The sequence below is a fragment of the Mesocricetus auratus genome, unplaced genomic scaffold (assembly GCF_017639785.1).
Source record: "Mesocricetus auratus isolate SY011 unplaced genomic scaffold, BCM_Maur_2.0 Super-Scaffold_100020, whole genome shotgun sequence".
NCBI lineage: Eukaryota > Metazoa > Chordata > Mammalia > Rodentia > Cricetidae > Mesocricetus > Mesocricetus auratus.
The window spans coordinates 12,281,789-12,425,967 of record NW_024429201.1 but is presented as its reverse complement, the minus strand read 5'-3'; the positions used below and the strand labels follow the sequence as shown (position 1 = coordinate 12,425,967).

Below are 144,179 nucleotides of genomic sequence, written 5' to 3'. Positions count from 1 at the left end.
ATTCCAAACACTTTCCTGTTTTTGTTTATATTAAATCCCAGTGCACATGCCATGGGGAACTGAAAGGGTGTTACCCTTAGTTTGTAACAAGTGACAAAAAGAACAAGTATGTTATTCTTGACCTTTCCAATTGTGTGCGTGTGCGTGCGTGTGTGTGTAAATTTGCCATGAGGTAAATGGAGAGCATGGAACTGAAGGAGAGTTGCATGCGGGAATGCCATGGGAAAGAGAAAACAGAACAGCATGAAAACACGGAACCTGGCTAGCAGGAGTCACCAAGTGAGGGGTGAAGGAAGGAAGGGAGTGGGGGGAGTTCAATCCCCACCTCAGTTACAGCAAAGCTTCCAAATCCCAAATGATCTGAGATTTCTAAACCCCACAGACAAACTTCAGACTCTGGGACTCATATTTCATTGCAACAGCATGTTATCTGGGTGTACATAAGAGCAGCATCTTAATTACTATTCAGACTTTAATCAGTCAAGCTGGCACCAGCTAACATACTTTTAGTTCCCAAACCAAATAACATGACTAGAATTCTACCTTCTAGTCTTTAAAATAGTATCTAAAACCTTTATTTCCTGGCTAAGAACCCATTCCCTTCCCAAGTGTTACACTTTCCTATCCCTGTAATAGTAACTAGCGTATTCTCTAGAGCGATTTTTAAAAAAGAATTCTGAACACTGTAAGGGGAGGTGGGTGTCTGAGATCTAGAGATGCTGATTCAGCATGCTGACATACCACTAAATCCTGATCCTGAAGCAAGTTACAGATTGCTTCATACAGCATGGGTCTCAAGTCAGACTTGAATTTCACAGAAATCCACTGACCAATGAGCCAAATCACCCTGCGCCGCAATGGCTTATACCTAGGTAGCAGAAAGAAGACAAAAAAAAATCGGTAAATCAAAATGTTCAGTATTTTAAAGAGGTCTACTTCACTTAGAATAATTCTATTTAAATCTAACATGTAGTAAAAAAAAATGCACTTTGCATTTACATAAAAATCAACTTCTAAACATCAACACAGAAGAAACAAAGGATAAAATTCCTTAGGTGCATATATGGTGTTCTCTGTTAATGAACTGTAATAGTCGTCTAGGAAACTGAAACAGTGAGTGCAGATGGACGAGTGAACATGTGACACCCTGTGTCAAAATGCAAGGCTAGGGTGACGCTCTGTGGTAAAGTGCTTGTCTCACATGAAGATTCTAGGTTGGATGGACAGCATCTCCACAAAAGCAATTTCAAGCACAGATAGATATATAAATTTCTCTTCCTCAAGCAACCACAAACAATGCTAACACCAGAAACCCTACAGCTGGCAGGTCTCTGTACCAAAACAATAATAACCTCCTATATTCAGTGTTTCTATTTCCATCAGTCAGCCTCATAAATATTATTTTCAGATCATTGTGAAAGGCTTTTATGTTTATCTAAGTAATATTTGTATAAGCTTGCTGATTCTAGCTAAATGATTCTGAAAGAGGTACGCAATTACCAAGTATGACTCAGAACAAATATGGTGCCTTATTAAAATTGCAAAGGACTAACAGTAACAAATATATAACTTATTTCTGATATATGCTGTCCTCAAACCGAGGTCATCTTGCTTTGGCTTCTTGAGGCTAGGGTGTGGGTCTCTAATTCAATGACCCTAAATATTTATAAAATAATCTATAAATAGATGGCCTTCTAATTATGCAATAATGTAGTCAACAAATATTTACTAATCTATGGCTATTTAGTATGCTGATTATAAGACACTAGATATACATAAAAGTAACTCAACTGATCCTTTACACACACACACACAAGCTTCTTATAATACCTTTTATAGTCTCTATATTATAAGAGGTTTTAACTGTGCGTATGCATACACAGGCACATGCACATGACAGGTGATGGGAAAGGTATGTGTATGTGAATTCAGTGTTCACAGAGGCCATGAGACAGTATTGCATTTCCTGAAGCTGGAGTTACAGTCCTTTGTGAGCCATTCAGATGTGGGTGCCAGGAATGTGAATCCTCTACAAGAGCAGTAACTTTTCTTAAGCACAACTTTCCGTCCAGCTCTCTAATTAATACTTTTAGACAAAGAAATGACTTATAAAAAGACCTTTCCTCTTACATTCTATCCATTACAGATTAAAATACACGATTGGGCAAAAAGTGCTACTATTTGCCACATGGATCTGGTAATAATAAATCAGGCGAAATACATTCAAATTCTGCATAAGCAGGCATCTCCACCCCCTCTATTTTCTCTCACAGACCACCTGTAGGACTGCTCCCACAACAGTCACTCTTGGTGGCTATCACTTTGGTTGGTGGGTTATGACAGGCCTGGTTGATGCCAACAGTCTTATTTTGTGCATAGCTTCTTCCAGGAACTCACAGAGCTCTACCTTCATCTCTATATAAAGTTCTGTTTCTTTTCTCCTACAAACCATTCCATATTACATCAAATACTTCTTTCAGGATTTAGACTTGAGGTAAAGGAACACACACACACACACACACACACACACACACACACACAAAACTCTTTTGCTTATATTTGCTACAATATTTGTAAGTCTTGTATAACCAAAAGCATACTTCTTTTTTAGTTTCAAAAATCAAGACAGTAAAGTAGGTGTTTACTTGCCTATTATGAGAAACTTGTAATTCTGGAAGAAGTTGGTTTTTAAACCACTGATCAAAATCAACACTATCAAACAGCTCAAAAGCAGCTAGTCCCACAGCATTATACACTGAGATGAAAAAAGAAAGAAATTAAAGATTTTAGGTATTTGGCCTTATATAAAATTTTAAAACTGCTTCAAAACATGAAATATACTAAGGAAAATACACAATATTACTAAAAATATTTTAGAAACATTTCTTAAATTATTTTATCCTAGGTTTTTCCAAACACTCTTCAGTATTTTCAAAGAGAAAACTAAATGCAGTCTAACATGGCTCAAATTTCAAATATTATAAAATAGTATCTATATATTTCTATTCTAAATGGAAGCATTACTTTATGATCCAGCCCCATTTTATTTTTTTCTATCTCATCCTGTACAACAATGCCTTAACTACTTGTACCATCCAATTTAACCAAGGCACAGTCAGATGTTAAACTCCACCTAGACTAGTTTACATTACCTTCAAGTCTTCCTAAATACTGCAGTTCTCCTGGAACACTACTCTGGCACCCTCACCTTGTGTAGCTGACTCCTCCTCATCCTTGCAATTTCATGCTACACTTTTTTAAAAGGGAAACTTTCCCTATCCATAACTCCCTTGCTTTTAACACATGCTTTAGCATTAACCATTTCATACAATGGTAGAATTAGCTGTATACTTGGTTGTCTCCTTAAACTCACAATTCTTACATTTAAGCTATTTTTACATCCCAATACTCACAGCACAAAATCTACCACCAAACAGAACCTCTATCTATTGGGTAAATATACATTCCTTTGAGTCCAACATACCAGCATCTTTGATTAACAGTGCATTCATATCTTCTACATTGGTTGGACCTTTTAAAAAACAAAGGAAGAAAAATATCCGTAAAAATAAACAATCCTAATTTTAGAATTTTAAATTAATATTAACTAATAAGAACTATATATAAACATATAAGCATAACACAAATAATATAAACCCAGAGACTGCTATTTGGGTTCAAGGTGAAGATCAGAAAAGCAAATTAGCCAAACTACCAGAGAGCTCTTATCTGTACCAAGGCAGGGGCAATCCTGTCCTCAACATGGCTGGAGACTAACTGCCATGTCTGAGACCCTGCTTCTGTCTAACATATCTCTCTAGTGCGGGGACTAAAGGTGTGCATCACCACCGCCCAGTTTCTATTGCTAACTTGCATGGTTGCTGGGGTTAAAGGTGGACAGCATCATTGCCTAGTCTCTATGTGGCTTAACTTTGCATTCTGATCTCCAGGCAAACTTTATTAGATCATAAACAATATATCACTACAATTCCCCTTTATGGCCTAATATTTAAAAAAACGTTATAACTAATATAAGAAAAACTATATACAATAAGCACAATAAGCATACACAATATATACAGGCAATAAGTACATCAACAATGTCTAGTTCATTTGCAGTTGACAAATTCAGTGAAAATACTCCATTTTCTACCCTATCTTGGTGAGTTCAAAAGGTTGTACCTAATTCACTTTCTATTCTAATTTGTTTTATCTTTGAATGTCTCTCAGCCTTTTATACTTTAGTTTCTCTTCTGCATCTGGTAAACAAGGAAAACTATAACTGTCTAGACTTCAACTCCCTCAGAGACCAGAGAAGGAAATGATATTAACTAAGTAAGCAGGAAGTGTGAGCAAGCAACTTCCAAAAAAATGTGAGAAATGGAAAAAACAGCTGGATGCCTGGACAGTCACACAAGGGTGCTCTACAACATTTGGGCATCCTCTTTGGCCTATAGGCCTAGAATATTCGACAGACTTTTCTGTGAAGCAGGATTTTTGAAGGGCTGTCCCACCTTGTCTTGGCAAGGTTTAGCAGCACTCTCCTTTGTGTCCTGCTTGTCCAATCTGGACAACATATTGTAAGCAGTCAAGGGCACTTTCTTGCTCAGTGGCTTATTTTTGCCACAAAGAAAGCAAACTCCATATGGAGTTTCTTCAATGCCCATCATCTTCTTTGAAGGAGATTGGTACTGCCAGGAGTAGAGATGTCTCATTGTCATTTAAAAAAAAAAAAAGAAAAGAAAGAAAGAACCTGTTATTAAAATATCTTAAATGCCATATTCTGCAGATTTCTGAAGTGTCTGAAGATATCTATCTAAAATATATGTTTGACCTTGAAAACATACCTAATATGACTACAAATTCAATTGTAATGGGTGACTAATTATTAGCCGGCATTTCCTTATTATCCTATATAGCTGGTAAGAATAACTTTCAAGGACTAGAAATTTGCATTACATTGTTAAATAAACTGTATAAGTACAATACCTTGAATAAGATTAGAAACCTAGGTATAATATGTTTTAACAAATTAATCTCAATATACAAAATTTGTGCACAATATACAAAAGCCCAATCCAATGTAAAATATTTAAAACTAGTAGCTGCTTTTTAAAAATAGATTCAATAATATATCCTCCCTTTTTCCCTTTCAGAGTAGATTTAATAATCTAACCTTTTATCCTATCATATCTGTATCCCCTTTTTTTCTTTTCAAAACAAGAACCCTGAATCTATTCCCCTTTGTTAGCTTTTTTTCTGAACATTATCAATAACTTGTAACCAGTTCCCCTAAACAACGACAGATATCCATAATCCAATGAAAACCCACCCCACTTTTTGGGAATGTGGGCATCATTTTCTTAAAGTTACTTCCTGCTGTCTAGGGAATCCTGAAAAGAAAAATTTGGGTTTATTGTCAAGTCCTGGGAAAGAGGGCTGTATCATTTGTTGTCCAGTCTCCGCAATATGGGAAAGTGTAGGACTTATCTCTAGTCCTGGCTAGAGTAGTCTGTGAGGCTGGATCATCTCAATTAGCCACCTTGAAATTGTCCTGAGCAGTTTGTAGTCCCAAGCTGATCTTTAGTTGGTATTTGTCAGCTTAGTCAAGCTATCATAGTCCTGGTAGAATTGTCATTGCGGTGTTCCATCATCTTTTTGGAGACTTCAGAGATCACATTAGATTATTTCTTTTCTTGATAATTTTTTCTGGGTAGTTCTTCCTTTTTCTTTGGATGCTTATTTGTTCAAAGGTCTTTAAATGCCTCAAGATGATTTTTTTTATTTTCCTGAGAAAACAAAAACAAAACCCTTCCCCAAACCTAACTTTGGAGATGTTCCTAATCTAATCTTTATCTAATTTGATTTATGGTTTCTCCTGAATATTTTGTTCTCTCTTCTGTGACTGTTATATCATTCAGAGCAGTATGGTTTCTTATAATAGGCATTAGGTTCTTTAATTGCTCTGGGAAGGAGCTTCCAAGGTGACAGGAAATGACTGAGCAGGATTTGGCATGGGGGCCTGTGAGAGGTCCCTCAAGGAGTTTCCCTGATGGCAAAGAATTGCCTTAAATGTCTCCTGCTGGTCTAAATTCATTAATTCAAGACCTACCTTTCCCATACCTTCTGCATAATCTAGAAGGGAGGGATATGTTTGGATTATACTTAGAAAAAGCACTGTTTCTAGGAACACCCTATTTACAGTCCCTTTTAAGGTGACCTTGTCTGCCACAGTTAAAATACCTGACATTTCATTTCTCTGCATTGCTTTCTGCCTTCAAAGCATTTAACCAGCTTCCACCAACATGCTCTTGTCCAGGATATACTACTATACTCCTCCATCTTTAAAGGGAAAAGCCTAGCCTGGCTTGTCTGAGTGGTCTTTCACCTAGTCCTGTCTTTTAAACCTTTTCTTTCTGAAGGTTTTTTTTAAATCTAAAAATACTCCAAAAGGTGCATGCATGGTGATCCCCACCCACTGCATATGAAATAACAACTTAAAAGTTTAGAAGGACTTTTGATCCCTTTTTTGTTCTCAACACATTCAATTAGCTGCTCAAGGGAACCAACCAACAAATAACAATGAAGCATGTCAAGAACTGAGATAAAGAATAAATAGAGCCTGTGTGACCAATGTATCCTGAAACAGACAGTCTAATCAAAGTTACTCAGAAATTAACAATAATTTGGTTGTATATAATAACCAAATAGTCAAAATTTGCTGTCATCTTCTTTTAAATCTCCCCTTTTTATCATACCACTACAACTATAAAGCTAACAAATTATTTGAGTCTTTCTAACTATTTTCTACTACATGCTCTAGAGAAATTTTCCCCAAGTACTACACCTGTCATTTGGTTTATGGTGCTATTATGGTTACAAAAACAAGATGTATCATATTCAAAAGTATACCTCGAGGCTGACTTCAAATGCCACTCTTGCAAGAAAGAACACATGCAAAAATTCTCAAGTTTATATTAAGTTCATGACCAGGAAACAGAGCAGTGAACACAGTTAACATTGAGGCAATTTTAACGGAACACTAAATGGCAAAACTATCAAACTACAACTTACCTTGAAGAGTTTGCATCATTTCTAGTAGTACTGGAGTAAGAATTTGATTATATTCATGGAATATATCTATAAATAATACTTCAGTGCAAGGCTAGAGAAAGAAAAAAAAGAACAGATTTCTAGTTTTAAAAAATGTTATGTTGGCTATTACAATAAAACAAAGGACACTCATTCTTAAAATTCTAAAACAAATATTTCAAATATTCCAGAGGATCCATCACCATCTTCTAGCCTCGTTAGGTACCAGACACACAGGAGATGCACAGAATATATGGAGGCAAAACATGTGCATACACATTTTGTTTTAATTTGTTTTAAAAGTCATCTACACCAGGCAGCTCACAACTGCCTATATTTCCAACCGCAGGAGACCAATATCCTTTTCTGGTTTCATGGGTACTACACTGATATGCACATATCTACACTCAGACACACACACACATATACATATACACATACACACATGCATACATACATACAAACACACATATATACATACATTATATACATACATATATATACATACATACATTATATATACACACATACACATACATACAATTTAAAATAAAAGTAAAATCTTGCCAAGCATGCCAATACTTGAGAGACAGAAACAGCCAGCTCTCTGAACAAAGCCAGGCTGGTCTACATGGTGAATTCCAGACCAGCCAAGACAATATAGTAAGACCTTGTCTCTAAATAAAATATTTAAAATAGAAAGACAGGCAGTGGTGGCGCTTGCCTTTAATTCCAGCACTCAGGCAGAGAGGCAGAGGCAGTAAGATCTCTGTAAGTTCAATACCAGCTTGGTCTACAAGAGCTAGTTCCAGGACAGCCTCCAAAGCCACAGAGAAACCCTGTCTTAATAAATCAAAAAAGCCATGTATGTGATGGCACATGTCTTTAATCCTAGCATGTAGGAGACAGAAAGAGGCATATCTCTTCAAGTTCAAGGTTAGCCTGATCTCTACTAAGGACCTTTTTACAAATATTCTTAAAGATAATATTGTATCTTATCAATAAATGTGTTTTAAAAATATCCTACAGCTGAAAGCAATAGGCTGATCTCTGAGAATCACACTAAGTATAAAAGTAACATAGCATATTACTATATTAGTGTATAAAACTGTAAAACAATAAAAAATACTTTACTAAAAAGTAAGGTATCTCTGGGTGGTGGTGGTACACATTTTTAATCCCAGCACTCAGGAGGTAGAAGTAGGAGGATCTCTGTGAGTTCCAGGACAGCCAGAAATGTTACCCAGAGAAACACTGTCTCGAAAAAACAAGCAAAGGAAAAAACCAAGGTATCAACCTGGTGATGGTAGCACATGCCTTGAATCTCAGCACTCAAGAGGCAGATTTCTGAGTTCAAGCCCAGCCTGGTCTACAGAGAGAGTTCCAGGAGGCCAGGGCTACACAGAGAAACCCTGTCTCGAAAAACCAAAACAAATAAATAAAAAGGCTATCAAAAAGAACTTTATCAAGAAAATATCTAAAGGAGATCATTCTAATGCAAAAGTGGCAGGTTTCATTTAAATATTTTCTATTTGTGCAACGACAATTATTTCCTAAATAAGTTTATTAACAAAGAAAATAGTCTACCACCCCCATCTTAATAAAAAATTTAGATTAAAATCCATAACATAATTAATTTTATCTGGAATACTTTTGCAATTACAAACAGTTAATTCTGTCCATAGTGTTTTCCCCATCAACTTTTCTTTCCATTAATACTCACCCTCAAACTGTATTTCCAAGAGTCTCCTCCTGTTTCTTCCACTGCTGCAATTAAAAACATGACAAATGATGCTCTCCAGAAACACCAGAGTGATGTTTCCAAAAGCATAACATTCATGTGGACTGTATGACACCTAACACTAAATCCACATCCTTGAGAACTGGAGATTATATAGACTCCTTTCCTCCTGCTACAAATCACATTTGTGTACTTTACAATCTCCATGAACTGCTCATTAAATCCCTTTGGAGCACTCTTGCTTTCCTGAAAAAAATTTGTGGGAAAAAGTTCTTAGTGGAAGAAAGCTCAACCTTCCTGTGTTTCCCCATTACAAGTCAATACACAATATGGCATTATAGCCCTGAGAATCATTTTAATGCTTACAGTCATGATTCTCAAGTTAAAATTTGTTACACTTACCACAACAAAGCCAGGCTGGTCTACATGGTGGATTCCAGACCAGCCAAGACAATATAGTAAGTCCTTGTCTCTAAATAAAATATTTAAAATAGAAAGACAGGCAGTGGTGGCGCACGCCTTTAATCCCAGCACTCGGGAGGCAGAGGCAGGTGGATCTCTGTGAGTTCAAGGCCAGCCTTATCTACAAAGTGAGTTCCAGGTCAGTGCTGTTACACAGAGAAACCCTGTCTCAAAAACAAAAAAAAAAATCAAATTCATTTCTACATTATGAAATTATATATACTACATTAAGAGAAAAATAAGATCCTAGTTAGGGAAGAAAAGGACGAACTGTGCAACTGTAACAGTATACTCGGTAAGCCTTCTCTACAGGCCACGTAGACATTTTATTAGACACAGGATTCTTTTATTTTCTATAACAAGGACCTTGGCAGACTTATGCTACTCATCTATCAAATACGAAAATTCAGACAGAACTGTTAAGGAATATGGAAACGGAAGAAAATAGCAAGCATTTTAACAGTTAAAAAAATTCTCTGGGGTATGCATGTGGTTCAGAGGGTAACAGTGCTTATTGCCAAACCTGACTACCAGAGTCCCATTCCTGTGACCTGGAGAGCAGTAGAGCCTCTATGGAGGCACATGTAGCTACTAATGAATAAAATGTAATTTAAAAAAAAAAAACAGGGCTGGAGAGATGGCTCAGAGGTTGAGAACACTGATTGCTATTCCAGAGGTCCTGAGTTCAATTCCCAGCAACCACATGGTGGCTCACAGCCATCCGTAATGATCTGATGCCCTCTTCTGGCCTGCAGACATACATGGAGGCAGGATGTTATATTCATAATAAATAAATAAATCTTTAAAAAAAAAAAAACAGGCTTGGGGTAGAAGACATGCTTGGTATCTGTGAGGCCCTGGGTTCAATACAAGTTAATCATGTAGCAGCACACACATTAAACAACTGCACCACTGGAACTCCAAACTGAATTTTAAAAAGCCAAAGGTGTAGTGGCACACACATTTAATCCCAGCACTTGGGAACAGAGGCAGGTTCAAGGCCAGCATGATCTGTATGGTGAGTTTCAGGACAGTCAGAGCTACCCGTACAAAGGAGGGAGGCAGAGAGGGAAGGAGGGAGGGAGGGAGGGAGGGAGGGAGGGAGGGAGGGAGGGAGGGAGGGAGGGAGGGAGGGAGGGAGGGAGGGAGGGAGGGAGGACCAAGACCAGAAGTGCAGTTAAATGCAATGGTTTTGCCCCTATCATTCAAGCACATATTTGTTTATGAAAGAGAGAGACAAGTCCTGTGAAAACTGAAAAATTAATTCTTACTAAAGCCTTCTGGGTCTTCCTCCCACATTGTCAGTTCTTCTTCAGTTAATAGAAAATAATGAGAGACTAATCTTCGACATATCTCTGTCAATGTGGGATACGTGAAGAATGCCATCTTAATCTTATGGGCTTCAATTGTTTCAGGGCTGCTATCTAGAAAAATAAAATTTCCCAGTTAATAGACGTTCTCTCTAAGCTAGATCTTATAACTGAAATGAAAAATAGACTTTCAGAAGAAAAGACATACTTCAGTATGATCTCTTGGTATTTATTATGAATACATCTTAAAGGCACCCTTCCTATTATCTGGAATAGATCAATCCATCAGTCTAGCTCCATCTTAAGTACTATAGTTTATACACAAGTGCAACGTTGTCCCAACATACAAAATGACCTCTCTCCCGATCCACCTCTTCCTTCTTCCCTCCTTCTACAAGACTTCCTCATCTACATGACACCTACACATGAAAGCATTTCAAATAGCAAGGCACACGATTCAGCCGTGTCTACAAGCAACTCAACTTCATAAGAAGTCAGAAAAATGTTATTCTATAAATAGTAAGGAGTACAACAGGAGCTGTAGTGGCATTATGGAATACTTTTTTTTTTTTTTTTTTTTTGGTTTTATGAGACAGGGTTTCTCTGTTTTGGAGGCTGTCGGTCCAGCCTGGCCTCGAACTCGCAGAGATCCGCCTGCCTCTGCCTCCCGAGTGCTGAGATTAAAGGCGTGCGCCACCAACGCCCGGCTGGAATACAATTCTTAAACTGTGTAAGCTTCAAATCATCTACAAAACAGCTCAGTAAATATAAATGATCTGCCCATTTAAAAGCCAGTTTTAACAAATTAAGTTGTAAATTCTCATTCCACATGCCAATAGGTTTGTTTCTCAGATTAAAATGAATTAAGAAAATTATATCAAAATAGTAATTACATCACATTTAAATTAAACATTTTTTTTAAAACAGTGGAGTATTACCTTCAAAATTTTTGGACGGCTTATAAGCATAATTTTTGACAATCATCTTAATAAGATTCATGCACTGGACAATGAATCGCTCAAATGTAACGCCTTCACCAACTTCAGTAAAAACATAGCTCACAGAAAATTCCAGTGACCTCTGAATTAGAGGAGTAAATGAAATGGGGTGCTGATCCAAGAAGTCCAAGAGCTATAAAGTAAAAAGTTTCAATGGTATTTTGTACAAAATCTATAGAATATATTACTCCAATTATAAACTTACTAATAAATATTTAGCTAGCTTTAAACCTTCATAAGAACTCCAGGTTAAACCAGTTTCACATACACTATAATCCTTCTTGGAATATGTCATAAAACATAGATTCTTCCCAAAATATACCTCATAAAGAATTCTCTAGTATTGCTAATATATGGATCAAAAAGACCCATCATAGTTAACTTGGTAACAATGAATAAATATGATATTAAAAAAATCAGATATATATATAATACAGAATTTTAAAAATAGTGAGAGGAAGTCATTAGAAATAAGATTGCCTTTCCTATGAAACATATTTTGAGATATCAAATAGTTTTTAAGAAAAATGTCCTCTTTACAGCTAATGAATATGAAAGAAGTAACAAAATGAGAATGCTATCACTGTCTAAGTTCTGGGCAGTAATAGTTGTTCACAGGGAAAGTAAAAAGGTTGCCCAAAAGCTGTAAGAGCTCCCTCATCAATCCAACCATGCACACAGAGAGCCGGATGCTGTCTTCGAATATGAGTTAGTATCAGACACAGTACCAACAGGAAGTAGTCTTACCAAAGCCTGTCCCCCAGCAAATTACCTGACTGTGACCAAGTCCATATCTAACTACATATGTTTTAAAGGTGAACGTGAAATATGGAGACAATGAACATGTTAAATAACACATGAGGTTATAAGTAGTCAAATGCTACAGAAGGGGCTGGCAAGATGACGAAGCAGGTAAAAGTACTTGCTGCCAAACCTGAAGACCTGAGTTCAGTCCCCAGAACCTACACAGCAGAAGGAAAGAACCAACTTCAGTTAGTCATTTAATGACATCCACATGGAATCTATGGCATACTAATCCTGTCTCCTATCCCAAGTAAATAAATGAAATTGTTTTTTAATTGCTACATTAAAGTACTTGTTATCTTAACAAACAAGTAGCAAGGAGGAAAAGCTCCCAAAGGTGGTGGTGCACACCTGTAATCCTAGCACTTGGGAAGCAGAGGCAAGAGGATCAGAGGTTCAATATTGTCCTTAGCTAACTATCAAGATCAAGGCAGGCAGGCAGACAGGCTGGCTAACTGGAGCTACTGGAATCTTATCTAGGATTTGCTTTAAAATAATCAGCAAAGGTCAGGAGAAGAAGCAAGAACATAAAAGAGAACAAGAAGACACCTTTAATGTCAGTAGAGGCAGAGGCAAGAATTCAAGGCAGCCTGAAAAACCTCATGAGCTCCAGGCAAAAAAAAAAAAAAAAGACTGACTATGACTATGTATTGACAGTTGCTGAAGCTGAGAGGCCTCAGCTACTCAATTCTATTTGGCCAATGTTTGAAATGTTCCAATTTTAAAGTTTTAGCAAAAAAAACGGAGATCATGAATATAAATGTCCTAAGTGAAATTATCACTGACTACTTGTTCTGAAAAGTAGAATAAATTACAGAGCTAAGAGAACTAAGAAACCCAACAGTCTAGTAAGTAACCAATGTGGTTTCTAAAAGAGACTATGTGCATAATGTTGGCTCTCTATATGCAAGGCTAGCTAGAAAATGAGCAACCAAAACTCTTCAGCAGCCTTTCTAAACAGCCAGTAATGGCCCTTGCCTGCATCTATTACTTCTTTAGGAACTATAAAATGGTATTATACATTTCCCTTACATTGTGTGCTGGGATCCTTTATAAAGAAGAAATCTCCCTCATCTACGATCTGATTGCTAGCAGGAACTAGCAGCAGAGAGGCAGGCAGGAGTCAGTGAAACACACTGCCCCTCTGACTTAACTTCATCTTCCTTTTTGTTTGCTTTGTGTTCAGAATCTAAATCAAGCCAGGACTGGTGATGCATGCCTTTAATCCCAGCACTCAGGAGGCAGAAGCAGGCGGATCTCTGAATTTGATCCCAGCCTGGTCGTCTACACAGTGAGTTCTAGGTCTGTCAGCTAAACAGAGACCCTTTCTCAAACTATATAACTAAGTAAGTAAATGAATGAATGAACATAGTAAGTCAGCTTTATATTGGGTTTTTAAAGGTTAAATTCATTTGATTTTGATGACTGATGTTACCTAGAATTTAAGAAATGAAGACAATTGACATTCAAATCTAACCCTCATGCTACAGCATCAATAAAAGAAAAACATATTCTGACCACCTTCAAGTACCTATTCTGTATGCAAATAGTCTCCAAAAAGGCTTTCTACGTAATATAACACAATTCTTTTTATTTCTTCCAATTCTCCAAGTCCTAATTTTCATAAACTATTATATAAAACTGAACTTTATCAAGCATTTATATGCATTGCTTAGCACAGTACCATAAATTCCATTCAAAAGATGTGGTAGTTGTGATAATAATCTGATATTCATTCTGAATATACTCTGTGATATTATAGATGACAGCTGCATCTGATCCACTTCTGGCTGAACTGCTTCTTCCTTTTTTCCCCTTAGTTTTCTAATAGATCTAAGAACAATGGACGTTAGAAAAATCAACTTTCTATTCATCAGAGTTGATTTTCTTTTCCCAGTGCTGATAACATAACCGAAGGCTTAGTGCATGCTAGGCCAGGCATCAACCACTACTTAACCAGCTAGAATTGATTCTTTTACATCAAAATGACTTACACGCTATGACATCCTGCATGTATTTAATGATTATACGTGTTCTTAAAGTTTAAAAATACAAAGGTAAAGGTAATCTTCAGTTTTCCAATGAAGACTCAAAACATGTTTCCTTTCATTAAAGCAAACACTACTACAAATATATTTTCCTTTCTAAATGTGAGGGTATATTTTACTTGAAAAGACATACATAACAGAAAAAATCACTTACCACTTTAGTAAAAAGAATGACGGTCTTTTCCAGTCTATCTCGACACGCATTATCTGTACCTATACTTCTACCTATTAAGAATACAATTCAAGTATTTAATAGTCTTTAAAATTACAAAAAGCCTAAAAACTTCAACAAAAATAAGATATTTCACATAAGAAATTAATGACTGACCCTGTCTCGAAAAACCAAAAAAAAAAAAAAAAAAGAAATTAATGACTGAAAAAGCAGTAGCAAGATTTGTACCTAATAAAGTACTCATCAATGTTACAATAGGCAAAATTAATCCTAAAATATAAAGTGAACACATTTTTAAATAAGGCGATAATTTAGCAACAAATTACAAATCACATTTTAAAGACTAAATCAGCTATGTTTGAAACATTTTTCAAATAACAAAGTACCTAATAATGTATTATCATTTTGTCATACTTTACAACAAATTTATTCTGAAAAGTCTTCCACTTAATTTTATACATTCAATTCCTTCGCTCTCTAATCACTTTCTATAATCTGCTTTGACATATATCTCATTCAACTAACTTTGTTACTCTCTTGGTGATGACCAGAGCAAAGTGACCTGTTGTCTTTAAAAAATTAACTACATGATACAAGAAAATGCCTGGCAATGAGTCCAACAGAGTATTTGCTTAATTAAAAATGACAGGCATGAAGTAATCAACAACCCTACAAATGAGATTAAGATTCAGATTGCAAGTGTCTAAATATACTCATTGTATACACACACACGAGAGAGAGAGAGAGAGAGAGAGAGAGAGAGAGAGAGAGAGAGAGAGAGAGAGAGAGAAAGAGAGAAAGAGAGAAAGAGAGACAGAGAGACAGAGAGACAGAGAGACAGAGAGACAGAGAGCACAAGTGAATCCCAAGCAAAGGTATGTTCACAATTATGTATATGAATGAGACAGGATAACAGGTCACCAATAGAAGTACAACACAAACAGTGTTAAATTTTCTTTGAGGGGCTTTGGATCACAAAAAAATTGCACAAAGTATAATTTAAGGAAGGACACTAATGTCATAGTGATATATAAACTATACTAAAAGAGATAATCTACAAGAATCTAAATAGGACTTGGAACATACTATACACTTATTACTTCTTAAACATAAAATTATTATGCCCAGGGTAGTAGTATTAATTAAAGGAAGGAATGAAAACACAACACAAACTTCCAGAAAAGGGTTTCCTCTAGAGTCAAGTAAGACAGGTATATGAAGGAAAAACTAGCTTCTGATGAGCCTCAATAGTTAATTAACAACTTCTAAGACACACATTCTAGCCATACAAGATCTTTTCCATTTCCAAGACCTCAGTATGTCCAAATGTGACACTGAGACAAATCATTATCTACAGATTTGCATATACAGAGTAGAAACTGTTGATGAATTAGAAGTAATTCACTAATCTATAATTAACACCCTCATTAATACCAGGTGTTAATAAACAGTAATGAATGTTAGTTCTACAGTCAAACCTACAATGGAAGTACTTACTGCACTCCAGAAACTGTTTGAGACGTTCAAATATTCCATGTAAAAAACCCTGGAAAAGAATATATTTTAAAATGTCTCAAAGTATCTGTTATAAACATAACCTCGTGCTTTTTGTCAAGGATACTAAAACATACAGCATGTAGTTTTTATAAAAGGGGCTGAGAGAGCTAGGTGTGGTCAATTATGCCTAGAAGGCCAACATACCAGAGACTAAGGAGAAGGATCATGAATACAACAAACTCATGGCCTTTATATGCTAGGCAAGTGCTACATCACTAAGCTACATTCTCACACCTTTTCGAGATTCGGTCTTGCTAAGTTACCCAATCTGGCCTCAAACTTGCAGGCTTCCTGTCAGATCACTCCAAGAAAATATTACAGGTGTGCATTATGCTTAGCAACAACCCCTCATCATAAGCAAATCTTCAATAGGAGCATAATAGTTAACCTCTTTAATATCTTTTTAAAGACCCTAACTCAATGTACTACTTCCCTCAACTCCATGAAGGCCCCCAAAGTATCCCCACAGAACACGTAAATTGAGCTAAACTCATCATGAAAACTAATTTATATTTAAGCAGAAATCACATAGCTATATGCTTTTACACAGAAGAGAAAACAGATATCTATATATCAACAGTGAATATATAGTACAACTGTAGTGATCTGAATAAAAGTGGTCCCAACAGTCTCATTGGAGTGTTTGGTTTTCAGTTGGTGGAGTGTTTAGGAAAGATTAGGAGATGTGGCCTTGTTGAAGGATGATGTCACTAAGGGGAGGCTTTAGAGGTTTCAAAAGCCCATGCCAGGCCCATTCAACTCTCCCTCAACTGCTGCCTATAATCCAGGACGTAAGCTCTCAGCTACTGCTGCTTCAATGCCATGCCTGCCTGCTTGCCTGCTACCATGTTTCCTGCAATGATCATGAACTACCTCTCAGACACTGTAAGTAAGCCCCCAATTACATGTTTTTGCTTATAAGCTGCCTTTATCATGCAATAGAACAGTAACTAGGATTAAGAACTTATATGGGATTGTATAAGGTTGTTACACACACATAAAGTTTATACACAGTTTATTTATGGGTTGTAGTAATTTGAATAAGAATACTCCCCAATAGATTATAGGTTTAAATACTTGGTCCCCAGTTTGTGGAACTGATTTAGTGGTTTCAAATGACTCATGCCATCCTAGTGTTTTCTGCCTCTTGCTTACAAATCTAGATGTGAACTCTCAGCTGCTCCTGTCAAAAAACCTCTGCTGCACCGTGGACTTCTAAAACCATAAGCCCAGTTAAACGCTTTCTCTGATGAGTTGCTTTGCTCATGGTGTTTGATCACAGCAAAAGAATGTAAGATAGTTTTCATTTTGCAGTGCTAGGAGTCTAACACAGGGCCTTAAGTATGTGAAGGCAAGCACCGTATAACTGACTGTATCTATTCATCAAACTTCTTGTAAAGATTATATATTACTGGTATGAAGAGAAAAAAAATGTTTCATTTTTAAATATATTTAAAAAATTAAAGACTTAACTGAGGGTTAGAATGAATCTATAGGAATTCACTTTGACTTAAATTCAAATTAACACTGTTGGTGTATCTAACAAAATGGAAAATACCCTAGGCCCATTTCCCCTCCTTTATATAACAGCCACTTTGATATGTTAAAAGCAGACAACTATACTTTTTTGTTGGTGGTGGTTTTTCGAGACAGGGTTTCTCTGTATTGCTTTGGAGGTTGTACTGGAACTCACTCTGTAGACTAGGCTGGCCTCAAACTCAGAGATCCGCCTGCCTCTGCCTCCCAAGTGCTGGGATTAAAGGCGTGTGCTACCAACGCCTGGCAAAAGCAAACAACTATAAAATTCACTATAACATACAGAGAATGGTAGAAACCACAACAAAACCAATATGGCCAAATAATTTAAAACTGTTCCAAATCAATGGCAGATAAAAAGGTAAGCTGTAAGACAGTCAGAAAAGCACCAAACACTTTGCCAAAGTCACTTGTCATAAATCCTTTCTGTTTCTTACCATCACCTCCATATTCTTATGAGGTTCCACAAATCCATTCACAGTTAACTTACGCAGCACTGAAAAGCAAAGAAAGTTTTCATTTGACCTATATCTCTTCATATTTTATTCTACTACAATCATAATTATAATGAATCAAGCTCAAAGATATTTGTTTTCTCACTCAGTAGATAAAGACAGGTAACCCCTGAGTCATTTGGTAAAGTGCAAAGCCCTCTTCTGAACAAAATAAGCAATGTTTGTTCTCACATGTAGCTACAATAGATATATAACTGTTAGTAAGACTTATTGAAACTAAGAGTAATTAATTCTTAGAAATTTTAAGATACAACTAAAAACTTCAACTTTAGGCTATATGAAAATATAGGGTGTCTCCTAAAAACAATGTAAAACTACACTCTTTCCGTATCTGGAATAGACTAGAGTACTTAATTATGAGTATTACATCTCATGGTAACTCAAATCCTTGTATACAGAGACGATTAAGGTAATGGGTTTCGAGTCAGAGCTAGGTTTAAGTCCTTTCTCAGTATCTGTATTTCTTAGGGCAATTTTTCTATATCCACTTTCCTCGTGGAAAATGTGGTTACTCCATCTGACTTGATAATTATTAAAGAATTCAATAATGTAATATATGTAAAATAGTACAATTCCACAACAAGGATGATAGCATGAGACGATCTGGAAGAAGAGGTTAGAAGACAAGGCCTCTTGAATACTAATCAAACACACTAACCTTGGGCCTCATTCCAGCCCAAGACAAAATTAAAGTCACTTTATTAAATAAGCATTGTTATCTATATTACTGTATAATTATCTACTAGATAGTATTCATGAGCCCAAAGACCATGTATTAAAATTAAATTTAGGCTGGGTGTGGTAGTGTACAACTTTAATCCCAGAACCCAGGAAGCAGAGAAAGTTAGACCTCTGTGAGTTCAAGACCAGCCTGGGTTGCCTGTATACTGAGTTCCAGGTCAGCCCGTGTTTACGAAAAAAAAAATTTAAGCTAGGCATTTGATTGTCTACAACCCAATTTCTTTAAAATGTGGATAGTCCTTTAAAACCATTCACACATTTATTCACACCAACATGGGTTCAGTTTGGGGGTTGTGCAGACACTCAGGCAGTAAGTGCCAAGAATGCACAATGACATTCCAAGGTATGGTGCTGAGCATGATTAGAGATCTATAAGATCTTTATAAAATAAAACTGTAAAGAATGCAAAGCAGGGCTCAGGAAGAGGAAAAACCTAATTAAAAATAAAAATCAAAAAACAAAAAAAAAAAAAAAAACCACAGACAGCCACCAGAACTGGATTTAGGAAGAGGACTGGGTGGGTAGTGATAATAAACCGACGAATGTGTGGATCAGAAGGCAAAAGAACCACGAGCTTTATTCAGTAAGATAAGTAACTTGGGTCATGGAAGGTAAAATGGAAATGAAGCTACAAGAACACCCACAAACATGGTATAGGAAATAATATGCCAATAGCATCCCTACTGCCATCTCCTAAAATCCAGGCAAGCGTGAGGCACAAACATCAAAGATCGAGGAAAAGAGATTGAGAGATACCATTTAACCAAGCCTGTAAAACTGGAACCTTAACAGGACAATGGTAAAAGTGGGGTCCAGAATGAGAAGCATAAGGGAAAATGGAAGCACAAGAAAGAAGCATGCTCAGGGGCCTGAAACCATAGTAACACACAATTTATCATTTGAAAAGAAGTTTCTCAGAAAAGAAAAAAAGCTCTCTAGTTCTTATCTTACAGAGAAATCAACCCATTTTCCCAAGTGCAACTGAGAAAGAACTCTGTCCCGAGCAACTACTTGGCAACTGTGCGGAAGCTCAGCATTCAAAGATGATCTCTTGTTTGTTTGACAGTACCTTTTAAGGATAGTAGTGTTCGTTCTAGTGAACTGAGGACTGCAGATTCATTGCCAGAAGAAACCTGCTGCAGGAATGTGTCTGTATGATGATTCCACAGAGAACAGGCAAAATTATAAATTCCAGAAGCTAACTGCAAGAAAAAGCATCAAGTTGCACTTGTCACTTGTTTAATAATAAATTACAACTATAAATCGATTACATTGTTGTCTTACAACAACAAACACATCTTCAGTGAGATTTGAAAGAGCTAAAAAGTATTGATGATGGCCAGGTGGTGGTAGGACATGCCTTTTATTCCAGCACTCAGGAGGCAGAGGCAGGCAGATCTCTGTGAGTTCGAGACCAGTCTGGTCTAGAAGAGCTAGTTTCAGGACAGCCTCCAAAGCCACAGAGAAACCCTGTCTGGAAAAAAAAAGTATTGATGGTGATGCTTCAAAGATTTTCAACTACAATACACAGTAATGGTTGTAGTGCTTACTGGCTATTGCTTTACACACACACAGACACATGCCTAAAGAATTAGTCTCTTGAAACAGTATTTATCCTAGGGAGGCTAAGGCAGAAGAATCATAGGTCAGCCGGCCGTACACAGTGAGACTCCCATCTCAAAAAAAAACAAACAAAAGAAGCACAATTTAAAAAACAATTAAACTAGGTGAATTGGTTCACACTTAACTTCAAATTGGTTCACACTTAACTTCAGTACCCACGAGACTAAGGAAAGAGAATCTCACACTTGAGGCCAGGCTGAGCTACACACTGAGACCCTGTCATTAATAAATACACTAATACAAGATTAAGCTTAAAAAAGAGAGTTAACTTGGGCTGCAGAGATGGCTCAAAGATTAAGAGTATTGACTACTCTCCCAGAGTTCATGAGTTCAATGCCCAGCAACCACATAGAGGCTCACAACCATCTATAATAAGGTCTGATGCCCTGTTCTAGTGTGCAGACATACATGCAGACAGACACTTTGCATAACAAATCTAAAAAACAAAAAGCTTGCCGGGCGCTGTTGGCACATGCCTTTAATCCCAGCATTCTGGAGGCAGAGGCAGGTGGATCTCTGTGAGTTCGAGGTCAGCCTGGTCTACAGAGCGAGTTCCAGTACAGCCTCTAAAACAATACAAAGAAACCTTGTCTCAAAAAAAAAAAAAAGCTTGAAAGAGGGGGGAGGGAAGGAGCCACACAGAAACTGACATTTGCTCAAGAAGGCAGTTTTTCACAAGATTTACTTATTTATTATGTATACAGTGTTCTGAATGCATGTATCACTGCAGGCCAGAAGAGGGCACCAGATCTCCTTACAGGTGGTTACAGCCATCTTGTGTTGCTGGGAATTGAACTAAAGACCTCCAGAAAACCAGCTAGTGTTCTTAACCACTGAGCCATCTCTCCAGCCCCAAGAAGGCAAAAAATATTAAGGAAAATTCGGGACACCCAGAATGACCAGTACATTTCAAAATCATGTAAGATTTATGTTAAGTGTTTTATAAGGATAACAAAAGAGCAAGACAGTCTTAACTATTATAATTTTTAAGTATTAGTTCTGGTATTAAGGTGTGGTGATTTGAATAGGAATGGCTCAGGACAACATAGAGAAAACCTGTCTTGAAAATCAAAAAAGAAAAAGAAAAAACAAAGCAAAACGAAAAAAGAATATGCATGATTCCCCAAGACTCACAGATTTGAAAATACTTGGTCACTAGGGAGTGGCACATTTAGTGGGTGTGGCCTTGTTGGAGAAGAGTCACTTCAATGATCAAGCCAGGCCTGCCAACCCAGATGTAGAACTCTAGGCTCCTTCTCCAACATCCTGACCCATGAACCTGTAAGCCAGCCCTAATTCAATGATTTCCTTCATAAGAGTTGCTGTGGTTATGGTATCTCTATTCAGCAATAGACACCTTAACTAAGACACAGGAGAATACTGCTTTACCAAAATTTACCATTTGCACAGAGTGCAAATTACACTAAATATAAAAGCCCCAAAGTCAAAATGACATATCCTAATCAAAAGATTGGGATAAAAGGAACATTTTCTTCATGGTTGAATCAAAGTTATTAAAATAAAATTCTGTTTGTTCCACAAAACCCTTTACGTTTAAAACCTGACTCTAAAAACATGTGTAAGAAAGTCTAGCAATTCAGGCAATCATAAGAATGGCTAAATTGGGAGAAGAATAGAGGAAGATCAGGAGTTCAAGTCTAGTCTCAGCTGCACGGTAAGTTTGAGGGAAGTCTGAGTAACTGAGACCCTGTCTCCAAAAGCAAAAGAGGGTTTGTGAGATGGCCCAGCAAGTTGGATCTCCAAACCCACATAAAATGAAAGAAGAGAAAGACCAACTCCACAATATAGTCCTCTGACTTCTACATGCATACTGTGGTACATTCATGGCCAAACACATCATGCATGTATACACAATAATAAAAAGGCAGTAAGAGTTATAGATAGTGCCCAGGTGTAGTGATGCATATCTTTAATGTCAACACCCTGTAGGCAGAGGAAGGTGGATCTCTGTGAGTTCAAGGCCAGCCTGATCTACATAGTGAGTTCTAGGGCAGCCAGGGATGCAAAATAGACCCTGTCATCATAAAAAAAAAATACAGCTATTAAGATGAGTAGGGAGATAAAGGCAGGAGAATCAGTTATTCAGGACCAACCTAGACTATGCAACAGTGGTCAAAGTTGAGCATATACATCCCAGGTAACTGGGAGGCTGAGACTGGAAGATCCTAAGTTCCAAGCCAGCCTGAGCAACACAGTGAGATACTATCTCAAAAAAATTTTTAAATATAGATAATAAGGACAATTATCTTTCTTGTTTGTTTTTTGCTTTGTTTGTTTTTTGAGACAGGATTTCTCTGTGTAGCTCTGGCTGTCCTGGAGATCCAGAGGGCTGGGATTAAAGGTGTGTACCATCACCACCTAGCAATGATAAAGATCTTAATCTATTCTTTTCTCTCTTATTTTTCTATTTTTTATTTTTCCCTTTTTCTACTCCTAAAAAGTATTATTATTTATTGAAATTTACTATTTCAATAAAAAGCTGTTTAAGTAACATGTTTGGCATACAGCAAGTATTTCTGAATGAGGACAATAGACCACTTTGGATGGAAATAAATGAACAGTATAAAAATGTTTGTTCTTGCCGGGTGGTGGTGGCACACGCCTTTAATCCCAGCACTCGGGAGGCAGAGACAGGCGGATCTCTGTGAGTTCAAGGCCAGGCTGGACCGACAGCCTCCAAAACAATACAGAGAAACCCTGTCTCGAAAAACCAAAAAAAAAAAAAAAAAAGTTTCTCCTTCATATTCCTTATTTTGTAGTCCAGATCTGGAGCAAAGTACCCATAGTAAGGACATCAGACATGTACTAAAGCTCCAATTTAAGAGTTTTTAAGGTAATCCACACTGCTACTCAAATAGATGATTACAGTGTAGAAGCAATCATATCACTCTTCAACAAACAGCTTCTCCTTGATTAAACTTTAGTCAGGCTCTCCTAAATCCCTTTCCTAATCATGCATGGACTTTTAAAACTCTGCATTGTACAGTTTAAGCAAAAATCTTCTGAGAATGGTATAGTCAGACCCCCATCCCATAGACATCTTGATCACTCTCAATATCTGGTTAGGTTCCTTACCTCTACAATCCCGATAGTATCTCATCATTCTGGCCTGCCTTCAGAAGCAGGATCCTGTTAGGTAAATTTAAACAGAAACTGCCACCCCCGGGTTTCCTCCTAGTAACTTCCAGCCAATACCACCTCCCGCACCCTCTCCTGACTCTTTGACTATAAACTCCCATGTTTCCTACATTCAGCCTTGTGCTCAACCTCTCTTCCTAACTGTGAACCCTCCTCTCGTAGTACCTTCTGGACAGTCATTTTTACTATGACTATTTTTGACAAGTATTTCACCTATTTTCAACAATTTTCAGTCCTACTGTAAAACCAGGGAAGGCAGCTTTAAAGAAAGAAACCGCTGCCCACTATGATATCCACAAGCTATCTGCTCCAGAGCCTTCAACTGATGGATGCCTGCTTACAAAGACTCAACTGGAAAAGAAAAAATTATGAAGTAAAATCTGGTAGGAGGAATAAAAATCTTTCTTGCACATTTTCTTCTAAAACAGCACAGCAAGGGAAGTACGTCAGTGAAACACGACACAAATAAACTATGTGATAAAACACTCTTGAGAACTGGTTTGCCCAAACTCCAATTGGTTGGGTTTTCTTTCTAAATAGAAGACAGAGTGCCACCCACTGACAGTTTGCTGAATTTAGCTGAGAAGCACACACTTAACTGCTTTCAATATAGAAAGCGAGTTTAATTTTTTTTTCTGAGCATTTCAAGTATTCTTAGATACTCAGATCCATTATCCTCAGAATTCCCATTAGGAAAAAACCTGAAAGTACAACACCAATACACATGCTAACACGGTAGAGGAAATCTCAGAGCCCCACTCTTAGACAATACACATGCTAACACGGTAGAGGAAATCTCAGAGCCTCACTCTTAGACAAAGAACTATGGGCAACCGAGGCTGAGAGGGAGTGAAACAGTTTTCTTCTGGAATGAGCCCTTCAGCTGACTATCTAATACTAAGTAGTCAGCCTAAAATCATAGATACAAATAACATTAAATAAGCCAGGCGGCGGTAGCGCATGCCTTTAATCCCAGCACTCGGGAGGCAGAGGCAGGTGGATCTCTGTGAGTTCGAGACCAGCCTGGTCTACAGAGCGAGTTCCAGGACAGCCTCGAAAACAATACTGAGAAACCCTGTCTCGAAAAACCAAAAAAAAAAAAAAACAAAAAAAAACAAAAAAACAAATAACATTAAATGACTGACTAGGTTGTGTGTAACAATTACAAAGAAAAAGAGGTCAAGACTTGGAGAAGAGGAGGAATTGGAGGGAAGAAAGGGAAGGGGGAAATGTTGTAATATTTAAATTTAAAAAATAAAATATGCTCAGAGCAAAACAACACTATCTTACAGGTGAATATGAAGGAATTTATAAATAAAGTACCATTTTTATACTCTAAAAAGCTTAAGACAAAAATGATAAAGCAAGCCCAGGTGGTGGTGGCCCATGCCTTTAATCCCAGCACTCAGGGAAGCAGAAGCAGGCGGATCTCTGTGAGTTTGAGGCCAGCTTGGTCTACAGAGCAAATGCCAGACAGGCTCCATAGCTACACAGAGAAACCCTTTCTGAAAAAAAGGGGTAAACAAATAATAAATAAATAAAGCAAAACTAACGGTGATGATAGTTAATTTAAGCAACTGCTATACAACAGCTCATCTTTATTCTTAATTTTTCTGTAAGTTTTGAACTTTGCATTAAATGAAATTTTAAAACTGACTTAAAAAGAAAGCCAAAACTGTACATTTTTTCCTAGTGACTGTAATTAAACCAAGGACCTTGTAAATGCAAGCAAGTATTCCACAAAACAGCTACATGTCTAGCACTAAAAGTACTATTATTTTAATAATTTTAAGACTACAAGGAACCTTTTTATTTTATTATTATTTGTGGGGGGTTTCGAGACAGGGTTTCTCTGTGGTTTTGGAGGCTGTACTGGAATTTGCTCTGTAGACCAGGCTGGCCTCGAACTCACAGAGATTTGCCTGCCTCTGCTTCCCTAGTGCTGGGATTAAAGGTGTGCACCACCAACGCCTGGCAAGGAACTTTTTTAACTCCTCCCCTCCCCCCCAGACAGGCTTTCTCTTTGTAGGCTTGGCTGTCCTGGAATTCCCTCGTGCTGGGAATAAAAGGAGTGCACCACTACTTGCCCAGTTGCAATGTTACTCTTAAAAATAAATTAATCTATTTAAATATGGGAGGAGGGAGAAAAGTCAATGGAACACTGAGCAGCAGGCAGCAGTTTGAAGTATGCCCTACATTATTTCCTACAGCAACAAGTACAACTATGTATACAATTATGTATACAGTATTCTGTCTGCATGTATGCCTCCAGGCCAGAAGAAGGCACCAGATTACAGAGAGTTGTGAGTCACCATGCTGTTGCTGGGAATTGAATTCCCAGCCTCTGGAAGAGCAGTCAGTGTTCTTAACTGCTGCTAAGCCATCTCTGCAGGCCATATTTTTCACATAGCTAGCTGGGTGGCAGTGGTGCACACTTTTGAACACAGCACTTGGGAGGTTCCATAAAATCTTGTTTTATACTTTTTTCTTTTCTTTTTTTTTTCTTTTGGAGACACAGTCTTACTACATGGCCTAGCTGTCCTGGAACTCACAAAGAGGCCAGGTTGGCCTCTAACTCACAGAGATCCACCATCTTCAGCCTCTCTAAGGTATTGGAATTAAAGGCATGTGCCACCATGCCCAGCTTAAATATTCTAAGAGCATGACTCTTTTATTATTTTGGGGGTACTTTGTTTTTGAAGTGCTTGGAACTGAATCCAGATCCTAATAGTTGCTAGGCAAGTAAGCACTCAATTACTGTGCTATATCCTCAGCCTGATTATTCATTTAACCGTTACTAAGCACCAACCACCATATGCAGTTTTCTAGGCTAATTAGCAGAACTACAACAAAAATGGCAGTGCGGTGATCTGAGAAAATTAAGTGAACATTCACCACAATGTGATCAATTGTCCACCGAGTTTAGTATCAGATACCAGGTAGACCTGCATTTCAGAAGAAGAACTCAAACCACACTACAGAAAAGTCACTTAAGAGATTGCCTAGGCTAAAAACAAGTATCTGAAAATCAAAGCAACATATAAGGAAAGACTATAGCTTTAAAAAGCCAAAGTAATTCAAACTTTTATTGATGGGTAATCTTTAATAAATGTTAGCTGTAACCCAGAATGATCTACATGTCTGACTTTGAGAATCTTTCCATAGAAAAGCAAGCCAAAAGTTGAAAAGTTAGAAGTGGGGAAAAGGTAAGGAAAATTCAAAGAAATACTTGCGTAGATAAACTATCCATTACTTTAATCCTGATTACCAGAAGTAAAGCAAAAACAATTGGGAGTTGGGGTGCATGCTTTTAATCCCAGCACTTGAGAGGCAGAGACAAGTGGCTCTCTGTGAATTTGAGGCCAGTCTTACCTACATAGTGAGTTCCAAACCGAATAGGAAATGAGGCCCTGTAGAGGAGATGGCTCAGTAGTAGTTAAGAGAACTTGTTCTTGAAGAGAATCCAGGTTTGAGTTCCATAACCCACATGATGGTTCACCACCATCTGTAACTATAGTTCCAATGGGTTTGATGGCCACTTCTGACTTACAAGAACATAGGCACACATACAGTATACATACATACATACATGGAGCCAAAACATTCATACATATACAATGAAAATAATCCTTAAAAAGGTTTTAATCCCAGCACTTGGGAGGCAGAGGCAGGTGGATCTCTGTGAGTTCAAGACCAGCCTGGTCTACAGAAATAATTCCAGGACAGCCAGGGCTGTTACACAGAAAAACCCTGTCTCAAAAAAACAAAACAAAAACAAAAGTTTTAAAATAAAATAACAACAGAAGTTAATATGACAAAGAACAGTAAAGTAGCCAACCCTATGATTATCAAAGAGAATTCCTTTTACACAACATTCTTAGATGAACATGACATGATATTTAAACCAATAGGTAAAAATAAAGTTAGTAAAATAGAATCCTAGCTTAAACTTTGTAAGAATTACTATCTAGAAAGCCCAGCATGGTGTGACATGCATATAATCCTCACATTTGAGAGGTGGAGACAAGAGCAGGAGTTACAGTCACCCTTGGCTGTTTAACATGTTTGACGCCAGTCTGGGTTGGGGAGAAGGAAGGGAAAGTAGAAACAGAAGGGAAGAGGGAGGAGATTTGTATGCCACAACCTCAAAAGTGTTGTTCTGAAACCTCTTCATCAGTTACTGAAAGACTGAATATTAATGTGGATTAACTGCTGCTGCCGCCTCATTTTATTTTGTTGTTATGTTGTCTAAAGTAGTCTACACCTCCTAGCCGCAAGTGACTCTCGGCCTTTAGCCAATATGTAACTGAGATTACATATACACCCCACTGCACCTGTCAAAAACAATTGTATTAAACATGGGAGACAGCCCCAAAATACCTACTTCTTTTCTCCCCATTTCCCTAAACTATCCTCAAAGAAGAGGCACTCCACTGTACACCAAGGACAAAATAGTCTTCAAGGACAAAAAGTTGGCTAGCTTTTTGTGGAAGAATAAAAGCTTCCCAAAGACTCTCTTCTAGAACTCTCTGTTCTAGGATCCCTCCATTAAACTGCCTATCTTCCTCAAGCTGCCAGGTCTTTGATTATTCCTGTCCATGGACAGCTAGGTATCTCCTCTAGGAATAAATAAAGCATCTTAACTTTACAACCTTTAGAGTATGTCAGGTGGGGCTGGAGAGATGGCTCAGAGGTTAAGAGCACTGACTGCTCTTCCAGAGGTCCTGAGTTCAATTCCCAGCAACCACATGGTGGCTCACAACCATCTGTAATGAGATCTGGTGCCCTCTTCTGGCCTGCAGGCATACATGCAGACAGAACACTGTATACATAATAAATAAATAAACCTTTAAAAAAAAAAAGAATACGTCAGGTGTTCTGGATTGTACCTGTGTCAAAGCATCCTTTATTTTAAAAACAAGAGGAGGAAGAGGAAAGAAAACATGAGGAGGAGCTTGAGGAAGAGCAGCTGTCAGAAGGCCTGGGAGAGGCGCTTTAACCACACGCTAAATGAGGAAGCAGAAGAGACTTTACAATCTTCCAGGGAAAAACCTGAGTGATACAGTACACTAAGAGAAGGAAAAGAATGGCACAAAACAAACAACTTTCTATTGATACCTAGTTTTCTGAGCTCTATCACAAGCTAATTATATGCTGCTTTTCATAACTACCAAAGGAAAGCACGACACAAAAACACCTTCAAATTCAATAGTATCACATAGTGCGGCCCAAAATGTCACCATTAACAGTACAAAATTGCTATTTTAAAAGGTCAAAGAAAACCAGATCCAAAACCTTACCAAGAACAGTAAAGAAAGTAACACTTTGTAAAGAACTAACAACTCTGATACAGTTTGAATGGAATATACCCTATGGGTTCAACTATGTGGACAATTTGAAGTAGTTAGGTGTGGAGGCATGAATATCAGTAATTAGGTCTTCCTCAACTACACTGCAAGTTTGAGGCCAGTCTGAACTACAAGAGACCATGTCTAATCAAAACTTTAAAAATAAGCCGGGCGTGGGGGTAGAAGCCTTTAACCCCAACACTTGGGAGGCAGAGGCAGATGGATCTCTTTGAGTTCGAGATCAACCTGGTCTAAAAACTGAGGTGTAGGACAGCCAGTGCTACACAGAGAAACCCTGTCTCAAAAAAACAAAACAAAAAAGTTAAAGATTAAAAACTAAATGACGAATACTTGATTCTATAGCTGGTGGTATTATTTTGTAAAGATTCGGAATCTTTAGGACTATGGCCAGGCTAGCAGAATTAGCAGGATGGAGACTAGCCTGAACTCTCCACTCCCTGATCCACCAAGATCTGAAAGAGCCTGCACCATATATGCCTGCCAACATCAACATTGGTGCCTTCTCTGCCACAATGGACTAAACCAGGAGCCAAAATAAATCCTCCCTCAGGCTGTTTCTGTTGAGCATTTCATCACTGTGACATGAAAAGTAATTAATACAATAATCCTTCGGTTGTATCTCTACATCATCAACTATGTAAACATGCCAATCCTAATTCCTGAATTTCTTTTTTTTTTTCCTTTTCTTTTTTTTTTTTTTCTTTTTTCTTTTTTCTTTTTTTGGTTTTTCAAGACAGGGTTTTTCTGTGACTTTGGAAACCATCCTGGAACTAGCTCTTGTAGACCAGGCTGGCCTCGAACTCATAGAGATCTGCCTGCCTCTGCCTCCCGAGTGCTGGGATTAAAGGCGTGCTCCACCAACGCCTGGCCCTAATTCCTGAATTTCAACTCTGAACCTGCCTGGTTGTTCCCTTTACCACTGCTTTCCTGAAGAGATTTATTATCACATCTGAACTATATTGACAACCTCAGACTAATTTTGTTTTCAAACTGTTACCTATCAACCAACCATCCTCACTGACACCTAAGTGATGATCTTTCCATTCATATCACTGCAGTTTAAGATTAGGATGAACTCATAATCTTTCCAAAAATATTAATACAAGTAAAATGGCAGTCATCTTTATACAAGTAGCATTATTTTCATAATCAAATGTAATTATGTTAAATAACTTACATCATAAAACAGTTTTCTATCAGCAGCCAGTCGTTTCGATGCCAGTGTCTTGGTAACATGATAGAAAGTAAGTAGTGCTCTATGCTGTCGAAGGTCATCCTGAACTTTAACAGACTCTACAAGAGTGGGGATTAGTTCAGGCCACTGTCTAGGACAATCCAATCGAGCAACTTTTGCAATCAGCACTGCAATCTGAGTTGCAATCTAAAGAGAAATAAAAGCAGTCATCAGAAATAGTTATGAAATCAAGGGGTAAAAATATGCTCATGTTTTAAAATTAGGAATTAACTATGTTTAACAAATATGATTAAACTTATCCTAAACTACTTAAGACAGTATTCCTCAAAGCATAATTCAGACTCTAAGATCTATGAAACTTTCTAATTACACATCAGTATGAGTCTTCCTATTTCTTTTAATCTTTCTTGAGGTTTTTTTGGTGGGGTGAGGGGACCTAACATGTAACTCAGAATGGCCTCAGTCTCTAAAGTGCTGAGATTATAGGTGAAGTCACCATCCCCAGCAAGTTAGGTTTTGTTTGTGCAACTTTTGCAAAAATTATATATCCAGATAAAGTTTTTAAAAAAGCGTATGTGGAAATCAAAGTTCTCATTTCAATACTAGACACTCAAGAGAAAAAAGTTACTCTTCTCATTAAATAATTTTGTTCTGAGAATAGTTATTGTTCATTTCCAAAACTTATTATTTATATGAAGTACAGATTATTTTTAAGTTCATAAATCCTTTTAAAGTCTGGTTTTAATTTCAAATCACTATTAACAGATATACTCCTCTGAGTTCCTGAACTATAACAGTGTAAGTGTGGTCTTTGTCTACACGTTTGAGCAGCACTGCCTGAAGAACAGGAATGAGCATCAGCTACTAGATAATTAAAGGACAAATATGCCATGTTTTACCCTCTATCGCTCAAACCCTTCCACCAACCCCCAGGAAATAACACCATTCTTCCTTATCCTCATGTTCTTTTCAAGGAACCAAAAAACAGATGACACCTAACAAAGTGGTTCTCAACCTTCCTAATGCTGCGACCCTTTAATACAGTTTTTCATGTTGTGGTGACCCCCAGCCAATTTTTGCTACTTCACAACTGTAATTTTGCTACTATTATGAATCACACTATAAATACCGATGTTTTCCAATGATCTTAGCAGGTGACCCCATTGAAAAGGGTTGTTCTAACCCAAAGGGGTCACAACCCACAGGTTAAGGACTGCTAACTTAACAGGTCATGATAAAACTACATTAGAAACACTATTAGATACAGTGCTGGAAATTTTTACATCAAATATAATTAATAGTATTACTTTAAAAATAGTTAAGAATTTTAAACCTGTACACAAATTTAATTTATTCTTAAAAGAAAGTTTCACACTATGAGAAAGAGAAAAAATAAAACTATATGATCTATGAGTTATTTGCCATTGAGTACTGAGAACTGAGGATGTGGTAACTAAGAATCTAAAGCCAATCCTGGTCTTCAAAATAAAGAAGTAGATTGGTTGCTGGTGTCTAATACCCCCATGTTTCAGGCATGTAACAAATTGCACACTAAGTGTTCCTGTTTAGGAAAGATGAATTTATGGAGAGTAGGACTACGATAACCAGTGTGGTGGAACATGCCTGCAATCCCAGCACGCACAGCTGAGGCAGGGTGACTACAAGAGAGGCCACCCTGGGATCCATATAATGAATCCCTCCCCAAAACAAAACAGCACAAACACAGAAACCTTTTAAGAGATAGAGAAAAAGGGCAATTACTTTAAGATTTCCATTAAATATTGTCTTAAAAACTAAGGAAGTTAAAAAGTATAAACTATACTGCAAAGTAACATGAGTTTTGTTATTAATTGTCAAATCTAACCATAATCTTAACTGATGCAAGTAGAAAAGCCAGCAGAGAAGCTGTGTATAAGCATCACAAACAGAAGCAGTAAGGACTTTTAATCGTTTTGGTGGGGAGGGGGAGGCATTAAGACATGTTACCATGTAGCTCAGAATGGTCTCCAACTTGCTGTGTAGCTAAAGATGAGTTCCTGATTCTCCTGCCTTTAATTCCCAAATGCTAGGAATCTAGGTGAGCACCACCACACACAGCTAGGATTTTACTTTTAATATCAAAACAAAATATGTTTGGTGATACACGACTTTAATCCCAGAACTCCAAGAGACAGAGGCAAGTGGACCCCTGTGAATTCTATGACAGCCTATGCATCAAATTTTAGGGCAGCCAGGACTACACAAAGACTGTATCTTTAAGAGACAGAAAGAGGAAAAAAAAGAGGGGGAGGATATTCTCAGCTTTCATTTTTTTTCATTTTGTCACTGACCTGGTTTATTGGTTCATTAAAGTTAGTGATAAGCCCTGCACGCAATGTTGACTTTTCCTCTTCTGAGAGAGCACTGTAAAAAAAAGTAAATTTATTATGCATGACAACAGGAAAAAAAGTGGCTGTGAATTTTCACAATAAAGCCACCTTTCGATGCACGACTCTGACTGCCATTATTTAAATGCTGGCACACATCAAGTGAGAAGCCTGAAGCTCCTTCAGAAATAAACACAAAATACAATGCATAACCTAGAGAAAATAAGATAAGTCCAGAGTAATAATGCAATATGTCAATGTTCCCCTTTACTATGCAAAAACAGTTATCTACCAAACAAGATTTAGTAGCTACACACAGTCTGGCTTCTGTCATAAACTTCCTATGAAATTTTACAAGTAGGAACTGAAGAGGTGGCTTGTTGTTTAAAAGTAGGAATTGAAGAGGTAGCTCATGGTTTAAAAGCACTGGCTGCTTCTCCAGAGGATCAGGTTCCATGTCTAGAGCCAACACAACAGCTCCTAGGCACCTGTACTCAGTTCCATGAGATCTGATACCTTCATCTAGTCTCTGCAGGCACCAAGAATATGCATGGAACACAGATATACATGCAGGCAGGCAAAACACCCAGACATATAAAATAGAGAAAATAAAGCCTTAAATTTACAGCTAAGGAGGTTCAGAATCAAAGAATGTTTGTTAGAAGACTTTTTAAAAAATCAATTTAAATGGCTGTTGAAATCACTTAACAGGAAAAGACACTTGCCACCAAGTTTGACAACATAGACTCACATGGTAAAGAAAAGAACTACTATAAATTGTGTTCTATCTCCACATGTGCACCACAGCACTCAAAAAGAAAATAAATGTTTAAAAAAACTATAAAAGCAAGTTGGTTGGACATCCTGGTGAACTCTAGAGGCAGATGCAAACTGATTTCTTAATTTGAGGCTAGCCTGATCTATGTAATGAGTTCCAGATCAGCCAGAGCAACACAGTGAGATCCAACCTCAAGATAAAGAGATATAGATAGATAGATAGATAGATAGATAGATAGATAGATAGATAGATAGATAGATAGATAGACTTTCATTTTACATCTTTGAAAAACGCAACACAACACTAAAAATTTTTTACTACACACAAAGAAAGAAACTATAGAGCTAAACAGAGAAGTTACTATAGAAGATCTTCTATATATTGAACTTTAAATTGGCTCAGCATTTTGATTTTTTTTTTTTTTTTTTGCTCATCTGGTTTTGAGGTTCTTGCAGAAGACCTGAGTCCTGTTCCCAGCACTGGAGTGAGGGGCTCACAACGGCCTATAACTCTGGTTCCAGGACATCTGATGCCCTCTTCTAGCCTCCACAAGCATCTGTACTCATATGCATATACCAACACACAGATAAAAACATACACACATAACTAAAACTAAAATAAACCACTTAAAAGAATGCAAAAAATAACTGTTTTTAAAATATGTACAAGATGGAGAATTTCACTGGAAAGCTAGAATCTGTTTTTTAAGTATCAAAGAGAAATCTTAGAACAGAGAAACAATAAGTAGAAAAAGGAAGACTGAAACATGAGAAAAACAGGTACTTCTGATTAGGCATACACTGTTAACAACTGAAGAATCAGAAACAGGATGATGTTCAAAGCCAGTCTGGCTTATACAGTGAGTGAGACCCTATCTCAAGTAAATAAACAAACAAGTAAACAAACAGATAAATAAAACTGAGGGCAGCTACTTCAAGCAGATGGAAAAGTGACACTGAAGGGAAGAAAAACCTGAAAGTTAAATTCAAATGAATACATACATACATACATACATACATACATACACACACACACACACACACACACACACACACACACACACACACACACACTTCTCTCTCAATCTCTCAATAAACAACAAACAAATAAGTTAATGGAAAATATGTAGAGAACTAAAGTACCAATAACAACAGTATTAGAGACAGGAAGGCTTAAATAGAGTTAAGGATTATTATCAGGGTTTTACATTATCTAGAAAAAGTATTGTGCCTGCTGGGCACACGCCTTTAATCACAGCACCAGAGAGGCAGAGGCAGGCAGATCTCTGAGTTCATGGCCAGCCTGGTCTACAGAGCAAGTCCAGGACAGCCTAGGCTATACAGAGAAACCCTGTCTCATAAAACAAACTAACAAAAAATATTATTTTAAGGCTTAGGTAACTGAATTGAAATCACAATTACAAGAAAAGTCTTAGTGCTCTAAATGTCCACACAGGTTGAGTATCGTGTCCAAAATGCTCTGGGCGGTGATGGCCCATGCCTTTAATCCCAGCACTCGGGACGCAGAGGCAGGCAGATCTTTGTGAGTTTGAGACCAGCCTGGTCTACAAGAGCTAGCTCCAGGACAGCCTCCAAAGCCACAGAGAAACCCTGCCTTGAAAAACCAAAAAGAAAAAGAAAAAGTGTTTCAGATGATTTCTTTCAGATTTTTGGATATTTGTATATTTATAAGATATCTTGGAGATGGAACCCAAGTCTAATATGAAATACATTCATGTTTTATCCATACCTATCTTAATACATATGGCCTACAGGTAACTCTGGACAATATTTTCAGTGCACTTACATAATTACTGAAATTTGTAACATGAGGTTAATTTGTAGAATTTCCTTCTTGTGGTATCATAGCAGCAATCAAAAGTTTCAGAACTGGGAGCATCTTGGATTTTAGATATTTAGACTAAGAAAGTTCTATTTTTTTAGAAACTGAGTTATCAACTTATCTAGGCTTCCATCTCAACAAACTAGCATGAGAACATTAAATCAGATCCAAAACTAGAACAGACATCAGTCTTCTTTTTAAAAAAGCAGTAATTAAAAGAAAAACAAAAGGGCTGGTGGCACCACACAGGGGAATCCCAAAGCAGATCTACATACAAGTGCATGGTAAAGCCTCAGTGCACAAGTCTACAACCCTGGAAGAGGAGCTTGACAGTAGCCTGGAGCTTGATAGTCTTTCAAAATACACTAACAATGTTCATTTAAATTTGAAAAAAATTTAAACTAGAAAAGGAGGGGGGAATGTTTGATGCATAAAAAGGTATCAGTGTCCTACAATGAAGGAAAGAATGTGTGGCATTATATCTATTTCACATACACACTGTGCACCATAATCAATATTATTTCAAATCTTAAAAAAAAACTCCAATTAAAATTCTATTGTTAGATTAATTCAGACTATATCTCAAATTAAAACTAATAGCATCTAATTTTGACCCAGTTAAATTGAATGGTACATGAAAATAATATATAACCTTAAGTCAGTTGATTTTCAATCTATGAAAATAATGGTCAGGAAAAGAATTATATCAAATTAACAGTAAACATACAAACTTGTTTTGTTCTTTTTGGGTTTGTTTTTTTTGTTTTGTTTTGTTTTGTTTTTTGTTTTTCGAGACAGGGCTTCTTTGTATTGCTTTGGAACCTGTCCTGGAGCTCACTCTGTAGACCAGGCTGGCCTCGAACTCACAGAGATCCGCCTGCTTCTGCCTCCCGAGTGCTGGGATTAGAGGCATGCGCCACCAATGCCCGGCAACATACAAACTTTGAAGTGCTTCAAATCTGCAGATAAAATCAATTGTTAATCTGCCATCCTTGGTTCCTTTATAAGTACATTCATCTTCATGCTCACTTTCATCTCAACACACTATCTCAAGACAATTTAACTATTTAATGCTTCGAGTCCTTCCATAACTACTTAAATTTAAACTAGCTTAAGGTAAAAATTTAGCCAGATATGGTGGCACATGCATACAATGCAAGAACTCAAGGGGAAGCAGCCAGAGTTGGCCTGTAATTTCCAGGTCAGCCTGGCGTATGCAAGCTACCTGACTACAGACATAGAGCAAATCCTGTCCCAAAATGCAAACAAAAAGCCGGGCGGTGGTGGCGCACACCCTTAATCCCAGCACTCGGGAGGCAGAGGCAGGCGGATCTCTGCGAGTTCGAGGCTGGGCTGGACGGACAGCCTCCAAAACAATACAGAGAAACCTTGTCTCGTAAAAAAAAAAAAAAAAAAAAAAAGCAAACAAAAAGCATCTAATTTCTCATCGTTAATTGCTTCCTTTCTCACCAAATCATCAATTACTCCTGAAATCAAAAGGGTTGCCCTCACATTAAAGTACAGCTTAAAAATCCTCCAGTTGCTTCTAATACGATTCAAGGGTAGGTTTTACAGGCACTTCCAAATACTCAGAATAAAACAATTTCAATTACTTATAAAAATGAAAACCTGAAGAGTTTTAGTGCCACCTACTGGAGAGCACAGCTTATGCTATTTATTCACCAAAATTCCAAAGACATATCTAAACTGCCTAGCCATAAACTACAAAATGTATTAATTCTTAAGATGAATCTACTCACTTTACCCCTACATTATAGTTAAAACCTAACCTAACGAAACTGCAAATATATGCTATCCATCCATTCTTCCCAGAGAAAATGTAAGACACAGAAATGAAGATTCAGTGAATGAGGACATAATATAGGATTTCCTTTTCAAAATCAAAACATTTTATTTCTTTAAGATGATTCAGTCACTCAGCCTGATCCTCAGATCCTCAGAAGCTGAAAGCCAAGACAAACAGGCAGGCAGGAACAAACATACATACACACATACACACATACAACAAATGTACACATATGTACACACATGCACATGTAGGTAAGGAAAGATAAAAACCCATGTAGAAAAACAACATGCCTTTAATCCCAGCACTCGGGAGACAGAAGCAGGCGGATCTCTTTGAGTTCGAGACCAGCCTGGTCTACAGAGCGAGTCCCAGGACATCTAGGGCTATTACACAAGCCATGTCTTGAAAAACCAAAAAATAATAATAATATAGTTGCTGAACTACCCAAATACATTTCTTCAGGAGCTAACATACTTTTTGTACTTTTTTATGTATCAAATGCTCTGCAAATTTCCATGTCATCCTTATATAAAGATCATGCTAACTTCTCTGTTGCCCCAATTAAACACTTGACATTCTTTTACATACACAGGTACAGTCTCATTCTTCTTGATTTTGGACTGAGGAAACTTACTGAGGTGCTACACGTCTCCAGTAACGATCAATTCCATGTTTAAAATACAGCACAGCAAGCCATCTTACATTTATATCAAGGGTGTGGTTCGTAAAAATATTCTGCAAATAAAAAAATGTATTAGAATGAACATATAATCATTTAAAAACATAATTAACATACCAAAGTAAAACACGGATTTGTCCATGCTTTATTTTTTAATGTGGGTGTGCACTGATACATGTGTGCATGTTCATTGTATGTGTGGCTTCATATGGACACCAGAGGACAACCTCAGGTGTCATCTCAGAAATGCCACCCACCTCCTTGGAGATAGAGCTTCCCATTGGCCTAGAGATTACCAAGTAGGTCAGACAGGCATAACAGTGAGTTCTGGGAACATCCTACCTCCAGCTCCTCCACACCTGGCATTTTTGCACTAAGTTCTAAGGACTAAGCTCAGCTCCTCATGTTTGTGAAACAACACTCCACCAACTTTACCAAGCAGCCCTATGTTTTTGATTTTTGAGAAAATATTTCATGTACTCAGTGTGGCCTCAAACTTGCTATACCGTCAGTAATGACCTTGAATTTGTTGCCTCTACTTCCAGATGCTGGGATCACTGGTATGCACCACCATGTGCAGCTTATGAGATATAGAGGACCGAACCCAGGGCTTCATGCACGCTAGGCCAGCACTCTAGCAACTGATCTACAACCTTAGATGTTTTATTGATTTTGTTTAAATTTCATCACTACATATATCATATGTATATCTTCTTAAAATATATACTTCTACAATCTAAACTAAGAAAGCAGGCCTACTTAGCCAGGTGTTACCTGAAACCCCAGCACTTGGAATACATCTCAAGTTTCAGGTCAGCTTGAGACACGTAGTAAGACCTGGCCAGCCCCCTCAAAGAAGATCGCATGCCTGTTCAATAGCATTTCACTAAGTTTCATCAACAGATAACTATGTAAAGACTCTTATTATTCTTTCAGATACGTCAGAAAATTTCCTTGATTAAAAATATCGGAAATACACACACAAATGTGTGCCCATGCACGCAGGGGAGGGGGGGCTAAAAGACATTCTAAATTTAAAAAGAAAAAAGTACCCAGGCATGTTGCCACACAGATATTAATACGTGTTTGAAATTGTAATGCTTAATCTTGACAAGATCCAAAATCACCAGGACACAAGCCTTCAGGCATGTATGTGTGGGATTGCCTTGATTAGGAAGGCGGAGGATAATGCCTGTGAAATATTGATTTGATTAATCGAATGAGAAGACCTACTCAAAAAGTAGGTACACCATTGCTGGGTAAACCACCTGGGATGCAGAAACAGGAGAAAAGGTAGGTCAGCTTAATCATTCATCAAATTCTCTTCCTGACCATAGATTCAATGTGACCAACTGCCTCAAGCTCCTGTTCCAATGTCTTCCCAGCCATCATGGACTGTTGAACCTCAATACACACTTCCTTCCATAAACTGTTTCTGTTAGTGTGTTTTATCACAGCAATAGGAAAAGTAATATATATTTTTTTAAAAAACCTATTCCACAGTAACAAGACTACTTACCAAAGCAATCTTGTTTATAGGGCTAGAGAAATGGTTCAACAGTTAAGAACACTTGTTGCTCTTCCGGAGCACCTGGGTTTAGTCCCTGAATCCAAATGGAGGCTCACAACTGTCTGCAACTCCCATACAGTCTTCTGGCCTCCATATGCACTGTATCCATGTGGTACATATGCATACATGCAGGCACACACACTCATAAAATTAAAAAAAACAGTCATGCTTACAAAGGAGTCTAATAGCACTGTTTGTTTGTTTGTTTGTTTAACAAGGTTTCACTATGTAGCCTGGCCTGAGACTCACTATATAGACCAGGATGGCTTCTAACTCAGAATCACATGATTCTATCCCAACTGCTGACATGATAGCACTTTTAAGTGATATAAAGTGAAATGTGATATGAATAATTTATGTTAATTCAACCAATAATCTACACTATTACCGTGTTGTAACTATGAAAACAACTATGCAAGTTAAACCATGCAACATAATCTTAATAACCAATGGGGAAATTTCTATTGTTGCATAAGCTTTAAAAATGTTAGTCTGGGGGACTAGTGGTTAAGAATACTTGTTAATGTTGCAGAGGGCCTGGATTTAGTTCCTAATACCCATATCAGGTAGTTCACAACTGTCAATAATTCCAGGAGGATAAACATCCTCTTCTGGTCTCTTTGGGCACCAGGCACACACATGGTGCACATACATACATGTAGGTACAATACTTATACATACAAAACAAAACAAAGTCTTGGTCCAGGCCAGGCATGGTGGTACTTGTCTTTAGTTGTAGCACTTAGGAGGTAAAAACAGACAGATCTCTGTGAATTCCAGGCTAACCTGGTCTATATAACAAGTTCCAGGTCCTTTAACAGGGGTTGCCTAAGACCATTAAAACACAAATATTTACATTACTATTCATAACTGTAGCAAAATTACAGTTATGAAGTAGAAATGAAAATAATTTTATAGCTGGAAGTCACCGCAACATGAGGAACTATAATTAAAGGGTGACAGCATTGGGAAGGTTGAGAACCATTTCTTTAGAGTGACCCACCATGGCAGCAAAAGACACACACACATCCTTTTATATTTGGATCAGTTTTACTAGACTACTAGTAAATCTCCATACTTAAAATTATTAAAATAAGGATGTCTCTTTATTAAAGACAAACTATTTCAAAACTACTTACCAGCAACACTGAATAGAAACCTGGCTGTGTCTCCCACTGTTTCAGCTGCTCCTCGGCTGGCTTTAAAACAGCAGTATCCTGACTTGTGGCCTGTGTTAAGACCTGAAGAACGACAGAGCTGGCACTATTGAGATCCATGGAAGCCTGCAATGGTAAGTTAGTACACCTGAATACACATTAAAGTATCCCATAAATGGACAGCAACATAAACAGAGGAAAAGGCGCAGGGCTTGAAAACTCTTTGACCTCACCTATTCACTTATATACTGGCTACGCCATTACTCAGAACCCCATAATTCCAAATACTTTTACTGAAATCAATGTATGTCTAAAGGAAACTGCTTTTTATTGTCTCATAAATACAATAAAAGTAAAGTGAGATACTGGAGAGCCCACATACACAAAACTTCAAGTTCCCAAATTCTGATTAAATACCATTTCCCAGGAGTCAACTAGGATCCCTTACCTCAGGCTCTCTTCTGTTATCAAAAATTATTTTAAAGATAAAATGCAAATTCAAAACATACAAAGTAGGCCAGGAAGGGAGGTAGGAACATACTGTTATGAATTAAATACTGTGGACCCTTCCCCAAGTCATATGATGCAATCTAATACCTAATGTCTTGGTATTTGGAGCTGAGAAATTAAGCAGGTATTAGATCATCAGTACGTATCCCTCATGCATAGCCCAAATGTGCCTATGAGAGAGCTACCTTAGTCTTTCTGCCGTATAAGTAGACAATAAAAAGTCTGCAACCAGCAGATGGCCCTCATCAGTATCTAACTATATCAGTTGGTATTCTGAGTTCAAGACCAACCAGGGTTATGTAATGCGACCTGTCTCAAACTAAAAAAAGCAAGGCAGCAGGCTGGTGCAGAGGACCTACCACCAAGCCTATTGTGACCTGCATTCATTCACAGGACCAACATGATTCAGAGAATCAACCCTTACAAAATAAGTTGTCCTCTGACCTCCACATAAAAGCTGTGTTATGTACACCCGAAACATACACACACACACACACACACACACACACACACACACACACACACACACACACACACACAAATACACTTTTTTAAAGTTTGAGGAGATCGTGTACTGGAAATAGCTATAATAAATGGTTCAACAAAGAATGATGTCAACCTCTCAACCCAATTCCTCAACAATTCTAAAGCACGGATTATTTCCTATCAACATTTTGAGTTAAGAATTGAGATGGATGCGGGGCGGTGGTGGTATGCACCTTTAATCCCAGCACTTGGGAGGCAGAGGCAAGCAGATCTATGTGAATTTGAGACCAGCCTAGTCTACAGAGTGAGTGCCAGGACAGGCTCTAAAGCTACACAAAGAAATCCTGTCTTGAAAGCCCCCCCTCCAAAAAAAGAATTGAGATGGTTTAGACGGATGCTCTAATGGGGAAGATACTAAGGACAGATTATTGTAAGTGCTAGAATGTTTTGTTTTGTCTGAAATAGAGTTTCTGAGTAGCCCTAGCTATCCTGGCTATCTGCCTGCCTCTGCCTCTAGAGTGTTGCGATTAAAGTGGTACACCGCCAAGATCATCAAGAGCCAAGGTTTAAAATCCCCCTAATAGATATTTGAAAACCAAGAGTTCTAGGCCAGTCTGAACAATTTAGCAAGACTCTGTCTCAATTTTTTTTTTTTTTTTTGGTTTTTTCGAGACAGGGTTTCTCTGTGGCTTTGGAGGCTGTCCTGGAACTCCCTTGGTAGTCCAGGCTGGTCTCGAACTTACAGAGATCCGCCTGCCTCTGCCTCCCGAGTGCTGGGATTAAAGGCGTGCGCCACCAACGCCCGGCTCCTGTCGCAATTTTTTAAGGGATAGAATATAACTTAGTACCACAGCATTTGCCTGTCATGCATAGGGAGTTAAAGCTGGTTGTAAACCTATACATATACATATGTACAACAATTAATAATATAGAGACCATGACTTTGAAAGAGAGGAAGGAAAAGGATATGAAGCTTTGAAGGGAGGAAATGGAAAGGGTAAATGGTGCAATTATATTAAAATCTTTTTTTTAAAAAAAAAGTCATTTTTAGAAAGCAAGTAAGCTAGCTAGCAAGCAAACCAACCATGGGGCAGGAGAAAGGCTCAGCGGTTAAGAACACCTGTTGTCCTCACAGAAGACCCCCAATTTTGGATCCCAGCACAGGTATCAGGCAATTTATAACCACCTATAACTCCACGATGAGAATCTCAATCCCTCTTCTGGTCTCCATGGAGACAGACAGACAGACAGACAGTCACACCGACACACAGACACACAGACACACACACACACACACACACACAGAGGAACATCTTAAATTAAATTAAAAACAGAAAAGTTACCATATTAGAAAAAATTTTAAAAGGGGCAGTCTATTAACTTTAAAAACTTTTTTTTCTTTTTGGAGACAGGAACTTTATCTCTGTCATGGAACTTACTATGTAGATCATTCTGGAACTCACAGATATCTGCCTGTTTCTGCCTCTCTAGTGCTGAAATTAAAGGTATATGACACCAGCCAACCAAAATAAATAAATTAATAATGATAATAATAAATAAAACCAGAAAACCTTAATATTGGCGATAGGCATGTTGGTACACACCTGTAATCCCAACACTCTAGAGACTAAGGCAGGGGGATTATGAATTCAAGGCTAGTCTGGGCAGCATAGTCAGATGGATGGGTGGGTGGCTGGGGATGACAGAGAGGAGGGAGGGAAAACAAGGAGGATGGGAGAAGGGGAGAGGGGGAGAAGGGGAAGACCACTTGCAAAAAGAAAAAAAGTAACCCTGACTCTATAGCAAAGCTGCTACAATCCCTAGATGAGTCACCTAAAGTACTGGGAATGGACACCATTACTAAAGTTACTGCTCAATGCAAATATCACCTTCTGTGGAAACCTGCAATTGCACTAGGCAGTAGAACACTACTTCACATTGGCCACCTTCTACACATTTCTATTATTATATTTATATATATTCCTATGCTTAACTGTATCTTATCTAACAAACCATGAACCACATAAAGTTAAGAAATGTATATTCTTTGTTCATATATGTAATCATAGCTAGTCACAGTATAAAGCAAACAGGTATGCTCACCTGTGCAGGGACAGGACTGCCTACAATGAGTCGGGCTTACCTGCATCAATTATTAAGCAAGAAAATTATCCAAAGACATGGCCACAGGGGAGTATGATGGAGGCAGTTCCTCAACTGAGGTTCCCTCTTCCCAGGTGACCCTAGTTTGTGACAAGTTGACAACTGAAGTGAAGCATGGCAACCCTTTCATTCAGATTTTCTAATGTCTCACAACCCTAATTTTTCTGTGTAACACTATTAAAAATCTGACAGTTAGCATGTATAGACCATTATAGTACAGCCTCTTGATTTGAATTCAGTGGCCAGGGAACAGGGACTTAAATGTGTTAAAAGTGTATCCTAGAAACTAGAACAGTACCTGGCAAAGAGTAATGAAAATTAGTTATTAAAAGAATGAAATCTTTGGCCAAATATGATATGTTACACTTGAAATCCCAGCACTCAGAAGACAAGAAGATCACTTCCAGTTCAAGGCCGTCACCATCTATGTACCAAGTTCCAGACTACCAAGGGCTACATAGTAAAAGCACTACCTCAAAACCCAAACAACAACAAAAAGTTAATCAAGCAACTTTTGAATAAATCCTGATCTCAACATTTAGCTGTATAAAGCCACAAAAAGCAGCCAAACTTCTTCCTTTTTAATTCTTCTCAGCATAACCTTCACAGAACATAATATTCCCGACATCAATCCCTGATAATTGCATTAATATTCAGTCTCTAACAATGAAATAACCTCTACTGGCAATGCACCACTTTGAAAGAAATATAGTATGGAAATCTTTGCATTCGATTCTACAAAGGGAAAAAGGCAAGCTAAAGTACATTGCAAAGATATGGTAAGCATTACAGAGGAAGAACTCACAAGCTTACACTCTAGCAGGCTTAGCAGAGGCTTCCCCTCACATGGGAAAGGAACATAGTCTTGAGAGCTGAGTGAGAGTTCCCTAGAAGAGTGCATGCTGTAGCTATGTCAGACAAGTAATGGATATAGTCCTGGCATAACAAGATCCAAATTTATTTTAATCCAATTACTTTTGAAGAATTAGTTTAGCATGATAGAGCATGAGGCAAGGACAAGGACTGTGGTGGACTGAATGAAAACGGCCCCCAATAGGCCCACAGGGATTGACAGATCATGAGGTGTGCTCTTGATGGAGGAAGTGTGTCACTGAGGGTGGGCTTTGAGCTTTCAGAAACTCAAGCCAGGCCTAGTGATTCACCCTCTCTTCCTGCTGTGCTGCTGATCCAGATGTGGAACTCTCAGCTCCTTCTCCAGCATCATGTCTGCCTGTGTGCTGCCATGCTCCCCACCATAATAATGGAGTAAATCTCTGAACTGTAAGCCAGCTCCAATAAAATGTTTTCCTTTGTAAGAGTTGCTGTGGTCATGGTGTCTCTTCACAGCAATAAAACCCTACAACAGGGATTTATAGAAAATCAAATGCATCTGCACCTTGAAATGAGAACTACCAACCTCCAGAACTATTAGAAAATAAGTTTCTAGTGTAATATGCCCCATCTATAGGTAATACAGCAAGAATGCCACTAAAGAGTGAGAATAGAAGGTCAAAAGGTAGTAGTCTCTACAGGAAACAGGAAAGCACTACTAAAAACACATAGAATTACTAGGTTACACAGCTACTATCTAAGAAATGTTCATTGTTGACAGTGATGTGTTTGCAAGAAATAGTAACGAATAGTCACAAAGATTATGGGAGTAGCCAATCACTTTTTGATGGACTTAAAGCCACTCCATGAAATAGAACCTGACACTGCTAAAGAGACCAAAAACCTGAGACTAGATAGGTTATGAACCTAGGGGAAAATCTATTACTAATTATCCTGTTAAAGGAAAACAGCAATAAAATAACTCCTAATAACATATTGCTATAGCCATAGATCAGTGCCTCTCTTAACTCCAATCAGAGAAGCTTATTCTTGCAGTAGACAAGAATTAATAGAGATCTATAACTGGACAATGTTCAGAAAGTGAGACTTCGGAGCACTCAATCCTAAACAGGATGTCTTCATCAAACCCTTCCCCTCGAAGTTTGGGAATCTATGAAGAGGGGACAGAAAGACTGAAAGAGCCAGAGGTGATGGATGACTCCTAGACATGAGAACTTAGGCACATATGAACTCACAGACGGTGGCAGCATAAATAAGAAATGCACAGCTTCAGCCAGACCAGGTCCTAGCACTGAAGAGGGAAATGACATGGTGTCCCATCCCTAACCAAGATACTAGCTGCAACTGACACCTGCTGGCAAAGGGACCATCTCCTTTCTCCAATGGCGTACCACTGAGTAATCAACCAAACTCCAAGGCAGGCCCAACACTCAAAAGTATTTTTATGAACTTTTCGGTTTTTTATTTGTTTTGACATTTTTTTTCTTACTGGTATTTTACCTATTTGTTTTTATTTTTGTGTTTTTTGTTTGTTTTGAGGGATGTTCCGTGTGTGTGTGCGCGCGCACGCTTGTGTGTATGTGTGTGTGTGTGTGTGTGTGTAAGAGAGAACATATAAAGTTGGATAGATAGGGAGGTGGAGAGGATATGGGGAAGAGTCAGAGGAAGGGGAAAAACAAAATATATTATTGAAGAATATTATTTTAAGGTGTGTTACATTTGTTTATGTTGTAGAACATTTGTTTAAAGATGCAAACATGTGTTGAATTCTTTTATGTTCCATTTGTTTAACTCTGTGAAACAGTGTTACTTTGCCTGTCTAAAACACTTGGTGGTCTAATAAAGAGTTGAATGGCCAAGAGCAAGGCAAGAAAAAGGACAGGCAGGACTGGCTGGCAGAGAGAATAAACAAAAGGAGAAATCTGGGAAGAGAAGGAGGAGAAAGAGAGAACAAGAAGAGGACACCAGGGGCCAGCCACCCAGTTACACAGCAAGCCATAGAGAAAGAAGTAAAGGTGTATAGAATAGAAAAAAAAAAAGCCCAGAGGCAAAAGATAGACAGGACAATTTAAGTTAAGAAAAGCTGGATAGAAACAAGCTAAGCTAAGGCTAGGAATTTATAAGAATAAGTCTCCATGTGTGATTTGTTGGGGAGCTGGGTGGCAGGCCCCCAAAGAGCAAAGAGTTAAAACAACCAACAACAATATATTGCATGAAAAGTTTAATTAAAACATGACAGCAATGTTTGTTGTCAGGTGGAGAGGTGGCTCATCAGTTAAGAGTATTGGCTGCTCTTGCAGAGGACCTAAGTCTGACTCCCAGGACCCAAACAGTGGCTCACAACTATCTGTAACTCCAGTTCCAGGAGATCCAACACCCTCTTCAGGTCTTGCCATCAGGCACACACATGAGGTACAAACATATATGTAGGCAAAACATTCGTGCAAATAAAAATAATTTCCTTTTAAAAAAATGTCCACTGTTGAATTCCTACCTGTCATTCACAAATGTTTTGGGACAGTTTTGATACAATAAACCCTTACAGTGACCAGCAAATAGGACCAGGAAAAGCAATAGAATAATCAGAACCAGAGTTATAAATACAGAGATATGTATGATCTTATAACTTTACCATATTTGGACCCATTTCTTTGACCAAACGAATCAGAATAAGCAAACAGTTCAAATTAAAATAAATAATGATAGGCCTTTACACACACTCATTCTCCAACTTTCACTGACCAAAGTAGTACATGTCAAACTTTATTGAACATTCCTATAATCTGAATATCTTATTAAATTGCAGATTCTGGCCAGGGGTGATGGTGCACACCTTTAATCCCAGTACTTGGGAAACAAAGGCAAGTGGATCTCTGTGAGTTCCAGGCCAACCTGGCCTACAGAGTGAGTTCCAGGACAGGTTCCAACACAATACAGAGAAACACTGTCTCAAAAAAACCAAAACAAAAAACAACAAAAAAGCAGATTCTGCTTAAGTTATTAAATAAAAACATCAGTGCTAGGAATAGAATACATGATCCAATGTCAGGGGGGCTCAAGGCTCCGAAAACAATAAGGCAAACTGCCACTGCTATTGGTCACTCCCTAGAACAAGAATGTAAGGACATACTGCTATAAAAAAAAATTTAAATGCCACAAGCCTCACCCGATGTAGAAAAATCAAGCTAGAACTGGTCTAGAGGCTCCCTCTCTGCTGGCTAGCCCTCATGGTGCTAGAAAAGAGCTGTGCTGGCTGCTGGGAAAGAATTGACATCAACAGTCTTATGCAGTTGGGAGCCATGTGCTCAACAATACTAAGAGCAAAGGAAAGATGAACCCCCTGGTACAACAGTGGTAAATCTGTTTCCGGGTTAACTAACTGCAGCCTGATTGTATTTGATGCCCAGGACAGGAGGGAATTCACAGCTGGTACTGTAAACCCAGTCAAACGCCCAAGGCTGGAGAGGTTAGAGATCCTAGAAGAGAAGCTACTTCTGCTGTTTTCCAAAATGTACAAGATGTAATTATCACAACTGCCTTCTAAATAACTGTTTATTACTATAGGATGTGCTGCTATCTGCTTTGGTCAGAGAAGTTTTCTGCAATGGTCAGCAGTGACTACAGACTCATAATGGGTTAAAGTACTGTGACTACATTGTTGTTGGATACCCAAGAATAAGTATGTTATCTATGACACCAATTCCAAGGTTCAGAAACCATCATGAAAGAAGGGGCAAAAAGCAGGGATGAGGGTGCGTGGAATGCTAACTATTGTACTCTTGAACTCACAGAAGATGTGACTACCAGCACAAAACTACTTACTATGTTTCAGGGACAGTGATGTTTCAGTAGGAAAGACTGCTACAAGGATGATGACCTGAGTTCAAATTCTCAGCGCCTATGTATAAAGCTGAGCATAGGCGAATGTGCCTATAACCACAACATGGGGCAGGAGGTAAAATCAGGTAGGTCACAAGAGAGCTTGCTTGGCCATTCAGACAGCCTAGCTTAAATGGAAATCTGACACCCCATTCAAGGTAACAATACGCATTCTCCTCTAGCATCCATATGCAAGCACGCACACACACACAGATCGCAAGAGTGAGCCTCTCAACACCCTGGTATGGAATGGGGAGGGGCTCATGAACTCCCTCCTTGAGGATTTATAGATAATAAATGGTTGATGGGGAGGCAGGGGAATGGTGCAGCCACAGGTAAGGGACCCATGCAAGTGTAAACAAATCTTCAAAGTTCCTATGGACAATCCTAATATCATAGGAAAGAGACAGACAAGAAAATAGAAATGGGCTAGTTAGAACAGAAAGGTATTAATGGAAAGGACATGAGAATAGTGGGGTGAACATGATCAAAATATATTATGTACATGTATGAAAATGCCATAATGAAACCTACTATCAGGTATAATATATGCTAATAAAAAACGTTGTTTTAAAAATACCTCAATATGGCCGGGCATTGGTGGCGCACACCTTTAATCCCAGCACTTGGGAGGCAGAGGCAGGCGGATCTCTGTGAGTTCGAGGCCAGCCTGGTCTACCGAGCAAGTTCCAGGACAGGCTCCAAGACAATACAGGGAAACCCTGTTTCGAAAAAAAAAAAAAAAAAAAACCAACCTCAATATGGAGATTGTTTCAGTAACACCAAATGAGCTAGAAGCATATATTTTTACCAAATTCCCAAATTTTGAGGATCAAGGATGTAGAACACTAATTGAACCTACGCTGTACAAAGCTTATATAAGTGTAGGCTTATTGGCAGTCAGTCTCATATTTAGAAAATCAAACAAAAGACACTCCAGAAGCACACCTGCAAGAGATGTGATTAACCATCCTGTAAAACACCCTGGGATTAGCTGAGGATACCCATCATCAAAGAACAGGGCTGGGGGAGCGGGGCTATAGCATAGAGGTAAAGTGCTTGCATACCATATGCAAGGCCCTGGGTTCTACCTCTAAAACCACAGAAAAAAAACCAAAAGCAAAAACAAAGATGCTTAATGGTCAACATGTGCAAGGCCCTGGGTTCAGTGCCAACACTACAAAAGTAAAATAAAAATAAAAAATTTAAAATTACTAACAGAAATACTACCTTAATCCCGATGTGGTTACACACACCAGCACTGGGGAAGAAAAGGTAGGCAGATCTCCATAAGTTTAAGGCCAGCGTGATCTACAAATGGAGTTCCACACCAACCAAAGATACGTAGTGAGAGCCTTTCTCAAAATAATAATGATTACAATAAACTAGAAAGAAGATACAAGACACACATGCAAGATAAACATCAAGAAGCTACTAATGAGGACTGGAGACATGGCTTTTAAGAGCACTTGAGGCTTTTCCAGACAACCCAAGGTTAGTTCCCAGCGTGTATGTCAAGGTGGCACACAACAGCCTGTAATTCCAATACCAGAAGATCCAACATCCTCTTCTTCCTGTGCCAACACCAGCACACACATGACATAAACATACACATATGGACAAGGACACACATTAAGATTTTTTAAATCTTTTAAAAAAGACCCAACTAGTCAAACATTACCTTTCCCTAAATATTGATATTTTTATTCTGGAGAAACATCTCCAGTATATTTTAAGTCCAAATGCTGCAAGCATTATTCTGCCTTCTAGCTTGGTTCTGAATGTGAATACATCCATAACATCACAAAAATCTAAAGACTTTTGTTTAATTACAAAATAATTTTTTCACACTTCTTTTTTTTGGGTTTTTTTTTTTTTTGGTTTTTCGAGACAGAGTTTCTTTGTATTGTCTTGGAGCCTGTCCTAGAACTCGCTTGGTAGACCAGGCTTGGTCTCGAACTCACAGAGATCCGCCTGCCTCTGCCTCCCAAGTGCTGGGATTAAAGGTGTGTGCCACCAACGCCCGGCTTTCCACACTTCTTTAGAACCTCCAATCATATCACTACATCTAAATTCTTCTCTGAGAATCCTCTTCTCACTTTAAGTGTGATCAAGGCAAAGAAAAACCTTCTGCCCTGTAGGTATAACACACAAACTACTGACATAATTAAACTGCTTGCACCAGCCCCAGTGGTAGATGCCATCAGAAAAAGGGGGGGGGGGTGAGGGAGGGGCGGGGACGGCTACATCCTCATCATAATCAACAGAGAGAAATTTCCTAATTTCACAAAAATTGTCCTCGGTGTGGAACAATGATGTAAGGAAAGCTATCAAGGCACTAGCAGCTCATTTAATGAAGTCATTCTACCCTTAATCAAAAGAGAAATTTTAAATAACGTGAAAATGGTTGTTAAGTGCTCTTCCTTGCATCCTTCTAAAATACAACCAAATCTTAAAGGCGCTATCGAATACAACAGAGCTCCTTTAATGTGTGGTGAAGAGGTATGCCAATTACAACCTTGGCACCAGGAGCCAAATTACCAGTCTTTGCTATTGACGCAAATCACTTTGCTGTACGGTTCTCTCGTTCACCTCATAATAAGAGGATTAAGGGAAAATGGCAAGTGCTATGGGCCTCGACATAATTCTGCTGAATCACAAATATTCCCAAATGTAAAGCTGCAGGAGTCGCCGAGCTTCAGCACTGGAGGCTCAGAATCAATCTCCTCTCCGAAAAAAAAAAATGCTTAAAGTCTTTTTTCCTTAAAAGCGAATGTTTAAAGCTTTGCACAGCACTGCTTCCACGGCAAGGTCGCCCGTACAGCTAACAACACACACTGGCCTTAGTGGGAGAAGCACATTCCCTTGCACTGTGCAACCCCGAGCCTCCAAGGACAAATACACCCCCCTCCCCGGCCGGCGACAGGGGACACAATGGATTCCCTCGGCTTTGCTCAGCCCGTCACCCAGACCCTGCCATTCCGCACCGTGGCCCCGGCGATGTCAGGCTTCCCGCAGCCCCGGCGCCCGTGCTCCCCCGGGGCTACTCCAGGGCGGCCAGGGCCCGCGGCCGCGGCGGACAGCTCGGGTGGACCCCGCGTTCCGCCCTCGGCTCGCGGGGTCTCGCTGCCCAGCCCACACCTCCCTTCCATCCCGCGCGGCTCGCGGCCAGGCCTCACCGTGTGCTACGGCCCGGAACAGCCCGGCCCGCCCCTCTCCACTTGTCCACACGAAGCGGCGTCGCTTGCTTCCGCGCCCCCACGCTGCTAGTCCACACGCTGCCACCTACTGATGCCGAAAACGGCTTCTAGGAACGCGCCATGTTCCGTGTCGCCACTCCAGACGCCGCGGGCGCGCTAAAATGACGTCAGAGGCTCCCGGCCGGCGCGCGCAGGAGAGGCCGAGCAAGAAGGCGATAGGACAGCGGAGGGCAGGGGAGGGAGGAGCTCGTGTTCGAACCCGGAGGCGCGCGGCAGCCAGCACAGCAGGGTGCGCTTGCGCGGTGCACCGGCCGTGCGCAGCCGTGGGGACTTGTAACTATGGAAACCGTAAGTCCCGGGAAAATCGGTTGTGTCCCGGGCTGGCTGAAGTGTATAAGTCGACACCATTTCATCGTCACTCCTCTAGATGTCAGCTATGTGTTTCTTGGGTCTGTCACAGCAGAGGAGAGCTATCAAAAGAATCCCATGAATGTGGTCTCTCCACTATTGCTTAGCTTGCCAGTTGGTGTCATCCCGTTAGATCACTCGAGGTCGCTCTGGTGCCTGATCTGTATTCGATCCTATGATTCCCTCTTCCCCCTATCCTACCCCCCACTCAACCTTCCTGTTCCTCCATGACCAACTCTCTTCCACTTCCCCCCCTCTCTATTTCCCAGGTCCCCCTCCCCCTCACCCCTCCCTGTGTTCCCCATCTGTTCAGAGGATCTTGCCTCATTTCTCTTCTCTTGGGTACCATGTATATCTTTTAGGTTCTTTCCTGCTTCCCAGACTCTCTGTCGGTGGAAGTGCAGACTGGCACTATCCTGATCCATGTCTAAAATCCATATATGAGTGAGTACATACCATGTTTGTCTTTTTGTGACTGGATTACCTCATTCAGGATGGTTTCTTCTAGTGCCATCCATTTAGCTGGGAATTTCAAGATTCCATTGTTTTTTTCTGCTGAATAGTACTCCAATGTATACCACACTTTCTCTATCCACACTTCAGTTGAGGGACATCTAGGTTGCTTCCAGGCTACTACAAATAATGCTGCTATGAACATAGTGGAGCAGATGTCCTTGTTGTGTGAATTTGTATCTTTTGGATATATGCCTAAGAGTGGAATTGCTGGGTCCTGTGGATGTCTATAGCCATCCTAGAACCTTCATCCAGTGACTGATGGAAGCAGAGGCAAACACCCACAGTTAAACACTGAACTGAACCCATGGAACCCAGTGACAGAGAGAGAGGAGCGGTGAGCAAATTGGCAAAGAATGGGCTGGAAAACCAGCAGAGACAGCTGATCTGAACAGGGGAGAGCTCTTGGACCCCAGACCGACAGCGGGGAGGCCAGCATGGGACTGATCCAGACCCCCCGAATGTGAGAGTCAGTGAGGAGGCCTGGACAACCTATGGGGCCCTGGGCTGTGGACCAGTGTCTATCCCTGGCATACAAACAGACATCGTGTGTCCATAGCACAAAGAGGGATGCTCTCTCAGCCTGGACGCTTAGGGGAGTGCCTGGACCCTGCCCTGAGTGAGATGACAGACTCTGGATATCCCCTATGTGGAAGGAAGTGGGGACAGGGTGGGAGGCTGGGGGAGATAGTGGGGGGTGCGGGAGGAGGCGAGGGAGAGGGAACTGGGATTGACATGTGAAGCAAGCTATTTAAAATTAGAGTAATTAAAAAAAAAGAATCTCATGAATGAACCCTACCCTACCACCATAGGTGTTTTTACAAGTTTGGACAGGCTTTCTTTTAAGGTTTTGTTTGTTTGGGCTTTGTGGTGGGTTTTTGTTGTTCTGGGGTTTTGTTTTTTGGGGTTTTTGTTGTTGTTGTTGTTTGTTTGTTTGGTTTGGTTTGGTTTGGTTTTTGGTTTTTTTGGTGGTGGTTGGTTGGTTGACTGGCTGGTTTTCGTTTCCCTTTTGGTTATTTAGTGTTGTGCTGTTTTATCGGTGGGGAATTAAGACGGGGTCTCATGACTCCAGGCTGGCATCACAGTCTCTGTTGTAGCTGACCACCAAATCCTGGCTCTTCCACCGCCTAAGGGTTCAGACTACTGCCTATGTCTCTCAAGATTGACTTAAAGACCCCTACCCAGCACCCCCTAGGAAAAGAAAAGCAAGGCCAGACCGTTGCCTAATGAAAAAACCCAGACCAGGTGCCTCGCCCAGCTGGCAGGATGTCAAACAGGATCTGTGGTCACCAGAGCAGTCATGGGACCCAGATAATAATTGCTGAAGCGTGCCGGGGTCTTTCATGAGGTAATACCAGGAAACTTAGTCCGTGGGAACTACCCCTGCCCCCAAGATGAGCCAATGAAATGCCTGTTGCTATGCTGATACTTATTTAACCATTAAAACTCTATAAATATTGTGCTCCCTACAAGCCCAGTTGCAGTATGCTCTGCACCCGAGTTGCAGTATGCAGTATGCAGGATGCTCCGCAGGTGCCTGTGTACTCAATAAATCACCTCTTGCATTTGCAGCCAGTGGTCTGGCCCCGGTTCTTGGGCAGAGGGTTCGGTTCAGTGCCCGGCGCTTTGATGCCGAGGTCTTTCACGATGTTTTTCAGTTCTACTCCACAGCGATACCAAGGGTGAAAAGATTTCAAACAACCAGTGCTGCCTAGCCCTGCTAGCTACCTAAGTTTTCTTGCTTTTAAAAAGAGAACTTTGTGAGGAAGATTAGCTGTGTTCATAAAGACCGATAGACATTTGCTGCTCGTTTAAGAAGTGCACAATACAGTCTCAAGATCTTCATGTAGAATGACTCATTTTAATGCCCAGGGCAGTGCTGGGAGGTATACCCATTATTGCATCCATTTTCCAAAAGCAGAAACTGGAACGCAGACAAGGTAACATGCCTAAAGCTCAATAGGTTTGAATTAAAGCACTAAGGTTTGAACAAAACAAGACAAAAAAGCAAACTCTTCTTTATAAAGATGTCCCTCATACAAAGACTTGTTTTTAAATCAGTACAAAGATAAAAATTCCCTCAGTGAGGAATGACTAAATCAAAATACATATAAAATGAAATGCGAAACTGACCATTTAAGTTTTAGGAGGGTATTTGTTGGCATATTAATACAATTCCAGTGTATCCTGAAAAGAAGTTACCAAAAGATATGTGCAGGAATGTCCCATATTTGGAAATTTTAAAATGTTGAAGTTCTAACTGATTTTGCCAATAGTTGGATGGTACTTGGCTATGCTTTTATTTTTCCTTGGTTATATCTTCTGATTTGATAGAAATATCGCACATCTCAAATTTAAGTATGCATAGAATTATGTGAGATATTAAAACACAGACCCTGGATGCTGAAGAAATGGCTCAGTGGCTAAGAGCACATGCTAATCTTCTAGAGGACCCAGGTTCAGTTCCCAGAATTCATATGATGTAAATACAGTTCCAGAAGTTCCAGTGCCCTCTTCTCAACTCTGTGGCATCAAGCAAACACCTTTTAAACAATTTAAAATTTTATTAACCACAATTTCAGGCCTTGACTGGTGAGAGGACTAAGCAGGTAAAGGCACTTGCCACCAAGCCTAGTGACTGAATTTGATGCCTGGATCACATGTGGTGGAAAGAGAACCAATTCCCAATAGTTGTTCTCTGACTTCTGCACAAACTCACACTTAAAGTACAGGGTCTCATGTAATGCAAGTTGGCTTAAAACTCTGCTTTGGAGTAATGTATCTTTTGTAAATCTGAGGAAATGTTTAATTTAGAAAAATGAGCATATACAAATTGTATCTATAATGCTAGGATACCAAATTACGGCACATTCAGAAGTTCTAATTTTAACTAGCATTGAATGGGAGATCTAGGTGCATTTTGTTGTTGTTGTTGTTGTTGTTGTTGTTGTTGTTGTTTTTCAAGACAGGGTTTCTCTGTGGCTTTGGGAAGCTGTCCTGGAACTCGCTCTTGTAGACAAGGCTGGTCTCGAACTCACAGAGATCCACCTGCCTCCGCCTCTTGAGTGCTGGGATTAAAGGCGTGTGACACCAATGCCCGGCTTATGTGCATATTTTTACCAGGCTTTTTCTTTGAGGCCACCAACCAGCTGCCAAATCATGACACAGACTGTTACTAGTTTTGAATGTGTGGCCTAGCTTGGGCTCATTTCCTCTTGAGCCTAGATGTCTCTTATTTATTCTGTCTGCCTGCAAGCCCTACCTGTCCTTTCTCTGCCTAGCTTTTGACTGTTCAGCTCTTTATTAGGAATCAGGTGCCTTATTCAGGCAAGATGAAACAATGCAACACAGTTTTACATAACTAAACAAATGCAGCATAAACAAATGTAACACATCTCTGACCAGTTAAAATATTATTTCATAGCACATATTATTGACAAAGCAAATATTTGCAGCTAGATAAATAATCTCAATCTACTGTGCTTCACACTATATTTGCATACTCAAATTTTTTCAAGAGCAAGTATTAAAATTAACTTGCCATTGAATATCTCCAGGATATATTTAAATTCTTTTTTCTTTTTTGGGTGTTTAAGGTGGGTTCGAGGAGGGTTGGTGGCTAGAGATAGAACACATGGGCTTTGCACATGTAGGGAAAGTACTCTAACCACTAAACTGTATCCCCAGTGTGTATTTGAAAGTCTTAATAGACATTCAGAGCCGGGCGGTGGTGGTGCACGCCTTTAATCCCAGCACGAGGGAGGCAGAGGCAGACAGATCTCTGTGAGTTCGAGGCTGGGCTGGACCGACAGCCTCCAAAACAATACAGAGAAACCTTGTCTCGTAAAACCAAAAAAAAAAAAAAAAGTCATTCAGTGTTTTCCACATATAGTTGAGAATGACAAAGAAATGGCAGAAAGTTGATGATGAATATGCTACATTATAGAAACATCAGGGGCTGGAGAGATGGCTCAGAGGTTAAGAGCACTTGTTGCTCTTGTAAAGGATATGGTTTCAATTCACACATAACCATCTCTAATTCCAGTTCCAGGAGATTCACTGCCTTCTTCTGATCTTTGTGGGTACCAGACAAGCACTTGGTGCATGGACTTACATGCAAGCAAAACACTCATATGCATGAAATAAATATAAAATTAATTCTGTAGTTAAAGAAGCATTGACTTAGTCGGGCGTTGGTGGCGCACGCCTTTAATCCCAGCACTTGGGAGGCAGAGGCAGGCAGATCTCTGTGAGTTCGAGGCCAGCCTGGTCTACAATGAGTTCTAGGACAGCCTCCAAAACAATACAGAGAAACCCTGTCTCTAAAAACAAAAAAAAAAAAGGAAGCCTTGACTTCCCTCTCCTGTCAGACATATGTGCACATACACATTTTTAAGAGTAATCAATTGTGGTGACATGTCTGTAATCCCAGAACTCAGGAGGCAGAGGCAAAAGGATTATGAGTTTTTGGCCAACCTGGCTTAGCTTTGTCTAAACACAAAGATCTTGGGGTCAGGGAGGAAAAGGCCAAGCGTAATAGGGCACATCTGTATCCCAGCACACGAGATTTGGAAGCTCAAGGATCAAGAGTTTAAGGACAGATTCAGCTACCTAACAGTTGGTGGCCACCCTGGCTGCTTGAGTCCCTACCTAAGGAAAAAAAATAAAACACATAAATTTTAAAAATCAGCTCAGCAATACCAGAACGCAGGAGACTGAAGCAGGAGAACTGCCACAGTTTGAGAATGGTTTCATGGTGGACTCCCGGTGAGGCACAACTACAGAATGAGAATGGTTTCATGGTGGACTCCCGGTGAGGCACAACTACAGAATGAGAATGGTTTCATGGTGGACTCCCGGTGAGGCACAACTACAAAATGAGACTGGTTTCATGGTGTACTCCTGGTGAGGCACAACTACAAAATGAGGCTGGGTCTCCAGGAGTGAATTCAACACCAACCAAACTTTAAAAACGACAAGAATTGGCCAGGCAGAGGTGGTGCACACTTTTAATCCCAGCACTCAGGAGGCAGAAGCAGGTGGATCTCTGTGAATTCTAGACCAACCTGGTCTACAGAGTGAGTTCCAGGACAGGCTCCAAGAGAAACCCTGTCTCGAAAAACCGAAAAGTAGAAAAGAAAAAAAAACAGGAATTAAAAAGGTATCTAAAGAGCCTTGGAGAGCTTGGGAAAGCTTTGTCGTAGAGTGCTTGCCTGTGGTGCACAAGGCACTGGGCTTGATTCTTAGCACTACAAATGTGATTAATTCTGTGGAGCAGTTTTTGTTTTCTAGGTTCTGCTAGAATTGTTATAATGCTCATATTAATAAACATCTCTGGGAGCAGGCCCTGCACCTTGCCAGGGAAGCATAATAGAGTCAACCCTGTTAACAGAGGTGTGGGTGAGCCAGCCCCAAAGTTATGAGCATGGGAGAGTTGTCCCCATTTCTCATCTGATGAACCAACCCTATAGCTTCCCAGGCTCAGGCCCGGGGTTATGCCTTGGCCGGGCCCAAAATTCATCCCATCTATGAGCTGCTGGAGCACGTGAAAGAAGCTGACCTGAAGACCCAAAGCTGCAGGATCTCCACAACACAGGACAACAGAATACCTAGGAAGAGTTCTAGCGAGGACCCAGCATCGACAGTGTAGCAGTAACCAGAGGCTTCAAACTAAACCCTTGCAAGTAACGATTAAGCACAAAGGGGTCTGTGGTGAGACTTGCTGTATCACACTGCAGCTTCCATGATGAGACTTTTTATTTTCCCCCTTTTTTCTCTTAAATTTTGTTTTATTTGCGGGGAGTGAAGGGACAGAGGGCAGATTCGAAGGGATTGGGAAATGAATGAGATTGAGATACATGATGTAAAAGACACATAGAATAAAGAAAAAAGGAAAGGAGACACGGCTGGGATCAGCAAAGCACACTTCTGGGTACATCTGTGAGGGTGTTGGCCATGAGGGCTTTGACCTATTGATTGATTCAAAGGTTGAACACTGCTGTACCTGTGGAAGATGGGGTCCAGTTAGAGAAAGGGGATTGTTAGCAGTGTGCATTTGAACAGTGTGTCTTGTACCTGGCCACTCCCTACCACTTCTATTTGTTTTCTGGATGCCATGAGGTAAACAGCTTTTCTCTATCATGGCCTTCCTCGATGTCCCTTGCTATCATCCTCATAGTTGCCCCTGGATTGACATCTCTGAAACCACGAGCCAAAATAAACCATTCTCTTTTTTTTCCTCAGATATTTGTCACAGTGATAAACATCTTACTAGCACAAGTATCCAAATAGTTTATGAGATGTTTATTGCTTGAATAATTTTTACATTGTTTCTACTTTGTAAAGGGGTATAAAAATAAGTGTAAGATATAGTGGGTACCCCCACAGACACAGAAGCAATTCCAATTACGATAACAAATTTTCAAGTTCTTGGAGATTGCTTAGCAGTTAAGTCTTTGTTGCTCTTCCAGAGGACCCAAGTTCAGCTCCCAGCATCTGTGGTTCATAACCACCTATTAACTCCAGCTCCAGGAGATCAATTCCCCTCTTCTGACCTTTCTGGGTACCATACATACATGGCACACACACACACACACACACACACACACACACACACACACAAATCTTGTTCATCATGGTGGTGCATGCCTTTAATCCCAGTGTTCAAGAAGCAGAAGCAAGTGGATTTCTGTGTGTTTGAGGCCAGCCTGGTCTATATAGTGAGTTCCAGACCAGCCAGGGCTATATTATGAGACTCTGTCTCAAAAGAAGCCTCTCCAAGGCTCTTTGGATGCATGTAACTTTTTAATACCTGTTTTTTTTCCTGAGCTACTGCATTCCTCATTTTCTTGCATTTCTATAGAAATTTCTCATCAGTTATAGCATCTTAATGCAGACAGAAGTATTGGTAAAAAACAATTCCTCTTCTATTCTTTGATATCTTTAGCATGGTCTCAGCTTAAGTTGATACAAAGTAACTTAGCAGATGGAAAGTATGTATTTGTAGTATCAATAGTATGTGGTGCTGGAGATCAAACTCAAGGCCTCACATATTCCAGGCAAGCCCTGCACAACATGACTTCCTCTTAGTCTATTTCTTCTTAATAACTTGAAAAATCTGTGAAAGTCTATCTTCATGCATGCCATGGCACACATGTGGAGGTCAGAGGTCTCACCTTCCGTCTTGATGAAGCAGGTTTCTACCACTTTTCAGGGTGCTCCAGGCTAGCTGGCCTTCGAGCCCCCAAGCCATCTCTGCCTACAGAAGTCCCAGGTTTACAGATACACACCAAATCCAGCCCCCCTTTTTTCTTTTTTGGATGTAGGTTTCAGGAATATAACAAATTCAAATGACCAGCATATTTTACCTTCAGAAACCATCTCCCTCCCCTTGCCTGTTAATTTTTAAATGCACATGGGGACCCTCAAAGAGGATGAAGACCTAAAAAACATACCAAAAGAGAAAGCTTATTTTAGACCTATTTATAATACAATTATATGTGTATGAGTGCTTTTTCCTACGTGTTTGTGTACCACATATGTCTGGTGGTCAGAAGTCAAGAGAGAGGGTATCAGATCCCCTGGGACTGGAGTTAAAAACAGTTGTGAGCTTTCAGGTGAGTGCTGAGAATCTAACCTGGGTCCTCTGTAGGAGCAACAACTGCTCTTAACCCCTAAGAAATCTCTCTAACCCTCAAAGTTTGTATACCTTCTAGGCAAAGAAATCAGATTTTTTGAAGAAACAATGTAAACAAGTTGCGCACTTTCTGTTAGGAGCAGTAAGTTGTGGGAATCACTAAGATTCTCACATAATATTTATGTTATATACTTTCCTGATTATTCCATGTCTTTCTTTATCTTCCTCAAACATTTTCAGTTAGTGTGGTGGGTGGTTTGGAAGAAAATGGCCCTTGAAGGGAGTGGCACTATTAGGAGGTGTGACCTTGTTGGAAGAAGTTTCGTGTCACTGTGGAGGTGGGCTTTGAGGTCCCATATATGTTCAAGCCACACCCAGTGAGAGAGATCACCTCCTGATGATTGCAAGTCAAGATGTAGGCACACAACTTCTCCAGAACCATGTCTGCCTGGGTGCCAGCACCATGTCACACCATGATGATAATGGACTAAACCTCTGAACTGTAAGCCACCCCAATTAAGTAGTTTTCTTTTTTAAGAATTGCCAAGGTCATGGTTTCTCTTTACAGCAATAAAACCCTAACTGAGACAGTTAGCTTTATGGGTATGGTTCCCTCTGCATTTATGGGTATTATAGTTGGACTTCTTCATTTGGACCACCAGCCCCAAAATAATTACATAAAGACTTATTAATTATGAAAGCTTGGCCTTTAGCTTAGGCTTGTTCCCAACTAGCTCTCTCTCTTTTTTTTATTACAGCCCTGGGAATTGAACCTAGAGCCTCACACACATATTAGGTGTACTCTCCCCTCCCCCACCCTCCAACTAGTTCTTATACCTTAAATCAACCTATTTCTTTTTTTTTTTTTTTTTTTTTTTTTGGTTTTTCGAGATAGGGTTTCTCTGTATTGTTTTGGAGGCTGTCGTGGAACTCACTCTGTAGACCAGGCTGGCCTCGAACTCACAGAAATCCGCCTGCCTCTGCCTCCCATGTGCTGGGATTAAAGGCGTGTGCCACCAACGCCTGGCAAAATCAACCTATTTCTATTAAACAACATATTGCCATGTGATTACCTACCTCTCCTCCATTCTGCACGTCTGACTTCCTCTTGTCTTACTGGTATCTCCTCCCATACCAGGAGATAACCCTGAGTTCCACTCTCTCCCCAGAAGTCCCACCAATTCTCTCCTTCCTAGCTAATGGCTATCCAGCTCTTTAATAAACCAATGAGGCCAGGTGGTAGCAGCATGCACCTTTAATCCCAGCATTTGGGAGGCAGAAGCAGGCAGATCTCAGTGAGTTTGAGACCAGCCTGGTCTACAAAGCAAGTTCCAGGTCAGCCAGGACTGTTACACAAAGAAACCCTTTCTTGAAAAAGAAAAGAAAAGAACCAATCAGGTCTTTAACAGTTGAGGCAAAACATAGATACATCTTCACACAGGGTTCAAAAAGATCATCCCACAATAGAGTGTCTTTTGTCTTTTCCTTTTGAAACAAGGTTTCTCTTAGGTGGCTTGGAATTTAGAGCCCAGAGTGGTTTTAAGTTCTCAGTAATCCTCCTGCCTCAGCCTCCCAAGTGGGATTGCAGGTGTGTGCCACCATGTCCAGTCTCAAATCTTATATTTGGACATAGTCCCCCATCTCCTCAGTTACCAGCTAAAACATAATAGTATATTTTTAAGGCACCAATCCTACAAAATCCAGATGTCATTTCAAACAACAGCTGTCATTTATTATGCTATCATGAGTGACATCCTGTACATTGTTGCCCTTTACTTTCCTGGCCTATCAAATGTTCATATTATCCATGTCACAGCTGTTTAGAAGAGTTAGTGAGGGTAATAATACACTTACACAGTACCTGGAATATAAATTGTAGTGCTATTATTGTACTTGCCACTCTCTCAGCCTTCCCACCCCTCTCATTTTTTTTTAGGTGTGTGTGTGTGTGGTGACAAGATGAGGGAGGGGCAGGGGGACTTGTATGTGTGAAAAGTTTCAAGAGTAGGTTATTTCCATCTACAGTGGTTCCAGCTAGTGTTTTTACCTGTTGAGCTGTCCCTTGGGTACTTTATTATTATTTTTCTCTTTTACAACTTTAAGTGAAGCTATGCTAATTCATTTTTTATTTTAGCTTTCTTATAAACTTCACATGTTAATATCTAAGCCAATGGCAGAAGTGGGAGGAACACCATCAAGAACTTCTCTCCAGCTGGGCGTTGGTGTCACACGGCTTTAATCCCAGCACTCAGGAGGCAGAGGCAGGTGGATCTCTGTGAGCGAGTCCAGCTTGGTCCACAGAAGGAGTTCCAGGATAGCCAATTGATGGGGAATGTTCTTCTATGCATATGTTTCTCTTATTGGTTAATGAATAAAACACTGATTGGCTGATTGGTCAGGCAGGAAGTGACATAGCTGGGCAGAATCAGGATATAAGCAGGGACAAACAGGAAATTGCTCTCATCTCTGCGGAGACGCTGAACAGTCATGATGTAGGATGGGAGGGGAGTAACAGGTCCGGCATTCCAAGGCCACATGGAGATGCATAGATTAATAGTTATGGGTTAATAATTAGTGCAGAGATAGCTAATAAGATACCCAAGCCAACAGCCAACAGTATTATCATTAATATTAAGTCTCTGAGTATTCTTTGGGCATGATGCAGTTGTGGGACCAGGCTGGTGGGAAAGAATGCTCATGCTACAGCCAAGGCTGCACAGAGAAACCCTGTCCTGAAAAAACAAAACAAAAAAGAACTTCTCTCCAGAACAAATACATTTTTAAAGATTTTTATATTTATTTATGTATATGAGTGCTCTATCTGCATGTACACTTTTATGCCAGAAGGGGGCATCAGATCCCACTGTAGATGGTTGTGAGCCACCATGTGGCTGCTGGGAATTGAACTCAGGACCTCTGGATGAGCAGACAGTGCTCTTATCCACTAAGTCATCACTTCAATCACATAACAAGTAATTTTTATTTCTCCAAACATCCAAATTGAATGTCTCCTGAAACCAAAACTAACCTTCTCCCAGAAAGTCCCACACAGAGATAAAAAGCAAATTTTAAAAAAAAAATCACATTTTAAGTGGGTAGTGCATTCCACTTTTTTCTCTGCTTTCAGATAATTTTGAAAAACTTAACATTGTAGTAGCTTATGAAAATAAAAGCTACATTCCATTGGCTTTTTAAACATTAAAATAATTTTAAAAGAAAAATACTCCTACAAAGTCACAATCAATGGCCTGACTCATTTGATGGGGGACACAGGTGAAGGTGACTTGCACCACGTCATCAGGAGATGCTCATCTTCAAGGCTTTGTGTTCTTCCAAACAGTACAAAATACAATTCCAATTATGAAAGGGCACAGAAAAAAAAAACCTCCCTTGAGAAATCCACAGGACAATAGATGTCTCAGCTGTTCTTCGTGGAGAAACAGTGCTGTCAGACCCGCACAGTTCCCTGTGTGAGGTGTTTCCCACCCTATTTCAGTATTTCATTGAAAGGCTGAGGATCAGCCTGAGAAACTCTCATGTGGTATCTCCTTCTGGGGAGGTGGAGATTAGAACAGTTGTCAAATCATTAACCACATAGTTGAACTCTCTCTCTCCCTGCTTTGGCATATCTAGTCAGTAATGGAATACACTTGCCTATGATAACCTGGTAACAATCTCCTTTAAGATTGCCTAAGATGTTACCTAGGATGACACCACATGTTCTTCACACATTTCTTACATCTGTCAATTACCAGTCCCCAGTCTACCACAGTGACCATCTTTGAGGTTCACATATTCACCCCCCATCTCCACCCCCCAGAATCAGTACATCTTTGTCAGTGCAGTCTTTTTTTTGTCGCTGTCCATGATGGTCTGGGTCACTTTCTGACAAATCAGCATCCCCACTAAGAGTGAGAATATTTCCAAGCTGCTTTAAGTGCAGAATTTTACTATTTTGGTAAGTTGAGTCTTCACCATGCACTTCATCTATGCTGCCCCCAACTACATATTCACCTGCAGTTAGCCGGCACCTGTCGACGACCTCACTTTGAACCATGGGTGGTAAATTATTCACCTGCCAAATACTGTTCTGTTTCATTACTTTTATTTTTTTCTTCTATTTTGTTCAAAAAATCTGTCAGTTTCTTGTCTTGTTCATCACTGGCATAACTCTGAAGGTTCAGCAACTCCAATCCATGGGGGTAAATTCTCAAACTGGCAAAGCTGCTGTGTGTGTGTGTGTGTGTGTGTGTGTGTGTGTGTGTGTGTGTGTGTGTGTGTGTGTGTGTCTGTGCGTGTGTGTCTGTGCGTGTGTGTGTCTGTGTGTGTGTGGTATGTGTGTGTGTGTGGTGTGTGTGTGTGTGTGGTGTGTGTGTGTGTGTGTGTTGCTAAATAGCTGTGGTCCTGCCAGTATGCAGTGACTCTGCTATCCCCAGCTCCTGGAAAATGAACTGAGGCCTTTCAGAATGGTCTCACCATCAGCTTTGGCATTGAATGTGAAGTCCAGAATGTGCTGTGCTATTGCCACGGTGTGGTGGTTTGAATAGGGATGCTTAGCCCATAGGGCACTGTTAGGAGACACAGCCTTGGAGGAAATGCGTCACTGTGGGGACAGGTTTTGAGGCCTCATAAGCTTAAGTTACACGTAGTGTGGCACACTGTCTCCTGCTGCTGCCTGCTGATCAAGATGTAAAACGATCAGCCTTTTCTCTCACACAGTGTCCACCTGCATGCAGCCGTGCTTCTTGCCATGATGGTAATGAACTAACCCTGTGTAAGGCAGCCCCAATGAAATGTTTTGCTTGTTAGAGTTGCCTTGGTCAGGGTGCCTCTTCACAGCAACAGAAACCATAACCATGACATATAGTGAAGAGAAGGCTTGTGCCATGTCCGAGGGAGGCAGCCTGGGAGCGTGGGGTGCCTATGTGTGTACCAGACTGCACCCTCCCCTTTTAAAACATGAACTTTTAATAAGCTGGGATGATGTCATGTTTATCTTTTTCCTCTTGACATATGGCAGTGACTGGCAGAATGTAAACTCCAGAATTATGCTTATTAACAATGAATGAAATGGAGTGACAAGGGCTGTAAACTGACTGTAGTGACTTCATTTTAGTACCTCAGATGAACTTTGTATGCAGAGTAAGTGCTAGTCATTGTAAGAGGGAGCGTAAGAAAAACAATTCCGCAAAGCAACTCCCTGTTTTTGCTAATCGCGCATTTTGGCTTTTGTAACCATCTACTTGGCTTACAGCTTCAGGATGGGAGCCTTGGGGACAGGTTATGGACTCCAAGAAAAGTTCAGGGATGCACTTCGGTCTTGAATACGTAGATGTAGTCGCCGGCCGGCTGGAATGAAGACTTTCAGTTGGCTCAGAGACAGTGTTCCAATGGTCTTCGTTGGTAGAAGTCCCGTAACAGTAGAAATTAGAAAACTGTATTAGGATAGTTGAGGATTTTTTTTTCTAGAGTTCGAAATACATCAAAGCAAGGAGCAGCTAAAACCAAGGCTTGGGAACACAGTATCTTTCCTTTTCCTTTTTTGTTTTTCCCGAGACAGGGTTTCTTTGTAATAGCCTTGGCTTCACCCTACAACCTCCTGGGAAACAGAAAAGACACACGTGGGAAATCTTTGCCGGAAGAGGTATAGGGTGGGGGAGCAAAGGTCCCTGATCCAGCCAATCCAAACTGCGTGGCTCTGCAGCGCGGTGGCTTCTGGGAACCCTGGCTTCTAGGGAAGGCTTTGCTACATCCGAGGCTCCAATTCTCGGCGACCACCCGGCTCGAGCCGGGTCGTCTTGCGCGAGCTCAGCCAAGACTCCAATTCCCGGCAGCCATCGGGCTCGAGCGGGTCCTCCTGCGCGAGCTCAGCCAAGACTCCAATTCCCAGCGGCCACCAGGCTCGAGCCGGGACCTGCTGGGGCGTGTTCAGCCAAGACTACAATTCCCAGCGGCCACCGGGCTCGAGCCGGGTTCTGCTGGGCGTGTTCAGCCAAGACTCCAATTCCCGGCGGCCACCGGTTTCGAGCTGGGTCCTTGCTGCGGGTGCTCAGCAGAGACTCCAATTCCCGGCGGCCACCGGACTCGAGCCGGGTCTCAGGAGAGACTACAATTCCCAGCGGCTACCGGGCTCCAGCCTGCCTCTGACGGGAGGCCCCTGACCGCAGCCAGAGCCTTGATCGTGACGGCACCGAGGGCGACTTCCACGCGGTGCTCGCTGCTTTCTCCTTGCCACGAGACTCCTAAGAAGATGCCGAAGGCGAAGTCCTCGGCGAGTGGCCGCCGGCGCGAGCGGCAGGAGCAGCGCCGGGAGCTGAAGCGGGCGGGAGGTGCGGCGGCGTGGAGGGAGCTGGGGGAGGACCGCGTCTCGGTGCGATCTGACCCGCGGCGCGGAAGGCCGCTCCGAGGAGGGTGCACGCTCCGCCCTGACCCTTCCCCGCGCCTGGTGGTCCGTGCCAGCCGGAGGGATGGATCGACTTAAAGCTGCGTCCCAACCCCAGCCGTGAGCGGGACGCTTGTCGCATCATTGGTGCTGAAATCCTCCGTGCCGCTTCTCTGGGACGGCCTGGGATCGCCTTTTGAAAAGTTGGGAAATTAAGGCTGCTTCGTGTTTTATTCCAGGACTCATGTTCAACACAGGGATTGGGCAGCACATTTTGAAAAATCCTCTAATTGTTAACAGCATTATTGATAAGGTGGGTGTAGACGAGGAAAGGCAGAGCGTTTATGTGTCATCTTTTTCGGAGTCACACCTGGTATGACATGACGTTGTGTGCACTTATGCCAGCACTTGGGGAAACTGAGCTGGGTGATGGTTTGTTCAACGCCATAGTGAGAATCTAAGAAAATAAAAATAAGATAGGATACCCGACATAAAATACGTGCACTGTAGCCGGGCGGTGGTGGTGCACGCCTTTAATCCCAGCACTCGGGAGGCAGAGGCAGGAGGATCTCTATGTGTTCAAGACCAGCCTGGTCTACAGAGCGAGTTCCAGGACAGGCTCCAAAACAATACAGAGAAACCTTGTCTCGAAAAACCAAAAAAAAAAAAAAAAAAAAAAAGAGAGAGAGAGAGACAGAGACACAGAGAGAGAACTCTTGCTCCCACATGCTGACCTTAAGCAAATTCATCACCCTCTTTCCCATTTTAACTTCTTGACAGGAGCAGGCTTAGTTACGGGTTGCTGGAATTATCAGCAGTGTAGAAAGCCATCCATGCTTGCTCCTTTTCTGACTCCAGAAGTTGGGTATATCCCCTGGGTTAGGAAATGGAGATACTCATTTATACCTAATGCACTTAGGGTAGTATTGTTAACAAGAGGAAGGAAGCTAGAGTAGAAAGTCATTTATAAGCAATGTGTTCAGGTGGGCCAGAAGCATAAGGAGTTGTGCTTGCTCCTAGGCTGCGTTAAGACCTACTGATGTGGTGCTCGAAGTTGGGCCTGGGACTGGAAACATGACCGTCAAGCTGTTAGAGAAGGCCAAAAAGGTAAAGAGGGAGCTTCGCGTGTTACTACTAAATTAGCTCAAGTGGTTTACAAGTATAAATGTTTTAATTGCCATTGTTTCAATAGGAATTATTGAGCCTTTAGAAATTTTTAACTCTGAAAATGAAATGTATTTATCAAGAAAACAAAATCTACCCTTGATGTGTTGATGGGAGATCTAATACAGCAACACAAGTGTCTGCCCTATAGGCACAGTCAAGAAAGTCAGCGAACCCTCTGCTGCTGTTATAATATAATGACTTCAGTTCCATCCACTTTCACTGACTTGCGATGTTATGCCTTCTGTTCTGGATATCAGTTTAACGAGTACTGGGAGTGGGTCTCTTGTGGGCTTTCTAAAAACACTGATTATCTTAAGTGTATTCTTTTCATCACCTTCAGTTACAAAGCATGGAGACAGACCAGACAGGACGTTTTTTGAAGCAGGAGAATACAGTTGAGGGGATATTGATGTTAAGCCTGGAAAAAGCTTAAATTGTGTACATCATGTGAGTTATTACTTGGATGGTAAAAGATTTGTACTCCACAGTGAAGCTTTTTCCTTATTGTTAATGTAGGTAGTTGCCTGTGAACTTGATCCAAGGCTAGTAGCCGAACTTCACAAAAGAGTTCAGGGCACGTGAGTATATTTAATAATTAAAGTACATTTCAAGCTCTTGAAACAATGTTCTCTTAAAATTTCTTTCCTTGTTATTAGGCCTCTGGCCAGCAAACTCCAGGTCCTGGTGGGAGATGTACTGAAATCGGAGTTGCCGTTCTTTGATGCTTGTGTGGCAAACTTACCTTACCAGGTATCCCTCAGACTAACAGAAGCATCCCAGTTTCTCAGATACGTCTTTCCTCGGCGCTAACTGTGGACTCTCTTTCAGATCTCCTCTCCCTTTGTCTTCAAGTTGTTGCTACACCGACCATTCTTCAGGTTTGTGTAAAAGCACAGTTACTTCTAAAGTTTAGACTGACAATTTAGGCAGGAACACAGCCAAAAATCAACACCACTGAAAAACTACTAGAGCATTTATGTAGAAGATAACCAGTTTCTAGGACAGGAATGTAGCTCAGTGGATGGAGTGGAATGCTTGAGTCCAGAAAGCCAGGAATGTAGCTCAGTGGATGGAGTGGAATGCTTGAGTCCAGAAAGCCCAGAGTTCCGTCTCCAGCAATACATAAATTCAGCCTGGTGACGAATAACTAATCCACATGTGGGACCAGAAGCAGGAGCATTGCTGTAAGCTTATCTTTGGCTACATAGCTAGTTCAGGCCCAGGTTGTATGATACCCTGATCTCAGAAACACACACCCACGCAACCACGAAATACAAATACTGACTTCTAGGAAGGTCTTTTAGTTAATAAAAGTCTATTGTTTGGTCTTTTACTTGGGGTGGTAAATGCTTGTGCATGCTTTCTCTTCTGCTTTGTAATACTCTTCAATAAACTGACAAATTTCTTATGTCTAGGTTCTTGCAGTAACTTAACTGGTTGTTAAAACAGTGTTTTATACCAGTGACTTTGAAACTAAGTCACATACCTCCTCAGTGTTTATAAAATAAACTCATAAATTATAGGAGCCATAACCATCCTATTTTAACATTGTGTGTGCATGTCTGTGCACGTCTGTGCACTTAGGTCAGGGGACAGCTTGCAGGATCTCAGGGATTAAACTCAGGTCATCATTAACATGCCCCTCTCTCTCTTTCTTACTCACACACACACACACACACACACACACAGTCCCTCTTTAAATGACAGGGAATAGGTTATATCAGAAGACCGCTTCATATAGTTTTATAAAAATTTTGTTCGGGTTATACAGAAATATATGGATATACCCTAGAGGCCAAGATAGGAGAATTGTGAATTCAAGACATGCTTAGGTAACTTTGTGAAACCTGATCTCAAAAAGCAGACCTAAAGGACTGGAGATATAGCTCAGTGGTATACGTACATGTAGCCTTCACTTCAATTCCCACTACACCACACCCACATCTCAAATACAGTTTTGAAGACGTTCTCTTACTAACCTTTAAACATGTCTCTATCGCTTGTTGAAGAAGTCCACGTATTTTTAAGAGAACACTGGACATTATAACCTACCTGGCCATACCTCAGATACAATTCCAGCTACGCCACAAATACAGTTCTCCCGTGGAGTCAACTTTACTGTGGGGTTGGTTTTTTTTTGTTGTTGTTATTGTTATTGGTTTGCTTATTTTCAGAAGGCATCATAGACTAATACATAATAGTAATACTAACACAACAACAGGTCAAAATAGTTGTTCATCTAATCCATGAGGGAAAGCCATTTTCCTTGGGGTTAAGAGTACACTTGCCTGTTTTGTATCGATAACACTAAGGCTGAAAGTGTTCCACCTTCTGATCATACTGCCATTAACAACAAATCCTCCCAGGACAATTCACTGTGGTTAAAAATATTATCCAGAGAGGTTGCTTATTGGTTAAGGGTACATGTTATTGCTCTTACAGAGACTGGGGTTCTACTCCCAGCACTCCCATGGCAGCTAACATCTGGCTGTAACTCCCGTTCTAAGGATCTAATACCTACTTCTGACATCATGGATACCAATACATACATGCAGGCAAAACACCCTGGAAACATAAACATTTTTAGTTAAAAAATACTGCTGTAATTTGAAGATAACTATTTTTTCTTGTTCTTTTCTGCTTCCTTTTCAGATGTGCTATACTTATGTTTCAAAGAGAATTTGCTCTTCGTTTGGTTGCAAAACCAGGAGATAAATTATACTGCAGACTCTCTATTAATACACAGCTTTTAGCACGTGTGGACCATTTAATGAAGGTATGTGAGTTTTGTTGTTGTTGGTTTTTTTTTTTTTTTGTTTTGGTTTTACAAGACAGGGTTTCTCCGTATTGTTTTGGAGACTGTCGGTCCAGCCTGGCCTCGAACTCACAGAGATCCGCCTGTCTCTGCCTCCCGAGTGCTAGGATTAAAGGCGTGTGCCACCACCACCTGGTTTGTTGTTTTTAATCCTTAAATAATCTAGTTTAATTCACCCTGAGCACTTGGCCTTTCCCTAAGCACCTTGCTCTCTAACTCCGACTGGCCTGAACTATCAGCTTCCCAAAGCCTAAGCCACTGTACCTGGCCAACAGAACATCTTTGGTTACCAATTTATAAAGTTACCCTTGCCGGGTATGGTGACACACCTTAATCAGGTGAGTTCCAGGCCAGCCAGACCTACATGGTGAGGCCCTGTCTCAAACAAAAAGTAAATGAAGTTGCCTGTGAGAGGACTAAATGTTTCTTATTAATAGGTGGGGAAGAATAACTTCAGGCCGCCTCCCAAGGTGGAGTCCAGCGTTGTAAGGATAGAACCTAAGAATCCACCACCACCTATCAATTTTCAGGTGAGGCCAAAATACTAGGCCATTAAAGGCAAAAACGTCCAGGTTGGAAAGCATCATTCTAAAGAGCAGAGCAGTTCTGATTCAGTCTGAGTATGCAAACACAGGAAGATAGGAAGTGCGGTGCAGCCTTAGGTTGGAGTCGTCTGATGGCAAAAGGACTAGAATCCAGTTGCATTTCAGAACTCATGGTTATACATGCTGGAAACATCTGTTTGAATAATACTGTGGTAACAGTTTCTTTTTGGTGTTGCCAAGGCCTTATGCATGTGAAGCCCTTGTGGAAACAGTTTTTCAATTAAAATGACATTAGAGAAAACTTTTGCACAAGCTGCATCCTAAATCACATTTGTGTTCTGAATTTGATATTTTGAGGTAGGGTCTCTTGTGGCTCAAGACCTGGCTCGAATTCTCTTATGTACTGGAGTCCTAATTGTAAGTGCCACCGTCCTTAGTTTGCTTCTATTTTGAAAGTGTTCCAACTGCCGTGTTATATAGGGGGACAACATTTTTTTCCCAGTTAAATTCAGTGAGATTTAAACAAGTGCAGAGGTCAAGTGTACATCTTTTTGCATAAGTGCTAGTGAGATCAAGATGTAGGCCATTTTCATTCCCTCTGGCTTTATATATTAAAAATGATCACAGGTAGCAGGCGTAGTTCTGTATTCTGAAGAAATATTCATCTTATATTTCAGGAATGGGATGGCTTAGTAAGGATCGCTTTTGTTCGGAAAAACAAGACACTGTCTGCTGCATTCAAGTAAGTATTCTGCTTGCTAACAGTGAAAGACCAGTTTTTCAGGTAGTCAAAGCATTTGGTCCTTTACCCAAAAAGAGCTACCCTAAAGTACAGAGACTAGACAGAATTTAATAACCACAAGTGGAGTTGGAAGTCAAATCAGGTTTTTCTTTGCAAAACAGGAAAAACTAATTTAACCACACATTTCCCATGTTTTTGTTTTTGCTTTTGGGTTTTCTCCTCTTCCTTATTTTACTGTGGGTGGGATGTGTCTTGGTGCACATCTGGAGGTCAGAGGACCACCTTAAGGAGTGGAATATCTCCCACTTTGATGTGTTTAGGGCACGGACTCAGGTTATTACGCTTGCACAGCAAGTGACTTTACCAGCTGAACCACCTTCTAGTCTTTGTGCTGTTTTAACTTGAGAGGTCTGACACAACTTGGGCATCTGAGGGTAAGAGGTGAAATTTGGTTTTAGAGAGTGTGGACTTTTTTTCCTGGCCATGCCAAGTTGAGCCTGTGGTTTAAGCGTGCCACCTGAGCATTCTGTCACTCAGTGACTTGCCCAGACCACCTGTTACCTTCTGAGTTCCAAGCTAGCCTTGAACCTGCAATTCCCCCTGCCTCAGCCTTTCTAGCAGCTGTATTATTATAGGCCGTTGCCACCAAGCCCAGCAAAGTTGGTTTTGGTTAGGGAGATTTTGTGGAGTATCTAAGAACCCTTCAGAGTTGAAGTATGTGTAGCTCAGCTACTTAGAAAGTTAAGATGCTGTTATCACTAGAGCACTGGAATTTTGAGGCTAGCTTGGTAATCATTAATGAAAACCTGTTGAAAAAAAAGCACTGTTGGGTATTTGACTCATTTAAAGAACAAGAGGACTTAAAGAGATGTTTATTAGGATTCTTATTGTTAGCTTTGTAAGCTTAAATATTCTGTACCCTTTTAAAATTCCTGAATTTCACCAAGTCATATATTCACTTTGTTTTTTTGGTTTTTTTTTCGAGACAGGGTTTCTCTGTGGCTTTGGAGGCTGTCCTGGAACTAGCTCTTGTAGACCAAGCTGGTCTCGAACTCATAAGAGATCCGCCTGCCTCTGCCTCCCGAGTGCTGGGATTAAAGGCGTGCCACCAACGCCCAGCTCACTTTTAATTTTTTTTTGATACAAGGCTTCTCTGTTTAACAGCCCTAGTTGCCCCAGAACTCTTTGTAGACCAGTCTGGCCTTGAACTCACATACATCCACCTGCCTCTGCCTCCTGAATGCTGGGATTAATGTTGTGCACCATCACCGCCTAACCTTACTTTAAAAATTACATGTGGTGTTTGTGTGTGTGTAGGGGGGGAGCATGGGTCAGAAAACACCCTACAAGATTGGTCCTTCCTCCATGTAGGTTCTGGGGCTTGATTTCAGGTTGTTAGGCATTGCAAATGCCTTTACCACTGAGCCACCTCATAGGCCTGGAACATATATTTCATTTTGTCTAAATTTAAATTATGTATAATCTGACTTTGTAATTGTCACTTAATCTCCAGATCAAGTGCTGTACAGCAGCTGTTGGAAAGGAACTACAGAATTCACTGTTCAGTACATAATACTGTAAGTAGAAATTATCGTATCAGTGATTTTTTTTTTGTTCATTTGAGACAGGGTCTTTATGTAGTCCTGGAGTTCGTTATGTAGAGGAGGCTGGCCTGGAACTCATAGATCCTCCTGCCTCTGCCTCCCAAGTGCTGCCATCTGGCTCTTGCAGTCTACTTTAAGAAATGTCCTTTACCAGTATCTTACAGAGCACAGCCATGCTGCTTCCTCAGTCTGCCTTTCTGAACTACTCACAGAAGCATGATCTATGTGTTCGAAGCATGCTTTCCCTCAGACTTGGGATCTGAGCCTGATCTCAACACAGACTGATTTCAGGGAGCACGCTCTTCTCAGGGTAGCTGCCAAGACTTACAGCTTGTCTGCTCTGTGGTGGTTTTCTCTTCAACTCTGATGAAACTGTTCTCAGGCTTCCCCTACAACCCTCCCCGCCACCAAGTTCTTATTTTTAAAACCTATATATTCTGTGGGACCCTTAAAGTCAATACATAATATCTAACTAGTCCAGGTCTCTTGGTTTTTAAAATGGTCTTGCTACGTAGCTAGGCTGGGCTTGAGGTTAACCTCAGAGATCTTCCTGCATTAGCAGAGTGAGCTGCCATGCCTAGCTAGTTTCAAAAGATTAATTTTTCTGTGAACACCGAACAAGCTTGTCTTTAACATTTGTACTTAACCCTAGTAAGAGTTGGATTCGGCTGATTTGTAATTCTTCAAATATATAGATTAGCAGTTTGCTTTGCTTAAACGTGTGGAATGTGCTAACCCAAACTGTGATTATCCTGTTTGTTGCTCAGACAGTGGCCCAGGCTGCCACTGTATAGTTGAGAATGTCTAAATCCCTGATGCTTCTACCTTTATCTCCCACTGCTGGGCATCATCTAGAAATCTTAAATAATCAGAACAAAGCATGGGTATTTTTGGTCATGTGCCCCAAGCCTCTTAACAGTTTGAAGTATGGGAGTCCTCATGAATATACATACGCATGTGTATATGCTGTTTGTTGTTTTTCAGTATCTTTAAGTTTGACAGAGCAGACACTTAAGACTATTTCCTTTGTATTTTTTATACCCAGATTCTCCTATCCTTTAATATACCATAGTACTGTTTCCATTCTCTATTATGAACAAAAACTACTACATATGAGTCTAAATTTAAAAACACTTAAGTTGGGCTGCGCGTTGGTGGTGCAAGCCTTTAATCCCAGCATGAAGGAGACAGAGGCAGGCGGATCTCTGTGAGTTTGAGGCCAACCTGGTCTACAGAGGGAGTTCCAGGACAGACTCCAAAACAATACAGAGAAACCCTGTCTTGAAAAAACAAAACAAAACAAAAAAACCAAACCACTAAGTTGGATTTTAAATGGTCTGTGGGTAAATGGTGAGTCAAGTAAAATCAATCACTATTTCGTTGTTTTGAGACAGTCTTATTCTATAGGACAGGCTTACCCTAAACTTAAGTTACTCCTCCTGCCCATAAGTGCTGGGATTACAGGGGTGAGCTATGATACCCACCAAGAGAGAAGTCGTTTCTGAGAAAAATTACCTGGTTAGGTGGGCTGTATGAATTATTTTTAAAAGATCAATAATTGCTTTTAAATTTTATTCGCTTTATTTGTGAGGTCTGAATCTTACTACCATTTTAAAGATGAAGAAGGTCACTATGTGCATGGTAGCTCGAAGTATTCTATGTATTGTCACAAAAGCAGCCTCTAAATTAGAAATCCAGATCTTACCCAAACTGTCAGGTGTTTTCACTGTCCTTTACAAATCTATGAAACGTGACTACAATTACTGAACTTAAAAAAAGAGAGTCATGGTGTCTTCATTAAAGATGTTGTTCATTTATTCTGAATCTTATATTGATAGGTAATACCAGAAGATTTCAGTATAGCAGATAAAATACAGCAAATCCTAACCAGCACAGGTTTTAGTGACAAACGGGCCCGTTCCATGGACATAGATGACTTTATCAGGTAATTACATTTGTTGTTGTTCTAAATGTTGACATTTCTTTACTGTGGTATTTTAAGATTAGAGACTTCAAGACTTTTAAGTGGCATAAGGTGCTACCTGGGAGAGTTATTGCATAGTATTTCCATAGCGTGGAACAGTATTTGGTGTAGAGCAGTGGTTCTCAACCTTCCTAACGCTGTGACCCTTTAATAGTTCTTTGTGTTGTGGTGACCCCAGCCATAAAATTATTTTCATTTCTACTTTTGCAATATCTGTATTTTCCAATGGTCTTAGGCGACCCCACTAAAAAGGTCATTTGACACCCTCTCAAGGGGGTTACAACCCACAGGTTGAGAACCACTGGGGTGAAGGATGGCAGCTAGGCGGCTGCAGCAGAATGAATGTATTAAGATTGGTAGTAAAGAACAGTCTGCGCCAGAAGTAGCCTGGATGTATGTGTGCCTTGTGTGTTTCCTTCCTCCTGCTCCAACCTCAAACTCATTATCTTAATAGTTTATGCTTACCCTACAAATAGTCTGTAAGGTAGAAAAATCATTTTAACACATGTAATTGATTTGATGACCCATTATTCCCTTACTTTAGAATAGCTACTGTTAAACAGATGACAAGCATGAAATAGTTATAACCACATCTGATTATTCATTTAATAACAGACGTAGCCTAAGGCAAATTCTGCACCTATTAAGTTAAAGGGCACCAATTATTTGGCAATTGGGACCAAAATTTGTTTTACTTTGTACTAAGCAAGTTTCAGTTCATTACCCAATTGTACTAACTTGTTTTTACTAACACTTCCAGAAGTTCCTGGACATTCTGTTTATTTTTTTACATTGCTGACAACTGCATTCTGAGGCCTACATATGCTAGATAAGTACTCCTCTAGGATAGGATGTATTCCACGTCTGGCCAGTTTACTGTTAAAGCAGCAGTATTCCAGAGACTGAATTTAAAAGGATGAAGATAGAGTACTGAAGAAATTGTTTTGTCTGGTTAGCAGGATTACTGAGTCTTCACTGACTGTTAACCCTAATAGCTGAATGCTCTTCCAGACATTTTAATCCATACAGGCCATCCTGAAAAGTAAACTCAGGTCCAAATACATTGTATTTTAAACTTCCTTCTTAACTCCCTCAGGGTACTACTTTCTAACATAAGTCAGATAAGCACATAATATCAACAAGGAAGTAATGTATATTTTATTAAACTTCAGTAAGAGTTCAGAGAATAGGAAGAGATTATTCATCTCACTTTGCCTCAAATGCCAGCTAATTTCTTTTTTAACTGGTCAGCTGAAATAGAGAGCGAGGTCTGGGATAGCAAGTCTTTATAATTTCAGTCAAACAGTAGGTTACAACAAGACATAAACATGACACCGTATATTTTGCCAATTTACTTGGAGAGTAACTAGCACTAGGAATAGTGTGTAAGTATGTTGATGTGTTTATGTATTAAAGGTACGTTATGTATCAAAAGTTGGGCTTTTTTGTAACACCATTCATTTTCCATTTTTTCCCCCTTCAGGTTGCTACATGGATTCAATGCAGAAGGTATCCACTTTTCCTAGCCATTTGAAAACAATTTTTCTCAAGACCAAGAAAAAAATGACATTATACATTCCTAATATTATCCTGTATATTAAAAGTGGTTGACTCTATGTATTATTTTTGTTTTTAAGTGTTTTAAATATACTGCAAAGGACAAGGTTCAACATACATAATGGTTTCCAAGTTCAAAAGCCGCAGATGCGCACAACCATTTAAACTTTCTAATAATTTGCTGTATAAAGATGTTACATTTTTATTCACTGGAAGGCTTATTTTAGGCCTGCAGCTCAGTCACAAATCCTCATTCACATGTACAGCAAGTTACTTCATACAACTTTCTTTTACATATCCTCCTCATCTATAATAGCTTCCATGTGTTAATGCCTTCTTTGTTAGATGAGCTGTTGCAACACAGACAAGATTGCCTATCTGGGTAAGCAGGAGTCTGCGGCAACACAGTGCAGGCATGCTCTCTGACTCTACCTATGAAATGAAACTAATAAAATCATGTCATGTCTCTGTTTTCTTGGGGGAGACAAGATCTACCAATTTCAGATTTAGAAAAATCCCAGAAGGGTTTGTAAATCAAATGGGGTTTATTAATTTAGTGATTTTCTTTTCTTTCATGGGTGAGAGGGTCTTTTTTGTTGTTCTTTTTTTTTTTTTTTTTTTGAGGTTGACCTAAAAAAAATCTTGCCTGAGCCTTCTAAATGCTGGGATTACACTTGTGTACCACTGTGTGTAGCTTCAAGTTTTCCAGTTTCAATTCTCACACAACTACAGGCTCCTGGTGTGATTCCTTACTTCTGGATATTTAAAATTCTAGTACCTGGTACTTCTTTTTAAGTAATTTAAAATTTGTTAGACTGAAGATAAATGCTGTTTATATATTTTAATAAATTGGCTGTTTTATTTATATAAGGAAATTAAACTATCTTCATTAGATATTTGGCTGTCTTTGTACCAAAAGGAGTGTTTCCAATTGATTTAGCTAAGGATGCTATGTAAACTTAAGAATATAAGTTGTTTGCCTACACAGATATTTTTTCCCCAAAATCTGGCTTCAAAGTCATGAAGTAAATGTTATGATTTTGAGTCGTTAGCTGTCAATAGTTAAAATATGTATAGCAGCTTTTAAGCTTGACAAAGTGCTATTTTGTCTAAAACAAAAAGTTTCTTAGCTGCAAAAGCTACTTTTGTTACACAGACTATTCTTAAGGGTTAATTATCTTTAATGTCACAGAACTGCTTTGCAGAGTTCTTGTATGTAACATCTCCACCTTTAGAGACACAATTCCACTTAACTAGGCTTTCTCAGCTTCTTTCCCTGTACTTACCAACTGCTGACCTTTATTTAGTCCAGTCCCCTTTAATGGTCTTCAGTTTCCCATATAATAATCATATTTTACCTCGCAAGATGTTTGATGGTACTAGTTTTCAAATACTTTGACTACAGATTAAGATGAAACCAGCATAAGGCAGAATGTATCTATAAAGACCCTCCAAAGATAGCACCTGTCCAGTGCCAATAACATTAAAGCTAAACTGTTGTGCTTAATGAGCAAGTTTGTGTTTACTGCCTATTACATGAGGCGTTCACAAAAAATTACCCTTTTACTGGTGACACGGTCTTTCTACATAGCTCTGGAACTCACTATGTAGACCAGGCTGGCCTTGAACTCAGACATCCACCTACCTCTGCCTCTTGAGTACTGGGACTAAAGGCATGCGCCACCATGCCTGGCAAAAGTTACCTTTTTAACAGCCTCTGCAAGGTCAATAGAAATAGTTCTTCATTCTTCCTCTCGTCTTTGAAACAGACACAAATAGAATACATCTTACAACTGCAAGAAAACCTGAGTTCCTTCCAAAACAAAGGTGAATATATTAAAGTACATTATTTCTAAATTTGTTTCATAGATTTCATTTATTAATAAGCATATTGTGAAAAATCTACATTTGATTTAGATTTCATGTTTACAGAGCTTTTCACCACGGTGTTAGGACTCCTCAGCTATCCTCTCATTTAAGATCAGGGAAGTAAAGACTCTGGCTCATTGACTCTATTCATAGATTTGCCCTTGGTTCACCGAGTGAAGCAGTAGGTTCCCTAATCAAGAGAAACATGGGAGGTTCTTTGGTTAACCTACTGGACTATATACTGGGAACCAAGGGAAAACTCATAGAGATGTGTGTATATATGTATATATATATGTATGTATGTATAAATCTTTAAACAGTATTTACATGAAAATTGGCCAGTTTTCTTTTTTAGAATAGCAGCTGTAAAAATGAGCGCCGCCATTTAAAGAGTAGCTTTCCTTACTACCAATCTATTCGTGAGATGTGATTCTCATCAAATGGTAAACCATCTCATACTAGATATTGATGGAGCTTGCTATGACCTGCCCTGTAAGGCATTGACACTTCTTGGGGTTACATACCATCTACGCTTGTTTATCTAACTTGTATTATGGACTACTTTCAATGTACATACAAATGTTCATGCATCAGAAGCCAAATTCCCTTAACAGTACATTAAATTTGGAGTGCTAGGAAACACTTCAACTTAAATAATGGCATTGTTAAGGATCAAATTATACTATTAGTCTTGTTAACACCACTGGCACACACACTGCATATATATGTATTATCCTAAGATAAAACTCTTCTCAGAATTTCTTTAGTTTTTATTATACACCAACTAGTTTATATTTTAGTTTTTTACAAAGAAAATGCTAAGAAAATTATAATCACATGTCATGGTATTAAAATCATAATTCCAGATTTCTTTACATATAAGATGGAATGGTCCAGCAGCTATGTCAACTGTCACAGACTTTAGTTCCGTTCAATTGCTATGGCACATACTGTAAAATTAACTAGTCACACACACAAAAAAAAGTTTCAAATACAGTAAAAATGTACACACAATAAAGGTAATTTACAGTTACAAATAAGGAATGTAATTTATCTTGGCTGTGCTTCAGAAATCTAGGGTCAATAGCCTTAGTCAAGGCACAGAGAAGGAGGAGTGAACACAGCTGTCTCTAGGCGTGTAGGCAAGGTATGTACAATCACTGATGAGGTATGCATGCACGCAAAGTATTCAAAATTGCTCAGTCTGGCTAAGAAAATGGATCTGAGTTGAAGGAAATTTTGTGGCTTCCCATACTCTCCACTTCTGGATTACTTCCACAATCTTTAAATAAAATTGGCAAGGATATCCAAAAGCAATCACTATTTGGGTAAATGAAACAAAATACTTCACTAATCCCAATTGTTAGTTGTGCCTCTTAGACTAGAAGCATTCTGTAGACAAAGGAGTGTTTCACAAAATTGAAATGTCATTCGGATGAAGGACAAGATATTTCCACACACTTAAATATTTCAAAAAGCGTTCAAGTGGCCTTTACGATTAGACCACCATTTGTTACAGTATTGGGGATTCTGGGGATCCTTTAGTAGCAAATACCAATTTTAGAGGGCTCTGGGTCTCTTGGGGTTAATTTGCTTGCTTGCCTGCTCTTCTTCTTGTAGCGCTGCACGAAAAGATTTCACTTTATCTTGGGATAAGAAGAGAACAAAGGAGTAAGTATTGTAGAACAAGCAGTATGATGCACAACTTTTTTTTTTTTTTTTTTTTTTTTTTTGGTTTTTCGAGACAGGGTTTCTCTGTGGCTTTGGAAGCTGTCCTGGAACTCACTTTGTAGACCAGGCTGGCCTCGAACTCACAGAGATCCACCTGCCTCTGCCTCCCGAGTGCTGGGATTAAAGGCGTGCGCCACAACTTTTATAGCATGTATCAAGTTAGCACTTGTAACAAAAACTCAGCATTTCTCTTGCTCTATGTCATCTAGAACCTCAGAACTAAGTTCAACTAGAACAAACTCATGCATACCTAGTAAAAACCTATTTATTTTCCAACCAGTTTCTCTTACACACATTTCATAGTGTTGAGTTTTAGTCTTTGTATGGGGGAGGGGGTTATAGGAAGGCTTTTAATGTTTAAATATGTAGTCCTATCTAAAAGGAAAATGATGAGTAGTACTCAGACGTAAAACATATTCCTTTGAATATTATGAGATTTCTACTCAGTCCTACTCTACCTTTTTTAAGCTAAGAAAATTTAAAAGCTGAATTAAAGAAATATAAAATGGCATCTGTTTTCTCAACAGGGATTATAAAACAGGGTAACACTTAATTGCTCTTATATATTCTTTCTACTACTACTATGCATTGATCTAGAGTCTCATGGACTACCAATTTGCTAATATATTGTCAGAGAAATTATAAGCAGATATGCAAATGAGACATTTTTCTACAGCAGTAGTGCTCAAATGGAAGTGATTTTTGCTCCAGGAACATTTAGTAATGTCTAGAGATGCTTTATCACAACTGGTATGGTGCTTTCGCTAGTGGATAAATGCTTATAAGCAAAAATATGCAAATATTTTACCTGCATAGGACAACACCCTTCAACAAACAATGGCCTACACATGCTCTAAATAGTGCCAACAATTATGTAATTCTACTTTAGGATGGAATGTAGCTCAGTGGTATACACGAGGCTCTGGGATCAACCATCATCACAAAACCACGACAAACAGTACTATGTGGTGACCTGCATATGAAAAAATGGTAGGCCCAATATTTTACAAAATTAACTTTTCTGAAATTAAAGACATGTTAATTGTGCCACTTGAACTAAAACATTTTGTAGATGGAGTGTTTTACAGAGTCAAAATATCATTCAGATGAAGAATGAGAATTTCCACAAACTTAACTATTTCAAATTTTGAAATGGTTCTTACAACCAAATCATCATATGGTAACTACAGTATTGTGGGTTTGGGAGAATCTTTTCAACAACTCATCTAGAGGATGCTGGAGCTGATGCCTGATAAGACAATAAGCTCTCAAACTTCTTTTAGCATTCCAAAATTATCTCCAAATGGTTAAAAAAAAATCTATAGTATATTACTTCTATAGTAACTTGCCCCCAAAATATGTCTGACATACAGAGTCTGAGACAAGCAAGGAAAGGAGTCACTTAAATTGAATGTTACAAATTGCCAAGGAAAAAATTAGAATACATTGGGTTCCATCTCTTACAGTGAATATGTTAATGATGACTGTGGGTCTGCAAAGATAGTAAAGTACAAGCACAAGGACCAGAGTTCAGGCTCCAGAATCCCAACACTCGGTAAGGGAGACACAGCCAGTCTAGCTTAACTTGGTGAGGTTCAGCTTCAGTGATAACCTTCTCTCAACAAGTAAGAGGCATGACATCAACCTCTGACAATACATGCGCATACTCATATACAGAGCCATGACCAATTGTGAATTATTAGGAAAAAAAACGACCCAAAAATTTCAAATCAAGGCTTGAATATGAAAAACATTAAAAACAAAGGTAACTTTTTAAAAGTCACGAATGACCTTATTGCACATGACGTCAAATCATGAAGGGCTTGCTTTAAAAATTCAAGCGGCAAATCTGTGGCAAGAAATAATAAATTCAATCTGATTTACATGTCCGCACACATAAAAACACCCAAAGAAGCAGGGCAAAATCAATACATACGAGGTATTTTTAAAAGTACACAGAATAGGGCTGGAGAGATGGCTCTGCCGCTAAAGGCTAGGCTCACAACTAAAAAATAAAAGTACACAGAATAGGCAAAAAGCCAATGTATGAAATGTGGCTATAGACAATAGAAAAATGGTAATTTTTATGAATCTTTGTGTAATAATAAAAATTCAACACAAAACCCTGTCTCGTAAAACCAAAAAAAAAAAAAAAAAAAACACAAAATGACTTGTATGCTTTACAAATACCAGAGCAGACTGATCTAGAAACTGTTGAGTTCTAAAGTGTGCCTATGTGCATGTTCATGTGTGTACAGGCATGCTGTAGTGCTCAGAGGAACACTACCCTTGCCTTTTTCAAGGGAGGTAGGAAATAGCATATTGTGGAGCAAAATAGGAGTGCAATGGCCTAGGAACCCCAAATTCCATGTTTGATGAAGGTTTTATAGTAACTGAACAAAGAAAGGCATTTTTAAAATGAAATGATGGAAACATCTGAGAGGTAGGTTTCAGTCATGGAGAAACCTCAGGTGTCAGTCTCAGCTATCTGATAATCTGGTAACAATCTTTTGATCAGTGGAGAATAAGCTTTTGCTAATACACTGTGAAAGGTCTTCTCTGTTCATCAGGATGTTAGGTCTCCCTTTCTCTTCTAGGCACAGGGTGTTAGAGCAAACAGAAGTGGACTAGAGTGGCTCTTCACTGGGGCTTAGAGAAACTGTCATTTGGCTTGGGATCTCCAACATTTCAACTTCTCCACATCACTGAAATGCTAAGCAAGCAGCCTCTGCAGACAGCTTCTTGCCAGGAATTCTCCTTTGCAGCCATAACATTAAGAGAAGGTCTCTGTTTGCCACTGCTAGCCTAGAGTAGCTAGAGCTTCCTGAGTTTTTCTGCCTCTACCTCCCACCTTCCCACAGGAAGACAGACTACAGATGTGTGTGACTACAGTAACCTTCACATGGGTTGTGAGGATCCAAACTTAGTTCATTATAAAAAAAATAAAAGCACTTACCCACTGAGCCATCCCCAGAGCCTGTTTTCAATTTTTCTTGTTTTAAGGGAAACATTTAAGAAAATATTGGTTTTGTTGTCTAAAGTTATCTTCACTTCATAAGTCTTTATCATACAAAACCTTTTCACTACTACACATTTTGATTCATGCAAGTTTCATACCAAACACAGTGATGAAAAATAAATTACCTCGTAGCTCAGTTAAAATGTCTATTTTCTGCTCAAGAATAGCTTCAAGTTGTGTAGCATATGAGTCCACATCATAGTCTACTTCTTCAGTCATCTCTAGGAGAGCCTTTTCATCTTCTATCCAGCGAATGGATTCCTAATAATAAAAATTCAACACAAAATGACTTGTATGCTTCACAAATACTTACCAAAGCAGACTGACCTACAAACTGTGAATTCTAAGTCAAACAACTTAAGCTGATATTCTCAAAAATATCTGTAGACATGACACCTCTATTCACAGTGAAATCAAACATTTTCACAAACTTTTTTGGAAGGCCAGGATTGAACCCCGGCATGCTTTGTGAATATTAGGCAAGCATTCGACCACTGAACTACATCCTCAGACTTGTTCACCAAATGAAAAAAGAATACTAAAGGGAAATACTTGCTAGTACATGTCCTACAAGTACACATATATACAACTAAGTAATTTTAAAAGAATTGTGTCCTAATCAAAGAATCCTTGAAACTTTGATTAATGTAAGTAAGGCCTGTTTACCAGAACTCATAATTTTTCTTTCATACCTGGAACACTGCTCTGTGATCCTCTACAACCTGTTCTTCCATTTCTACCATCTGGGAGACAGCTTCGTGGAAAGTAAATAGTTGTGGAGAAACTTCTTCTTCCTTAAAACACAAAGTTTTAAAACATGACCTAAGCTTGTATTTTTAAGTATCACTGAAGTTGCCTGTATTTTCTTTCCCTCCTTGGGAACCCACACAAGATCTCATGTGCTTTTTAAAAACGTTGTGTTCTTCCCTGAACTATAAGCCCAGCCTCGGAGGCAGTTTGGTAAAGTCCTTGTAGAGGGCCATTTTAATGTAAGTCTAAGTAAGGCAACCATGCTGCATGGTGGTGGCATACACCTTTAATTCCATCACTAGGGAGGTAGAGGCAGGCAAATCTCTTTGAGTTCAAGGCCACCCTTAGACAGGCTCTAAAGCTACACACAAAAACCTTGGGGGGGTGTGAGGCAACCAATTCACATGCAAGAAGTCATTTTCACTTAGGAATTTATAATATTATGTACAGACGTACTCTAAAAAGCACTGTCTTTTGGAACAGTCCAACTTTTCAGTTAATGTAAGCTGATTTCAGGTGTGACAAATTGGTATTGGCTTCTCTTCATTAACAATTTACCTCACAGATACATGACTATGATGCATGGAACAACTGCACAGAGAGTATACTTTTTCTTTTTTGGGGAGGCACAGTCTTGCTCTGTAGTCACAGCTTGCCTGATACTATGGAAGCCAGGCTGCTTGTAGGCTCTCATGGCTGAGAATACAGGTGTATGCAACCATGGCTAAGGAGCCAGATACTTTTTTATAGAAATTGCAAATAATAAATCATAATTGTACTTCAACAATAAAGAAACATGACATCACAGGCATGCATGTTTTGGTTGTTACATCAACTCAAAACTTATCTGGCTTGGTTTTACTTTTACAGTCTCCTGCCTAAGGCAGTTCTATTAACTCACTGTTTTCCCAAAATATTGCTTAGGGACAAAGACAACTATTTAAAAGTCTACTTATACACTGTTTTAACAAGTATAAGGAGGCAGAGGCAGGCGAATTTCTAATTTTGGGGCCAGCCTGGTCTACAGAGCCAGTTCTAGGATAGCCAGGGATTCCCAGAAACCCTGTCTCAAAAAATAAAAAAAAAAAAAACCCCAAAATGTCATTCAAAATTCTAAATGTATAAAAAGTTAAGTAGACAATTAGACTTTTATCAGTAAACTATCATACTTAAAAGTTTACACAATAGTTGGTTAGTAAAGATTTTTTTACCTTTTCTATGGGAAAAATGCATCTGTTTTTTATTAGGACATGTAAAAATTTCTCATATTCTCTCTCATGAACACACAACACTTTTTTCCCCTATCTGCCTCCTCTTCAGGAGTGTAATAACCTCTTTCCTTTGGATATGAAACTATGCAAATTCCTGCATTCCCAGTTTACTTCCAAACATGTTTATCTCTAGAAATATATTTTGTAATTCTAATATACTTCATTAGCTATCTACTTGTATTAGTTTTATCTCAGGGATGTGTTTTAAATTCTATTCCCTTTCAGTCTCCTTCATTGAGAATATTGCAAGAATATGTACACACGCACTATCATTTAATGTAACAATACTCTAATATGGGGTTTGTAAAAACTGATGTTATTTAAAATCCTGGCTTGGTACTAGAGATGGCTCCATGGTTAAGAGCACTGGCTGCTCTTTCAAAGGAAGGTTTGTTTCCCAGCACCCAGATTGGCCCACAACCACCTGTAACTCCAGTGTCCTGTTCTGGCCTCCTTCAGCAATGCTCTTACACGGTGCACAGAAATACATGTAAGCAAACACACATACACATAAAAATAAATCTTAAAAAAAAAAAGCAACAAAAAACTGTGGCCTGTGTTGGTCTAGTAAGATATAATAAATGCAAAGATGTGCTATAGTAGGTCCTTATCTTACTCTGGTTTTCTGTATCTCTGGGAGGTGTCATTATCTAGGCATAGTTCAAGATTTGCTTTGAGAATATAGGAACAATTATCTTTCAGAACTTAGGGAGGATGGACTGAAGCTAGGATCTAGTTTTTTTGTCTTCTATGTTCCTCCCACTTGAATAGCAAGCTCTTTACCCCTGAGTCATCTGCCCAACCTCTCCACCTTGTTTTTTCTTGACAAGCTATCACACAGTAGCCATTTGCTAGCCTGGAACTTACTGTGGCCTCAAATTTGCATTAATCCTCCTGTCTGCTACATGCCCAGATCACATGCATTTCTTTATATTTTCCTATCCTTACATTATAAATATATATTTAAAAATAACTAAATAGTTGTAATTTGCAATTTACAAAAGTTTTAAAGACATTTCAAATATTAAAAAAAAAAAAAAAGCCGGGCGTTGGTGGCGCACGCCTTTAATCCCAGCACTCAGGAGGCAGAGAAAGGCGGTCACTGTGAGTTCGAGACCAGCCTGGTCTACCGAGTGAGTTCCAGGACAGGCTCCAAAACCCTGTCTCGAAAAACAAAACAAACAAACAAACAAACAAAAAACAGATTTAGTGGATGCTGGCATTTTTATTGGGGTTTTGTTTCTTTTTTTGTTTTGGGGTGCTTCTGGGACTCACTGCGATTTAATACAATTCCTTTATCTGCTTAATGCATACAATTATGTTGACAGGTTGTTTTGAGATAGGGCTTCCCTGTGTAGGCCTGAATGTTCTGGAACGTGCCTGTAGACCAGGTTGGCCTAGAACTCAGATCAGCCTTGAGTACTGGGATTAAAGGCATGTACCACCACTGTCCAGAACTGTTGACAATTTTTTGTTTTTTGTTTTTAGTCACGTATGTACTTACAAATAATCTTAAACTACTTAGTCACTAAAATTTGTTTTGTTTTGTTTTTCGAGAGTGTTTCTCTGCATGGCCTAGACTGTCCTGAAACTTGCTCTGTAAACCAGGCTGGCCTCAAACTCACAAAATCTCCTGAGTGCTGGAATTGAAGGCATTTGCCACCACTGCACAGCACTAAAGTTTTAATATAGGCATACAATCTGAAAAATAAATAGGCTACTATCAGAGGGCTACTAAGCCAGAAAATTAGATTCATGAGCCATGTATTCCATCACTGCTAGTATGGTTAAGAAAGCAGTCAGAAAAACATGGCTATATTTCAGTAAAGCTGTATTTATCTGAATACACGATTAGTCCACAGGGTGGGCATGCTGATCCCTGCTTTATAGTGTTCAACCAAGTTCTGTTATGGATGAAACAAACTAAAGCTGGACCATTAACAATGATATTATGTCACTCACATTTTGTTCACAAAGAAGTTTTAGATCATCTCTCTGAGGGGAACTCCCCACACCCCACTGTGTCTCTAAGTCATCAATCTGGCTTGGTGGATGGTGCATTATTGGACGGACATCACCAGTAGCAGTTGGATCTACAGTCAATTCTTTCACCCTATAAATATATAAAAGTTATCTCAAATTATGAAAGACTCATGCAGAGACACAAGAAAACACCAACCTATTTGATACAAAAGCAATTCAATTAACATAGTAAGATTGATGATGTCACTTTATACATCAAATTTATCTGAACGCTGGGATTTGCTTAATCCAAGTTTAAACAACTTTATACTTATTCAAGTGTAATTATTGCTCACCATCAGGGAAACTTAGGCAAGTATACGGATTACATTTAATTTCAAAGAAATAAACTATAATTACAATTACATTTTATGATAGAGAAGATCCATAAAGAAACAACTGCTGACATCAGGGGAGTTTATATCCTATGAAGTTTTCAGCAGTCATACTGCTCAGCTAGCCAAATGAGAAATAATTTTATGTTACTTACTTATTGAGACAGGATCTCACTATGTATCCTGGATGGCCTGGAACTCAATGTGCAGATTAGATTGATCTGCTTGTTTCTACTTCTCAAGTGCTAGGATTAAAGGCTTGTGTACTATGACCAGCCATTCATTTTTATGTCTAATGCCTAAAGATTGTAAAAATCTTAACTTCTGTCACATTTAAAAGCTGCACATCTTAAGTTCATACATTTAAAAAAAGATATATTTTTTGAATCACAAAGATGGTTGTTTTCTTGCAGACAAGTAATTTTTATCACACAATAAAGATAAATACACAAAAGTGACATCATCTTTTTAAAAACAAAGGGAAATATGGAGTTCTAAATACATCTTTTAAAGCAAATAAAGGACATAAAATGCAGATCATGCAGTACAACCACCACCTGCTAAATGAAGTGAAAATGAAAAATGGCTTAGAACAAAAGAAATAAATGAACATCTATGTAGAACACAATGCAAAACAAGCTAGTCAAAGAAACGAAGCAAGACCTGGTAATCGAAGGAGAAAAGTCGTCATAATCGTAAGAAGGAGAGAGATCAGGGCGACTGCCACTACTCTGGGAGAAGGGAATGTCTGAAGGACTAATTCCAAACTCCTTTACTCTGCAGTACCAAAACAGTGAGAATTAAAAGAGCTCTTGGTAATGATGGCAATGCAGTTCAACTTTTGCTTAGAAAAGAATATCAACATTGTTACGAGTGTTTTCATAAATAGGTTCCCTAACATGTTTTATTGATCCCCTAACTCAAAAATCCTAAATCTTTCCTTTCTAGTTTACTTCTCCCTTTTCTCACAAATCTTTCTAGAAACTTCAAGGCAACGTTACTCACTGCCCGAATCTGAAGGTTCCTTGCTTTAACTACATGACCCACTCAATCTAATCATTAAAACCAACCAGATTTAATGGATACTGGCATTTTTATCAATGAATCAGTATCGTGTGTGCATGTCTGTGTGTGTCACACACACACACACACACACACACACACACACACACACACACACACACACACACGTGTATGTGGATGTCAAAAGCTGATGTGCAATGTCTTCCTTAACTTCTATTTTATTTTCTGAAACCAGATCTTTTAACCAAGCCTGTTGCTCAACAATTTGGCTAGACTAGCTGACCAGTTTTCCTCCTGCCATCACAGGCCAGGTATGTGCTCCTATGCTCAGCCTTTTCACATACATGCTGGTCCAACGTCAAGCTTTCATACTCGAGCAAGCAAGCACTCTGCCACCGGAGCCATCTCCCCAGCCCCGAGTCCTCAACCATTTTTGCAGTTCTTCTCAAACCAGATATGAGAATAAAATTCTAATGCCTTAAGGCATGTCCTATGTGTAATGAGTTAAAGTTAACTTACCCATCTAGAATTGTATCAACTGTAAAAGCCTCCTCCATATGATGGAGAAAATAAGACACTCAAGTTTTTGTGGTTGGAGATGTTGATTATGAATGTGGGTTGTAAACAGCATTTAGAAATGCATTTTAAAATGTTTTTGCTAATGACAACAGTTACACATAACTGAATTATAACTTTTCTTATCTTGCCTTATATGACATTTTATAACAGGCAATATTTATCAAGTACTAGAATTAGTAACATCTAGGCATTATATATACCTGGTAAGAATCTTATATCTTTATTTCACAGATGAGAAAACTGACAAAGTATCTCATTTGAGGTTATTCAGAAAGAATGTGGTGTAACTAAGTACAAGCTTACCTGAGTTCAAATCATTTCTATGTCACTTAAGATACTATCTGAATTCTATTTTTCTTAGGTGGAACTAAATGAATGTCTTCCTTCACAAGCCAAACCTCAGTCAAATATTATTAATTTCATAAAGATCAAATGAATACACACACGCACGCGCATGCGTGCGCACGCCCACACACACACACACACATGCAATCTATTCACTGTTGAAGGTTTAATATCAGATTGTCCATCTTCTCGCTTTTGTGGAAGGCATGGGAATATACAGCAGCTAACCTTGACCTGGAGATCCTCCTGCCTCAACCTCCTTCATGCTAGAACTATAAACACGTGTCACTAAGTCAGGCCCCTGTCCCTTGATTCTTCAAGATAATCACAATGGAAAGTTTATTTACTACACAAACTGAAAATCTAAAATTGTGCCTCCCACGCCTGTTTCTTCCACGCTTCAGAATCTTGTCATGGAGAAGCACCACTAGTATCCCCCACAAAAGTTCTTCCTATTACAAACCCTCTTGTCCAAGTGCAGAGGTACCATGTCCATTTCCTAAAGGGATACTTTAAAATATTTCAGTAACTATTCTCTTTCAATCACCCTAACCTCTTCCTTTACCAAGATCGTATCTCCTGCTTCAGAAAACTCTGTTTCACAAGCATCCAGTACAGCTTTACTTCTTGGAACAACCACTTCCTCTCCATAAACCTTTCTTTTCAGACAAGATCTAAGATAGCCCAGGGTATCTGGGTACTTGCTGTGTAGCTAACGATGACCTTAAACTCCTGATCCCTCACATTCACCTCTGACATTCCAGGCTTGTAGGCAGGTGCCACACACCTGACAGTATATCTCAATTTTATTAACTGACTGAATTGGACTTGTCATCTTAATCATTTAACATCAAAATGCATTGTTACAAACTATAGCAATAGTTTGTATAAACACTCCTAAAATATATAGTTTCGATACATTTTACAAAGATTACTTTGCTCAGTTCTCAAAACTGTCCTTTAGGGCATGTATGACCGCTGATCTCATCATTCTAAGGATAAGGAGACCAGAGCATATTCTAAGGATAAGGAGACCAGAGCATATTAAGGCTTTGCTACCATCAAGTAGTGAGGCAGGTATCATGCCTACTTTGTCTTAAGAGCCCTTGTCTAGAATGGTCAAGGCCCTAGTTCAATCTCTAGTATGACAATATTAATAAAAAAAACCCATATCTAGCCAAGCATGGTGGTATACACCTCTATTCAGCGACTGGGAGGTAGAGACAGAAAGATCAGGAATTTAAGGCCAGCCTTAGATAGATAATGAGTTGGGAGGCCAGTTTGGTTAGTATACTACCATTACCTCAAACTCTTGGTCTAAATAGTCAAAATCTGAAAAACTTGTGATCTCAACCTATATACTAGTTTCATGTTAGCAGGCATCTTTATTGCCTAAAGTTTTAAAACATGGAAGAGTTTGCTTTAATTCTATTAGACATAATACTAAATCAGTTTTTTGATTCTATAATAAGAATCCACCACAGAAAGTTATTCCCAATCCCTCCATGAGTAACTTTGGGAAAACAAAGCATCCTAAAATGATTATTAACTCTCAACATACTGAAAAAAAATAATTAAAAGACAGTAATATTAATGTCTGTAGCTAAGAGCTTGTAATTCAAACTTTAATAGTTAAACCCATTTAAAGCTCTATTACATTTTTAAGTAGCTATCATATTTTGTGTTTGTGTAGACCCTCCACCCCCAGGAAATGAGAATAGAACCCAGGACCTACTTCTTGCTTGGCAAACATGGACACTGAGCTACATATATCCCTAGGCTAATTGGCTAGTGCTTCCTAGCAATGTTTGCTATCATTTAAAAATCTTTTTAAGTGAACCATAAACACAATACAAAGGATTAAAAGAATGTTCAAAATACAGTTACCTAATGATGCTCAAAGATACATTTATAGGTATGAAAACAATCTTTTTAAAAAGTTAAAAAGGAGAATAAGAAAATTATTTTAAAGCAATCAGGTGAAAATTTAGAACCTGCCAATGGAAGGAACACATCAGACCTCTTAGGGAGGCTGTTTCCCACTCTTCTGTTTTACTGAAGAGATTTCTAAATGATAGTAAACATTACAGGAATTAAATGCTTACTTGTTTTTAGGGACTTAATTTAAAAAAATTTTTTATTATCATTGTGTGTATTGTAAATACATACCTCAGTGCATGTGGAAGTCAGAGGATAACTTTGCAGAATGGGTTTTGTTCTACCACCATGGATGTGGGGGGTGGAACTCTGGCAAGTGCCTTTACCCACTTAGCCCTCCTGGCTTGGTTTTAGGTACTTTTCTACATAGACGAAGTTCTGATTTCTTCCTTTCTTCCTTTCTATAAGATTTGTTTATTTATTATGTATACAGTGATCTGTCTGCACATCAGAAGAGGGCACCAAATCTCATTATAGATGGCTATGAGCCACCATGTGGTTGCTGGGAATTGAATTGGAAGAGCAGCTAGTGCTCTGAGTCATCTCTCCAGCCTAAAGTTCTTATTCTTAACAAGATAGAAAAGTAAAGTCTCCATTCTGATTGGAACAAGAAAAAAATATTTTTGAAGAATATTAAGACAATCTCCACACTAGAAGTTTTTATAAAGAATAATGTGTAGGTTAAAATCATTAAGTGTAATATGGTAAGACATTTAAAACCTCAAGGTAAGAGAGTAAACCCAGATGAGTTAGGGGAAATAGTGTGTGTGAGTGGGTTTCATGAAAACACTGTATACAATGCATTAGATTCTCAAATAAAATACATTTTTTAAAATATGCAAACAATCATTCAACACAAGTGTGTGTGTGTGTGTGTGTGTGTGTGTGTGTGTGTGTGTGTGTGTGTGTGTGTGTGTAGGGATCTACAAAACACGGCACCCTAACTCAGAGTTCCTAGGACATCTGAAACTATATAAGGTAATAAACTCTTAGTTCTTAGTGTATTTTATCCAGATGTAACAAGCCAGTTATTATTGAAGTTGGAAACATTACTGATGTGAATAACAACATATAATCTACACACAGTACCAGAAAGAACTGTTATCACCTAAATGGCATATGTATATGCGTGTATATTTAATTGAGCATCTGAGGCATAATTCCAGCATAGATCATAATTTAAGAAATTAACTCCCTAATTTCCACTTTACCCTTGATAATACGAGGATTTTCATCATTGAAATGTAGAATATAACAAATCATAACTTGTTGAAATGGAAAAACACAATCATTTTTTAGGATAAAGTCAATTTTAAATTTTAATAAAGATGTCAGTCAATCTTATCTAATTATACACTTTTCAATTTAACAAAAACAATTCTAAATAATGTCCCCTTAAAGGACATATAAAATTTTATACTGAAAATTTAAAGAACAAATGTAAATTTGTCCTATTAGATTTTTTGTTTACTGTGATAATAGTATCTCATTTGGAGGGCACAATAGCTTAGAACTTATGATCCTTCTGCCTCAGTATCATCATGTGCTACAAGTATAAGCAAGTTTCCCCCCAGCATACATCAAATCACACTACACACTGCTCTAATAAGTTAGATTTCAAATTTTAAAAGGTAGGAATAGTTTTCATACCTATTTGCATATCTTAACGTATTAAGAGTATTTTCACAAGATGCCATTCCTGGAGATATTGTGGCAATCTATAAGGGGAGGGGCAAAGATAAAATCATAAATGATCAAGAAAATAACCCTGACAAATAGTTCAGTAAGATCTAATCTTACAATCTACTTTAAAATGCTTGTACTGGTATCTGACCTCTATGATCTACCTATCTAGTATGTTTATAATCACCATAAACCCAGTTAAAAACAGAAAAGATTTTCTGAAGGTCCCAGAAAGTCAATAAAAATCCAGGACAAAATGAAGGCTAACATTTAGAAAAAGGAACCACAGACTGCCCCTCCACCTATTTTTTACTATTACTAATGGAATAGTGTTCTGTCAGAGACGATGTCTGACTAATGTCCCACAGGACCACTGAAGTCTCACTAGAAACTAGAATTCCTGGTTAAGAAACTGAAAGGCAGTTTGGGAGTGGAGAGCCTAGCAGCTGGAAAAGGCAAACTGTCTTATAAGAAAGAGAGCGGAAGACTTGGGAAGAAACTTAAATTGTATACAAAGCTACACAAATCTTTGGTTGATCACCTAGCTTGCCATTAACACAAGCAACACAGTGAAGTATTCAGACATTAGAATTAAAAAGCATTATAGCTCCACTACATTATTTTCCACCAAATTGGCAGGAACCACATTTTAAAATAGCATAATTTCTCATAAAAGGGTAATTAATTATAATTAGAAAACACCTACAATTTCCATAGATATTATCTATTTACTCCTTCAGGATAAAAACAAAAGCAAAACAATCAAAAACCCCAACTTACCATGCAAGTACGAGAATTTTCACCTATGAATGAATCTCTCAACACCTGAGTAAGTTTACTTGCTCGGAAAGGAGTGTGAGGTTTATTTCTACCTAAGGCTCTGATGCACTCCTAAAAATTAAGAAAACATTTCTTATCAATTAGGTTTTATTACAGTCATTTTGAACAACATTTTGAAGAGTTTTTTTACTTGCTAACTTCCAAGAGAACTAATGAACTCTGAAAACTTTTATAGAACGTCATAAATATTAATTCAAGAAATTGAGTAACAAAAATAAACCCTTAATTATTCTAAAACAACAACAAAGTCCCCAAAATATGACTAGTGTTTTAAAGTTCAGGCAACAAGAAAGCTGTAAGAAGTTGAGATTGTAAAATAGAATCCCCAAAGCTACAGCTGTTATATTACAATCCTTCCAACCCCTGATTTTCTAATTAGGAAGGAAAATGTAAGAATCCTTTAAAGTTATTTTGGCCTAACATTTCTTTGTTAGTTTTTTGAACACAATTCTGTTTTAAGACATCATTTCTGCCCTCTCCTGTCCCTTTAATGTCACTGTAGTACTTTAAGGGGTTAACTTTAACAGCAGGATGAAAGAACTCTCCATCAACCAAGGGAGGAGCCTGAACGAGGCTCTTTGGATCCTATTTGGAATCACAGATTAGAAAAAAAAAAAAAAAAAGCAACATTTCTCAGTTTAATTCCACAGTTGCCTGAGACCCCTGAAGAAAGCTTGGCTGATTATGGTACTTTAGAATCTGAATAAGCAGCCTCAGAATGGGCCTGTAAAATAATTTCCTTTATTTGTTTAAAAACAAGGGAAAGCCGGGCGGTGGTGGCGCACGCCTTTAATCCCAACAGGCAGGCAGATTTCTTTGAGTTCGAGGCGGGTTGGACCGACAGCCTCCAAAACAATACAGAGAAACCCTGTCTAGTAAAACAAAAAAGAAAAAACAAAAAAAAAAAAAAAAAAAAAAAACGGGGGGGATGTGTACATGGAAAAATTCTGTGTACAATAAAATATGTAACTTCACATATGGCAATTAAAGTTTGTAAACCTCTTTTTTTTTTTACAATCGAGTAAGCAAAATTAAAGTTAAAAGTAAAAGACCTTTCATAGCTAACATTTTACTTACCTTGAGTGCCAACAGGCTTTTATTAATTTCAGCACCTTCAAGCCTGGTTTGCCTATCTGCACTTGATGTATCAGCGCCTCTTTCATTCCCAGCCAAATCAATGAGAGAAAACTTGCCATGTAGCTTTCCCTTCCTTCTGAGAATGATCTGAAACACTGCATGACTCCGAGATGAGTGTGCATTTGCAGACGTTTGACCCGATGTTCTGTAGTGAGTAAGGACATAGTGACACATGTTAACCATAATATTTTCCCTCAAGATCTCCGCTGTGCTGGTACGCTGCACCCACAGGACCTGAAACAGAATAGGACTTACCTGCAACTGTTGCCGATGTCAATGAGTTTCAGTACATCTTCCACACATCTGACCTCTCGTTCCTGTAATCCTACCACTTGCACCTGCTGTTTTCCATCTTCAAGTACTCTTAATTTTGTTTTCCTATTTAGTAAGTCAAACACCTACAGAAAACCATACTCAAATTAGAAAACTAGATTTAAAAAAATCAGATCCATAAAACTACTATTCTCAGAACAATGCTCAACACTGAAAGCTTGAAAAGACATTCAAAAGTCTCAAGACATCAACATCAACTATTACATTTACAAGCACATAGACCTTGTAGTGGAGGTCATAAACAAAGCAAATATATTGAATGCTACTGAATTATACATTTATAATGTATAACAGACATATATTACCACATTTTTAAAAACACGGTCTGGGAATAGGAAGACAACTCAGTTGTAAAGTGTTGCCAAGAAAGTACAGGGACCTGAGTTTGATCCCAAATAATCACAACACTGAGGAAGTGGACCCTGGGGCATGATGGCAAGCTAGTCTATACTCATGGGCCAGCAGTGAAAGTCTCTGTCTCAAAACTACAAGGTAGATAACTCCTGAGAAATAACACGAGGCTGACTTCTGGCCCCTATATGTACACACGTGTAGATGCACAGACACCCACCTACACACATGCACCAATATACATGCACTCACATACCACCCCCCACACAAAAGGAACAACAACAAAACATCTCACATACCTTTCCACTATAAATTTCAAAAAATGTTGCATATACTTGAAGTTCTAATTTCTTATAGTTTGGCTTCTTCAGCATTAAAAAGACATCTCGAGCTGTCAAAAATTTCACACATGAAGTTTGTTAAAATGCAACAAATCTTTTATTTTTAGAAGAATCAGTTAATATTAAGCTATACAGCAAGACTGTGGTCAGCTTGGAATACAGGAGCCTCTATCTCAGACCCTGGGGGTGGGGGTATGATCCAGTAACAATTAGCCATTGCATAATTTATAGTAATCTAATATTTTGCCACACTGCAGTGACCCAATAAATATAGGATTTTGTAAAAAGTTTGCTATAAATACAATGTTCTGCTGCATGTATTTCTGCACACCAGAAGAGGGCACCAGATTCATTATAGATGGTTGTGAGTTACTACATGGTTGCTGGGAATTGAACTCAGGACCTCTGGAAGAGCAGTCAATGCTCTTAACCTCTGAGTCATCTCTCCAATCCATCGTTTTTTTTTTTTTGTTTGTTTGTTTGGTTTTTTTTGTTTTTGTCACCAAGAGTTTAATTTTATACTTTTCTTATGACTTTTTTCAAAATTGAGAATGGATCTCAGATAACCAAGGTTGGCCTTGTCTCTGCCTCATAAGTACTAGGACTACAAGGTGGTGCTACCATGACAGACCATGACCTCGCATTTCTTTTCAACTAATCTGAAAATGTACAGTTGATCTAATACACCTTGTGTATTGCTGGACAATAAAAAGTCTTATTCAAACACACATGAATAATATTCAAGATTATAAACTATGCACACAAAGGACACTTACCTGCTAATGCATAAATTCCCTTAGAACAATCCTGATTCTTTCCTGAAAAGTCACCACCCATAGTCTACATTTGGAAAGAAAATAAAGAATAATAGAGTTTATTCAGAAATAAATTATAAAAATTTATGTCTTAAGCCGGGCGTTGGTGGAACACGCCTTTAATCCCAGCACTCAGGAGGCAGAGGCAGGAGGATCTCTGTGAGTTCGAGGACAGCCTGGTCTACAGAGTGAGTTCCAGGACAGCCTCCAAAACAATACAGAGAAACCCTGTCTCGAAAAACAAAACAAAACAAAACAAAACAGGTTTACGGTGCTAACTCAATTCATAAAGTGCTTGCCATATAAATAAGAGGACCCGAGTTCCATCTCCAGGAACCCATGTAAAATAATGCAAGCGTCACAGTACATAATTATAACCTAGAATTGTGAAGGTGGAGACAAACAGATGCTTGGAGTTTCCTGGACAGCCAGTCTAGCTTACATGGTAGCTCCAGGCCAGTGAGAAGCTGTCTCAAGAACACAAAGTGATGACACCAGAAGAGTGACAGCCGATGCTGTACTATGGCCTCTACATGGACACTCACACCCAGAAGAATTTAGGCCTTATAATTAAGCTGTAAGAGGGAGACTGTAGCACCACAGCAGGATACAACTTTAACAGTCACTTACATGCGTTTTTCCACTTCCAGTCTGCCCATAAGCAAAGCACGTAGCCATTCCCCTTTCAAATATTGTTTCCACTAGTGGTCTAGCAGTAAACCTTAAAAGGAAAATAAAAAAGTGTGTCACAAATATCTAAGTTAAACAAATAACCGAAGTAATACAAGTATATTCCATTAATAAAGTACAGCAGGAGTTTAAACAAATCTTTAGTTTCCAAAACTGAAATATTAGGTTGGTGAAAAAGAGAACTGTGGCTTTGGACCATGAATTTTAAATCAAGCATTTTTTATCAAGAAAAATAGGAACCATTATAATCAACACATTTTGGGGCCATGTCTATCCTTACAGTGTTAAAATCTGTGCTCTGGGATTATACAAACTTCGCCATTCTGCTGACCGTGGAAGTGTTTTCCTTCCAATAATTTGTCAAGATGTTGAAGGGAAGCAGCTGGTCGGCAAGAAGTCAGGTGAATATAGTGGGTGACACAAACGTTGCATGGGAACTAACGTATACAGTGGGTGACACCATACCCAATAGTGTAATAAAAAACAGGGACCCTCCCCATTGGCCTGTGCCAGCTGCAGACACTGCAGATTTTGGCGTATCTCATCAGGTTGCTGAGCACTTTCTCAAATTATCAGAGTTTTTCTAGGATCCAGAAAGCAACAATTGATCACATTAGTATCAGACAAACAAACTGTGACCCTGAGCTTTTCTGGGTCTGAGTTTGGATTTGGGGAGTGCAGTGGACCTTGTTCTTGGTTCAAGCACTGAGTTGGGTCTTTGTACACAATGAACTTGTCATTTAACAATCAACTTGAAAACAGTCCATTGTTGAGAGGGTAAGAAAGGTCAAAAGCTCAAAATATTTTCTTCATTTTGTTATTTCATAAGCTTATAACCACATCAGGTTTTGTCAACTTTCCCATTTACTTCAAATGCTGAATATGGACAACTGACATATGTGGGGAAAATGTAAGCTAATTATAGGACACTGAGCTTGGTTTACTTTTTTAATAATATATTAATAAATTAGCTGGTATCATTAAATTAAAAAGTGGGAAGGGATAAGAAATACTTCTTTACTGGGAAGAACATTAAACAGCATGCTAAAAAACAATTCATACGCCATTGCTAGATTTTTCAATGCAAACTGAAGACGGTACAAAATAGCAAGGGCAGGAAAAAGTTCTAGTCTAATGGAACTATAAATAACCTTGAATGATAAGGTCAAAAAGTGTGTCTTACTCCATACAGGTAAGAGTTATGTATTGGTAAATTTAGGAAGTATAAATACGCCGAGTTCGAGAATAGCCTGGTCTACAGAATGACTTCCAAGAAAACCAGAGGTGTTACACAGAGAAACCTTATCTTAAAACAACCAAAAGAAGTATAAATATAGATTGAAGCTCAAAATGTTGTTAATCACAGATATACCTGAATCAGTACTCAAAGTCTATTATAAAAACAAGACTTATATTTTATGAACTAAGAAAGAATTGTTTGAAGAAAGCTAAAAGAAATTACTGATTATGACTACAATTACCATTTTAACAGATATTTCCTAATATACCTATTTAATATTCCAATATTCAATTCTTAGGATCCTTATTAGCTCTAATTTTCTGTTTTCTAGGGGTTTTTATAAAATGAAATTAGGAAAATAAAACATGCAAATAAATGCAAAGGTATTTCTACATGGAATACAATGGGAACACTGCAAAAATCTGTTATAATTATTAGAAGTATGTTCATAAAACAATATGTGAAAAAATCTACATGACATAAAAATTTCAGATGTTATAAGTATAAATATGATTTCCCTATAAGTTGAATGTAAACTAAGAATTATATGTACTAAAACAACCATCAAACTTAAAAGATAAAAAAAGTAAGTGATAAGTAAATTTACAGGACTTTTTAACTTTTATTTGTAAATACACACTAAGGAAAGATCAAGACTAATTAGTAATAAATGTGCAATAGGTATTTCAAATTTCTTTATTAGTACAGGGATTAAAGTAGAAAAATTTGTTTTCTATGCACCACATCCCATTACTTATGTTAGTATTTCCCAGAATGCTTTTTCTTTTCTTTTATGTGTATGGGTGATTTGCTTACAGGCATGTCTGGGCACCACCTGAGTGCAGTGTCTGTGGAGGTGCTTGTCAGATAACACGAGACAGATGGCTGCCAAAAACTTAACCTAGGTATTCTGGAAGAACAGCCAGTGTTCTCACTGTTGAACCATTTCTCCAACCCCTCTCAGAAACTTCTTATCCATATTTGTGTCTATGATATGTGTAAATTAACTGTTAGCATAAAAAACTAATTTTTGTTTTTTGAGAGCAGGCGTCTCTATGCAGTCCTGGAGCTCACTATGTAAACCAGGCTGGCATCCATCCAACTTGCAGAGATCCTCCCACCTCTGCCTCCTGAGTGCCACCACACCCAGGGAAAACAAAGCAAAACGAAAAACACTTCAATTGTTTGAAGTTTTAAAGAGATTACATGTTAAAACTCATAGTTTATTACATTTTCTTTGGAACTTATTTGAAACAAATTCACTTACCTGTAAACCATTTCATTAGGAGCTGAGTCATCAAAGGCATAATCAAAACGAAATGTTTGATTTTCTAAGTACCTTGTTAAGTCTACTTTTTGTTTGGGTTCATGTACCATCACAACATCTTTACTAGGGATTGTGATTACATCAAGATCTTTCATTTGAGTTTCTAGAAGAAAAAATGAAAAATCAATGTTCAGTAATTTTCACAGCATTTGATCTAATGAAAATTAAAAAAGCGTATTAAAGTCTTTAAAAACTTATTCAATACTGTATGTGTGAATGCATGCATACACTTGGGTGTGGTATAAATGTGGAAGAAGAAAACAGCAAGAGTCAGTTCTCTCCCTCCACCATGCGGGTCCCAGGGGCCAAACTCAGGGCAGGAGGACTGACAGCAGGCATCCTCACTAACCCATCTTAATATTTCTCTTTTTGGAGATGAAGTCTCACAACATAGTCCAGGCTGCCCTGAACTCAAGACCTTCTCCCTCAGGCTCCCAAATGCTAAATTACAGGAATCATGTTACCATGCCTGATTTCTGAATTCCACTCTCTACAAAGTTCATTAAGTGTCCTACCTTTTTTATTGAGTGGTCGTTTTCTTACACAAACACATATCCTATGTTCATCAATCTAGGAACAAAAAATCATATTATTTCATTGATTATAAGTTCTATGTAAAACAACAGAAAGTAAGCTATGATTTTTTGAAATTTTGTAACATATATGTTACTTAAGCTTTAAAAAACAAACTAGCATTACAGAAATTTTAATGGTTGTCAGAAACAATTACTAAAATTCTGAGCATTGGCAAAACAAATTCTTGGTAAGTCAATACTTAATGAATAAGGTTTTAGAAAGTACTACCATCCTTAGCATTAAGTTCTTGTTAAGAAGGCACCTTCCACTCATTTCAAGATGTGTTGTATACAATAAAAGAAAAGTTTCTATTCTACAAACTGGCATCTTTTCATATTGATTGTAGATAAAGTTGTTGGCAAAGGTCAATAACAAACAAAAAATCAGAATTCTCACATTACTGAACAAAATAACTGGAGCAATTCTATGAATGACAATTCTTTTTTTAAAAAGTTTTTATTTTTAATTATATACATGTGTATGGTTATGTGCATGTAAGTGCTGAGTTCTCCCAGAGCTGGAGGTACAGGTTGGTGGGCCTGACATGGGTGCTGCTGGAAATCTTAAGAACCCCAAGCTGGGTGTCCCGCAAGAACAGATGGACTCAACCACTGAGCCATCTCTACAGCCCCATTAACGACAAATCTTATGTACAATTTTAAAGATAAAACTTACATTCAACTCATGCTTTCTTGGAATAAATCATTTCCCACCACCACACCTATTTTGGAGTCTGACAATTTGCCTAATTTAATTAAAACATGAGCTCAGTTGCAATAGGTGAGACACCTAGCAGTGTAGCAGGGCCAGGCTTATGAATAAGAAATCTATCAGGACCTGTAACACACTGCCTAACACAAATACTTTTGGTAGTCAAACAGTCTACAACCATTAGGTCAGGAGTATTATTTTTCCTTGGGAAAGTATTTTCATTCTGCATTAAGTAGTGAAACTATAGACTACTTTTCAGCTTTGGGTTTAGTATATTGTAGCCCAAGAGCAATTATTACCGCTAAAGCCAGAGTAACGTTTATTTAAAGATAACAAGTTAGTTAACAGTAAATTAGAATGCTGGTGGGATATATAGTCCAAACCAAAGTTAAAATTAGCCTGGAACAGAGATCAAAGCCTTTGTGAAGGTCTTCTTATGCTATTCACTAACGGGATGCACGGCCATTCTGAAGACGGAGGCTTCACTTGAAAGAACAGCTATGCGGTAGGACCTCTAATATTAAAACTATGGAAGATTAACAAAAAAGTAGCTGAGTTGTGATTTTTCTCACAACATGAGACCTGAACCTCTAAGGAAAGACAAAACCATACAGGTAAATACAATATACAATTAGTCATTATAAATGTTTTTATTTATACTATCAATCTTCAGAGTAATAATTCTCAAAGGTTCTTACAGGATCAGCTGTTGTTAGCGGTCTGTAATCCAAGCTTCCTCTGAAGTCTCTGATCATACACATAATTTCATAATTTGGATTGGTAGCATCAACATCCTGTAGGAAAATAAGATTTGGCACTTAGTAAGTTCAGGTTAGTATGGTCAGATCCACTTTCACATAAACACAATTCTGTTAATCTGCATATATCCTGTGCACTCCACAGTTCCTCATTAAAACTACCCTTAGCTATTAAAAAAGCACCCATCATACATTTAGTTAGAAAATGCAGTAAGGATAACAGCACTCTAGAACACTGGCAAAGAACTCTAGGAAGGTTGAAACTGTGGGAAAATGCATCCTACATCCCAACTCTCAGAATTACTTCATCCAGTATTTCAATATTAAGTATCGCCAACTTTGCACAAGTCCACCATGGAGTTGTTCCTGCAGTCACATCCACAATGAGGCTCCTTCTTTACCTACCCTGTCCATCTCTACTGCTCTTCCCAAAGCACTACTATTTAATTTTTCTGTGCCCGTGCCAGTTCTATTGTCAAAACATTAAAGGATTCTTCGAAAAGTTTGGTCTGAAGGCATAAGCATGCTGTTCAGTTACATATACATGCCCCATTCTTAAATATAATCATAGTCTTACAAATAAGTTAAAAATGGATTCATTTACATTCATTTCCCTTCTCTTTGTTAACACTAAGATAACCAAGATGTTTAAACAGAAAACAAAAAAACAGCAACAACAAAAAAACAACAAAAAACAATATAACAAAACTTAAAACATAAATAAAGATAATTTGTTTGCTTTTTGTTTTTTGGAGTCAGGGTTTCATGTGGTCCAAGTTGACCTTGAACTTTTGTCCTCCTGCTTCTACCTCCCAGAGGCTGAGAAGTATGAAAATATTCATACCGAAAAGCAAGATAATATTTACAAAGTTAAAAAAAATTCAAGGTATTGAATTTTGACTGCAATTTATTTCAAATTCAATACTTACAAGGTTTTATTTAAATTATGACTAGCAATGGTCAATAGCCTCCCTGTAATGAATAATAAACCACTAATACTCAAGTCAAAATTTTCTATTAATATTTAGACTATACTGAAGAAAGATTTTTAAAACTGTGACAGAAATTTATCTTCTATTCATCTTTAGAAAAGCACACCAACTTGTCAGCTAGGAAGCACAATGGGGAGTCAGAATCAGGAGCTCACTGGGACGGTTAGGCATTATGAAGTACCCCCAGGGAACACCAGGTGGCATGTCTGCCAAGCGTGAGTCAATGGAGTCTGTATTCTTTCCCTGGAGTCACAGTCTCAGGTAGTCCAAACTGGCTTCAAACTTGCTATGTAGCTGAGAATTCCTTAAACTTATTTTAAAATCAACTATTTTTACTGTTACAACCTACCCTTTTCTCAGCAAAAAATTATGAATTTATGTTACAAACCTGGGCTCTTTTTTCTCTAAGTTCTTGCTGTTGCAATCTCCTTTTTTCTCGTTTTTCTTGCAGTTTTTCTACTTCTTTAACACAATTAGATTTTCTACGTGCTAAAAGGAAAAGAGTGAGCTGCAGAAGCACAGTTTTCTCTTTGCAGGATTACACTTAACACACAGAAATTGCATGAAAACTTCAGGACACACACAAAGTCCACAGTAATGAAGCATGCCAATTATACCTAGGTGAACTTGACTTATGAGCTGCTTTAACCAAAGTAGGAACAGGACATTATACAGATGAGTCAAGGGAAATGACTCAAACACACTGATACATGTCATCTCTTGGTTTAGAATCACAGGTCTTTAAACTGAAAGGATCAATTAGTGGAATTTTTTTCTAGAATAACTATTTTAAAAAAACCCACCTACTCAGAATTTTAAATGCAAAGCAATTGAACCATTGTTATAACCTCATGAAAAATTATATATATGTATGTATATATATGCACATATCCAATTAACAGACTAAAGCACGAGATACAAATTATAATTTGCTGGCAAAATGAAATATCTTCAGCCAAGTTTGTCTTAGATTGCTTACTACTAAGGAACTTGTAATGATGACCAAGAGAGACTACATGTATGCCTAAAATGACTGAATCCTTGATACTCTATTTACATACAAGGAGGTCCAAATTCCTTTTTTGCAGCTTGAACTGGAGATATATCTGAAACACTACCATTCTGTTGTGCAGAAGATGACTGTTCAGGAAGCTGACTAGGCCGTGCTCGTGCTGAACCAACCACTACAAAACAAATTTAATTCAGAACAGTATTAAAAGCTAACCAAGGTAAAAGGAAAAGACATCCCCATGTCAAATGTGATACAAATATTGAACTCATGGCAGGCACAAAGTCTCATACCTATAATCCCAGCACTTGGTAGGCTGAGGCAGGACGATTAACACATGTTTGAGGCAAGCCTGGGTAATAGTGAGACCCTGTCCCAAAAAAGTCAATAAATTTCGAGCAGTGGTGGCACATGCCTTTAATCCTGGCACTCAGGAGACAAAGGCAGATGGATCTCTGCAAGTTTGAGGCCAACATGGTCTACAGAGTGAGTTCTAGGACAGCTAGTCTACACAGAGAAACTATGCCTTGTAACCACCCTCCTCACCCCCCCAAAAAAGTTAATAATTTACATTTAGCAAACTGCCAAACTTTTCTATAAATGGTGTATAAACTACTAAAAGTGGTCAATTCTATTCAATATATTGACACAATTAAAAGACATTTTCAAAGTCTAGTTATATCAGGAAAGAGGCAGGCAGGCAGATCAAAGTCTGAGGCCAGCATAGATTTTACAGCAAGTTACAATGATGAAACCAAGTATTAAAACACAAGCAAAATGTACAGATTTAACTTCCATCAGTGTAATTTTAGCCACAAAACTACATATTTACCTAAAAACAAAAGCTAAACTGACTTTTAACAATCATTTTTAAAAGATGCACACGAAACCCATGTCTTACAATTCCAGAATGCAATGACATTCCTCTGAGTATATATGCAATACAAAAGCATTCTCATTTTTAAAAAATGTATATGATTTAGATACACAGAAAACAAATGTAAAAGCCCTTCCAACCTTCCTTACATTACAGATTCCACTCTTTTGCTCCCCAACATGCAAATCTTCAGCAGAGTGTTTCCCCACTGGAGATGTCACAAAAATGCAAAAAAACTGAAAATTAAATACAAACAGAAAGTGGGATGTGGTGGCGCATGTGTAACGCCAGCACTGGAGAGAGTCAAGGAGATCAAGAGCTCAAGATCATTCTTGGCTTTTATCGTGCTCAAGACAAACCTGGGCTACAGAGACTGTTCCAAACACACAACACACCCATGCACACAGACTCAGAAAATTTACCAAGAAATGTAAGTTCTCAAAAGACTTGAAGGGTGGTAATGGAAGGGCTTTCTCCTCTCTGCTTCTAATCTCTTCTCTGGCCATCTTGCACTACATCCATGCACACACAGAGACATACAACTGTACAGCAGTTCAGACTATATGAAATGTGAAGCCAACTATAATTTATGCCCATTCAAATTTTCTTTCACCAACTTCAAAGTTAACTGTTAAACTTTTTAGAAGCCTTAGTCAGAAAATTATGCGCAAACCAGTGATAATGAAATTCATCCTTGTGACACGATAAATCATCTTGACTCCTTCCAATCATTTCTTCTTTTTCTAATGTCCTCCTCAAATTATAAAGATTGAGTGAGATGAATAAAAACTACATGCTCTGTTGAGTTTCTACTCACTAATTGTTTTTGCTTTTTCGAGACAGAGCTTCTCTGTGTAGCTTTGGAGCCTATCCTGGCACTCGCTCTGCAGACCAGGCCTCCAACTCACAAAGATTCACCTGCCTCTGCCTCCCAAGTACTGGGATTAAAGGCATGTGCCACCAACACCCCAAAACTATCTCATATTTTTTAAACTAAAGAGGAATTATTAATGCTATTAGGATATTAGGAATATTAAAATTAGCCATGTGTAGTTTAAACAAATAGCACCAAGGGTAATATTTACTTTTGATATACTTCATCAAGGCCATGCTACAAAGTCAGTAAACAAGATTAAGGGATAATGGTCTACTTCACCTCTATTATCTCTTGGGGGAGGGTCATTCTTAATAGATGCCACAGTCCTTCGGTTCTATAAAAGAAAATAATATTCATTATATTCATTCCTCATATCTATCACTGCCCCAACTTCTTTTAATTAAATGAAAGCAAACAAACAATAGTAACATAAATCGAATGGCAAAAAAACTATAAATAATAAAAAACTACTAATTTATCAATAGTCAAGCTCCTGTCGGAGGTACATATCCAAATCCCCATATATTCAGGAATGAGAAAGATATTGCTCTAAGGACCTTATTTGTTTCCATTTTATACAACGCTATGGAGTCATTATTTTCTTAATTCTGAGCTCAGGTCAAGTGTAGCATTCTTCGTATTTTTAAAGTTCAGTAGTACAATTTTTCATCATTACTCAGAAATGAACACATCAACACACACACAACACAAAAAGTAGGGAGCAAGAGAAAGGAGGGGTGGGGGAAGGGAGAAAATTTTGTGGCTTTGCTTCTCAGCACTATGGACTATGGAGATCAAACATCAAAGCACATGGGAAGGTCCTTTGAAGCTCAGGTTTGGCTACTTTCATCATTGATTCACTACATTCAGAGCAGATATCAGAAAGGTGTTCCTGTTCCTGCCATTTCAGATGAGATCTGAAGCGAGGCTAAGTAACTATACTATAATGCTGTCATGCCAGAAATGATTACAGGTTGGGGATCTATTATCTGAAAAGCTTGAGTTCAGAAATGTTTCATATTTGTTCATGTCTTGGGAATATTTGTATCTGTGCACTCATGTGTGTAAAATCAGGTATTCTGGGAACAGGACTCAATTTTAAATGCAAATTCATTTGTTTCATATATACGTTACATATACACGTAGCAGGGAAGGAGGGAGGGGGAAGGAGGGAGAGAGAGAGGGAGGGGAGGGAGGGAGAGAGAGAGAGAGAGAGAGAGAGAGAGAGAGAGAGAGAGAGAGAGAGAGAGAGAGAGAGAGAGAGAGAGAGAGAGAGAGAGAGAGAGAGAGAGTTTAAAACCCGGTGGAGGACATCTGGTACCTGCTGTCATGTCCCACCTTATTCTCCTGAGACAGGGTTACTCACTGAAGCTGGAACTAGGCTGACAGAAAGCTTCAGTCTCTACCTTCCACAGAGCTGTGGTTACAGGTGTGTAAAGCACCAGTCACACCTGCTGTTTTTAGTTACATGTATGCTAGTTAGGCAGACCTGAATCTTCATGACTGTGATGCAAGTGTTCTCATCCAGGGACCTCAACCACTGTAAAAATAATTTTGTGTAATACTTTTGGTGTAGCTTTATTGTGACTGAAATTCATCATACAAGGTTTCATGTGGAATTTTCTCCTGTGGTCTGATGTTTGTTCTCAAAAAATTTGCATTTGGAGAATGGCAAAATGGCTCCATGGGTAAAGTTACTTGCTTCACAAATCTAACCTGAGTTGATCTAGACCCCCACCACACACACTCAGACACAAAAAAGCCAGATGTAGTTGTGTGCTCTTGTAATCCAAACACTCCTGCAGCAAGACAGGAGCCTGGAGCACATAGCACATCAGAAACAAGAGACCCGGGTTCAACAAGGTTTGGGGGTGAGAACCATCTCCTCAAGGCTGACCTCTGATCTCCACCTGAATGACATGGCATGCATACACCTACACTCACACACAAATCAAGAATAAAATGTTCATAAATAAAAATGTTAAAACCTTGGATTTTGGAGCACTTTTGATCTTGGATTGAGAAATTAGTAGTAAATTACATCTCTGGATCTAAGGTGGTAATACAATATTGATTCATTTATTAAACTTAAATATCAAATTACTATGAAACAAACATGGCGAGTTATCCTAAAAAAGGTTTCATTACAGGGCTGCAAAGGCTTGGCTACCGTATAGATTAAGACAACCAACTTCTGGTTCTATTTATATAGCTACTAAGAGTGAATTCACTTAAAAACAAACCCACAGCAAATAATTTAGTTATACTCAACCCTGGCTGCACACTCCAATCAGATTAGGTACTATTTGGATAGTGATGCCCAGAAATCAGTATTTTTAAAAATCCATCAAGTGACTACAATGAAAAGTAATGTTTAACAACGAACATCAAGGCTGAGATGTAGAATACCAAGGCAAAGGAGAAAAACTGGGCTTGATTTCAACATGGGAATGGAAGGAGTAGATAAAACTATACCAATCCATTAAGGCTTTGAAGATGCCCATGGAAACAGTTCATGTATACATATTAATGACCTCTAACAGTGACTCTCACTATGCTTAAGTTATATGAACTGAAACTCTGATTTATGTTCATATATAGTTTAAAAGCGGAGTATTTTGAGGATGGTTAAGTCTCTATAATACATTTGCATGTTTATGTATGTTTTCTTGCAAAATATGGGATCCCTGTAGGCTTGCAAGCCATGCCATATTCATCTGTATATTAACACAGTACCTGTACAAGGTAGAAAAATCAACAGATGCCATTGAATTAAACATTAAGAAGTACAGGTTCAATAACATAGGACTGTCTGATTTTAAAGGAGTTGTATTTTCATGGAATTTATTAATAGAGTTTCAAGAGAATGGAAGAGGTACCTTTAAAAAAGATAAAATTAATGGGCTTTCCACTTTTGCAGAGCTGGCTTCCTAAAGGATGCGGCACTGCCCTGAAGCATCTCCTCACCAACAACAGGCCTAGTTACACGACTCTTATCACTTCCCATCACTTTAAAAGATCACCAGAATATTTATTATTCTTAACAAACAGGGATTTTGTCAGTCAGCAAGCATTCATTCAACACTGACAAGAAAACAACTTTAACTCATCTATCCTAAGAAGCTATCATTTCCCCCAAATCCTAATTAAGCAAGGATTTTTTTATGATACGATCTAAAGATTGTCATGAATTGTCAACTGGACAACCCTGACTCAGGAAGGCATGTATGTGCATGCATGGATACAAATGGTAGAATTTTTTTAAAAATGTAAACAAACAATGCTTAACATATACATACTCTTCAGTGTCTACCAGTCTCACGGCAGCTTGAGTGAGTGCATACACACACACACACTCCTAAATTTATCACCTACCTTCACAATTTTATTCACTTTTGAGGATGATGAAGGTGGAGGTATTTCCGGACTAGGTTCAATTTCTTCATCGGGTACAAGGTCAGGGTTAAGCGAAAAGATGCTTTCCAAGTCAATCTGTTTAAACAAAAACATGGAATTATAGAGCAAATGACTCTTAAATGACTTCAACTTAAAGTATGGCAAACTACATTGTTTATAACAATAGTTCGCATATATTTTACACTTGATTTTAAGAAAAAGTGACATCAAAACTACCTAATTGTTACTTATATATAGCAATTTTCAAATCTTGTACACTGAGCTAATGAACATCTAATATAAGGAGAGTCTCCTTTTGGTCAACTTTAAAAACTCACTGAAAATGAATTTTTTTTCTTTATGTATAGGGTTTTTTTTCTTTATGTATAGGGATTTTATCAGAATGAATATCTGTGTACCATATGCATGTCTGGTGCCCCTGGACACCAGAAAAGTGTTGGATCCTCTGGGACTATTACAGATGGCTGTGAAAACCCATGTTGGGGCTAGAAATTGAACAAGGGTCCTCTGGAAGAGCAGCCATTCATCTTAACCACTGAATCATCTCTCTGGCCCCTATTTTAAAGTCCTTGAAGGAATGATACAAACTATCTACATCATATAAAATTATAGTTTTCTGTTTTGTATTCATAATCTTGACTAGAAATGATGTTTAATCAGAAACTGTACCTCTTTGCCTTTTGTATCTCCATTTTCTATCCACTCAACAGTGACACTTTCATTATCTTCATTTAAAGATGTTACCATTGCTTGGTGTATTCGGCCTAAGTGGGAATAAAACACATTTTAAAAGCATTGAATGACAGCATTCTTAAACTTGGTTAACCACAACTTAATAATCTGCATACACATGTACACATCCATATATGCATGATCTAACAAGTCTTACAAGGGATTTTCACAAAAGAACTTTGTCTATTAGTTTCATAAAATCAAGTCCAGAAACTCACGGTATTTGATAAGAACAAAAGTCTATCTGATAAACAGTCACAGTTACACAGATTACTAAAATTTTATGCCGTCAAACAGTCTGATGATTAGTAAGTAAACCTGCTATGATTCCAAAATGACCTTGTGGTATACAAAAAAAAAAAAAAAACATACATGATTAACTGTTATACAAATAAAAAGACTATGTGACAATCACTTAAATCATATATGGAACAAACTAAAAACATTATCTTTATACAGAGAAAAAGAATGTGAGTCCCCAAAGGCTGGGAACTAGTAATTTAAATGCTCTCTTCCACATGTTGCCTGCCAAAATCTATATATGTACTTTCTCTGGTGATTGTAATCTTGCCATCAATAGACACAATATGACACACATGCTTTAAACTTGTTTCCCTTCCCTTTTAGTGGACTGAGTTACCAGTCAGTAACTATAGAGGCCAATCATTAATTTAATTTAATCATTAATTTAAGTATCACAAACTGCCATGAACATACACTTGCCACTTATTTCCTTAGAACAAATGCATACAATCAGACTAATAGATTCTCATATACATATCCACCATTTAGTGTTTATAGCATGTCTTCATTCCATTTGATTACTTGTCAGGTAATGATTTTATACAACTATGTATTACTTAATAAAATGATGAACATAGGAATTTCATTTACCCTCTTTTTTTTTTGAAACAGGGCTTCTCTGTAGCCTTGGCTCCTGGAACTCACTCTACAGAACAGGCTGACCTCAAACTCAGAGATCCATCTACCCTGTCTCCCAATTGTTGGGATTAAAATCATGCACCAACTACCACCACTTCCCTTAGGGAATTTTATAACTTATTTATAACTTATTTTAATATAATTTACAACATTTTAAATACCTAAAACAAAAACTGCATATTACAAAGACTGTAATGCTAATATTGTATTAAAGCTAATAAAAATCACTGTCAATCACTACATATATATAAATAAAATCACACACACACACATATATATATATACACTACATAAAAAAATTATAAAAATTTTAGCTGGAAACAACAGTACAAACCTATAATCTCAGAGCACTTGGGAAGTAGAAGCTGTAAATCAAGTGTTCAAGGTCATCCTCAACTACACAATGAGTTCATCCTGGGCTACACAAAACCATGCCTCTAGCCTTTCTCTCTCTCTCTTTTTTTTTTTTTTTTTTTTTTTTTTTTTTTGGTTTTACGAGATAGGGTTTCTCTGTATTGTTTTGGAGGCTGTCGGTCCAGCCTGGCCTCGAACTCACAGAGATCCGCCTGCCTCTGCCTCCCGAGTGCTGGGATTAAAGGCGTGAGCCACCACCGCCCGGCACCTGCCTCTCTTAAAAGGTGGGATTATCTTTTTTAACACACACACACACACACACACACACACACACACACACACACACACACGAGTTGCTGCTTCCATGACACCATATATATTAATTTTAGCTAAGCTATTAATTTTAACAGTTCCACAGACAGCACAGATTTAGATACTCCTTTATTAAGTATAATTAAGGAGTATAGAAGACTCAGCAGTGAAGAGCAGTTGCAGCACCCATACCAGGTGGCTCAAAACTGTAATCCCAACCAGAGGGAACTCAACAACCATTATAAGCACGCATGCACACACGCACATCCGTAAATAATAAAAAGATTGCTTTCCATTTACTTTTCCAACAAGACTTTATTCCTCTCTATCCCTAACAATGAGCATTAATCTTAATGTTTTTACTAAACTGTTTCGAAACCAGATCCTCCTTTACACTAATTCTATGCTTTGTACAAGATAGCTGTCTTGTCACACCTCTAATTAACTCAGTGAGTCAGACACACACAAAGAGACATGGAAACAAGGTGGGTGGAGAACGTTGGGAAGAACGATTTAAACAGTAGAGGGGGATGAGAGGAAAGTAGGAAGGGCATATGAGAATGATCAAAACCACTGCACAGATGTATGAAGTTGCCAAAGGAAATAAAAAGGACAGATTTTATTACTATATGATTGCAATACTCCCCCCAACTAGTCTCTGTTTCCAATCACTCTTCCCTTCTTTCTGTTCTCCATACATCAACCAAATGATTCTGGTTTAAAGCCAAATTACAGCTGAGTATGGCAGTGCATGTTTGTAACATCAGCACTAGAGAAACTGAGGCAGGAGCATTACTGCAAGGTTGAGAATATCCTGGGCAAGGTAGTGAATTCCAGCCAGCCAGGAACTTACTTCAAAACAAACAGGAAGGTTGGAGCGATGGCTCAGCAGGTAAAGGCATTTGCTGCCTAGTGTAAGGACCTCACATGATAATCTCACAAAAGTAGTAACCATTAATTGGGACAAGAAGATTGCAGTAACAAGTTTTGAGAAAGTTTGTTATTGTGGGAGAAATTGAGTGTTCCACCAATAGCAAGAAAGATAACGTTTTAGCCCAGGAAAATGTGTTTGAATACCAGACAACCTGAAGAATAAAGCCCAGCTGGATTGGCACAGTGGCACTCAGAAATCAGAGGCAGGAAGATTGCGACAATTTTGAGGCCTATATAGCAAGTTCCAGGTCAGTCTGAGGTATATATAACACCTCGTCTCAGAGCAAAACAACAAGAAGAACCAGCAGGAAATGGCGTGGCCATGGTGGGAGCTGAAGAGTGAGTGGGTCTATGACAACACGCCATGACAAGCACAAGTGAAAATGGGCTGAAATAAAATATGCCTATTTCTGGCTATCCATTTCCACACTCCATTTTTTTTTAGAGGAACTTCTGTACTGGTAACTAGGAGTGACAAAAATGCAAAGCAAAATATCTAATATTCACACTATAAATCACAATTTCAAAGTTTTGAACCTCTACAGACAACCTACAGCTTGGCAATGAGAGGATAAAGAAAATCAAGTAACACCTGGCACTAGCAGGTTTTTAGACATTGGAACCTCCAACGCAGAGATGCAGAAAGTCTTAAAATACAAAAACAGCCAGATGCAGGCTAGAGAGATGGCTCAGTGGTTAAGAGCCACTGTTCCTTTTTCAGAGGATCAGGGTTCGATTCTCAGCGCCCTCATGGTGGTTCATAATCATCTAAATCCAGTTCCAAGGTAGCTAATGCCCTCTTCTGGCTTCCACAGGCACCAAGCATGCAAGATGTACACAATACATACATACAGGCAAAACCTATTGAAACAATGAAACAAACAAAAAAACAACCACCAGATGCACCAGCTAACACTAAACTCCACAGGAAGTAAAATGGAGTAACATGAAGTCATACTTGCTTTCTGCCACTGGACCAGGCAACTAGAAACTGTATTAACAATGCAACCTGAGGCTGTCATTGTTACCAACACACATCTCTAAAACAAACTTACTTGTAATTAAGTCATTTCAGATAAAATTCTTCACCAAACTGATCACTTAAGACAGTTCCTCATATTTTCTTCAAAGTATACCACACCCTTTCATATCCATGCCCTTAATCCCTCGGCATTTAGTTACTGTGTAAGGTAATGAATGCACTTTCCTTCCCTGCCTTATGAAGACCAACTTGTCAGCACCTTTCCTGAAAAGCACTTTCTCCTCTATCTGCACATGCAACAGTACTTGTCATAGTTGAAGAGCATACACATGAGTCTATGTCCTCCTGTCTGTCTGAATCCAAGGTACACTGGCATGAGAGTTTTGCTTAACTCTGAAGCAATCTCTCCCGCCTTACTGTTCTTAAGAGTTTGTTTTATAATCTTAGCCTTTTGCTTGCTTGTATATATTATAAAATCATCTCCCATTCAAAAAAGTAAATAAAAAAGTAAATCAATAGCATCAAACTGTTAAGAAGTCTAGTTGTAAATGAACTGAGTATTATTTTGGATACCAGTCAACATTTTCCTTTCTCAAGGGCAAAAAGCAAGTATTAATATTTGGTATCACATGCAAGCCTCATAAAATGATCTTATTTTTATTTAAAAATGTTTTACTACATTTTATTTGTGTTTGTGTATATGGATACACACATGCTGTAATACATATATGGAGATCACAGGACAACTTGCGGAGTTGGTTCTATGCTTCTACATTATAGGTCCCAGAGATCAAATTCAATTGCTAGGTTTGCCAGTAGGCACCTTTATACACTGAACCACCTCATTAGCCTCTAAAATGACTTTCAGTGGCGTATTTCTCCTTCCTATACAACAGGTGTTGTAACTGAGTATGCAATGTCCCCCCACACCAGAGTTGGTGACACTACTGGTCTTGGGACCTTTCACCTTATCTTCTCCACCCGGTCCACACCTGGCCCCCACCTTGCCTTTGGCTGACCTCGAGTTAAGCTGAGCCGCTTTGCCCCACATCACTCCTTAGTGTCCTGTCATAATGGTCTGTCATATCATACATTGGTTCAGAAGCAACAAAGCCAAATGACCATGGACTGAAACTTTTAAACAGTGAACCAAAAATAAACCCTTCCTTCAATTTCTCAAGTATTTTGTCACAGTGACAAAAAGCTGGCTGGCAAATAGAAAAAAAAAGGATCCTAAAGATGAATTTGGCTGCCACCCTTTCCATAACAAAGCTCATGTTAGGGTCCTGAGAGTGTCTTCACCATGCAATCACAAAACCAGGATTCCAGCAAAGGCCTAAGTACCCAAGGGCAGTTCAGACCACAGCTCCCAAGAGCACAGGACATAGTCATTGGCAGTGGCGCATGTGCAAGATCTGCATCTGCAAGTGTGCAGAATGCAAGCACTAAGACTGCTTCTACCTAAATTCCAAAGAAAGAAGACACGAGACTCAGGCAGGCCAGGACTACTGCAGCGTGTCTGCATGAGGGCAACACCTACAAGGCCTACAGAAGAGGGATCAATTCCAGGAGCCAAAATAAGTAGGGACACCAGCAACATCAACACCCAAGAAAGCTGCAGGTAATTGTAGACAGAAGTTTCTGTCCTGTCCAGTCCTGCTGCCATTGAGTCCAAAATAAACACACAGAGGCTTACATAAATTATCAACTGCAGCCGAGTGTAGATGGTGCACGCCTTTAATCCCAGCATGCGGGGGGGGCGGGCGGCAGGTGGATCTCTGTGAGTTCCAGGCCAGCCTGGTCTACATAGCGAGTTCCAGGACAGCCTCCAAAACAATACAGAGAAACCCTATCTCAAAAAAACAAAAATAAACAAACAAACAGTCAACTGCTTGGCCAAAGGCTCAGGCTTCTTACTGTCTAGCTCTCTCTTAATTATTAACCCATTTCTATTAATCTGTGCATCTCCTCATGGGCTTGGCTTATCGTTGATGCCTGGGGTCTGTTTCTTCCCTGGCAGCTACATGGAGCCTCCCTCAAGACCCACTCTCTGCTTTCCTCCTCCCAGCATTCTCCTAGTCTGGTAGTCCCACCTGTACTTCCCACCTGGCTACATCCTGTCTGTCCATGGGTCATAACAGCTTTATTCATCAACCAAAAAAGAGAAACATATTCACAGCATACAAAAGAACATCCCCTATCAGGTAATAGCAAGTCAACAGTCTGAGAGCAGCTATGTATTATCTGGAGGTAGGCCGGCCTGAGGCCCCTCTGATTATTTGGGAGCTTTCAAATGGCTTCCCTGCTGAGTTCTGAGCTTGCTTTCTTATCTGTATCTCCCTTACAGTGAGAATTTTGCCTTATGACTTACCCCACCGGTTCTATCCTTCAAGTGGAGAGCTTGTTTTGATTTAACTGGCGATGAGCTGGAGGAGTTAAGGCGTTGAGACTACTGAGATGGGGGTAACTATTTATATGTATAAGGGGCAATGAGTAGCCAGGTGTAGAATGCTGTGATCTGAATATGGTTTGTTTTCTCATCTCCCAAAACTCATGTTGAGGCTTAATTCATTTAGGCAGAGCATTCAGAGGGAGGGGCCTAGAGGAAGGTGTCTGTGCTCTAAGGAGGGAACCAGGATGCTAATAAATAATTTAGAGCCACCGGTAGGAGCTCACATTGCTACTCAACAAGATTAGTTATTACTGGAACTAGTTACTATGAGGCAAGTTCAGCTTCCTTGGCATCTTGTACCCATGTTCCCTTTTTCCTCCATGTATAAAGTAGTATGACAGCCTAAGGGACCTGGGCAGATGAAATCTTGGCCTCTCAAGCTTCCAGAAATGTGACTTAAATAAAATCTTTTTTATCTATTCTGTACTCTCTGGTATTGTTATAGTGAGAATGACCCAAGACAATGCTTTAATCATACTCAAGTGCTAGCTTTTCCTGGCAGAGCATATGGGTCCTCAAAGCATCTTAATACTTATTTACCACCTTGTTTGACTTAGTGTTGAATGAGCACTAAAGTACCTAAGAAAATGTTGGAGAAAATATGGGGAATTAGCAAAGAACAATTATAAGGAAAAAAACACGTTGCTTATAAATCTAACTTGATCTTGTTTATTGCTTATTTGTGCTGGCTAGTTTTATATCAACTTGACACAAGTTAGAGTTAACTGAAAGGATGGTATGTAAATTAGGAAAATACCTCCATAAGATCCTGCTGTAGGGCATTTTCTTATTATTGATAGGGGAGGGTCATGGGTTCTATTAGAAAGCAGAAACCACGAGGAGCAAGCCAGTAAGCTGTACCCCTCCATGGCTCCTGCCTCTGGGTTTCTGTCCTGTTTGAGTTCCTGTCCTGAGTTCCTTCAACTATGGACTATGATGTGGAAGTGTAAGCCAAATAAAAATAAACCCTTTCCTTGCCAACTTGCTTTTGGTCATGGTGTTCCATCACAACAATAGTTACCTCAAGGCACTCACTGACCAAACATGACAACACTCATTATATTAGCTATATTACTGAAGTTGGTTTGACTTGATGATTAATACATTAAATTTTCTTCCCATTTAAAGTAAAAGTAAAGTTTCCCCACTAGCATTTTCATACACGTATTTTTAAAGGAATTAAAAGCCCATTAACCCCCCCCCGACCAAAATTCATTAACCTCAAATGAGTCATGTCTATGCAACTGCCTAAAAATGGGGTCCTCCCACGTTTCTGCCGAGAACCAATATTTTCACATATATGAAACCAATCATTCTCAGATGAACTATTACAAAGTCAGAATTCAAAGACTGTGTGTGTTTGAATATTTAAAGGCCAGAGGCTAACCACTGATGTCATCCCTCAGGAACTGTCCACCTTTTTTTTTGTGACAGGCTCTCTCAGTGGTCTGTCTAGCTGTCTCGGCCCTCCCCAGTGCTAGGATTACAAATGAGCACCACCATGCCCAGCTTTTATGTTTCACATGGGTTAGAATTCAGGTCCTCGAGCTTGTACCAACCCAACCATCTGTCTTCCTAGACCAAAATTCAAGAATAAGACAAAAGGAAGTCAGGCAGGCAAGTTCATGACCTAAACTAAGGGAAAAGTAAATTCCACAAGTTTCCAAGATAATTTGCAAAAATGACTGGCTAAATAAATACATAATATTTTGAAATCATAGCCTTTATTTCAATGTCATTTATGTTCAGCACATTTAAAAATCTCTATAGTGATGCTCAACTTTTTGTCATAGTAAAAATAGTTTAGAGTTCAACTTTCAAATACCTGCCAATAAGAGCAAGTATTATAGTACATGCCTGTATTTCCAGCAATCAGAAGGCAAGGCTGGTCTACAAAGCAAGCTCTCAGCCAGCCAGAAATATATAGTAAGACCCTATCTCAAAAACAAAAATCTGTCACTAAATATTAATACAGATGATTTCTTTAAAAAAAAAGCCTACAAATGAACAGTTAACAGAGTATATGCTCCAATTCAAGTCACTTTTGACTCAGTGAAAAAAAATAAATACATGAATTTCAAGGCTTTCTAATCGTAAAAATCAATATGGTTACTTTAGACAGGTATTAGTGATCCTTAATTAGTAAAAGTTCATGTATTTACTGAACTGTCAAAAACAAGTTTCAAATGTTGACAATTGATTGTCTTTTGGTTTCTGAGAACAGAACCTTATTATATGTTTCCTGGTTTACAGCTGAATTCACAGCAGCTGTGAGGCTGAGAAATGCCAGCAACCAATTAGGCAAGCACAAATCTTGTCTAGCATGTAAAGTATAATTTGGTTGCAAATGCAGGAGATAAGAGCCAAAATAAACCAATCAAGAGTACTGACAACACTTCCTTACAAGCATTCAAGACAGCACAATACTTACTATATAGCAGGTATATGTATTTTATTTTTAAAAGATTCAGGCAGCTTTTAAGAAGGCTGCAGCTGCTTATCACATACCTAGAATTACAAACCCAATGTTTTTGTGGATAATTATTCAAATTATAAGGGTGAAGTATCAAGTATACAAATGACAAGTTGCCCAAAAGTGAACAATATTTTACCAGTAATTCTTAAAATGCTTCTGCAAGACTCTCTCCTCATCTATTAACACCTTAATATATAAATAATCGATAAAAATTGTCCAAAATACACTCAAAATGTAAAAGTTAATAAATGATTAGTAAAATAAAATGAATTATAAAATTGTCTATAATGTTGATTTCAAAACCTTTTGGAGTTGTTAAATTCTAGTGGTTATACTTGAGGTATGATACATTTAAAAATAACAAAAATGATATAGCTACATAATAACAAATAAAAAAATTACCCTGTGTTACAATAAATTTAAAAATAAGGTTCTTGGACCAGAAGACATGGAGATAACCAGAATTTAAGCCCCAGGACCCATACACTGGGAACAACCAACCTACACACACACACACACACACACACACACACACACACACACACACACACACACACACACACACACAACTTCAATAAGGGCATGACTACATAATTTGATGTTGTAGTGTTTTGTTCCACAGACTCTTAAAACTAAGCTTATAAAACTTAGATATATTAGTGCCTTCTGTGCCTCAGGCAGGAGAGAAGGAAAGCATGCAGAAATATCCATTCTTCCAACAAAAAGTAATTTTTATTATAAAGCTTTAATTCTATAACTACCTACTAGGATTAAATGCCTAGCTGTCTCCAGAGGGAGTGTTACTCAGCAGTTGGTAAACAGTTAACTATCTGAAAGAGCCCTCTTCAAAAGTGAAGTCCCCACCACAAGAATCCTGATACATTATCTTAGAAGGCACAGACCTCAACACTCTGTCACTTTGTACTGTGTGACTTGTTAAACACTGTCTTATCACTCCCTTTTCTTCTTTACTATTTTTTGCTCTAGTCAAGGCTGCATGAGCATGAAATCTCCCTGCCACAGCCTCCTGAGTATTGGGATGACAAGTCTGGCCTCTCATATTACAAGTGAGATTGATTCTAATCAAGTTTATATTTAGAACAACTGCCAGTGTGGAATATAAATTCAAATGTCTGAGTGCATCTTTTTGAGTCATAGCAAAATATTTTACATTAGGTTTTTTGGTTTTTGGTGTTTCGTTTGTTTGTTTTTTTTGTGTGTGTGTTTTGTTTTGGACTAAGGAAGTCTGTCTCAAGACTTCTTTTTTTTAAGGAGATAAAATTCCTTTCTTCAACTGACTCTGAAAAGCATGTTCCTTTGGAAACATAATGATAACCCGTTGCTAGCAAAGTTCAATACAATGATCTACTATCATTAACAACAGAGGAGAATGTTGGAGAAAGAGATTACTAAATATTATGTTTGAACAGAAAGACTGAAAACACCAAGGAGGTTGCAAAAGCATCATTTAGAAAATGAAAAACCGCCGGGCGGTGGTGGCGCACGCCTTTAATCCCAGCACTCGGGAGGCAGAGGCAGAGGCAGGCAGATCTCTGTGAGTTTGAGGCCAGGCTGGACCGACAGCCTCCAAAACAATGCAGAGAAACCTTGTCTCGTAAAACCAAAAAAACAAAACAAAACAAAACAAAAAAACAAACCTTAAGTACACAGTAATAGTCAAACATTGCATTTTGTTCATTAACTGCCCAACAGCTGTTTATGCTCTAACAGTAAACACAGATTTGTTCCTGAGAGGTAAAAGGCTAGAAAGGAATCAGCTGAATTATCAGAGGATACAGGAAGAGATGAGTAGGCAGGTGCAGCCTAAATCAAACTCTCAAGCTGATACCAACTTTGCTAATTCATCTAAGCAATGAAGAGAGAACCCTTACTCAGGACTGCTATAAATATTACACCATCAACAGCTTTACTAGAGGAAGGCGCCATTACAGAAGAGAAAATAATGTGTCAGTTGACACTGGTAACTGTACGGATGTTATTTAATAAATCCCTAGGGAATGGGACTTTGCCAGACATAGAGTTCTTTCTATTTTGGCTCATCACACTTACGTTTCTGTTATTACCAAATTTAAAAGCTCTAGCATGGCCTTTCTTAGGCTTCGTGCATAAATCTTATATTTTGCTACCAGGTGGAAAAGGAGACACAAATACAGCTTAGATTTTCCTGAAGAAAAGCTATCTTTAAAACAAGATACACTTTTACCCATATTGCAGACAAATTATTTTCTTCCAATCTTTTTTCATCGTCAGCCCACTGTTTTGAGAAGGGATATAAAAATTAATTGCTCAGTACCTTTGGGGTGACCTCAGAGGGGTTTCCTGTTTGCTGTTCTGGGATAACTGAAATGCACTCTACAGCAGAAGAATTATTTGGCAGAATTCATTGGAAAGTTCTTTAAAAGGTATTAAATTGCTAGGTGGTGGTGGCGCAGGCCTTTAATACCAGTACTTGGGAGGCAGAGGCAGGCAGATCTCTTAAGTTCGAGGCCACCCTGGTCTACAGAGGGAGTTCCGGGACAGGTTACAAAACTACATAGAAACCCTGTCTTGACCCTCCCCCCAAAAGGTATTAAATCACTGTAATTCCCTAATGTTTTGCATATTTGAAATTGGTAAGTGAAGATTTAAAAGCACCAAAAGTAAACTGTAAAGAGAAATGCTCAAATCCTAAAATGATTATGTTTACAGATGAAAGAATAAAAAACAACTTTGCTTTAAAGCCCTAAAATGTTCACCTAACGTGTTGACAAGGAAGCATTACCATTTGTTATGACTTTTTTATTCTTTACTCTTTTGGCCTTTTTTTTTTTGTCTTTCTGAAAGGGCCTCCACCCAGCACCCCAATAAATCACATATGGAGGCTTATTCTTACTTACGAATGGTCGATCTTAGCTTGGCTTGTTTCTAGCCAGCTTTTCTTGTCTTACATTAGCCCAACTACATTCTACCTCTGGGCTTTTATCTTTACTACTTCTGTATAACTTACTTTACTTCTTACTCTGTGGCTTGCTGGCTGGCTTGGTGACCCCTGACATCCTCCTCTCCTTGTTCTCTTGCTGCTCCCCTCTTCCTCACTTCTTCTATTTATCCTCCCTCTCTGCCTGCCAGCCCCGCCCATCCTTACTCCTGCTCGCTATTGGCTGTTCAGCGCTTTATTAGCCCAATCAGGTGTTTTAGACAGGCAAAAAAAAAAAAATCACAGCTTCACAGAGTTAAACAAATACAGCAAAATTAAAAGTCACACACTTTAAATTATATTCTACCACACTATTTCAGCTCCACTGTCAGAATATTCCTAAAGGTGGGAAGAGAAAATTTACTCCACAAAGTTGTTCTGTAACCTCTACAAGCATGCTCTGGCACACATTCAACTGTACACACAATACATAAAAAATTTGAATCACTTCATAAAGCTTCCAAACTAAGGAAGAGTCACTAAGTAAATCTAAACACGTGGGAACTTTAAAGGACATCTGCACACGTCCCTCTGTGATAAAATATCCAAAATCTATCTGTTAAGGCAAAAGGTTGTTCTTTACAACACCAGAATTTTACACACCAATGTGTGTTAAAACAACACATTCTGTTGAAGAGCTGCCTTCACAGATGTTCTGCTGAATATACTGAGCAAATTCTTACTCAAAGGAAATTCCACTCAAGTACCAGCTACATAGAGGTATCTTCTCTTGAGCGTAAACACATCTTATATAACACTCATTACAAAGTCACTACTTTCTCCATTTCTCATCACAATCTCTTTTACGCTACCAATGGAATTCTGTGGCAGTAGTGGTTAAGCAACTGTCTGGCCACATCAAGACAAGAGCCATTCCTTCAAGTTCTTAAATAGTTACTGCAGAGGTTAAGAGCATTGACTGCTCTTCCAGAAGTCCTGAGTTCAATTCCCAGCAACCACATGGTGGCTCATAACCATCTGTAATGAGATCTGAAGCCCTCTTCTGATGTGCAGGTGTACATGCAGATAGAACACTGGCATACATAAAATTTTTTTAAATCTTTAAAAAAATTTAAAGCTACAGAATACAAAATTATACACATCTAAAGCAAAAGATACACAAAATGGACTCACAGACACTCAATGTGGACAGAAAGGCTAACATCACGCTATTGAGTTTTATTTTGTACATATCAAGTTTGGAGTTATCTATCTAGGGGTGAAAAAATGGCTCAGGAGAAGATGTATCAGATATTAAACATTCCCAAGGGCCACACACATGAAGAGATGAACAGATAACAGATATCTATGGTATTAAATTTTCACTAGGAGGGAGTGACGAGTGGAAAAAATGCCAACAAGACTATTTGGGGCCGGGCGTTGGTGGCGCACGCCTTTAATCCCAGCACTAGGGAGGCAGAGGCAGGCGGATCTCTGTGAGTTCGAGACCAGCCTGGACTACCAAGCGAGTCCCAGGACAGCCTCCAAAGCCACAGAGAAACCCTGTCTAGAAAAAAACCAAAAAAAAAAAAAAAAAAAGACTATTTGGGTGTAATAACAATAACAATAATAATAAAAATTTAAAAACACTGATCCACATAGCATTTAAAAGCTTAAGGTGATCACAGACATCGAGTATAAAAGTCTCAGGTTTCAAGCTGTCTGGGTAAGGTGACTAATGGTAGCAGTACAGGTAATTGCCAGAGACAAAGAAAACCCAGAATAGTCTTAGAACACAATTGGGGACGGTATTTCAAAAGGAAAGAGAAGGAACCATCAAATTCTGCTCCCAGTTCAGGTTAGAGTAAGAACAGTGGCTTGAAGGAAGTCAGATGAAGGTCTGACAAGCAGGTGCTTTGCAGACAGCAAGGAAAGTCTGGCTTTGTGGAAGGCAGATGGACAAGTTCCAGCAAACTACAATGAAACTATTCTTTGATCCTTTCAAGGATTTTAATCCCTACTGATTTTTTTAAAATTAGAAAAAGAAATGGCCAGCAAGATGGAGAAAGTGGGTAAAAGCAAAGCACTTGCCATCAAGCCTGACAACCTGAGTTGGAATGGAAAGAACCACACAATGGAAGGACAGAACCAACTTTCCCAATTTGTCTTCTAACCCCACATGCACACCATGGCACATGCATACAACTCCCTTCAACAGTAGTTGCAAATGAAACACTAGTATACATATCAATAAAAGACAAGTAAGTAAAACTCTGGTATATTCAGTTACTACCAAAATATAATCATGAGGAAGAATGAGACTATGTGCTCAAATACTCCAAAGGAGGGGAGGGGAAGCCCCACCCATTTCCAGCACTGGGTGAAGTAGAGGCAAAGGACCATCACAAGTTCTTGGCCAGCCCTGAGCTACATGGCAGAGTAATGATTCTGTCTCCAAAATTAAACTAAATTATAATCATTTTATACAGTTATTATGTAGGGAAGTACATAATTAAACAGAACATATCTATATTGCAGATATAGACAGACAGATAGACAGATAGATACACAGACACACTTTCATGAAAGACAAAGCTCTGCACTAAAGGAGAAGTTGGTAATACTGTCTACTGGAAGGACAAATGGGTGTGGGTAAAGGATGGAGATTTTAATAGTTGCACGTTCTATCTGGTACTTAGTGCTTAACCATGGAACTATATTGCTAATCTAAATAGGTAATTACACTTTAAAAATTAAAGTATTCATTAAGAGCAATAGTACACACCAGTTTGTCATGTCATACAAATTATGCATGGAGTTGAGCAACACAAATCGACTTTTTTAGAATGTCAAAGCTTGTACAGAAAGAGTAGCATAACTATTTCATTTAATCACTGGCTCAGCAATCTTTGTAGAGGCAATCTGCTAGACAGTAGGGATAGAGTAGACTCCGAGTCCAATCAGACAAAATTAAATGGTTAATACATGCTCATGAGCATTCTGACAGAATAAACAGAGGGGACACAGTGTATAAAGATTGGATTCATCCTATGTAGGAATGAAAAGGGTAAGAAGTTTAACAATGGCCAAAAAGAGAAAGAAGAGTTACCCAGCATGTGAGTAGCCTGTAATTCAAAATAAGTGGCAAGAATGATGCTAGCAGGTGGGCTAGACTGTTCAGGCTCACTAAGAAACACTAGCTAACCACAGGTGGAGAGGCTTCCAGAAACTGTTGCAACAACACAGATGAAACAAAACAAAAACAAAATTCCACACAACTTTAAAGCTATTTGCACCCCAAACTTAAACAAAATAAGAGTTCATGTGCCTACATCTTAGAGCAAAGATCTGCTATTGTTCAACCAATTTATATTCAATATTGGTCAATCTCAAGGGTGATGATCAAAGACACAATGCTTGGGCATTCATCATAATATCTGAACTATAAACTCATAGGCTGAAATATTATTAATTACGGTTGTCAAATATATCTGAGTCCTTTACATTGCATTACACAGCTTATTTAAAATTATCGTTGTTAGCAAACCCAACTCTCTTATTAGCAATAGACTAAGTATGATTTAAAAAAATCTAGTGCTGGGGTATAGCTCAATTGATAGGGTAACTGCCTAGAATGCAGAAAACCAGAAAAGCAATGGCCTATCGTGTTCAATTCTTAGAACTAGATAAATAGGATATAGTAACACATACCCATAATCCTAGCACTTTAAGTTCATCCTCCATTACAAGTAAAGTGAGTTCAAGTAAAGCCAGTCTAGCATAGCATACATGAGAGTCGGCCTTAAAAGTAAAAAAGCAGGGGGCTGGAGAGATGGCTCGGTGGTTAAGAGCACTTGACTGATCTTCCTTCCAGAGGTCCTGAGTTCAATTCCCAGCAACCACATGGTGCCTCACAACCATCTACAGTAGGGTCTGATGCCCTCTTCTGACATAAAGTCATACATGCAGATAGAATACTAATATATTAAAAATATGTAAAATATAAATTATAAAAAATTCTTTAGCCGGGCGTTGGTGGCGCACGCCTTTAATCCCAGCACTCGGGAGGCAGAGACAGGTGGATCTCTGTGAGTTCGAGGCCAGGCTGGACCGACAGCCTCCAAAACAGAGAAACCCTGTCTCATAAAACCAAAAAAAAAAAAATCTTTAAAAAATAAATGCAAACCTGAATTCCATGGTTTAATTCATCTTTATTCTTGGAGTATTACAGATTATCATTCATTGGCCCATTATTTTCAAAGGAGGCCTAGACAAAGTTTACACACACACACACACACTTTTTTTGTTTTTCGAGCCAGGGTTTCACTGTATTGTTTTGGAGACTGTCGTGGCTCTCTGTAGACCAGGCTGACCTCGAACTCACTGAGATCCGCCTGCCTCTGCCCTAAGAGTGCTGGGATTAAAGGCATGCGCCACCAACGCCCGGCTTGTGATATAATTTCTATAGATATAAGAAAATGCCCATTATTTTGTCCAGAATTTCACTGCCCCCAAATCCTTTTATTCATATATCCCTTTCTAAGTCATTTCAAATGGTAATTAAGACATCCTAAACACTGAATAGGTATTCAGAATCTTAAGGAAGAGGAGACTAGGCAAATGCCAGCGTAGGAAAACATAGGATGAAAATAAGAACAAAGAAAAGGTAAGGAAAGGCAGCCAGTGTATGGGTGCAGAGGACAGGGGACTTTAATCATAAAGCTTACAGGGACCAAGCATGCACTCTGCAACTGAGTCACACCCCCAGGCCCACTTCAAGAATGGAAATATTTTAGCTTTTAAGTGACTGAGAGAGGACTTAGCAGTTAAGAGCACTGGCTGCTCTTGCAGAGGTCCTGAGTTCAATTTCCAAAACCCACTTGGCAGCACAAGGCTACCTATAACTGTAGTTCCAAGGGATCCTCTGCCCTCTTCTGGTGTGCAGACATATAGGCAGACAAAATACCTATACACATAAAATAAATTAGTATTTTATTTTTAGAGAGATAAAACTAAGGTTTTTTTGTTTTTGTTATCATTCTTCCTTTATATTCTATTCCAGTAATTCTGCCAGTCTTGGCTCCGTCTTAAGACAAAGCAATTTGTTAAAGCTTAAGTAAACCTTGTTGCATGTTACCATTTGCTAGAAGTGCCCCATACCTTAAACTCATTTACTTTTAAGATATCAGTGGCAAAAAAGGCCAGTTTGTCTCTTTGATGTTACAATGCATTCAGGCTTTAAAGTACTCTACATTGTATTCATGAATAGGATTAGCTTGATTAAACAAAGCTAAGGAGATTTTTATAAGCTGCACTTCTGAATGTGAAGTTCCTCCCCAAGTAAAACTACTACATAACACAGGTTCTTCCTGCCATATTTTCATCTCATCTGATCTGAACCATTGTTCACCTCCTAGACTGATGCAATCTTACCCAAGCTAATTCTCATTTTCTGTAGTTCTGTCTCTCTAATCTATCACTAGTCATTGGCTAACTCCTATTACAGCTTTCAGGAGATTAAGCCCTACCGCACTTTCCAAGTGTCCTAGAAACTAATTCCAAGATGCTTACCTTACCTTTGTTTCCAAGTCTTTAGCAGATGCTCCAGGTCTCCTCCTCCCCCCTTTCCTTGTGTCCTTCATCTCTCACCCTTCCAGTCCCATCTGAAATTCTCTTTGTCAACAAGGGCGCCCTGTGTCTCCAGCTCAGTAAGCCCAGAAGGTTGCCACCAATATATCCTTCACTATTTACATTTTCCTGTTCATGAAGTCTAGCCAGGTACCGTTCATTAGGAAATCCTACTTTCCTGAATATAAAGGGTCACAAACCTGGTCCACACTAGAATCTGTATGAAGCTTGGTTCCTCTTTTGTAAAGTGGGGATGACACCATCTGGCTGCCTTACAGGCTGTCATGAAAATCTAATACTGTATGGTACACCTTCAGCAAATGGCATAAATGCTAAATCTCTTCAGATATCAAAAGCAACACATGACTTCTAGAAAACTCTGACATTGGGTCTCACTTTACAGCCTGGCTGGCCTCCAATATGCAGAGATCTTCCTGCTTGGATCAACTTTTTTTTTCCTCAACATTTTTTTTAATTTAAATTAGAAACATGCTTGTTTCACATGTCGATCCCAGCTCCCTCTCCTACCCCTCACCCCTCCTCCCTTGCCTCTCTACCAACCCTCTCAGCCCCCCACCCAATCATCACACCATTCCCCAGGGAGGGGGATCCCCAGAGTCTGTCACTTCATTTGGGGCAGGGCCTAGGCCCTTCCCCACGTGTCCAGGCTAAGAGAGTTTCCCTCCATATGGAATGGGCTCCTAAAGTTCAATTATACACATGGTAAACACTGATCTACTACCCAAGGACCCAGAGATTGCTGAGGCCTCCTCACTGACACCACATTCAGGGGGGTTGGATCAACTTCTTAAAAAAGAAACTGAAGTTAAACAGCAGTGTAGAAGACAAAAGCTAATAGGTTTGTTCATCAAAAGTCATGATCACTCAACAAATGTAACTATACACATACTCCTTCTTGATCCTATCTTAAAAAATAAATTTACTTGCTGGGCGGTGGTGGTGCACGCCTTTAATCCCAGCACTCGGGAGGCAGAGGCAGGTGGATCTCTGTGAGTTCGAGGCCAGGCTGGACCGACAGCCTCGAAAACAATACAGAGAAACCCTGTCTCGAAAAACCAAAAAATAAATAAACAAATAAATAGTAATAATTTTATGCCAGGCGTTGGTGGCACAACGGAAGGCAGAGGCAGGTGAATCTCTGTGAATTCCTACAGATCAAGTTCCAGGACAGTCTCCAAAACAATACAGAGAAACCCTGTCTCGAAAAATAAATTTACATAGAGGGAATTTTGTTGAAAGTAAATAAAACATAACAGGGAAGTACTTGGCAACACTGTAAAGGGAGTCTATTCTCAAACCACACTGAAGGATGAGCAGCTGCTAGAATGCACTACCTACTTCCATGTCCTACGTCCTTAGTCTGTGTCTATAAGGATTCCAACTCGGGTTCTCCAAAGAAAAACCAGCTGTTAGGAGCCAATGGTCTGCCAGAACTTGAGTACATTACACCTTTTCAAATTAGAACAAAGGTTAAAAATTAGAAAAAACAAAAACAAAACAAAACAGGTCACTAGTGGCAAGTAACAGCAATTCATCTAACTAGCAAGGGCTATCAAGAATGAGTGTGCTGTATTAAACTGAATGTGGGTTCCTGAGGAAAGCCTAGCATGAGGCACACAGGGAGTGTACCTGGAGTCTAACTCTAAAAAAGTAAAGATGCATACAGAGAATAGCATGCGTCTGTTAGTGCTAGTCACACTATAAAAAGATTGGTTTCTTTGTTAGGGCTTTATTCATTCCATTTTTACACATAACTGTAGGATTTGGAATAACTTAATGAAATCTATCATTAAAACACAGAAATGGGATATTTTTATTATTTTTGATATACCACAGTCATTTAAGGTCTATATTCCATAATACTTCACACTCTACCAGTGTTTGAATTTGCAAGTTTTACTATTATAATGCACAAAGAGAAAAATATTATCAAAAAATAAGAAAGACCTAGGCAAGCTGAACCCATGGCCCTGCAAATGCTCTACCACTGATCAACGCTCTCAGTCCTGGAAATATGTGCTTAAGATCGAACCCAACATCTTGTACTCTACCACGGAGCTACATCCCCAGATGAAGTATGACTTTGAAGAAAGACATTTGCTTCCTCATTTTACTCTCTGAATACAACAAAAAGCTAAGACAATTAACCAGCAATCAGGTGATATACCATTAATTGTGTTTTCACTAGACAGGATCCCACTGTCCATTAATTTGAATTTACTTGGCTCTCTATGTTATCTATGTGGCACAGCACTCACAGCATCTATGAATCCCTAAGTACTTACTGTTTAGTATGACAAAACACTAATGTCTATTTTTAAAGTCTTTTTTAAAAATTTACCTCTGTGTGTAAAGTATACGGGTGTTTTCCCTGCATGTGTGTTCATGTCCACATGCGCTCCTGGTGCCTGTGGAAGCAAGAAGAGGGTGTTGCATCCCCTGGAACTGGACTATAGCCTGTTAAAAGCTGCCATGTGGTGCCAGGAGTTGAAACCAAGTCCTCTGGAAGGGCAGCCAGTGCGCTTCCCTTCTTAGGTCTACTTCAGTTTTTCATTAAACATGCTTAGTGTGTTTCACTGGAAATGCTCGTTTGCACACAAACAATGAGGTATAGAGGATAAGACCCTATCCTCAAGTTCATTTACCTTTCCCTACAATCTGTCAGAAAACGGAGCGCAACAATAAACATAGAGACTCGTACCTTTTTGTGATACTCAGTGGAAGCAAAAAGTGACTTTTTAAAACCTTCAGTTGTTAACTCTTTACCTTTATAAATGATAAAGTGTTAGAATCTGATCTTACCAATTTGGCAAATATAAGCTATGTTACAAATTGATAGTTCTGTAAATTCCTTTGATGGTAATAGTGGGAATTTGTGTGTCTCAAAAAGAAAATTAATATTCACAAAGTATAAAGCTTCCTATCATCAATAACACTAACATCTGACCAGGCTGTCCTTTTTTAATCATATGAGCTTGGCAAATTCTGATTCTGCACTCATAAAATGATGCATCTTACTCTGCTTATTAGCCCCTGTGAGAACCCAATCAGATAATACGTTTAGAAGCAATCAGAAAACTATGCCTAACACCAAAGCAATACCATCTTAGTCACCTGCAAGAGGAAATTACCAATCTACAAAAACCACACATTCTAACCTACTCCCACAACAGTCACATAATTACTATTGCATTCTTATACTGCCCATTTTTAATTATTTAAATTGTGACTCTATTCATCAGAAGCCTATAAAATGGCGAGTAAGGATGAACTAGTAAAATGATAACTGACAAAGCATGTAAAGAATGGGTCATTTAAAAATGTCTGTGAGCCTGTCTGCCCCAAACTCCAGCATTCCTGACGGCCCTCTGAAATCCCCATCTTCTCTGCTTTTCAGATGCTTTAATAAAGACACTGTTTCTCAGTGTTTAATTAAGAAATGGGCATCTTTTTCTCCACAATTTTGGGTCTTGTGACACTCTAGTAACTATTATTTATTACAATGTGGCTCTACACAATGCTCTGTAGTGCTTTTTCCATGAATGAGACACAATTTCTACATACTGACCAGGCTGCAGGAAGCAGCGGTATATATAGTTCTGAAGGAGCAAAGAATTCCTCTTTTGTGTTATAATTCTTGGTAGTCAGGTTTTTTTGCTATGCAAAGCAGGTTCTTAACTGCCACTGAACAAGCTATGTGATCTCATGCTGACCCATGACGCAATTTCCATTTGTACAACATTAAGAGTTAAATCTCCCAAGATTTTTAGTTCAAATTGAAAACAATCCCATTAGGTAACAAATCAACTAAGAGACTAATGCCACCTCAGCTGCACTTTTCAAATATTTACTACTTCTTGGTCATGCCCCCAGTTCCCTAAAGGGTAGCCAGTTACTGTTACCACAGAATTTGTTTTAATAGTGCAGCTTTAAACAATTTTTTCCCAATCAGGCTATCTAGCTACACATCTGGGTAACTGTAGATTTTAGAGTCACTGAATCCTAAAATGGACCTGAATCAAGTAATAGTAAGACATAAGCAAGAAAATGTAACTATTTAAGAAACCGTTCCAATCTCGTACCAGTTTACCTGTGATTGAAAGCAATCACTGGAGTTTAAGCTGAATTCCTGCCACATCTAACCTTAGAATATTGGAGGGGGGACATAATAAAACAAAACAAAATCCAAATGATGAAAACTCAACCTGAGGGTCCTGAACTAAGAGACCACCAGGGAAGGGGAGTCACAGTGGGAAGGTGGTAGTACAGAAATGAGCAGACAGAGGGTTTTTCTTTCCTAATAAAATTTCAGATGGCTGGCTAATTAAAATAATGCAAGAACTGGTTCTTCCTCCCATGATGAATATCCTGGAGTCTGAACTCAGGTCATCAGGCTGAACTTTTTCACCAGCCCTAACACAATGTTTGAAAACAAAAATCCACTAGTGAGCAATGCACTCAACTGGTACCCATATGGGTGTGTGGAGTGATGCACATATATTCAAGCAGTTTCTGAGGTTGCTAAGTATTTTAATCTTATGACATCCCGGCTCTGCCTGAAATGAGTGTGGGTATCTTCGCTTGCCTCCACTCTCCACATGATCATCCACTTTAGCTATGCAGTCTGAAAACTTATTAAGCAGTACCGTTCTAAGTATCAATGCTTAAGGAAATATGCTGTCTCATGAATGAGATGAGTTAGGATGACTTAGGAATTCAGAAGCCCACTGATAGTTTGGTTTTAACCATCAGTGTAGGCTCACTGGGGTTAGAATTTTTGCAGGATCTTCAACACACAAATAAAACCATTCTGGTTTACGATTTGGCCTTTGGAATCTTTTACTATATGATCATAGCTTGTCAGGGACAAAGATCATGCATGCAGTGCAGTACTGCCCAGTTAACAGCAGGCTGAGTGGCCCTTCTTTGCTCTGGGATGTCAAGTTTCAGGATATCAGTGGTAATTCAATCACAAGGTTTGTTTATTTATTTATTTAATTTATTGCAATGACCACTGGTATTTTATATAATCACTGACCTGTTACAGAAGTAAGGGAACAAAAACAACCCCCTTAAAGTGAAGAGGGAAAGCTTGGGGGAATATTCTAGATGTGAAATCCAACTGCAAAACACTTTGAATGCTTATTTCCTTTAAAGGTTACCCACTTTTCAGAGCTGAAGGTGGAGCTCAATTGAGTGTTTGATCCCCAGAACCTCATAAACTGGCACTCAGAAGGTGGAGGCAGGAGACATTCAAGGTCCTCAGCTACAAAACAAGTTCAAGGCCAGCCTGAGACATAAGGTCTCCAAAAATAAGAGATTTAAATGTTTTTAAAAGTTACCTACCTTTACCCTTTTGCATCCAAGGCACTTAGGTTTGGGCAGTATGCAATGTACTGACACCCACTACTTATTGTGAGAAGTCACTTTTGAAAATGTTGTCTAGGTTACTCTGACTTGGAATATAAAGCATCTTGCATGTCAGAATTTCTGGTGTAGGCTGAAGCTAATGGCAGAAGGAATATTATAATTCTATATCCTAGAATCACCAAAGTACGAAAATCAAAATTACTTCAAGTCCAATACATTTTAAAAAATGGCATCTCCAAAAAATTGTAACAGAACTTCTCAACTGTCACATTATTTTGTGAAGGTTTCAGTTAACAGCCAGTTAAGACTTGCAAAAATTTACATTTTATTATGTCTCCAAGTTTTAAATTAACACATAAATCCTACATTTGTTGATATACAGCCAACCCACATTCACCAAAAACTAAAATGGCACGAAACAGCATTAATGATTACAAGAAAGTAATCTGCAGAGAAATAATAAAGCAAACCCCAATCCAAGTAAATGAAGTATCTCTTACCCCTTTGGTAACTTCTACAGCTCTACAATGTAGTTTACTTATTTTTTTGTACACAAAATAATGATGCTTCCAGTTACCACAAAGTACCTCAAATGCAAAGAGGGAGGGAAGGATCGTTAATCATTCAGGGTCTTCCAAATACAAGTAACAGGAAATCCAATCTACTCACATCACTAGCATAATGGTCAAATTTGGTGGAAATCAAGAAGTGGTGCCATAGCCATGCCCTTATCAACTAGGGTAAAGGATGGTGAACAGGTCAAAAGTAAGTAAAAAGAATTGGTTAGAAGGCAGATGCATTCAAGAATTAACTCAATTCTAGCTAATCCGTTTTCCAATATTCGAATTAAGGAAAACAGTTTCCTTCATCCCCTGTATTCATTATTTCCTTTACACTATAAACGAATTCTACTTTACACTTCGAAGCCAGTGACATAAAACATTTACCCCCAAGAGGAACCCACAGAAACGTCTCTAAGCCTACGGGTCTCAAAAGAAAAAAAAATGAATTAAACATGCGTCTTCACCTCGCCTTACACTTTTCTCAGTTACATCCCGAGGGTGTGAAAATATCAACATCCGGTCTCCCACCCCCACCCTCTCAGTGGTGCCTCGAGCGGACTGCGTCCACCCTCTCTCCATCCTTTTCAGTATCATCACCTTGGCGGAGCGTATCGAGCATTTCTTTCCGTTGCTCCCCCGCCCCTTTTCATGGCCGAGTGCAGCATTCTCTCTCTGCACCCTTCTCCCAGGAAAGGGACGAGCAAAAAGGAAAGCAGCACGCTTGCAGAGGAGAGGCAGAGAGGCCTGACAACCGCGTAGCCGTTAAAAACAACCGGATGGCTGCCCATCGGCCTCTGGCTGGATGGCAGTCGGGTCTCTCGGTACCGAATTCCGCCCCCCCCGATCTTCACGCTCCCACCCTCGCCACGCTACCGATGCCGAGACCGGTAAAAGGCAGAGCCGAGGGAGCGCGAGGCACGGTCATCCCTAACGGAGTCCCCGGGGAGGATCGTGGAACGGGCCCCGCCCGGACCCCCGCACTGCAGCGGCGCCCGGGCGGACCCCACGCCCGCCTCACCCGCACAACGCCGCACACAAAAGCGCCCGGGCCGCCGCCTTCCCGCCCCCACAGCCCCGCAGAGCAATCAAAAGGGACGGCCGGCCCCGGCGCGGCTCACCATCGCTGCGCTTGATTTCCACGTAAATCCCGATCTGGATCTTGCCGAAGTTGGCCGTTGCCATCACCTCATCCGGAGCGGCGGCGGCGGCGGCGGCGGGCGGGCGGAACAGGCGGGGAGGGGGCGGGATGGCGGCGGGAGGGGCAGCGGTGGCCCGCGGCCGCGCCGGCCCGGGAGGCAGCGTGAACAGGAGCGGGGCCGCGGCGAGCGGCGGCGGACGAGCGGGCGGAGGCCCCGGGCCTGCGGGCGGGAAGGCGGGCGAGCGGGCGGGCGCGCACGCCGGGCGTCGGGTTGAAGCGAGGGCCGCAGCCGTGAGGCGGCGCGGGGGAGAGTGGGAGGGCTCGCGCCGCCCGCCCGGACCGACGCTGGGGAGGCGGGGCGCCGCGCGCCTGCGCACTCACGGCCGCCCGCGTCTTCCTGCCCGGCGCCCGCGCGCTCGGGCTGCAGGCGGCCCCGCCCAGCTCCGCTGCGGCCTGGAGTCAGCCGGTTCTAAACCCCCTCCCCGTGCCGGGGCCCGCGCCGCGTCGGGTTCAGAGCGCGGCCACGGGGGCGCGGGAAGCCTACTCGCCATGCCTCCCAGCGCGGCTTCGCCTTGACGCTGAAGCCGGAATGGGTTGAGGGCCACGTGTTGTCGAGGCTTTTTGGGGCGCGGCGCTGAAGGGACCGGCGGATAGAATGACCCACGGTGTATTTCTGGGGGTGTCAGAACCGAGTGCCACTCCGGGGTGGCCGGCCCAAGTAACCTTCCTAAGGCCAAGGCATTCCTGGTTCAAGCTTCCCGGCCAGTTACGGAGGAAAGAAAAGGTGTCCTCAACCCGAAGTGGGAATGAAGACCTTCCTCCTTTGCCCCTTATCTCCCAGTTGATTGTCATTCAAAGGGAAGCCCCGCTGTGTAGCCCTCTAACTTGTGCTTAAGATCCAGTGGGCCTGTCCTGGTAGCCTATTGCTGCTGTAGCATCAAGATTTATTTGCCCTGGTCTATAATGCCAACAGCTCTGATTCAAAACCAGAGCAGGGACTCGAATACGGTTGAATAATGAGTGTTTTCTGCAGTCATCTGACTGGGCTGACTGCATCAGCAACATGGAGAGTGCCAACACCTGCGTCTGCCAAGAAGAGGGACAAGTGGACAAGAGACCATTGGAAAATTTTCAAGACCATTACAAAAAGAACAAACCTGAGACTAACTAGTATTGAGACTTCACGTGGAAGGAGTACATTTCCATGATCTACTTTCCCTGGCTGTTGTTAAACTGCCTATAATGATTAAAAATGCATACTTAAGATTCAGAATTTGGAAGCTGGATATATGTGTGTAAATGCATTTTTTTGTGTGTGTCTATAGTTTCCAACTCAACACAAGAAGCAGTTAGTTCAAGTAACTCCTTAAAAAGATGGTCTCTGATCCTTTTAAAACCATGCCAAAAAAAAAAAAAAAAAGAAAGAAAGAAAAAGAAAAAAAAGTAAACAATGTAGAAAAGACTTCTGCTTTTCTGTTCCAGAAATGACATCATAGGTCAGGACTTCTGTTTCAAAACAAGGTTGGACCAATTGAAAGTTCTGCTTCTGTCTTGTTTTTGCTTCTCTGTGGTAGTAGTAGTATTATACAACTCTGGGCTGCTGGATAGTAGGGCTCATTCTCTTATGTTTCTGTGCGAAGGTATAAAGTACCTAGCTATTTGCTTGTAAATTCTTTCAGGAAGGCAAAGAAATCCAATGATACAGCTGCTAAATTTAAAGTTGCTTCATAAGATACTGTCTTATTATGACTGCTGACACATACTTTGCATCCTGTTGGTTATGTAATCAAGTCTTAACCTTTAATCCATATTACAAAGGTGTTCTAAAAATATATACATCATCTTGTTTCATAAAAAACGCCCGAGACACTTGACTAACCAAACACAAAGATCTTTCTGGATAAATCATACCCAACAGGCTGGTTTGGGGTATGATTGGTCTAACATATGTATTTAACCAAGATTTCCATCAGGAGCTTTGTGTCCACATGTCTTTCAGAAGAGTAGCTAATAAAATATGTATCAATATATGTTTCTATCACATCCTGGAGAAAGGATTGTGCTTCAACCACTGTCAAAACCACTATGACCCTAACAAGAACTACTAAACAACTAATAACAAATCTTTAAGATACATAATGCTGTAAGACTCTTGCCTGGAATGTTGACGCACGCCTTTAAACCCAGCACTTGGGAAGCAGTAGATAGTCCTCTATAAGGCTAGCCTGGTCTACATAGTGAGACCCTGACTCAAAAGCAAAACAAAAGTAAATAAGCTAATAAAAACTACTCTTCTTGTCAGGATTATATAGTAAACACCCCAGCATTTGTTCCACGAGTCAGTGTCCTCAACTGGTTGGTAACCAGTTGGTCAACCTGGAAAAATAGCTTCCATTTGGCCAAGCATAGAAAGTTTTTATGAGTGTAAGTGAAGTAAAGTGGGATAATGCATTGATATTTAAATATAATACAAAACCTTAAAAGGTAACGCCATTCTATTTTTTTAATACTCAGGTTTTTCTCAAATCACTGACTAGAATTTTATGTCTAGTAATACAAAATGACTAGTTGACACTGGTCCTACTATTTCAGGATAAGAGGATAATACCAGCTATGTAAATCTGTGTACACTCAGTATACTGTTTCCAAAAAAAGTATACTGATTTCGGGGGCTGGAAAGATGGCTCAGCAGTTAAGACCATTGCTTGATCTTCCAGAGGACCCAGGTTCAATCTCCAACACCCACATGGCAGCTCACAACTGTCTGTAGTTATCTGACACCCTCACACAGATATACATGACGGTAAAACATCAAAACAACAATGCACATAAAATAAAATTAAATAGCCGGGTGGTGGTGGTGCACACCTTTAATGCCAGCACTCAGGAGCCAGAGACAGGTGGATTTCTGTGAGTTCGAGACCAGCCTGGTCTACAAGAGCTAGTTCCAGGACAGCCTCCAAAGCCAGAGAGAAACCCTGTCTCGAAAAAACAAAACAAAAAGTAAATAAATCATTTTAAAAATTATACTAATTGTAATACAACCAAGCCAATTACCTTAATCTTCAAAGATAGAAAATAATCTATCAGTGTTTTTTGTAAATAAACTTTAGGATTCACCCAAGGAAAAAGGTTGCTAAACTAATAAGTGAAGTTTCCAGTCAAAGATGACACTTTAACCAGTTACCTACTTGTGATGGTTTGAGTGAAAATGGCCCTTATGGGCTCACATATTTGAATGTTTGGTCGCTAGTTGGTAGAACTGTTTATTCAGAAGGAACAGGTCGTTGGCCTTGTTGGAGGAGATATGCTACTAGGAGACAGGTTTTGAGGTTTCAAAAGCCCATGCCATTCCAAGTCTCTCACTTTCTCTCATATTGGGAACTGTAAGCAAGCCCCCAATTATATGCTATCTTTTATGAGTTGCCTTGATCATGATGTATCTTCACAGCAACAGAACAGTGACTACTAAGGCGCTACTTCTTTATGAAGGCACAAACAGATCATGTATCTTTAGTTCTAGCCCAGTGTGTGTGTGTGTGTGTGTGTGTGTGTGTGTGTGTGTATTTACCCTGTGATTTGAAACTTTTCCATTTGGTTTTCTATCTATTCTGAGTAACTTTGACAAAGCTTCTAGACTCAGGATAAAGTGGAGAAAGTTCAGTAGATAGGGCTGGCAGAAACTTTGTTTGCTTTTGTGGTCTTCTGTTTGCCCTGCTCTATTTGGGAGAGTCAGTAATTCCAAACCCATTACGTTTTAAGCTAGTGTAATCTAACTATAGTTTACTTCTTAGATGTTTTTAAACACTTGGGAGATACAAATCCGAATTTCATCCTCTAAAATCTCACCTCTTCTCTACTGGATTCCCATCTGCTCCTATAAACATTGACACTCCCTGCTTTTAGAAAAGCTCTTCATCTTCCTTTTAAAATTCCACTCTTTTTGTTCTCTATAACTGTCTGCTCCCTGCCAAATTCTCAAATGGGCCCATTTGTGTTGCTACAACAGAATACCTAAGAGTGGGTAATTTACTGTTTTAAGCTTTTAAAAAATGGTTCTGGATGACAAGGAGTTGAGGATATGGTGCTAGTGCCTACCGGAGCCTCAGCACTGCATGCTACCGTGACAGGACAGGTGAACATATGAGGAGACAGAGAAAAGAAACAGGGCTACATTCTTCTTAATCAAAAACCAGGAACTAATTTCTTCCATAACTAACTCCCTCCCATAAAAATAGCCCTTAGAGTCTCTGTAAGTTCCTATCTCGTTTTTTTCCAATAATTAATTTTTATTTTATGTGCATTGGTGTTTTGCCTGGATGCATATCTGTGTGAGAGTGTCGGATCTTAGAATTACAAATGGTTGTAAGCTGCCATGTGGGTGCTGGGAATTGAACCCCAGTCCTCTAGAAGACCAGTCAATGCTCTTAACCACTGAGCTATCTCTCTAATCTTGCCCCTAGCCCTTAATACAGAGCCAGTGACAATTACATTTTAACTTGAGTTTTAGAAGAGACATTCAACCACTACCTTCCCCATCACCCACTCATTTCCTAACACCTAAGTTTGAATTGATTCCTCTACCAAACTTTAATTTTGAAAGCCAGAAGGCAGAAATTATTGCAAAGTGCGAAGCTGCAGTGTAAACTTTACCAGCTTTATTTGTTGTAAATTCTTTTTAAGATGACTTACCTACTGCTCTCTTCTCAGTGCTACCATGCTTGCCCAGTCCTGCATCTTGGTTTGTTTATCTTCCCCCCATGAACTAGAATGATACGTTCTCCTTTTCCCCCTGCCTATTTATAATCTTACCACTGCCTTCCTATATTTTTCATTTATTATTTATTTATTTATTTATTTATTTATTTATTTATTTATTATTTAGGTAGGATCCCATATAGCCAAGTCTGGACTGAGCATACTTTGTAGTGAGGATGACCTTGAACTCCTTACTGGTGCAGGCCATTACTTCTAGTTTATATGGTACCGGTGATCAAATCCAGGACTTTGTGCATGATGAGCGATGTGGTAGTTTGAATGAGAATGGTTCATACGTTTGAATACTTTGTCCCCAGTTTTGGGGCTGTTTGGGAAGGATTAGGAAGTGTGTTCTCACTGGAGGAGGTGTTTCACATGCTCCGAGGTTTACAAAAGACTCAACACCATTTCAAGTTAGATCTCTAGGCATCCTACTTCTGGATCAAGATATGCACTCTCAGCTGTTCCACCATCATGGACTGTAAACCTATGGAACAATTAGCATAATTAAGCACTGTTTTATAAGTTGTCTTGGTAATGGTGTTTAATCACAGCAATAGAAAAGTAACTAAGATAGGCAAGTGTTCTACCAATTGAGCTGTGTTCCTAGCCTTGAAAGTCTATTTTCATTGGGGAATCTTCTCTACCCAAATCCATCCTAGAATGACTCTTCTGTCTAGGGATTCTTGCAAAGTGATTATCATCACTTTGTAAATACGAGTGCTTGATATGTAACTATACATACATACGCATACACACACACACACACACACACACACACACATATATATATATATACTCTTCTTTTGATTTATTTATGCAATTCATGTAAATGGGTGCTTTGTCTGCATGTATACACACCAGAAAATGGTATCCAATCCCATGGGACTACAGTTAAAGATGGTTGTGAGCTACCATGTGGGTGCTGGGAATTGATCTCAGGACCTCTAGAAGAGCTGCCAGTGCTCTTGATCACTGGGCCATCTCTCTAGTCAATGCAAATATATAATCTTATTGCATGGAGAAATTCTGGACAGAAGCAAGATAAAGGGAGAGAAGCTTAGTTTTGCTCAGGGTTAAGGGGATACAGTCCACTGTGGGGAAGGCATGTCAGTGGGAGCATATGACAGAGGCACCTTACCTGTTGGAAGATCAGAGAGCATAACATAGGACTGGAACCTGACCTGAGTTATAACCTCAAGATTTGTCCTGTTAATCTATGTATACCAGCTAGGCCCCAGGTCCCAAAGGTTTTATAATCTCCTAAAACAGCACCAGCAACAGCACCAAAACCACCCAAGTTAGATGGAGACCAAGTACCCCTGGATCCATGGGGGACATTCAAACTGTAACATTATCGTTCTTTGTACTCCTTGTTTAAGTTGAAAATAGAAGTTTTATGATGCCAATGGAATATAGGTTGTATAACGTGACACGATTTTTAGAATAGTATAAATGTATTTAAAGCATTATAGATTAGTTCTCTGTTAGAAGAGTTTTTTTACTTCATTTGTATTAGGTTCTATTAAACATTTTGTTTACTACTCATCATATTTGATAAAATACAATGGAAAACAGACACATTAACTAGCGTCTATAAGGCTGTTGCCACCACTATGTGAAGAAATGGATATATTTTTGTTTTTCATTTTTACCTTTTGGTTTTGTTTTCATTTTGTTCATCCCTAGGACTTAATGGCTTTTTGAGATGAAATCTCATATAGCCCAAGCAGGCCTTACTATGTAGATGAGGACAACCTAGACTTCCTAATTCTCCTGTCTTTATCTCCAACACCCTGTCTTTACAGCCATGTGCCACTGTGGTTGACTTATCTTTGATGTCACACACCAAATATTTTGATAGTGTTTGAATTAAGCACGGCATATTGCCGGTTTTGTTGTTGTTTTGCTATCATATCCTGTGTGTCTCCTCTATGGTCTGAATGTGTTTTTTTCCTACAAAGATTCATGTGATTGAAGATTGGTCTCCAACCTTCTGAGTTGGGACCTGGTGGGAGGTGATTGGATCTTGCGACTACCACCCTCTAAAAAAACTACCCTCTCCAGAGAATCGGTTAGGTTTTATGTAACTGGATTAGTTCTGTTGAGGGCAGACCATTACAAGAGAAAACCATCCTTATTAATAGCCCCTTCTACATGTATTTCTCCTTGCTATGGTGCATATAGACGGCAGATTCTAGAGGATTCCTCACCAAATGCCAGAACTATGCTATTTAGACTTTCGACCCAGCAGAATTACATACCAGTGATATTAGTTCCTTTTCTTATTGCTATCACAAAATACCTGACAAGAAGCAACCATTTGAGGAAATATAATCCGTCATAGTGGAGAGCTCATGACAGCAGAAATGTATGGCTGCTGGTCACATAGCATCTACACTCATGAAGAAGGGAAGAAACAGGAAATGATGCCAGTGACTCACTTCCTCTGGGAAGGTTCTGTCTCCTAAGAGTTCTACAACCTTCCCTGTAGGAGAAACTGGAAACTGCTGCCAGCCTACCTCAACTACAATTGCCCTGCCCGCCCAGTCCCTCCTTGTCTGGCGCATACACAGCAGGTACTTCCTCCTTGAGCCCAGCCTGCCTCAATGCCCAGAGACTGTTCACAGAGAGACTCCTGACCCACAGACACCAATGAGGAAAGGACAACTCAGCAGAGTTGTCAATAGGACCTTGGGAGGGGGTATAAAGGCAGGTCTAATTTCTTTAATAAATGAGTCTGCAGGAGCTCTGCTACTCACTGACCCCTAGGGGCCCGAGTCTTTGGTGCTGAGTCTCCTTACCTCCTCCCCCAGGGGATGTCTAGTAGGGTAACCCACAACACTTCCCAAACAGTACCATGAGCTAGGGAACAAGTGTTTAAACATAGGAACCTATGAGAGACATACTACATCCAAACCATACTACTTTTTAAAAAACAAAGCACACAGTCTCAGCCATTTTGTTATAGCCATGGAAAAATAGACGGAGACTTTTTAAACCAAATTTTTGACCTTCACATACTGCTTCGCTTTGGCTTAAAGCTGATGTATAAATTCTTTTTCAAGATTTCCCTTTCAGTCATAGCCTCTAAGTTCCCAGTACCACTTTCTGTAATTTTTCAGACTTACCTAACCTATGTCCCTTCCTGTCCTTGTATTCAGGAACTCCATCCATACCTTGTCCCAGATCCCCATTATCCAATTCCACCCACATTCTTGTCACCTACTCTAATATGCGGAACAAACAATGCAAACACTATAATTAAATGCTGATTGTATGGTTCAGGCTTTAAGTATATACTAAATGAAAGCCAATGAGAATCATAACAGTCAGGCAAGGTTTCTTGGTGCTAAAGCCTTTAAGTGTCTTTCATGTTCTTTTATTTATGAGTAATGAACAAACACAATTTAAAAAAAGGAGTCAGTACTCCTGTGGCTTTTGCCAGACTCCAGAGAATGACTGGAATCTAAATGGGCATTTGGCAGAAAAGAAAACTAAGCAAGAAATCCAAAGAGGATATTTTTACATGATCACTTCAATGTAGCCATTCTGAAGTCAGTCTAGGCTACCTAATCGAAGTATAAAAAGTCATTTTCCTTCTAACTGAAAAATGTGTACAACCAGCCACCCATGGTTAGATGCTTAGCCTAAAGCTTAGTCCAAATATGAACTACTTTCCCACTGTAGCTACTTTTATGTTAATTGACCTTTATGTTAGTATGGATTATTAAAAATCATATTTTTCTTAGATGTATAGTGTAATGAAAGTGATCTGGGGTATAGGAAGGACACATCTGCTGAGAATTGTATACCTTGAGTAGCCCAAGAAATCATTAGATAGGGTATAATCATGGCAGGCCTTGGAAGTCAAAGACAGATGCTTGCTCTTGATAAGAGCATCAGCAGGGAACTCCTTGAAGGCCAGACATGACATGAAGTCATGGCATGACTCGATAAAAAGAGCACAGACTTCCAAGAGGCACTGACCTGGTTTCCAATACCGGTTTTGTTGCTTCTTATGTGTGGCTTTGGGCAAGTCACTGTCTTTTCTGAGTCTCAATTTTTTCATCTATAAAATGGGAATTATAGGTGCTGGGGGATATTTGTTGCTAAAGTGCTTGCCTTGTAAGCACGAGAACTTAAATCCAATCCACAGATCCTACATAAAAGAGTCAAGTGTGGTAGTGTGTGCTTGTAATCCCAGCTTTGAGAGACCCTGGGAGATGGGTGGGTCCCTGAGGTTCACCGACCAGCAGCCTAGCCTATTTAATGAGCTTCAGGCTAAGTAAGATACGAAACAGGGTGGGTAATGTGCAAGGAACAAGTGAAGTTGTCCTTTGGCCTCCACATATATACAGACACGTGTATATTCACTCTCTCTCACATACACATGCGCACACACAAACATGCACATGCACACACATACAAAACACCGCAAAGGGGAAAGAATTAGGCCCATGTCAAAATTATAGAACATTAGCCTTGGAAAAAGTCCTTGAAAAACGGTTGGCAAGCCAGGCGATGGTAGCCGCACACCTTTAATGCCAGTACTCAAGAGGTCCAACCCGGCCTGGCTTCTTCTTTTAAAGACTTATTTATTAAGTACACAATGTCCTTTCTGCATGTCTGTCTGCAGGTCAGAAGAGGGCACCGGATCTCATTATAGATGGTTGTGAGCCATCCTGTGGTTGCTGGGATTGAACTCAGGACCTCTGGTAGAGTAACCAGTGATCTTAACTTCTGAACCATCTCTCCAGCCCCTAAGAGGAAGGAGA

General features: G+C 39.2%; 3 protein-coding genes, 3 non-coding genes and 1 pseudogene across 15 annotated transcripts in view; 2 read left to right on the top strand and 5 right to left on the bottom strand.

Moving 5' to 3' along the window:
* Ipo11 (importin 11) overlaps positions 1-51,777 on the bottom strand; it is a 138,766-nt gene extending 86,989 nt beyond the window's left edge. For 2 of the 3 annotated variants that reach the window (XM_040728879.1, XM_040728880.1), the window contains exons 1-16: positions 51,594-51,776; positions 40,507-40,650; positions 37,753-37,853; positions 32,653-32,725; positions 30,305-30,508; positions 20,046-20,178; positions 18,158-18,216; positions 16,125-16,173; positions 14,610-14,680; positions 11,544-11,736; positions 10,567-10,719; positions 8,816-8,859; positions 7,075-7,165; positions 3,485-3,532; positions 2,650-2,755; positions 742-868 (exon numbers count right to left, since the gene is read on the bottom strand). In XM_040728879.1, coding sequence (XP_040584813.1) covers positions 742-868; positions 2,650-2,755; positions 3,485-3,532; positions 7,075-7,165; positions 8,816-8,859; positions 10,567-10,719; positions 11,544-11,736; positions 14,610-14,680; positions 16,125-16,173; positions 18,158-18,216; positions 20,046-20,178; positions 30,305-30,508; positions 32,653-32,725; positions 37,753-37,853; positions 40,507-40,644 — 1,590 coding nt within the window. In that variant the 5' untranslated portion in view covers positions 40,645-40,650; positions 51,594-51,776. Of the gene's footprint in view, positions 1-741; positions 869-2,649; positions 2,756-3,484; positions 3,533-7,074; positions 7,166-8,815; positions 8,860-10,566; positions 10,720-11,543; positions 11,737-14,609; positions 14,681-16,124; positions 16,174-18,157; positions 18,217-20,045; positions 20,179-30,304; positions 30,509-32,652; positions 32,726-37,752; positions 37,854-40,506; positions 40,651-51,593 lie in introns of all 3 variants that reach the window. The other variant, XM_040728881.1, reaches the window with a different exon arrangement.
* Positions 51,778-63,127: 11,350 nt separating this feature from the next.
* LOC101844612 lies at positions 63,128-64,452 on the bottom strand (annotated as a pseudogene).
* Positions 64,453-66,271: 1,819 nt separating this feature from the next.
* Dimt1 (DIMT1 rRNA methyltransferase and ribosome maturation factor) lies at positions 66,272-77,026 on the top strand. Of its 2 annotated transcripts, XM_005065568.4 has the most exons (12): positions 66,272-66,500; positions 66,793-66,866; positions 67,574-67,660; positions 68,237-68,298; positions 68,377-68,470; positions 68,549-68,598; positions 70,373-70,496; positions 70,973-71,065; positions 71,758-71,822; positions 73,336-73,399; positions 75,265-75,371; positions 76,894-77,026. In XM_005065568.4, the coding sequence occupies exons 1-12, from the start codon at positions 66,422-66,424 to the stop codon at positions 76,934-76,936; spliced, it is 942 nt and encodes a 313-aa protein (XP_005065625.1). In that variant the 5' UTR covers positions 66,272-66,421; the 3' UTR covers positions 76,937-77,026. The 2 variants fall into 2 exon arrangements, with proteins under 2 accessions (XP_005065625.1, XP_021078421.1); XM_021222762.2 differs by lacking the exon at positions 66,793-66,866 and having other exon boundaries at positions 66,282-66,500.
* Positions 75,220-134,771, bottom strand: Kif2a (kinesin family member 2A). Of its 7 annotated transcripts, none has more exons than XM_013126143.3 (21): positions 134,624-134,771; positions 110,493-110,587; positions 109,782-109,898; positions 106,686-106,740; positions 104,762-104,827; positions 104,032-104,132; positions 102,592-102,687; positions 101,122-101,176; positions 100,547-100,709; positions 97,980-98,070; positions 97,311-97,374; positions 96,493-96,584; positions 95,765-95,907; positions 95,450-95,654; positions 94,313-94,423; positions 93,500-93,567; positions 88,628-88,741; positions 87,570-87,720; positions 84,279-84,380; positions 83,712-83,847; positions 75,220-80,482 (listed from the first exon to the last, which is right to left on the bottom strand). In XM_013126143.3, exons 1-21 carry the CDS (start codon positions 134,685-134,687, stop codon positions 80,397-80,399), a joined length of 2,175 nt encoding a protein of 724 aa, XP_012981597.1. In that variant the 5' UTR covers positions 134,688-134,771; the 3' UTR covers positions 75,220-80,396. The 7 variants fall into 7 exon arrangements, with proteins under 7 accessions (XP_012981597.1, XP_005065621.1, XP_040585047.1 ...); XM_005065564.4 differs by having other exon boundaries at positions 104,705-104,827; positions 134,624-134,770; XM_040729113.1 differs by lacking the exon at positions 134,624-134,771 and adding an exon at positions 134,103-134,311 and having other exon boundaries at positions 104,705-104,827.
* Positions 94,852-94,975, top strand: LOC121133238. The gene has a single exon (XR_005870028.1). It is a non-coding gene; the product is annotated as a small nucleolar RNA SNORA26 (small nucleolar RNA).
* Positions 107,016-107,084, bottom strand: LOC121133235. Its single transcript, XR_005870025.1, has one exon. It is a non-coding gene; the product is annotated as a small nucleolar RNA U2-30 (small nucleolar RNA).
* LOC121133236 lies at positions 107,184-107,264 on the bottom strand. Its single transcript, XR_005870026.1, has one exon. It is a non-coding gene; the product is annotated as a small nucleolar RNA U2-19 (small nucleolar RNA).
* Positions 134,772-144,179: the final 9,408 nt, after the last annotated feature.

Excerpts from the sequence above, each read along its gene's own strand:
- Kif2a (XM_005065564.4), bottom strand. The coding sequence starts at position 134,687 with ATGGCAACGGCCAACTTCGGCAAGATCCAGATCGGGATTTACGTGGAA. Across the intron at positions 104,828-106,685 it reads TCCCCCAAGAGATAATAGAG|TGGTTGGTTCAGCACGAGCA; the intron begins GTGAAGTAGACC and ends TTTGTTTTGTAG. Across the intron at positions 104,133-104,704 it reads AAAGGAATTTGGACCTCCTT|CACGTAGAAAATCTAATTGT; the intron begins GTATGTAAATAG and ends TTTTCCTTTTAG.
- Dimt1 (XM_005065568.4), top strand. The coding sequence starts at position 66,422 with ATGCCGAAGGCGAAGTCCTCGGCGAGTGGCCGCCGGCGCGAGCGGCAG. Across the intron at positions 70,497-70,972 it reads GTGTGGACCATTTAATGAAG|GTGGGGAAGAATAACTTCAG; the intron begins GTATGTGAGTTT and ends TCTTATTAATAG. Across the intron at positions 73,400-75,264 it reads ACTGTTCAGTACATAATACT|GTAATACCAGAAGATTTCAG; the intron begins GTAAGTAGAAAT and ends TTATATTGATAG.